At 51.6% G+C, this 141640-nt stretch overlaps 1 protein-coding gene across 1 annotated transcript; it reads left to right on the top strand.

The window, feature by feature from the left end:
• Positions 1-37393: 37393 nt before the first annotated feature.
• Positions 37394-104332, top strand: Rybp (RING1 and YY1 binding protein). Its single transcript, XM_071605981.1, has 5 exons — positions 37394-37454; positions 37939-38064; positions 103133-103309; positions 103383-103481; positions 103779-104332. Exons 1-5 carry the CDS (start codon positions 37423-37425, stop codon positions 104029-104031), a joined length of 687 nt encoding a protein of 228 aa, XP_071462082.1. The 5' UTR covers positions 37394-37422; the 3' UTR covers positions 104032-104332.
• The last annotated feature ends 37308 nt before the right edge of the window (positions 104333-141640 follow it).

Raw genomic sequence — 141640 nt, 5'->3', positions numbered from 1 at the left:
GTTGGGTCATAAAAAGAGTAGGACCCTCACCTGGTCTTCTTTCTCTCCTTCGCCCTCTCTCTCTGAATCTGGCCACCATGTTTTGAGCATGCTCAGGAGGCCTTGGTGGGGGGACGGTGTGGGGAAGAGGCTCATGACCACCAGCGCTAACTTGCCAACCATACAGGCGCCATATTTATTTATATATAATTTTTCTTTCATACCTTTGTTTTATTTATTTGTTGTTTATTCATTCATTCATTCATTCATTCATTCATATTTGGTGCCAAGGATTGAGCCCAGTGCCTCACACATGCTAGGCAAGAGCTGTACTACTGAGCCCCAACCCCAGCTCACGAGCGCCATCTTGGAAGTCCATCTTCTAGCTCCAGTCAAGGCCACAGATAATTGCAGTCCCCAGTGATGTCCTGACCACAACCTGATTTACAGCGTGTGGCCCAGAAATGGCCCTACCAAATTGCTCTCAGATTCCTCACTCACAGAAACTGTGGGACATGATGTACGTTTACTGTTGTTGTTTGAAGCTACTAAGTTTTGTGGGTAATGACGAAGCAGAGATAGATAACTCATACAGGATTAGTTCATACCTGGTAGATAACTAAGACCTGATTTAACCAGGACTCTTTAACTTGGAAGCTATAAAAATTCAGTTCCACTAGTGGTGGACAGCCAATTCAATCTGTTCCTGTATTAGCAGAGATGGAGACGGCTTCGGGAATTCTAGGTGTTGGAGTGATACCCTTCCGGATCCCTCCCTTTTATTTCGTTTTTGTTTATTTTGGAACTGGGGATTGCACCTAGGGATGCTTTACCACTGGGCCCCATCCCCAGCCCTTTTTATATTTTATTTTATTTAGAGACAGGGTCCCGCTGAGTAGTTTCGGGCCTCGCTAAGTTGCTGAGGCTGGCTTTGAACCCATGATCCTCCTGCCTCAGCCTCCAGAGCTGCTGGGATTACAGGCATGAGCCACTGTGCTCTGCTGTGTAGATATTTTTAATAGATCAGATTAGATCATTTGATGATATGGTAGATGTTTTTTGGTCTTAGTTATGTTAGTTTTTGTTTGGCTTCTGTTTTTATTACTTTTGGATATGGTTCTGTGTGGCTTTCCTGTGTTTTTTTTATATGAGCCTATGTTTCTTTGGATAAGTTTTAAGGTCTGTACCTTTCTTGTCCTGGCTTATCATTAGGACACTTTTTCATAATTCCCTTTATCCCTCATTTCTTTTGGCATGGCCTGTTAGTTTTCTACCATGAATCAAAATAAAATGTCCTAAAATTCCTCCTACTTCCCCCTCCTTCCCTCTCTCTGACGACCTAGTTTGATTCATTTCGTTTTTGGAGGAATTGGGGATTGAACCCAGAGTCTTACAGAGGCTACCCAGTTTCAGATGAGCATCTTATTTTTTTATGACTACCTTTATAACAAAAATTAAGCTTCTGCTAGTTGTGGTAGCAAAAGCCTGTAATCCCTGCAGCATGGGAGGCTGAGACCGGAGGATCACAAGTTCAAAGCCAGCCTCAGCAATTTAGCAAGGTGCTAAGCAACTCAGTGAGACCCTGTCTCTAAATAAATACAACATAGGGCTGGGGAGGTGGCTCAGGGGTCAAGTGCCCCTGGGTTCAATCCCCAGTAAACCCCCAACTCCCCAAACCAGTTAAGGTTCCATTTCTTTCCCACGACATGTCAGCTTTAACTGGCTTTCTCTGGTCTCCGTCTAGTCAAAGGAGAGAATCACCCTATTGAAATGTTTCTGTCCTACCTTCTCCAAACCTCCGCTGGTCACATTCTAATTTCCCATGTTTCTCTCGGTAGAGTCCCTTCCGTAACCTGATCGTGTACTTGCTTTAATCTTGCGTAGACTCGAGTTTCACCAATGGTCTTGCCATAATTCACTCCAGTTATTTCCTAAGTGGAGTATGGGTCACTCAGCTTTGGGTTGCTGGGACCCAAATACCTCACGAGAACGACTCGGAGGAAGAAAGGTCTATTTGGGGTACACTGTTTTCAGAGGTCCCAGGCCCAGGCCCAGGGGCTCCACTGCTCTGGGCTGAGGTGAGGCAGAACAACATGGCGGAAGGTGGGCAGAGCAGAGCTGCTCGGCACATGGTCACCAGAAGCTCTGCTACAGCACATGGCACAGGGGCGTCCCTCGGCCTCTCTCTACACAGATGTGAGAGGTCCAAGCTCTGGCTCCTGAAGCCAAGGGTCACACGGTCACAGCCAACTCGCCCAGGCACAGGATGAGAGGCAGAGGCCAGGCTGAGCCTCCTCCCTCCATAGCGTAAGCATGATGATGAAAGGTGGCGACCTTCACCTCCTGAGTACAGAGGGGAGGGCTGGAGGAGCCGGGGAGCACGTGACCCATGGGACAGGTGGAGGGAGGTCCCGTACTCCGGCCCTGTGGCATACAGACCACTCAGGTGGCCCGTGCCTGGCCTCTGTTCCCGTGGAATGGCACAAGCCACGGGGTCTTGAAGAATCTAAATCTGGTCCCTGGGAAGGCGGTCCCCATATCGGATCTGACTTTCCAAATGAAGCCAGAGCTCCAGGCTTGGATGTGAAAGGCTTTGCCTTTTTCATTTTGACAGATCCTTTCTGTATTTTTAAGAAGTGTAGGGGCTGCACCCGTGGATGGGACCTGGGGACAGTGGCCATGTCCCGTATCCCTTCCTAAGCTGTGGAGGGAAGCCTGGAAGGTCCTTTGGTCTTTGCAGGTTGGTTAGCTGGAATAGTCCAAAAATAATTAGGAAGGGAGGGAGGGAGCTGGACCCCTGGACTCCCAGCAGTGACCACGATGGAGACACGGCCTTCGAAGGGGGAGGGGAGGAAGGGGTCCTCCGTGGGTAATTGTCCCAGGGGCCTCAGCCTCCCCTGGGGAGTCCCTTGAGCCTCCCAGTTCCGCCGAGGGCCAATCCTGCTAATCAACTTTTTATTTCATTTTTCCAAATCACCTTGGAGGCCCTCTCGGTCTTTGTGCAGCTGTAATCTTTCTTAATTAGATAATTGAAATAATCATCCAATTAAGCCCTTCCCTGCCCCTTCCCCGAGTGCGGCTGGATGCAGCTGGCCTCTGGTTTCCACTGACTCTGGCCTCGGCCTCCCGCAGGCCCCGGGCAGGTTCCACGCTGCTTTCTTCCCTCTTCCTGAGCTCAGAGCGGCGGGAGGTCCACTTCAGGTCTGCTAACGTCCAGACGGACTCCACAGGCCACGGACAGCCCGAGTCGCAGCCGGTGCCACATCCTGGTGGTGCAGAGTTTGAGATGCCAAGGACCTGAGTCCCAGACCTACCCGTTAGGAACCCCGTGACCTTGGACGTACCACAGTGGCTTGGAACATGGCCCTCGGATGTACCATGACCACCAGGGACGTGGGTCCTTGGCCATGACATGACCACCTTGGACATGGGCCCCTGGGTGTACCATGATCACCTTGAACAGGGGTCCTTGGGTTCCCACTATGACCTTGAACAGGGGTCCTTGGGTTCCCACTATGACCTTGAACAGGGGTCCTTGGGTTCCCACTATGACCTTGAACATAAGGCCTGACTCTTGTTTTTTTTTTTTTTTAATATTTTTTCTTTTCTTTTTACTTGTTGATAGACCTTCATTTTATGTATTTATGTGTGATGCCGAGGATCGAATCCAGGGCCTCACACCTGCCAGGCAAGTGTGCACCTGCTGAGCCCCAGCCCCAGCCCAAGACCTGACTCTTTGGAGCTGCAGTTTCCTCATCTGTTAAGGGTGTCAAAGGAGGAGCTACCTCGAGGAGTTGCCATGAAACTTAACTGAGATAATTAAGTGAGGCTGTTGGCCCGGTGCCAGGCACCGAGGGTGCCCTCCCTGTGCCAGTCTGTGGAACATGGAAACGATGGATCCTCGGGCGGTCACACTTGGCATTATTCACTTGTTACGGCGACAGGAAGACCAAAGAGCTTGCGGAGATGGATGAGTGGCCAATGGCTCTGAGCCCCCATTGGCCGTCGGGTGCCATGACGCGGTGTTTCACCCCACCTGGTGTCTTGACGATCTAGTCCTCCTCCTAGTTCATTCTAAAACTGCGCCCCTCCCTGGTGCTGGGGAGGGAACCCAGGGCGCTCTACCCCTGAGCTGCGGCACTCATCCTTTCTACTTTTTAGTTTGAGACCGGGTCTTGCTAAGTTGTCCAAGTTGGTCTGAAACTTGAGATCCTCCTGCCTCAGCCTCCTGAGTAGATGGGATGACGGCCGTGGGCACTGCACTCCCCTGGCCTAAAACCGCTTCAGAGAAAGAGCCCTCAGGTGCGTTTTCCATAAGTGATATTTCCAGTCAGCTCCGCCTGCACCAGGCATCGAAGAAGAATCTCCGGAGATTTACCAAGAAATAAGCTGTTAAATAAACAAGCATCCCACATGGGGGGAGTATATATATATATTTTTTTTAATTTAATTTTGGTACGAGGGACTGAGCCCAGGAGTGCTCTACCATGGAGTTGCATCCCCAGCCCTTTTTAATTTTTTGTTTTGAGACAGGGTTTCACTAAGTTGCTGGGAGCCTTGCTAAATTGCTGAGGCTATCCTCCAACTGGCGATCCTCCTGCCTCAGCCTCTCAGGTCGCTGGGATGACAGGTTCTAAAAGGAAATCCAAACCAGTTTCAAGTAATGACACACACACCACAGACACACACACACACACACAAGATATTTAAAACAGGAATACAAGGTGTCCTTGATACGCTAACTAAGGATGGACAAGAATCCAGAAAAGGCTACTATTCCCAGGATCACAGAGGAGAACAAAGACCACTCGTGATTCCAGAATCCAAATCCCCAATCCCTACCCTATCTGCTTAAAATTCCGACGGGCTCTGGCCGGGACCCCTCCTGACTCAGCCTCGGCCACCCTCCTTCCTCCACGTTCCCACCCCACCCCCAGAATTTCAGCTCCATCCTCTTATTTCCAGAAGCGTCCAGGATTGAATGTCAACCGTAGCGGACTCTGCGGAGAGGATATTTTCTGTGTGCTTTTTACTCTTTTAAGAATTATGCAAGTCATACATCACTTTTTTTTTTAATGCCTACCAAAAGGAAAGAAAAATGATGCCTAAAAATAATTTTTTAAAAAAATCGTTTCTCAGTGGTGTTTTCCTTTCTGGAATGTGCTTTTGAAAAGCAGGAACCTTCACCCCCTGGGCGGGGAAACAAAGTGCTTCAGACGCAGTGCCTTTCTTAGGGTGGAAAAACAAAGTGTTGTGAGGCGCGGTGGTGGCGCACGCCTGCGATCCTGGTGACTCGGGAGGCTGGGGCAGGAGGATGGCAGCTGAGGTCGGCCTGGACAAGTCGGCAAAACCCTGCCTCAAAATAAAAAGCAAATGGGGCTCAGGGTGCAGGTCAGTGGTAGAGCGCCCCGGGGTTCAATCCCCAGTACAAAAAACAAAAACAAAAAAAAAAAAACTCAAAATATGGAGGCTGGGGATTCGGCTCGGTTGGCAGAGTGCTTGCCTCGCATTCACAAGGCCCTGGGTTCAATCCCCAGCACCACCAAAAAAGAAAAAAACATCAGATGCACAGAGGCTCCCAGCTCCCCAGCCCTGGGGGGTTGGACTTTCCTAGAGAGGCCCATCCTCTGGTGCAGAAGGAAGTCAGTGTTCGGGCTGGTCTCAGGGTCTCAGCCCCGGTTTCCTGCACCTGCTGAGCCATCTGGGCCTCTGTTTTAGTGCACGCTAGTGGCCCCGAGTGTCTAGGGCAGACTTGGGACATCGGTGGGGGAGCTCACAGAGAGGGAGTGGGTGGGGCTTCAAAGCTGTCACTCTGTCCTTGCTGACTCTACCCTGCTGTCCCATGGGCTGGTCTGGGCTCTGGGGAGGCCACAGCCATGCCGAGGTCCACCTGGGAGCAGCTCCTGTCCCCAGCCACGCCAGTGCGCCCTCCTGCACACGGATGGGACCACCGGCTCGGGAAAGTCCCCCTGCCCGTCACCTTCCAATTCCTGACCCACAGAAACCGGGAGGTCGTGTTGACTTTCATTTTAAGCGGCTAAGTTTTGCAGCGGTTTGTTATGCAAAAATAGACCATTCCCAGACCCGCCCTCCCATCCACAAGGCCCCGACTCCTCCTGCTTGGCTTCGATGCCCAGAGGGGTCTCTCCCGCCCTGCCCCGTCCCTCTCGGGCGTCCACTGGAGCTAGAGGGAAGGACAGCTCCCCAGAGCTGGCCTGTGCTGTGACAGTGCCCTTCATCATCCACCCTGATTTCCCCCACCCCCCGAAGAGGGAAGCAGGTGCTGTCCACAGAGATCCTGGGGATGAGTGAATCCAGGTCCAACTGCCACCTCGTCACCCGTCTAGGAGCCGTGCCAACCCTGCCCCAGGACCGCCAGAGGCAGCAGGCTGCCTGGCGCGGCCGCCCGGGGAAGCTGTGGCTTCTTGCTTTTCTTATCATAGATCTCTTTCCAGGCACGTCTGCACCCAGCTGGGGAGGAAAAGGCAGAAAGGATATTTTTGCCAGTCTGGTAATTTCAACAGTCTTCAGTTATGATGTGGCTGAGGAGGGGGAGGGGCTCCCGGCTCTAAGCCCACCTCCCACCCTCCCCCAACCCACCCCCAGCCCCTAGGATGGTCCCTGGGGAGATGGGGACACACTCACACACTCAGTGGGGACACTAGGAAGTGGACTGGGAACCCCTGAGGCACTCCTGGTGCACACAGCTTGGTGCCTCGTGTTCTAGAACTAGGGCCATCTCTCATCACCTGGGGCTTAGGCTCGGGACAGGTGCGGCCACTGAGGGGCTGCAGCGCCAGCCTGGCCGTGAGCCCATGGACTGTGAGCGTGAGTCACCAAGTGATCCTTTCTCTAATTTGTGCCAAGGCGTCCCTGGGCTGGCACGGGCCCTGGTAGCAGCCGGATGCCAGGTTATCTGCCCCTGCGTTGTATCCCTCACCTGCCGCAGCCCGTGGGTCCTGACCAGAGGCCAGAGCTCTTTTGGCCTCTCCCTGGTCCTGTGCCAGGCCCAGGGGCGATTCTGGGTACCTCACGGCTCTGCAGAGGCCATAGAGGGCCGGGCATCCTCCTACCTGCCCGCACCACCACCCGTGAGCCATTGGAACACGACCAGGGAGATGTGGCCAGCCACTAGGTCCCCTCCCGGGGGCTAGAAGACTCCCTCAGATTTCCTGGGGGAGGGATCCTCTTCCCTGGTGGCCTCCCCCCTCCCCACCACTTCCAGCTTGATTCTGAATCCCCTCCCCCCCAGAGAGACCCCCCCCACCTGTGGGTGGGGTGGCCTGGAGGAATTTCAGAATTCCACACCCCTCCCCCAGCTTGCGGCCTTCCTGCAGATGAGGACACTGACCATCGACATGGTCACTTTCCCACCTGTTTCGTGGGGTGGCACCTACAGAAAACGCCACGGGTACGATACCTATCGGTCCTGGAGGGGGTCTGGTACCCCAGAGGCGGCCGAGCTGCTCAGCCCCTGCCGGGCCACTCTGAGAGCAGAGGGGACAAATCTCTTGGTGGCGACCGGGAAGACCTCCCTAGAGTGGACCTGTCGTGGGAATGGGTCACTCGAAACACCTCTCCTCCCTCATGAAGCCTGCTTTCAAAGCCCGTGTCCCTCTGCAGAGGTCAAGAGCGGCCGCTTGGCTGATCAATGGTCCCTTTCTTCTCGGCTATTTCTCCTTCCGGGGACAATAAGCCTCCTGGCTCAGCCCTGGGGCTGGAAGGAGAGCAGGGCAGTTTGAAGTGGGAAGGGGAAGCCCATAGGCGTGACTTGGGTGAAAGGGGACCCTCCTGCAGTTGTAATGATGACACTCCCTCGGGGGAGGGGGGTGGGCTTGCTGGCCAGTCCCCCAAGAAGCCACACACTCTAAGACCGGCGGCGGCGGCGCTTGGTGGCTAAACAGCCCTCCACAAAGGCAGGATCGGGTTACCTCCAGGGCTTTTCTTTTCCTGAGTGGCTTATGCAAATGTGGGGCCAGCCTGGTGACTCTGGGCAGGAAGGGGAGAGGGCACCGCCCGGCTTTCCAGCCACCCCTGAAGGCTCCTCGCTAATCTCTGGGGATTAACTCGGTTTGTTCTTGAACTTGATGTAAATACAATAATGCAGGATGCCCCCCCACCAGCGTCAGGTCCCTGGGGTCACCCGTGGTGTTGCAGACAGCATCCACACACCTGTAATGGATGAAGGCGTTCGTTCTGGGTCCTGGGGGTTGAACCCAAGGCCTTGTGCGTGCAAGGGCCACCGCTCTGAGCCACCGAGCCCCATCCACAGTCTTTTTTGGAGATTGAACCCAGGAGCGCTCTACCACTGTGCTAAACCCTGACCCTTTGTATTTTTTATTTTGGGGCCAGATCTCCCTAACTTGCCCAGGCTGGGTTTAAACCTGTGATGTGGTGAGTGGCGGGGGGGGGGGGGGGGGGGGATGTGGGTGTGCCCCCCACCCCCATCTCCCTCCAGCTTACCTGAAATTTATTTGGCCCTCCCAGGCTCCACCTGGACCATGTCCATTTTGGCTGTTGCCCACGAGGAAGCTGCTAGAACCTTCTATCCAAGCCTTTTCGTGGACATCCTTCCTGTCTCCTGCTACGTGGGGATTTTTTTCTTTTATACTCTCATTAAAGTATTCTTTGCTTCTCGTGAAAATAGCGTAGGTTCGTTTTGGAAATGGAGTGTCTAAAACCCCATCATCCGTGGACACCCCGTTGGCCTCCTTCCTTGTCTGGGCTCACGGTTGGGAGGTTTTACCCAGGACGGACATCGAGGCCACTGGCCCCTGTCCCCTCCTTCAGCCCACACAGATGTAGTCTGATGGAGATGAGGGCAGGTGGTCCCCCCATGGCTGGCCGACTGTCAACCAGCCATAGATTGAGTGTGTGGGGGGGTGGGAAATTGGAAAGCAGATGTGGTCGGGGTAAGGAAGGGGTGGGCGGGAAGCAGCCTCAGGACAGCCTCGGGACGCACAGGCCACGCTGTCCAGGAAGGGAGACAGAGAAAGCCAGTCCCTCCCGCTCCCCATTCTCCCTTCAGTGCAAACATGGGTGTCCTCTCCTCTGTAGCTTGTTCATATACTCGTTTTTGCTGAGCCTGTTTGATCGTGAGCCTAGGTACAGGATCACGTCTCACTCTGAACTTTGGTTTCCTCATCTGTGAAGTGGGGAGGTGGCAACCCCTTTCTCCAAGAGCAGGGTTTCTCAAGCTGAGCACGGGTAACAGAGCTGGATCAACCTCGCCTTGTCCTGAGCCTTGTAGAAGGTTCAGTAGAATCCCGGCCTCTACCCGCTAGAAGCCAGCGCATCCACCAGCCCAGCTGGGACAAAAACATCACCATACACTGTGACCAAATGTCCCTGGGAGGGGGGCAAAATAACCACTACCACCACCCCATTAAAAACCCCTGCTCTAGAGCTCTAGCCTTGCACGGTGGCACACGCCGGTAATTCCACCAGCTTGGGAGGCTGACACAGGAGGATCACAAGTTGAAGGCCAGCCTCAGCAACTAAGCAAGGCCCTAAGCAACTAAGCAAGGCCCTCTCTCTAAGTAAAATATAAAAAGGGCCGAGGATGTGGCTCAGTAGGTGAGCACCCCTGGGTTCAATGGCAGGTACCAAAAAAAAAAAAAAAAAGATCACAGGTGTGGAGGCACCGTGGGTATCACTGAGATGATGCTTGGAAGGAGCTCGATAAACCTCTGCCATCGCTATCTCTGAGGAGGTCCCTGCTGAAGGAAATGGAAACTTACAAAACCCTCAGAGAAAAAGGGAGCTCAGGACTCTGACCTGCTGCAGTCTCCCTCATCTGCCCCAATCCCCCTGCCTGCCCCAAAGTAATGGCCAAATGGTCCCATGACCTGGCCCTGCTAAACCTGTAGAACTCAGACCTGTTGTCACTCACTGCCATTTCCCTCTTGAAAACGTGCCCCTCTCCTGCTTGATAAAGCATCTCTGATCCGATGAGGTCTGTCTGTTTCTTTTTGTTTTCTCCTTCATTGGCTTCTACCTGAACGGCATGGACTTGTGGACAGGGCTCCTTCATACACTCATTTTCTTTCCTTCTTTCTTTCTTTCTTTCTCTCTTTCTCTTTCTTTCTTTCTTAACAAAAAAAGGAGGTGCCCTTCTCTGTAGGTACAAGTATCAGAAATACAGCTCAGAAGTCCTGGCATTCACAAGTGCCTTTTGAAAGTGGAGAATGTCAAAGACACGTAAATCATACTCTCTGGTGGTGACACAAGAGCCAGTCTTTCTGAAAGCTTTTGCAACTGGTAACTCATTGGCTGCGGACCAAGAGTCCCAGCAGTTCCCAAACCCAGTCGTGAGCCCAGTGTTTGCAGAAGGTCTGGATGGTGAGACCACACAGTTGGAATGCACGGGGGTGGTGGTCTGGGAACGTGGTGTTCCCCAAAAGTTCGTGTGTGGGACCACGCAAGGACATTCAGAGGTGAAATGATTGGGCTAGGAGAGTTGACCTAGAGCCAGTGGATTAATCCACTGATGTGGATTAATGGGGTGGTAACTGTAGTCAGGTGGGGTGTGGCTGGAGGAGGTGGGTCACTGGGGTTTCCACCGGTGAGTGGAGCGCTCTCTGCTTCCTGGTGGCCATGTCCTGGGCTACTTTTCTCTGCCACGGCCTTTGCCATGATGGTCTGCCTCACCTTGGGTCCAGACCTACAGAACTGGCTGACCAGGGACCAAACCTCTGAAACCAGGAGCCAAAATAAACCTTTCTTCCTCTTCCTTGTTCTTGTCGCGTCTTTTGATCAGGAGACCATTCTGTGAACAGGAAACCCGCGGAAGGGCCCCTGAGCAGGGGGCGCCTGCTGGGGGAAGGACCTTCCTGTTGCAAGAGGGCCCAGCTGCAGAGCCAGGGGGGCCGAGGGGCGGTCCTCACACCCCTCTCCTGCCCTCTGCTACAGACAGGCAGCTGGCTGCCCGCTACCCAGGTCTCCCCCAGACAGAGGTGGTTCCAGGTCGCCCTCATGCATGGCCACCAGCAGCCACAGAAAACACCACTGTGTGTGACCGGGACCTGTTCCCTGACTTCTTCCCAGGCTGCTCAGGGATCTGGGCCCAGGTAGGTGCTCTCACTTGTCTTTGGCTCAATTTTTGCCCTGAGTCTACCTGAAGTCCTAGCCGTGCTGGGGAACAGGGACTTCAGATCTTTGAATCCTGCTACATGTCACTGCGATGAAACCAGTCAGTAGTTCATCCAGGGGTTAGCACTGCAGAGGTGAGGCTGGCAACCACGCCCACGGGCCACAGCCACGCCCACATGCCTGGCCACAGCCACGCCCACACTCCTGACTACAGCCACGCCCACATGCCTGGCCACAGCCACGCCCATGACCCACAGCCACGCCCACATGCTAAGTGCAGTCTTCCCAAAGTCCAAAGCCACGCCCACAGATCTAGCCGCAGCCACGCCCACACTCCTGACTACAGCCACGCCCACATGCCTGACTAAAGCCACCCTATGGTCCAAAGCCACGCCCACCTCCATGCCCACAGCCACGCCCACATGCCTGACCACAGCCACGCCCATGGCCCACCGCCACGCCCACATGCTAAGTGCAGCCTTCCCCCTGGTCCAAAGCCACGCCCACAGATCTAGCCGCAGCCACGCCCCGCCACCCAGCCAAGGCCACAGTCTCTGGCTGCTCTGAGACCCGCGCGGCCACACCCTCTGCCGCTGCCACCCCGCATGGACATTCCTTCTCACAGCTGCCCTCCGCCGAGTGGCTGCCACCACGTTCCAGAGAAATGACTCACCGAGACTGTAGCTTTTGGGGAAATCTGCTGCTAGTTTGTTTGGATGTCCCAAAGGCCGGTGTGGCCAGAGGCCAACAGATTGGCACCTGGACTCCAGAGCTCTCAAAACTCCACATTCAAGCCGGGCAGGGTGGCCACGCCCTGTACCCCCAGCCACTTGGGGAGCAGGGCTGGGGCAGGAGGATCACAAGTCCCAGAGGCCAGCGTCGGCAACTTAAGACCCTGTCTCAAAATAAAAAAGGGCCCAGTGGTCAAGCACCCCTGGGTTCCATCCCAGGTACAGCCAAAGGGACAAGAAAAGGAAACTCTACATTCAACTCAAAACCGTACTCTCAGGGACTCGGAGCCCCGCTGGGTGACCTCTGGGCCTGGAGCCCTGAGCCAACCCCAGCTGCCAGGCACTGCAGTCGGTCCATCTCAGCAGGACATTGGAATGGCCCTCCACGTTTTCCTGTGCAGCCTAATAAAGCCTCATTTTCTCTCCTGTCCCTCTGCCACTAGGGTTCTTCACTCAGGGAAGCCGCGCGGGGGCCCACAGAGCCCTGAGAGCTGCCCCATGCCCCTCGGACGCTTTCCGTGTCCCTTTGGACTGCCTGTCCGGCTCCTCCCTCTAGAACGTGGGCTCACCAAGGTCACAGCCTGCGTCTGCCCCTTCCTTGTTTACAGGACAAAAAATCATTCGTCTGGCAATGTCCTCATTTCTTCTCTCTCACCCCACCACACTCAGCCTCGTGATTGACAGCCGTCCCCTCCCCCTGGCTGCCGAGGAGGGGTGGATCCGGATCATGAAGGGACGGAGGAGGGGGAGCGAGGGGAGTGAATCAGAGTGAGTCTTCAACTTCAAGTGCACAGAGCCACCTGGGATCCCTTTGAAATGCAGATGGATTGGAGGGTCCGGGCTGTAGCCCCAGGTCCTGCATTTCTAACCAGTTCTTCTGGGAGGCCAGCACCCCTGGTCCCCAGGCCACGCTTGGCTCCGCAGGGCTGTGAAGGACGTGAGCCTGGAGCTGGGTTCTGTGCAGCAGCTTCAGCCCTGAGAGAAACAGAAGAGGAAGAGGGACGTTACTGATGGGTGTTGTCACAGTCTTACGGTTTGGTTGTCCTCCTTCGGGAACTTGAGCCTGTTGGCTGTCTGTCAGCGCCCGGCCCGCCAGCCCGGCTTCTGCTACCCGCTTTCCGCTCCCATTTGGTCGAGTGGCTGAGTCCCCCTCCCCTGCATGTGACATTGCAAGGCCAGAGGGAGCTCCCTTCCTGAAGCTGAATCAGGCACTCCGTCCAAAATGGAGCTGCCGGAGCCGCCGCCGAGGGAGATTGTCCAAGACCCTTCTGGAGCTTCTGGGTGCCCAGGGCTTCCAGCCCGACTCTCCGCCATCCCTTTGCTGGGCTGAGCTCACCCACAGCCTTCCAGGAATCCCGTTCTTGCCTAGATGGGCCCAGAGTCAATTTCTGATGCTTGTAATCAAATCAACCAGCGTAACATCTTGACCTGTTTTGAAACAGTGTTTCATTTCCAGATTCTGTATGTGTGTGTGTGTGTGTGAGAGAGAGAGAGAGAGAGAGAGAGAGAGAGAGAGAGGGAGAGAGAGAGAATTATCAAACTCCTGCACTATTCTGAAGATGGGGCTGGCTTTAGAGAGGTTGCACATGGTATCACTGCCTAGCACTGTGCCTGGGAGACAGACAGTAGGTGCTCAATTAATGGCCACAGAAAGAACGGGCAGTCAGAGCATCCACGTTTGACCTCCAGCATCTGCCAGCTGCCCCTGTGCCTAGGGACACATGAGTTGGCCTATCTGTCCCTAAGCACTAAAATAGCAACAGCTTCTAGGCAAGTGGAGACAGGCTCGAGGAACTGAACCCAGAGACTCTTTGCCACTAAGCTGCATCCCCAGCGCTTTTTGAGACAAGTTCTCACTAAGTTGCTCGGGGCCTCATTCAGTTGCTGAGGCTGGCCTCAAACTTGCAGTCTTCCCCCTCAGGCTCCCGAGTCGCTGGCTTTCCCTGTGTTTCTGAAAACCAAACGCGGCACAAGGGTCAGAATGCAGAAGCGCGAAGTGTGTTCCGTGAGTCTGTCCTGGTGGGATTCCTACTCCCACTCCGCCTAGCGGGTGGCGCGTGCCTGGAGTGCCAGCTATTTGGAAGGCCAAGGCGGGAGAATCACTCGAACCCGCGTGTTCAGGATCAGCCCGGGCAACATAGCAGGACCCTGCTTTAAATCAAATCCCATTGTAACACTGTGGCGTCTGTAGTGGAGACACTGTCCCTAAACCAAATTCTACGTGCACTATGAAGATCAATACCCCAAACTGCGGGGCAAGGACTCTAAGTTCAAATCCATCTTAGCCGCCCGATGAACTCGCTGTCCTCGGCCATGTTCTCATTTCTCTGGGAAATGGGGTTGGTATTAACATCTCCCTCAACGGGCTTCTGTGCAGATTCAATAGGATGCTGCGAATGAAGGGCTCGGGTTCCCGTGCCCTCCCCCGCCCCCCCGCACTTAACAGAGTGCATAGAACTCTCCCAGCAACTGACAAAGTCAGAATATCATTTCTTTTTCCCACTCCCCAATAGAAGATGTTTAGAAAGCTTTGCGCTAATGGGGATGAAAAACAGATACACAAACGGAGAGAAAACATACTATAGTCTTTGACGCTGGCCTCTGTGACGTCATATATATCTTTTAATTTCTACTTGGGGTTCTCTTTGTTTTCCAGATTCTTTTGCAGTGACCTTGTACGTTATTTTTATGACCAGAAGACAGCCCTGACAGGTGCTATCTTTAAAGAGATGGAAAGCTGGATGGGATGGCGCTCCACCGCAATCCCAGCGGATCAGGAGGCTGAGGCAGGAGGATTGCGAGTTGAAAGCCAGCCTCAGCAACCGGAGGCTGAGGCAGGAGGGTCGTGAGTTCAAAACCAGCCTCAGCCACTTAGCGAGGCCCTGAGCAACTTAGCGAGGCCCTGTCTCTAAACAAAATATAAAAAAAAAAAATGGCTGGGGATGTGATTCAATGGTGAAGCACCCTGGGTTCAATCCCTGGTATCAAAAAAAGAATAAAAAAAAAAAAAGAAAGATATTGAAACAAACTGGCAACCCTGCAGCATAATTTTGCAGGAACTGAATTTTTTAAAAAAATCCCAGTTAGATGAAGAAATAGATCTTTTCTGGTCAAGAGCATGTGGGGAGGGAAATGACATCAAAACGTGTTTGTGTCAGCTCGGTGACAAATCATAACGAAAACCGAAAGTCTACTGGGGTGGGGGGGCTGACCCCACGGCGGCAGCATTTGCCTGATGAATCATCACGTTGGAAATGACCCAGGAGGGCATGTCCCCCGCCACCGCAGGGAAGGTGCCCTGTGACAGATGAGCACGGCCCTATTTCTCAGCCCTCTAGGGACTCAGTGCCCACCGTGGCCTTCCTCCTACACTCCTGGGCAGCTGCAGCTGACCTCCACTGGCCTTCTGTCTGGAGGAGCCTGCAGTTATCCCCCGCGGTTCCCACTCCCCGGGGCCTTGGACAAAATCGAAGGTACCTGGAAGACAATGTGGTCAACTGCAAAATCAGGGCAGGACTGGCCGAGCCCCAGGAGGGCTGAGTCTTACAACAGGGGGCCACGTGCCACCTTGCACCTGCCACCCTGGTGTGAAAGGGGGGAACAGGCAGAGGGGCACCGTCTATGTGGAGTTAGAGGCTGTGGCGAAGCAAGGAGTGTAGGTGTGGGAAACAGGGAGGGACTGAGAGGTGGCCTCCGAGCAGCGAGCAGTGGTCAGCCAGGGTGGCCCCGGGCAAGCCAGAAGCCAAGAGCCCGGAGGCCACGTTGAGTTTCGATTCACCTGCTCTGTAGGACGGTGATGGCCCTTGCAGCTGTGCCCAGGGACTCTGGGGAGCAAACCTTGTGCTCGCCATGGTGTGGAATATGGGAGCCAGGGGACGGCTGAGGGCCAGGGGAGAGCCACCGCGGCTGCAGCCCCCACTGACCAGGAGAAGGGACGGCTTTCTGGAAATCAGTGCTGTTTTGAAGCTGATGTGCAGACAGGGCCAGCCCCGCGTTCTTTGTTGATGGAGGGAAAGGCTGCCGCGGGACTCCCCGAGGGGGCGGTGCGTAACTGTCAGTGCAGTGACACCTCTGGATGGCGTTGGGATTTGCCTTTCTGCATTTGTATGGCTGTAACGAAATACCACAGACCCGGTGATTTATAAATAAGAGGACTTTAGTTCTCGCACTTCTCAGTTCTGGGAAGCCCAACGTCAAGGTGCCAGCAGGTGTGCGACCAGGTTTCTGCTTCCAATAGGGCACCTTGAAGGCCCCGGTTCACTGGGCAGAAGTGACGGACCTCCCTCCACCAAGCCCTTCCCGGGACACAGCCTACACACCTTCTAGAAAGCTCCACCTCCCCACACCTGTGCTCCCAGGACTGCTTTTCCAACCCAGGAATGTTGGGGACATGGTCAGATCACTCATTGTCCTCTTCTTCCCCCTCCCTCGAGGCCTGGAAAGCTCCTGCACACCCCTGGGGGCCGGATCAATGAACCACTGCTCAGCGCACCCCCCTCCCCTCGGCCTGGGAGAGAGTGGCATGTGGTATCAAATTAAAAGCCCTCCCGGGGCGTGGAGACTCTTATTGCTTCCTCACCCACAGGCCAGGCCACTTCATCACTGGAGGAAATTAAATCGGCGTAGAGTGAACTGTTCCTTCCCACACCGCGCTGGTCCCTAAGCCTTCCTAGATGGCTACAAAGCCCAGCGGCCGCCCACGGGTGGTGGCATAGCCAGTCAGCCCCACATTGACTGGCAGCACGGTTTCTGCAGGTCCGGGTAGGGGGTGGCTGGCTGGGTGCCTGTGGCCTCGAGTTGCTCCTGAGGTTGAGTCCTGGTGCCACCGGGGCCACCATCTTCTAGAGGTCTGGAGGTGGCCTCCAGGTGGCTCGTTCACGGGGCTGGCCCGCTGGCTCCACAGATCCCTCCGTAAGGTCATTGGAGTGTCCCTGTGACATGTCAACTGGCTTCTCCAGGATGAGGGGTCCGAGAGGCAGAGCCCGGTGCCCCGTGACCCAGCCTCAGGGGACACGCTGTCCCTTCTGTAGTATCCTACTGGTCACCCAGGCCAGCTTCACTCACGGTGGGCAGGGCCACTCAGAAAGGGCTCTGCCGGAGCAAGGGAAATCTCTCTTTTTAAAAAAGTTCTTAGATTTTTTTTTTTTTATTATTCCACAGCTGACGCACACTTATTCAAGAAGAGTCACCAAGACGAAATGATCGAGGAGGAGGGAAATAGAAGGAGGGATGTGGCTTTGAACTCCATTACTCTAACGGCGGCTGCAGGGCAGGCCTCACCCGCAGGGAGGAAGGCTGTGAAGCGCGGTCTCCTGAGTGTGCGCAGGTGTGCGCAGGTGTGCCCGCCGCGGACCTGGACGCTCCTAGAGCTTCCTGGCCCAGATGCAGAGGCCAGCAGGGCAGCAGTCAGCCCCGTTGGCGGGGAAGGTTTTACCACCTTGGTGGGGTGTTTCCTCCCCACTCTGGGAGAGGCCACTCTGGCTCCAGGTGACAGACACGACCGGCCCTCTGGTCTGGCTCCAGTTCCCTGCAGGTGGAGGCTGAGGGAGTTTAATTCACTCCATCTGGCATCCTGAGCTCCTGTGGAGCTTGGGTCCCTGTGTGCTCCCAGGGCACCCCAAAGCCCCCGTTTATCACGTGCAATTCCACATTTGTGACTGTCTCTCCTGCTGCTCGCCCAACCCGAACATCAGCCCCAGAGGTGAGGCTCCTCTGCCTGCTCACCTGTACCTGCCTCTCAGCACCGCCCCCGTGTCTAGAAGGTGGTGTTTGTGAAAAGCTGCTTAAAATAGGAAATCAACTGCTCGGTTTGGGGTGCTCACAGGTGTCTTCATCTAGGAGCCAGACCCCCTCTGAAGCAGGGAAGTCAGAGGCCAAGGCACCTCCTCTGATATCTAAAGGTAACTCGGGACCTTAAAGTCACGTTGCCGCCCCTGGGGACCTAAGGGCCAGTTATACCTTCTTCCAGGAACTGCAAGCAGTCTTCTAAGGTGCTGGGCCCCCCCTTCTGTGCTGATAGAGGGAATGAAGTTCCCTGTTCCATGGAGCTCAGCTTCCGTGTCTAAAGACTGGTTGCAAGCGCAGCGTCTGAGACAAGAGTGTTCCGCGCCTCAGACTTGGAGTTGGAAGAACTGAGAACCGTGTGCCAGGTCATCTGAGGTCCAGTGGTGTGAGCCGGGGGACTTTTGACGCTGCCTCTGAGCCTCCGTTTCCTCATCTGTAACATGGGAATCATGGCATGCCCTTTGCAGAATGGTGGTGTTTAAATGAGATGGGAGGGTCTTCCAGAGCCCCTGCACATCTGTGCCCTTCCCCTTGGAAGAACCTCTCCCTTCCCCTTGGAAATCAGAGAGCAGTGCCGGCGGGCGGCCCCAGGGTCTTTGTCTGGGGAGGACCTTGGTCAGTTGTACCTAGGAACAGCTCTCGTGGACCGGCCTCCCTCTTCAGTGGTGCCCCTGTGAGATCAGGACAGGTGGACGCACCTCCAGGCTCTGAGCCCCGTGGTCCCCCTGGGGAGTTCCCATGGACACGCCCCCTGCTCCACCAGGCTGGAGAGACTCCCGGGGTGCAGGTCACACACTCTGCCCTCTGGGTTTCCTTTCTTCTTCAGCTTGGGCCGGGGCAGGGGGTCTTCCACAGTCGGGGTCCGTGTTCCTGGAGCCAAAGCTGAAGCCGAGGTTTCGGATGGTGATTCTCGAGGACCAGGACGTGAGGAAGAGGGTTGCGCTGTGCCCTGTGGCTGGCTGGGCGCTCCTGCTGCCCTGGGTGGTTTCTTCCCTGTGTGAGAGGCTCCCAGTGCTGGGACTCTCCGCCTGCGGGGACTTCTTCCCCATCAGAACCGCCCGCCCACCGTCTGAATCCTGGAACCCTAATTGCTTTGCCAACCAGCCCCGTGTGAACAGTTACGGGGACACCCCATGCTCTCTGTGACAGCTGACAGCTACTCAGGGTGCTTTCAGAAGGATCCACCTGCATTTTCTGGGCTGAAGGACTAGAAATCATTCCTGTCCCGACTCCGGGGTCTTGTGTCTCCCTGAGGAACATCCACAAGGGTTCAGGTGGTGCCATCTCTGACCCCCGGGGCCCCTTTGATGGATGTGCCATCTAAAGTTCTAAGGGGTGAAGGAACTTTCTCAAAGTCTCAGGGTGACTTGGCGGCAGAACCTGGGGAGGGGGGTCAGATATTCTGTCCTCTGTCCTATGGCCCATCCCTAATTCCAGAACCTCCGGAGGCTGAGGGAGGAGGATGGGGAGTTCAAAGCCAGCCTCAGCAACTTAGCGAGGCCCTGAGCACCTCAGTGAGACCCTGTCTCTAAATAAGATACAGAATAGGGCTGGGGAGGTGGCTCAGTGGTTGAGCGCCCCTGAGTTCAATCCCTGGTACAAAAAAAAAAAAAAACAAAAAACAACCAGGAGAGCGCAGCGGAACTGAAGAGCCCGCTGTTTCTCAGACGCTGACTTTGGCCGTGGTCGGGGCTGCAATAGGAGACTAATCAAGCGTCGGCCTCTGTTGGTTTCCAGAACCCTCCCCCCACGGCCACGGCTGTGCAGATGTTGCTCAGAGCCGTTGGTCACCGTCACTCGCCCTGCAGGAGCCGTCGATCGGGATCTGGGAGCCTCTGTGTGCGGCCGCGGGCTGAGGGCTCGCTGCTCGGCCTCCCGGGCTCTCTGGGACAGGCAGTCCTGCCCTGGGAGCCTGGCCTCGGGCTGAGGAGGCCCCAGGGTCCGCTGCCTGCTTCTGCCGGCTGTTGGGACGCATCACTGAGCCCCACGCACGGCTGCACTCCGACCCCTGTGCCCTGCAGCAGTCCCGGATGCCAGCTGAAGCCAGGCAGAGCGCGTCCCCCAGAACCAGCCCTCTCCTCGGGCTTCCCCCCGTGGCTGGGCAGGGGCCTTGGCGATGGCCACACAGTGCTGCCGACGACCCACCTGCAGCCCACAGGCCTGCAGGGCCCCTGCGTCAGACGCGTCTGGGCTTCACAGAGGTGGCTGGGCGAGGCTGGCCTTGCCAGGGTGAGCAGATGTCCAGGTCATCTTCAGCACCGACATAAAGTGTCCCTTAAGCCGCCGTGAAAGTGTGCACCTGGCTGTAGGTCCAAGACCCAGGAGCAAGCAGGTGTCCCCAGCAAGCACAAAGCAGGCCTCCAACACAGTCGGCCTCCACCTGGGACGGCCGGGACTCCACTCCCACAAGCAGGTGTCTGTCAGGGGGCGCTGTTCTCAGGGTCCAGCTTCACATGACCTCCTGGCCTTTCCATGACAAAGTCATGACTCTCCAGTTCTCCTCGGTAGGGTCACATGGGACCAAAGGACCAAAGGACCTTTGAAACCAAATGGGTAGTTCATTCAGGCGTTCGAGAGGCACTTATTTGATTAAAGGGACCGTGTCTAAATGACCTTTGGTGGTTTCCTATGTCCAATCAGGGCAGACCGTACGCTCGGCCTTGGTGGCATCAGGGGCCATGGCTGGTCCAGGGAAGAAGGGGGTTAGCAGAGGAGAAGACCCATGAAACCCACTGAAGAAAGAGTGACCAGGACTCAGAACTAAACAGCCACTGGGAAGGCGGGCACCGTGGGGCACACCTGTGCTTGGGAGGCCGAGGCAGGAGGACGACAGGTTTGAGGCCATCCTCAGCAAATTAATGAAGCCCAATCTCAAAAGAAGCAATTAAAAGGTCCGAGGACGTAGCTCAGTGGTAACGGGGAAGCACCCTGGGTTCTATCCCAGCACCCAAAAGGAAAGGAAATCTGAGCCTGGGAAATGAGAAGCCTCTCGTCTGGAGCTGACCACTTCCTAACGTCCACTTCCTAATAACTGGCATGTCTACACTTGCAGACTCCACCCCTGGAGGCTCCGTCACTCCCGCCCCGTGGAACGGACTCCTCGGACTTCATCAGTTTGATAGGAGAGACTTTGAGTGGCCTGGTGCTGGGTGCTGAGGGCTGGGGTGGCCTTTCGGGCTGACCCCGCCTTCCGTGTTGAGGACGGCTCCTGGTCATCCCCTTCTGGCGGATCATGGCTGCAAATTCTGTAAGTCGCTTCCATGGGACATTCATCCCAGAACAGGGTTTCCATGTGCTGGGGGGACGGTGTTCTCCCTGTGGCCTCCCCTCCCCGGTCATAGGCCCCCTGTCCCACCTGCAGGGCCCATCTTGGAAATGACAGGGGAAGAAGTGGGAGCTGGTGGTAAAACGCACTGGGAAGACCGCAGTAGCCGGGGAGCCCTGGCTGGTCTCTGGGCCTCCTCCGTCAGGAGGCAGGGCCTCCACCCAGCCCAGAGCCCTGTGGCCGGCCGAGGAGCAGGACTGTTTGTGGCCTCTTTACTACGACTGCCCAACACGCTACTGTGGTTTCAATGGTGCACGTGTGAAATGCATCCGAGGTATATTTGGAATCCATGCTTTGGACTATATTTGGAACAGAATCAGGATTTGAAAGACAGAGAGAGATTGTGAGTTTCCGAATCTCCTTCTTCCTGCTTCTCCAAGGATAGACTGAACATCCGGGTGCTCACGCGGTCCCTGGAGAGGTTTGTGGATGACGGCACCTGGGGACACCTGGGTGATACAGGGCACTGTTTAGAAATGACCCATCTGGAGGGACTGGTCTGGGTGGGTTCAAGTCTCATCTCTGCCACTCACTGACCAAGTGACCTTAAACAAATTGCTTAAATAGTCTGAAGTCTCAGTTTTTTCTTATTTTTTCCCCTGGTACTGGGAATTGAACCCAGGGGCACTTAACCACTGAGCCACATCTTCGGTCCTTTTTATTTTTATTTTTTTTATTTTGAGACAGGGTCTTGCTCCGTTGCTGAGTCTGGCCTCCAATTTGCAATCCTCCCACCTCAGCCGCCCGAGTCTCTGTGATGACAGGTGTGTACCACTGTGCCCTGCTCAAAGCCTCCCGGGAGGGCTGGTGACCTTGGCGATTGGACACCTGTGAGCACACTTAGCAGTCTCATTCTCCGCGTCCCAGGGACACCGGGTCGGAGAGGCCAGCTTGTTAACAAAGGTGCAGAGCTGGAGCTGGTTTGTCCGCAAATTTGTGTGGGGAAATGAGATATCGAAAGGCAGGACAGAGGGCCCCCAGCAGCCGGACCTGCGTGGCCCCAGCGAGGAGGTGGAACGTGGCCCGTGGGTGGGTTTGCAGACGCGGGGTTTGGTGCTGCCCAAGAGACGCTGGGCAACTTATGGAACCTCCGTGTGCCTTGGCTTTCTTCTACATCAAATGGGGACATCAGGGGCACCTCCCTGCGTTCTGAGGATTGAGCCGACGAGACTCAAGTGCCCGGCAACGGTAAGCCTGTGTCCCGGGCGCCTTATCACCAGCGCCATCGTCATGGTCATGAGCAGCCTGTTGGTGCTGCTGAGCGAGAGACGGGAGATCTGTGGCCAGCCAGCGCGGGAGTGTGTGCCAGACGAGGCTGGGGGGTACAGGGTTTCTATTTGGGGGGGTGGGGATGGTAGTGAGATACCCGGGATTGAACCCAGGGGCACCTGGCCACTGGGCCCCATCCCCAGGCCTGGTTTGTATTTTAATTAGAGACAGAGTCTCACTGAGTCGCTTAGGGCCTCGTCATTACTAGCTCTGAACCTGTGATCCTCCTGCCTCAGCCTCCCGAGCCGCTGAGATCACAGGTGTGTGCCACTGCGCCCGACTGGCACAAGGGTTCTGTCCTGCATGTCGACTCCGGAAGCCGACTCTTCTCTTCAGAGCCCTCTCTGGTTCTGGGAGGCCTCTGCTTTCCCCCGTGGCCGCTACCACCCCGTGAACGGCTGGATTCTCCACGCAGACGCTGGTGGTGCCCTAGCACTGCCACTCCTCTTCTTCCTTGTGAGCAGAGCGTGGGTTTGGTTCTGACAGCCCTGTGCCTAGCCCCAGGGCAGGAGTCATGATCAGTGCCAGCCACTTGTGACAGACTCACTTTCCCGTTCTTTAAGTTCCTTAATTGGTCTCCGGGAAGGCAAGTGGATTAGTCATGTCCCGTGAGACTAGAGAGAATGTGCCATGATAAAAGGAGCAGGAGCCTGAGATGAGCCTCCTTTTGGTAGTTACCCTCTTCCTTCCTGCTTTAGGTACTGTCCTGTGAGGATGTGATGCGTGGATCTGCAGCTGCTATTTTGTGGCCATGAGGATATGTGTGTTTGAGGACGAAACCCAAAGATGGCAGAACAGAAAAATAAGAACGAATCCCGGTTCTTAAAGATATGGCTAAGCTGCCAAGTCAGCTCTGAGGCTGCTTGTCTCCAGACTTTTCTCTTTAGTACACCACGACTCTTCTCAGGCTTTGAACTATTGTTAATCGGCTTTTCCGCTACTTAATTGACCTTCTCTTTTCTTTTTTGCCGATCCTGGAAAATGACTGCTATGCGAATTCTGCCTAGTTATGAAGACATCCCATTCCCATTTTCTTCCTCCACACTGGGGTAGTCAAGAGGCTTTAAGTAAATTCCTCCCTCACCCTTATAGTGAAACTGGTCTTGAAAAGGTCACCAACCAGCTCTTGATTGACACATGCAGCCGCTTCCTGTTCTCGTCCATCCTGCTTAGCCTCTGCTCCACTGGATGGCTCCTCGGCCATCTTCTCGGGCTCCCCCCGGCAAGAATTCCTGCTGCTTTTGTCCCTCGCTGGTCCCTGCCCAGGGTCCCTTCTCTTTCTGCTCCCTAAGTAGCTACAAGCCCCGACCCCCTGCCCTGTGCCTTCCTGTCTCTCGCCTGACACTTCCTGTGACTGCTGCCTGCATGTCCAAGACTGGTTACCCTCCGGGGCCCCCCGGGGCCTCCCAAGCTCACCCCCAAGGCCGACCTTCAGTGTGGATGCAGGTTGTGGGGGGCAGGACTCGCTCCCGACGCCGCCCCCACCCGGCCACACCTGCGGGTCCTACAAGTGCTTTCTCTGCCGGCCCTTTCCCTCCGCCAGAAACCTCAGCGTGGTGCCACGGAGTCCCTTGTCCCCGGCGTGCCATTAATCACCCCGCGCAAAACTTTATTCTCAGGACGCGGCTGCTGCTTCCTGTGTCCCTGCGGCAGCCCCCATTTGTCACTTCTAGACTGTGAACGGGAACCTGGCCCAGCCTCGCTGCGCTATGCTGCTGTCGGGTGGATTTGCTAAATGCTAATGGCACCGTCCCCCAGGGCGGACACGTGCACGAAGTAGAAGGCCACCAGGGGACAGGTGCCCTCCAGCCCGCCACGCAGAGCCCCCACGTCATGGCACAACATCCGAGACCCTCTGCTGCACCTCCTCCCGGTCACCCTCCGTCCCTGTGCTCTGGGGACAGGGGCTGCCAACGCCTCTGTCCTCCCGAGATTTCCTCTGAGATGGTGCTGGATGCCAGTTCCCGGCACGGCCACCACCCGATCTCCCATCCAGAGCACTGTGGACCCTCTGACTAGGCCAAATTCTGACCTTGACACTGGAGGCCTCCAGGACCAGGGGATGGCACCCGTGCAGCTGATCTGCGCCTGGCAGGCAGCAGTGTCCCTGGCCTCTTCCCACCGGAGGCCAGCAGCACCTGCCTTGCCCAGTGGGACAGACGCAATGTCTCCATTGCCGAGTGTCCCTGGGGAGCAGAGCTGCTCCAGTCGAGAGCCACTGAACTAGACCGCGTCCTCCTCTTAGCGTCCCACAACTTCCCGGTGTTTCTTGATCCACGCACGCGTCGCGCTTTGGACGTGAGGTGTCCCCCAAATCTCCTGCGAGACCACACAAGAGAGTTTAGAGGTGGAACAGCTGGGTTGACCGGGCCTTCGGCTCACGGGCCACTGATGCCCTTGCAGGATTTCCTGGGTGGCCCTGGGGACAGGGAGGGGTGGCACCTGGGCAGTGCCTTGGGGTTTCTATTTTGTCCCTGGTGAGCAGAGCTCTCTGCTTCCTGGTGCCATGTCCCCCCTCCACACCCTCCGGCCATGATGTCCTGCCTCTCCTGGGCCCAGAGCCATGCCGTCGGCCCTCTCTGCACTGAGACCTCTGAAACCAGGAGCCAAAATACACTTCCTTCTTCTAATGGTTTCTGTCAGGTCTTTTGGTCACAGCAACGAAAAAACTGACCAAACCAAGAAGTGACCCGTGGGAGGGTCTCCTCCACCATGACCGCCTCTAAGAGGCCTCCCCTGGCTCCGTGGGAGGGGCTCCTGGTGGTGGCCACCTGGTCTGCCGTCTCCGATGTCTTCCCGGTCTCCGATGTCTTCCCGCGACGCGGCTCGGTGCTGGGGTAGGACTGGGAGCACTAAGCAGCGGTCGGGGAAGGAGTGACAGAAGGTCCCACCTGACACTTTCATGCAGTGTTGACTCTAGGTCTTGGGCCTTGTGTCCTCTTAGCCCTCATGCTGTGCACACGACCCTGTCCCCCAGCACTCGGAGCATCGTCTGTCGACGCCCATCAAGGTGACATGTGCGCTGCCATCTGTGCCATCAAATCAGGCTCCACCTTGAGGCCTTTTTCCAGAAGCAGAAAGTCAAGGTCAGGCGCAGGGATCTGGGGTCCTGACCTGTCCCTGTGCTGCCACACCTGCTAGGTCCTGGCCGCTCTGAGCCACGCCCACTGTACCCCCTGGCCCAAGAGAAGGGGTCACCAGACCTGCCAAGCTGAGGGACCATGGCCTCCGCTCCAATCTCCTATTCCCTGCTCTCCCCTGACTCTGCCCCAGCCCAGCATGGACTCCTGAGAGGTGCCGGTGACAAGGCACTTTGTCACCAGCCTGTTCTGGTGATGGATACGCCACCTCTGCAGCATGCCACCAGCAGATGACCAAAGGTGCAAGAGGCGGCTTCGGAGCCGAGATGTCATTCAAGTCAACAGCCACTCAGCCTGGTGGGTGGACAGGAGAGCCGCCTGCCTGGGGGACGAAGTCAGCGGGGGCTGAGAGTGACCTGCAGCTCTCTCTGCCCAGCAGGTGGTTAATGTGCACCTTTAGTCACGGGGGTTGGGGGGGGGGTCGGGGAGGTGCTGCTGTCTGTCAGGGGACCCTGTGCAGAAATAAAAGCAGAGCCACCGTGTGTTTGGTGTGAGGTCAGCTCCGTGTAAATAGCTGGGCCAGGTGCAGACACACGCTGGGGACCTTTGAACTCTCTGTGTCGAAATCCAGATGTTGGGCAAAGGGGCCGCACTCTGGGTCCTGGCCGGTGAGAGGGTGTGTGCTACTGCCTTCTAGCATCTTCCACGGGGACTCTGGACGGTGGGGCTGGCCCCAGGCCCACTTTCCTTGCCAGAGTCAAGAAACGGTAGCAGCTGGTTGTTGCCCGGGGGGAGGGACAATCCCCTGGGGGTTGGGAGAGTCGGAGGTCACGGAATTGACCGCGCTGAGCCGCTGCCCATGCTGGGCTCACCGGGGACCTTCTGCCGTGGAAAGACATCAGGCTTTTGATGACAGTCCTGGCCGATCCGATCCGTAGGACCAGATCGATCTCAAAATCAACCGCTCTCATTGGCTAAGGGAGGACGTGCCAAATCGCACTGTTCTTCTAGAACTTTCCTAGCCGCACTCTTTGCCTCTACCATGCACGTAGGGTGTGGGGTTCGAATTTCTTTTTTTTTTTCCCCCTTTGCATTGAATGCCAAACGCATATGTTGTTTGGGTTTTGTTTGTTTGGATTTTTTTTTTTTTATTTCTGCAAAATATGTTATAGGAGAAAGAACCACACAGCAACGAAATGACAACGTCAACAGAAAGCCCACGAAAAGATGCCACCTATTTCTAACACGGGGACAGCCACCTTTGCTTAACGAGGACTGAAGAACGGGGGGCTTCGGCCGAGCATGGAGGGGTCCCCCTGTGACCGTCCCCGGATGAGTGTCTCGCAGGCACGTCTGACCCGGCCACTCTCAGAACCAGCAGCTCCTGGAGTAGAGAGGGCACGTCTGGTGCTGGCAGCCGGGCCACTCGGCCCCGGGCCTGAGTGCCGGCCCTGCTCTCTGACTCCCGCTGCCGCAGTGTGTCACTCAGAGAGCCCTGACAAGGGTCCCAGTGACCTTCTAATTGCTAAATGCAAAGGGGCCTTCTGCAGCCGTCTGCCCTGACCTCCTTCACTAGAGGACATGATTGTCCACTCTTCCTCCTGGAGACTGTCTCCCCGCGGCTTTGATGACCCCACCCACCCCGCCACCTCTGGGGCTGTCCTTTTTACCTCGCAGGGTCACAGCCACCGAGAGGCCATGGGCCGGTCAGTGTGCGTCTTCACGGCAACCCAGGCACCAAGACCCTGAGTGACGGACAGATGCTCCCGCGAGGTCCTACAGCTAGTGAGCGGCAGACTCAGGATCCCGACCGAGGCCTCCACTCCTCAGCTCTGATTTCCCTTTCTCGGTGGCCCTTCCTCGAGCAGAGGCGTTCTCCAGAGTCCCCTGTGTGGTTCCTCTTCCTTCCCCGTGTGGTCCCTGTAGGAGCGTAACCGCGTCGATCATCCTCAGGTAGCTGTGTGCTTCCCCAGCCCCAACCTGCCCTCGGGTCCTTCTTTCCAGATGTTCTCAGCATCTTTCCACTGGCCAGGGGAAGTGGACACGCCTGCAATCCCAGCCGCTCGGGAGGCTGAGGCGGGAGGATTGCAAGTTTGAGGCCAGCATCAGCGATTTAGCGAGGCCCTAAGCAACTGTCTCAAAAGAGAAAAAGTGGCTGGGGATACGACTCAGACTCAGTCCTCCATATCAAATAAATAAATGAACAGAGAAGTTCTCCGCGTTGCGTGGGTCACAGAGGTCTCTTAGGGGTGGGGTGGGGTGTCCCCACTGTCCTTCCTGTTCCTGGTGATTGGCCAATCCAGTCATTATCTGAGGAGTGGACCCAGTTCCTCCAGGAACACTGAAGGGGGAGATTTCTGCAGGGAGGGGATGTTGTAGTGTTCTTCCTCCCGAAAAGATGGGGGCGGGAAATAGTCTTTTCCTGTTAGCCTCGCGCCTGGGAACACAGGAGCTATGACAAGGACCTTAGGCCGATGCCCGTCGGGGAAGGAGGGGGCATGGGAGGTGCTGAGGCCTGGGCACTGCAGAGACAGGGAGGGCTGGGGGACGGAGCCGGTTCCCGACACTGGCTGATGGCCCTCACGGGGACCGCGATCCTCAACCCCGTTGGACAGCGCCTCCCCCACGGCTTGTGCAGGGCTCTGGCTGACTTGTTAGGTGGCCCTGTCTCCTGCAGCCAAACGCAGCCTGAGTGACCCGTCCAGGTTGGGCACCTGCGCTTGCTCCCGGGCCCTCCCTCTGCCTCACCCCTGAGTGCCGTCCTGGTTCCGTCTGTTTGGGGTTTTCTTTTTAGTTGGTCTCCTGTCCCCTTTCCTACCCAGACCCCAAGTCACTGCCATCGACACTAGTCCCAGAGGTTTTTAAATTCATTACAAGTCCTTCCCCTCCCCCGACACCCGGTGACCCGCCTGCCACTGTCCTGCAGGTGAGCCCTGACCACTGCTCACCTTGGGAGGGCCACGGCTCCCGTGTCCCTGGACGCTGTCCCCTGCCTGGGCTGCCCTCTGGCAGGCCCGCCTGGCGCACCTTGGTCCCTCTTTGCAGGCGGAATCCCAGGTGCTCCAGATTCCGCCCCCCCCAGGTCCCTTTCCTGATTTCCCTGATCCGACTCCCTCTGAGAGCAGGCGGCGTCCACCTGGGGCCAGGGCATCTGTCTCCCACCAGTTGCCATAGAGACGTGCCTGGCATTCTTCTTGGCCCCCTGAGCCCCAGAGCCATCTTGGCAGTGCCCGCACCCGGTGGAGCCCCTGGGGGGGGCCGTGGGCTTTGTGGGCACAGGAGCCAGGCTGCTGCGCCCGCCCCAGGGCCTGGTGGCCGGGTGGGCTCCCTGCTGCCCGGCCGAGGCCCTCCGTCCCCCCTGCTCCGGGCGTCTTCTCTGTGCCTGCAGAAGCCCGGCCTCCCCTTCCTCTGCCTGGCCTTTGGCTGTGCCCCTCCTGGTAGTGTCCCTCTGGGAACGTGGAGTCCAGCTCCAGCCCCGGAGAGAGCCGGGGCCTTCTCTCCTCCACACAGCTGCCCGAGGGGAGGGGACACCCGAGATAAAACATGCCAGGGCAGATAAGCCCTCACCCAGCGTCCCTGCCTGTCTGCTGCTCACATGCTGCTTCTCCCAGTTGCAGAGGCCCCCAGCGTCCTGTACCCAGCGCCGTCCGCTCCTGGCCTCTGGTACACAGTAGGGGCCTCATACGTGCCTGTCGAAACTAAAAACAGAAGTAAGAAGGGAATGCACTCTGGAGTCGGGACACGGATCCTGAGACTGCCCTGGAGCTGTGTGACCCTGGGTGAGAGTCTTGCCCTCTCTGTGTACTGGTGCAGCAGCGGGGTGCAGAGGGCCCTGAAGAGGAGGCACGTGCCAGGATGGTCTTCAACACTGTCTCCTCTTTGCCCTCCCAGGTCCCGGCCCCTTCTCACCAGGTCCTCCCACCCTTCAGGTGGCCCTGTCGTCCCAGTCAGGGACGTCGGTCTCCGGAAAACCACGGGGGTTTTGCTCTAGTTTCTCCAGGTGGGTCCCCTCCCTTCCTCCAGTGCATGCGGGGTTCTCGGGTTCCGGGGATTTGGTTTGTCGTGAAGCCCAGAGAACCTGAAATTCTGGTTCTGCTACACCTGGCTGCGGGAAGTGGAGCGCGCTGTGGGTCCGACTTGCCTCCTCTGGTGGTGGGCACGGTGCTAGGTACTGAGCTCACTCCTACCCCCAGGCCAGGGCTCCAGAGCCCAGGGTGCCAGGTTCAAGTTTTACATTAATCACCTCCTTTTTTTTTGTAGCAGGGATTGAACCAGGGGCACTTAACCACTGAGCCACATCCCCACCCCTTTTTATATTTTATTTAGGGACAGGGTCTTGCCAAGTTGCTTAGGGCCTTACTAAGTTGCTGAGGCTGCCTTTGAACTCGTGATCCTCTTGCCTCAGCCTCCCAAGCCTCTGGGGCATGAATGACCTCTTTAAAGATCTCCATCTCCAAATACAATCACCTTTTGAAGTAGCAGGGACTCTGTCTTCAACATAGGGATTTACAGGGGACACAGTTGAGTCCATAACATGTTAAACAGATCCCAACCCTAGGTGTTCCCAAGGGGGAGTCTCAACACATAGGCAGGCCTGGGGGTGGGGGTCGGACTTGGCAGGAAACAGCAAGTGCCCATGTGCCGAGAGCTGAGTTGGAGGCCAAGAAGCTGTAAGTGGTGAAATTAGTGGCCCCTGAGTGCCCAGGTCAAGATTTCAGATGGTCATCTAAGTATCCAGAGAAGTACTTGGAGAATTTTGAGCCGGGAAGTGACCTGGTCATAGACATTGTTGTTGTTATTATTATTTTTGGTGCTGGGGATTGAACCTAGGGGCACTTGACCACTGAGCCCCCATCCCAGCCCTGTTTTGTATTTTATTTAGAGACAGGGTCTCACTGAGTTGCTTAGTGCCTCACCTTTGCTGAGGCTGCCTTTGAACCCACGAACCTCCTGTCTCAGCCTCCGGAGCTGCTGGGATGACAGGCGTGGGCCACCGGGCGCCTTCTGGTCATAGACGTTTTTAAAGGATCCCTCTGGCCATTGTTTGCAAAAGAGACTTTGAAGCATCGTGGTCATCACAAGCAAATGGCCGAATATTTCTGGCTCCGCACCTTGGAGGCACAAGTGGACAAGTGGATTGAACTTGCCATTGACTGTGACCTTGAGGCCGAGATCCCTGTGCTCACCAAGTCATTCCAGGCCCAGCTGCTCACTGCCCTCGGGAGGCCCTCCAGAGCCCCTTCTCAGTGACCCCCTGGGTTCCAGGTGGACGTGGCTCCGCTGGCTTCCGTCTTGGTCGGTCTGTCTGCGAGCCGCTGTAAAACACCTCTCCGAGAACAGGACGTTGTTTCTCGCGGTTCTGGAGGCTGGGACTCCGGGGTCAAGGTGCTGGCCTCCGGGGAGGGCTGCTCTCTGCTCTGGAGGCCGAGCCTTGAATTCTGCATCCTCAGGGGGTGGAAGGTGGAAGGCGAGAGGGACCAACACCCCCTGGGCAACCCTTCCCCGGGGGGTTAGTCCACTTGTGAGGGTGGAGCCCTCCTGACCTCAACAGCCCCTCTGGGTCCCACCTCCGAGCACAGCCAAGACGCGGAGACAGCAGGGGACACCTTCAGACCACAGCGCTCTGGGGCCCAGGGTGAGGAGATTCGGGGTAGAGCTGCAGCGACCTGCAGCGTGTCTTTTCCGACAGAAATCAATCAGAAAGTTCTGGAAGCTGTCACCATGGCATATCTAACAGGTGCAGGGAGCAGGAGGGGACCTGGGAAGGCCACTGAGGGGGCTGCTAGGTGAGCCTCGCTCGGAATGGAGTGGCCGCAGCGGAGGTCAGGGGAAGGGACCAGGTTCAGGACGTACCCTGAAGGTCAAGTGCAGATGGACTTAGCAGGGGGGAGGGAGGGAGGAGTCCAGGGCACCTCCCAGGGCCATGGCCTGGATGGCCCTTGGGACAGCACAGGTCGCCCAGGGCCAGGCCCACAGCAAGACCACGGAGAGCTAGTTCTCAGGGCGACCACTTTAAGAGGGAAAGTGAGACGGAATGTACGGGTTTGGAGAACTTCTCGACCCAGATTGACTGGAAGTTAGATTTACTGAGGTCTAACTTACGTTCACTAAAACTTAGCCTTTTTGGCGCACGGGGTTCAGTTTTGACTGATACATTTCCTTTCGTAAGGAATTCCACAATCAAGTCTGCTGCACGCGCCTGTTATCCCAGCGGCTCGGGAGGCTGAGGCAGGAGGATCTTGAATTCAAAGCCAGCCTCAGCAACAGCGAGGCCCTAAGCAACTCAGTGAGACCCTGTCTCTAAATAAAATACAGAATAGGGCTGGGGAGGTGGTTCAGTGGTCCAGAGCCCCTGAGTTCAAACCCCGGTACCCCCGACCCCAAAAAAGATCGTGAGTTCAGAGCTAGCCTCAGTAACTCAGTGAGACCTTTTCTCTAAATAAAATATTGAAAAAAAGCTGGGGATGTGGTTCAGTGGTTAACTGCGCCTGGGTTCAATCCCTGGTACCACACACACACAAAAGTTTCAAATTGAGATGTATTCCATTTCTGTCTCCTCCCCAAATCCTCCTCCCACACCAAGCCCTGCACCCCCCGACCTCTTCTCCATCTCCATCGCTTCTCCTGTACCGGAAATCTACATCGGTGCCATCAGTCCCACGGGTCGCTGTATTCTGAGCCTGGCTTCCTTCATTTCAGAGAGTGCATTTGGGATCTGTGCATGTCGCCTGGGGCCAGGCCAGCAGTTGGTTCCTTTTAATCGCTCAGTAGTACTCCATGGCGTGGATGTACCACGATGTGCTGTTGTTCGCCAGCCGGAGGGCATCTGGGTTGTTTCCAAGTTTGGGCGCCCACGAGGAAAGCCACGGCAAGTGTCTGCCGCGGGGTTCTGCGTGAACATATGCCTCCGCTTCTCTTGGTAGATCCCTAGGAGTGGGATTGCTGGCTCATATGGTAAGTGTATGTTTAACTTGATAAGAAACTGCCAAAGTGCTTTTCCAGAGGAAATGTACCATATTGCACTCCCCCTGGCAATGTGGGAGGGTTGCCCCAGTGCCTCCCCAGCCTTGGCATGGACAGTTTTTTTTTGATTTCAGCCATTCCGACACGCAGAGACACCACCTCGCTGTGGTTGTACGCGTGTGTGCTCCCTACCGAACAGGGCTGCCGGGCCTGGTTTCATGTGGTCACACGTCTATCTTTGGGGGAAATGTCCGTTCACAACCTTGGCCTGCGTTTCCTGAGGCTGCTGGCCTTCTTCCTGTCCAGTTCAAGTTCTTCTGACGTTTTGGACATGAGTGCTTCACCAGGTACGTGTTCTGTGAATATTCTGACTCCCCCCTGCCCCCCGAGTCTTTGACTTGGCTCTTCATTTTCTTAACACTGTCTTTCAAAGAGAAGTTTTCAGTTCTGATGAAGCCTAAACTTTTTTTTTTTTCATGTATCAGTTTTTTTGGTGTCATTCTTAAGTAAATCTTTTTTTTGGGGGGGGAGGGTTAGGGTTAGGGTTAGAACCCAGGGGTGCTTAACCACTGAGCCACATCCCCAGCCCTTTTTTATTATTATTATTATTTTTTATTTTAACACAGGGTCTTGCTAAGTTGCTTAGGTCCTTGCTAAATTCCTGAGGCTGGCTTTGAACTTGCGATCCTCCTGCCTCAGCTTCCTGAGCTGCTGGGATCACAGGTGTGTGCCCCTGTGCCTGGCACCTATGAAATCTTTGCCTACACAAGCCCATGAAGGTTTTCTCTCAATATTTTCTTCTGGAAGTTTTAAGGGTGTACACTTAGGTCTATGATGTCGTTTAAGTTTTGCAAATGGTGGGCAACGGGGACCCAGGACAATTGGAATTGATATTTCCTGCTGCGGAAGAGGCAGGTCCATAAAACTCCACGTTCCGGATGAGCACGTGCACAGGTGACACTGCAACTGGTTCCCTGACATGCTGGTCCGGGAAGCTGGCCTCTCTGCTTCCTTAGGAATCCCTCCTGTCTGCAGCATCCCTCTCCAGAGTCCACCCACGGCAGCCCGTGTGTGTCCTTAGGGAAACCAAGTGGTTAGATGCTCCAAGAAGCAATTTTCTCTCTTAAACCACCGAAGCAGCGTTCACGCAAAGCAGCGCGTTAATTCTCACCAATTAGGGTGCAAAGCCTGACTTCCCCAGCTCCTGCCCTCCGTGGGTGACCTCTCTGGTCATCCTGAGATCCGGTTTTCTACTCAGTCACACCAGCTCTGAAAGTTCCCTCAAAGTCATTGACATCTTGGTCCCCTGGAAACATCAAGGATGACGTCGGTGAGGGGAGAGGACCAAGGCACAGCTGTCAACTGTCGATTTGGCTGATTGAGGACATATTAAGAGAGGCACATGGGTTGTGGGGGACACATTCAGACCACCGCGGTGATTAATGCCACCTCTCCATTAAAGACAGGATGTTGTGAATTGGAAGGAGATAACCTCAGAGTGAAAAATACTGTTTCCCAAGAATCAGTTGTTGGTAATTTACTGGGTCAAAGCATTCCTTTATTCACTCCTGATTTTCCTCCTTTCGCTGCAAATTAGTGAGAGCCTAGCGCATGGTGCAGGACTCAGACCCTCTGGAGAAGCAGGGGTGCGGCTTGTTTCTCTGTCCTAAGGACAGAGTCTCAGGCGTGGTGGGTGAGCAGGGCTCCTGCCTGGGGGTGGCAATGTTCATTTGAAGGCAGGAGGCCGCTGAGCTGGACACTCTGCAAACCCTCCCTCTGGCATGCACAGGGCTCCTGAGCCAAAGGAAGGAAGGAGGCCCACCCACACTGACCCTCCTGGCCCTGCTCCCCAGCCATTTCAAAGGACCCTCCCCTACCTCCCATTCCCCGGGGTCTGCCTCTCCCAGCTCTGCAGGCAGCCCCAGGTGGAGGTGCCTCTTGGTGAGCCCTGAGTGGTTCCCAGGCACTCGGGGGACAGCTCTCTCCCCTAACTCAGGCTCGTTCTCTTGCCACAGGGCCTAGCCAGGGCTGCCCCTCCAGCCTCGCCCCTCCTCCCGAGCCTTAGCCACAGCCGGGAGCCTTAGCTGCCCAGAGCTCTGGCCTGGTCTTCTCCTGGGCAGCCTTCACTTTTCCAGGGAACGAACATAGCCCTACCCTCCCTCTCTTTGCATCCCCTCACCTGGCATCTGGTTGGCCTCTGTAGCAACTTGGGAGGCTGAGGCAGGAGGGCCGCAGGTTTGAGGCCAGCCTAAAATGAGCGAGGCCCTGAGCAACTTAGGGAGACTCTGTCCAAAATAAAATAAATAAATAAATAAAAAAGGGCCAGGATGTGGCTCAGTGTGGTTAAGTGCACCTGGGCTCGATCCCCAGAATGCCCCCTCTACCAAACAGCCCACCAAAAGCAAATGAATGGTGACAGGGAGAGGCAAGATTGGAGCCCACAGGAGCTGTCACCTCTTACTTGTCCCCCCCTCCTAACTGGTTCATGGCAACACCTTGGGACAACCTGGGGAATCTGGTTGGTCTCTGAACTTGCCACCAGGTTCATCTTGACATTCCCGTCTGTGCAGCCGTAGGTGTCCTCTGCTATCCCCGGTGGCACACACACTCTTTCAGAAGAGTCCCATCGGCCGGCCCGGCCCCTAAGTAGGTAAACTAGGAGGAGACCATCGACATTCACCTCCAACCTCTGAACCCAATCAGGGCTTCTACAGTTCCGGCCGCAGGGTGATCTGTGGACCTGATCAAGTTCCTGGTGACTAGCTCTGTATTCTGGAACCTCTCTTTCCCTTAGTATCTGTATTTTAAAAGATGATTTATTTTCTGGAAAGTTAACAGAGACAAAGGAGGGAGACTGAAAAGTCAACGTCCTATGGACAGATAAATCGTGGTGTAACTGAAACGGGACTCCACACATTTAATTAAGCAAACAAAGAAGAATGAATGGCGGATATAGGCGACAGCCTGGATGGATATCACGTTGAGGTGCCTGGCCGTGGGTAAGGCACTCTGGAGCCGAGGCTGGAACAGTGGGCAGCTCAGGGGGAGGATGAAAACGGCTTCTACTTTCACCTGGATGGTGGATTCACGGGTGTCACAATACGCACCAAGCCACAGGATGATTTGTGTATTTTACTTTTTCTTTTGGTACTACACTCCACCCCAGTCCTTCTTATTTTTGAGACAGGGTCTTGCTAAGTTGCTGAGTCTCCTGGATCCTGCCATCTTCCAGGCTCAGCCTCCCAACTTGCTGGGGTCCCGGGCCTGCCCTGCCGCATCCGGCTTGTGTATTTTACTTTACAAATAACAATAACAAAGTCATTCTCCTTTCCACGAAGGATTGACTACCAGCTACCGGGTTTTCTCCCCGAGACCACTCCTCCAGTGGTTTCTTTCTTTTTATTTTGAGGCTCAGGGGATCGAACCCAGGCCCTCATGCCTCCTAGGCAGCCTCTACCACTGAAGTGCCTCCTCGTCCTCCAGGGGCATTTCCTCATGCCCAGTACCTTCCCACCCCAGGGGCAGAGTCCTGGGAGCATGCCAGGCAGACGCCAGAGGCCAGGGCGGCAGGCACTGGGCCATGGCTCTGTTCCTTGGCTTCTATGGCCCCTCTGCCCCAAGGGATCCAGCCTCCCTCTTCCTCCTCTCCTCCTGAGGAGGCAGCTGAGCAGGCGGCCAGGAGGTTGCTGACCCTTGTTAAACAGGCTGCTCCTCCTGGCCCTCCTGGGTGTGCCTGCCTGGAGAGGACATCGCGTGCTGATCAAGCTTATCGTGGTCACACTGCCTCCCTCTTTTATTCTCTCCCTTCTGATCCCTGGACTGATCCTAGGACTTCCTGCTCCCTGGGTTCTCGGCCTCTCGCGGCGTACCCTCCGCGGGCCAGTCTTGATAACGACCCACTGTGTGTGTCCACGGGGCCTAGGCCCGTCTTATCTGCCCCCCGCACCGCACCCAGCCACCACCTCCTGCACATCCTGTGGTCCCGTGCCTCCCCCACCTGGGGCTTGGGCCCGGCCTCCGCGACCTCTGCCTCTGGGGTCTGGCCCCTAGCCTCTCCCCGGTGCCCCTGGGCAGACGTCCCTTCCCGAGTCACGTCGGCCAGGCTGGCGCGATCCGGAGCGGGGCAAAGTGAGGGGCTCGCCCATTCCCACCCCCCGAGGTGCACGGACAGGGCCCAGGTGCGGATCTGCGCGCTTCCCACCCATTGTGTCTCTGAATTTTCGAAACCTCCGTAGGAGGAGGGTTACGAGCCTCATTTTGGAGGCGAGGAGCTGCGGCACAAGGTTGGAAGGCAGGCATGCGGTCGCCAGGATCTGAACGGCAACTTCTCGGGGGAAACGCCCTATTTAGGCTCGGGGGAGTCGGAGGGGGAGCCGACGGCCCGCAGCCCGGGGTCTGGCCTGGGGCATTAGTTGCACCACACCCTCTCTGCAGAGTTCCCTCCCGCGACCCGGCCGCCGTCTCCACCCGAGGCCGGGACTTTGGAGGCGGCGGCTCCGGAGCTCCGCGTGGCAGAGGAGCACAAGTGCGTCCGGGCACGCGGGCCAGAGGAGGCCCTGCCGGCCGCCGGGGAGCTGCAAGCCTCGAGGCGCGGCGAGCGGCGCGGCTGTTGCCAGCCCCCGCGGCGCGCGCAAACTGCGCACAACTACTTCTCGGGCGCCGCTCGGGGGGTCGGGGGCTGGGCGGCTGCCCCGCGGGGCGGCCGTGCCAGAGCCCCGCCGCCGGTTGCCCGCCCCCGGGCGCGGCCACGTGCGCCCCGCCGGGCTCGCACGCTCCGCCGCGCCGGGCCGCTAAGGCCCCCGGCAGGCACGCGCGCCCCCCGCGCGCACACGCTCCCGGGCACGCACGCCGCCGGCCGGCCCACGTCCGCCACGCCCCGCCTCCCCCGCGCCCCGCCCCCGCCCCCGCGGCGCCGGCCGCCGCGCTCCCATTGGCCACCCGGCGCGTGACGCGCGGCGCCGGCCCCGCCCCTCGTCAGTCACTCGGCGGAGGCGGCGCTGGCGGGGACTAGTCTCGTCCGGAGACTGGCGGCGGCGGCGGCGGCGGCGGCGGCCGAGCTCGAGCCCCGGCGGCTGAGGGCGGGCGGGCGGGCGGGCGCGGGGGAGGGAGGGGGGCCGGTCCGCGACGACTCCCGGGCGGCGTTTCTCCTGCGGGCGGCGGCGGCGGCGGCGGCGGCGGGGGGGCTGGGCGCAGCCCGTCCATGACCATGGGCGACAAGAAGAGCCCGACCAGGTACCTGCTCGGCGCCGCGGGCGGAAGGGAGGCCGGGGCGGCGGGGGCCGGCGGCGACTAGGCCCGAGCGGCGCGCGCGGGGAGGCGCGGCTAAGATGGAGACCGGCGGGCGGCGGCGGGCGGCGGCGGCGCTCCGCGCGGGCCGGGGCCGTGCGCGCCGCAGCCATGGCGGCTCCTCCTCAGCCGCCCTCCGCCGCCGCCGCTCCTCCCAGACAAAGGAGATTTGCCCAGGTGGGGAGGAGGCGGCGCGGGCGGGCGGGCGGCGGCGGCGGCCCGCGCCCCGCCGCGCCGCCCCGCGCCCCCCGGACGCGCCGCCCGCCCGCCGCGGCCTCCGGTCGGCCGCGGGTGCGCGAGGCCCCCGGCCGGGCCGGCGGCCGCGCGGGGTGGGCGGGGGGCGCCGCGAAGTTTGCCGCGCCGGATTCCTGCGGCACCGCGCCGCTCACGCGCGCCTGTGTTTTGCTGTGCCCTGTCCCCGCTCGCGCAGGCCGAAGAGGCAAGCCAAGCCCGCCGCGGACGAGGGCTTCTGGGACTGCAGCGTGTGCACCTTCAGGAACAGCGCCGAAGCCTTCAAATGCAGCATCTGCGACGTGCGGAAAGGCACCTCCACCAGGTACGCGGCGCCCGGCCCCCTTTGTCGGGCACTGGGCTTTAAAAAAATTTTTTTGGGGGGGTGGGGGGGGAGGGCGGCGAGCTGTACTTTTCTGCCCCGGCTCCAACTTGTTGATCGCGGCTTTTCCTGCGCCCTGGGGGTGGGCGACGGGTTTGGGGTCGTGTGTCTTCGGCGTTGGGTGCAGTGCCTCGTGTTCCCGGGATGATTTATGGGAAGGAATTTTCCCAGGTTTTCGTCTTATTTCATACAGACGCCGGGGTTGACACTTGTATCCTTTTGGCTTATTGGTGTTGGCTCGGAAAGAGAGGAAGCAGTGCTCTTGCTATGGATTGTAGGACATGAGACCTTTTTTTTTAAAAAATTTTTATTTTTTTTAAATTTCTGCCATGTGCAGAATGGTTTTAATTTGCCTGTCCTGAGTTATTTTCCTCTTCTTTGGGAAATTTAATGGTGGTAGTACAGAAAGGCTGGTTGTGCTTTTCTTGTTGGAGCTGCAAATGTCTGTTATTTTCTTGCACTTGAAAATAGACGTTGGGGGTATGATAAAGAAAGTGCATGTTTTGGAAGGCTGAGTTGTCAGGTTTTTTTTTTTTTTTTTCTCTTTCACCTGCATGATTAGCTTATGCAGAGTGGTGATGGGGTTTTGCAAAATGTGAAGTGAATGGAATGACTATTTTGAAGTTTGTGTTTTAAGCTTCATTGTGATGAAAATAATGTTGGTTGAAAGAATTCCTTTTCATGTAAATGAAGGTGGTAGACTGTATGGTACCAACGGAGTAGAACTACTCTGGATCCCCTGGGAGGAAATGTCAAGACTGATTTTGTGGTCTTCCGGTCATCCTTAAACTTTTATCTGGAATTTCAGTCGTGTTTGAAGTGAAACTGTTCTTGGTATCATTTAATGGGCAGGCGTTGGGGTGTGTGTCAAAGGAAGACATTCAGTTCTTGGTGTATGCTTTAGAACTTAAAGTCGGTGGCCAGGAGTCTCATTGCACTAGCTACCTGTTTTTGATTGGTGGTGTTCCAATGTGTCTGTGTAGTAGTGCTCCAACTGGATGTAGTTATTTGAATGTGTCGTGTTGAGGGTTCCTTGCTGTGTTTATACCTGGGATTAAATAGGATACTGGACAATCTAAAAGCATGTAAGTGGGGTTATTTTGTCCAGTTACCGGTAGAACTATTCTGTGATTTCCACTAACTCTTAAGTAATGAAACCACTCAATAAAAATAGTATAGAACTTGAGGAAGATATTTCCCCATAAGTAGTTTTCCTAAAAGTAAATTCATGTCAACTTTTTGTATCATCATAGATTTACTTAAAATTCATCATAGGTTTACTTAAAATTAAAAAACAAAACCTTTATTCATGGTTTCATGGATTTTGTTTTGCTATCTAAAATAGGGGATTCCATCAGATGGCATGAAACTTTAGAAACATATTTGTTACTTAAAGCAATAGTGATTGTGTATTATTTATGAGTAATGTTTTTTACATGTAGAATCCCTCAGAGGCCAAACCTCTTTATTGTGGTTTTGCTTTGAGTGTTACTGTAGATGGTGTTCAAGTAAATGATAGGAAACTCCTAAGAACTTGAGAATCTCACTGGTGAATAGAAACTTAAGCCAAACTCAAAAGTTTACATCTGATTTATTGCTGGGAATAATTATCTCATAATGAAATGCATTTCAGTTTCTACAGAAAAGTTTTTAAAAAACCTGACTCATCAGGTTTTTGGAAGCACGTGGAAGGTTTTGACTTTAAAGAATAAAGTTTTTTTAGGGCCACAGATGATGACAGTGAAATTCAGTTTCTAACAAATACTATGAAATATTTCAGAGTAAGTTCAGGCAAAGTTGCTTGTAGTACCTTTATGGATCCTCAGGCAGTTTTTTTGATGTCTGTCATTGAGTAGTATTTGAACATAACATTTCACATGTCTGAGAACTTGAACTCTCACCAAGTTGTGATACTCTTATTTGACTGAGATTTCTTTGACTTTGGTTATTATCACTATTTTAGTGTTTTAGATCTTTGCAGAAGGCATTAATCAGAATTCAGTTAACACCTTGGCTTTCCTCAATTACGGATGGGCGTCGTGTGGGGACAGTGAGTTTTTGACGGGTTTCGTCTTGTCCTTCTGTGCATTAGCTTGGTTAATTTCTCTGTGATACTTGCCACTGCGCTGTTTTTTCTTGTCTTTTTTTTGGTACCTCACAGGTTTGATATGAACCTGACGTTTTCTGTCTTGTCTGGTATTAATCAGACTTGGTATTGACGGCAGTACAAAACTTTTTTTTTTTTTCCTTTTTCTTTCTTTTCCAGTCTGGGGGGGATTGAAGCCAGGACCTTGCACATACTAGACAAATGCCCTACCCCTGAGCTACAACCCAGCCCTGTTGTTGGGTTTTGGAACTGGGTAATAGGCAAAAATCAGGGATTTTAGAACAATTTGTTGACTGACATAGAAATTGTTTTAGCTGTATTTTAACAGCCTAGTTATCTAGCCCATGGTTATTTTGAAGTTTTTGGTCATTCTTTTCTTTATTGTCACTGTCATCTACCAGTCAGTCTGGGAGAACAGCTTTGAATTAGTGGCAGCCCAGCAGTGAACAGAACTCTATTTGCCCTATGAAGACAGAGTTGATGTTCCTAAATATGATTAGGAAAATACTGCCACTCTTCCTAGGCTGTGGAAGATACTGTTGAAGGCATTGGGTAGGAGAGGGACATGTGTAAAGGATGGCAAGACATGTATCCAGATGACTGTAATTCAAGTTGTAAAGACTCTGAGAGGCAATAAAAAATGGGATTGAAGCAGTCTGGCTTGGGGAATCAATCACATGGTTCCCTTCCCTCCCTTCTTTTGGACAACTAGAATTGATTTCTCTAGAATCACCTGCCAGCTTTACACTGTTATTGCCATGTGCATCAGTTGTTTTTAATTCTGCAGGTATAATCATGAAGGTGATTCAGAGTGAGGACTTCTTTTCTTTTTTGGGGGGAGCAGAATGAAAGGGAGATAAAAAGGTCGTAAGGAATATGCTAAGGTCCTAAGGAATTTGTAATAGTCCCCTTGGAAGGCTCAGGGGCAATGGAGATACATGTTTTAGATGTATTATTAATTACGTGTTGGGTCTCTGGTTCTTTTATGCAATTTTTTCCCAAGCACACTATCCCACTCTCTAGCCCTTGGTCATTATTTGTTTTAAAATCTTTTTTGAGGTCCTGCTTGGTGATGCACACCCGTCATCAGAAGGGACCAAGTTGGAGGCTAACCTCAGCAACTTTGCTGGATGCTGCCTCATGATAAAAGGACTGCGAATGTGGTTCAGTGGTAAAGCACCCTTGAGTTCAATCCCCAATATAAAACAACAACAGTGAACCCATAAACTTTTGTTAAGGTGTAATTTACATATAGCATTCGTCCATTGCTAATGCTGCAATTAATTTTTTTTTTTTTTGTCATTTTAAAGAGTTGTGATGTCATCACCACAGTGTAGTTTAGAACCTTTCATCACCTAAGCTGGTTACCTTATGCCTGTTCTCTGATAGAAAGTCTCTGATCCTGGAGCATGGAGGAGTCAGGGGCCGCCAGAGAGTTGCTTTGCGGTGCTGCTGGATGGAAAATAAAGAGGGGGGTTCAGTGTTAAGAGAGGTGGCAGGTGGGTAGGAAGAGAATCCTATCCCTTCCTATGTGATCGCTGTAGTAGTGCTTCTCTTCCTGCTTTGACAGACACACAAAAAGAAGATGCTGCCTTAAGAGAGGAAGGGAAGCAAAGCTGGATGTTGGGAACTGCCTAACTGTTCTCTTAAGCTGCACTTGCAGGTGTCTGGTAGTCACTTCCTAGACTGGTGAAGAAGCATTTTGATTTTGTGGTCTTATGACTGTGAGTGCAGTGTTGTCTTTAAAATAAAAATTAACCAAAACATTGCTCCATGTTCTTATTAATGAATGTTTCTTTGCTAATAGGGCTGTAATTTTTGTTTTCAACTGCTGTTTATGTTGCATTCACTTGAAAAATTAGAAAAGTTTTGTTTTGGCTAATTGCCACAGATTTAGAACTTTGCTCTTATGATGTTGAATTGAAATCATGCTTTATTTAATTCCTGATCATTTGACAACTGCACCTCTGAAAAGTTCACTGTTTTGGGAGCCTTTATAGACAAGTAGAAGCGAGGATTCCTGACTTTGGCTAGTGCTGTGGTGTGGGAATAAATAACTTGCTTTAAAAAAAGCTGGTACTGGGCTGGGGATGTGGCTCAAGTGGTATCGCGCTCGCCTAGGATGCGTGCGGCCCGGGTTTGATCCTCAGCACCACATACAAACATGTTATGTCCGCCAAGAATAACTAAGAAATAAATATTAAGAAATTATCTCTTAAAAAAAAAAAAAAGCTGGTACTCAGGATATTGGAGTGCAGGGAGAGGCAGCAGCAGTGTTGTGTGTGGTTTTTCTTGTTCTAGACTCCCTGATTCTTTGCATTTGTACTTTTGGAATCTTCCCCCCTTAAATGCAGGTACCTTGCCAACTCAAAACAGGTAATTATGAACTGTTGCAGACTTTTTGTGGGAAAACACAACTTAGTTATGACTTTTGCTGGAAGCTTTGTAAGGGTGTCACCTGGTGATGCTTTTTAGGAAGGAAACCCCCGAAAGAGGAGGAGGTACCTGCACTGGGACAGAGGAAGGCCAGGCTAACAGTGCTTCCTGAGGATCCAAACCGTGGCTTTACACCTTAGGTACTTGGTTTTGTTATGTTTGTCTTTTACAGGAATACTCCATAAAATACATGGAAAAATTGCCTCTGTCTTCCAAATCATCAAACCTTATCAAACCTTTCAACCTCAGAGCTGGTACAAAAGCTGGTACGGTTTCAAAGATTACTCTTACCCAGGAATGGAGTGATAATTTATTTTGTGTTTGCTGTTGCATTGGACTTAACTGATTTATTGGTACTGACTTGATCCTGTGTGTACTTGATGACCTTAAAGTAAATTACCTGGGTAGTTGTGGTCATTTGACATGTTTTTATTGAGCATACCGCCATCTGGGCTCTGGGTATGCAGTGGTGTAAAGACAGAGAAGGTCTCTATCGTCATGGGATTTGAAATACTGTGGAGAGGAAGAGAAGAAAAGCAAGTGGACAGAAAAATGAGATAACTTCAGTTGGCCACAAGTGCCGTGAAGCAATTGGTAGGATTAGGAACTGTGGAGTGAGGAAGACCAGGCAGAGGCCTCCTTTGGACCAGTGTTGAGGTATGCATTTTCACTGTTAGGAAATGGGCTACTTTTATTTGATGCTTGAGGATAATTAAGGTGTAGTTTTACCTGTGCAGGTTAGCTCATTTCGTAGAGCTGCAGTATTGGTGCAGAACCTACTAAAGTGAGTTGCATGTTGTAGACTAAGCTCAGACTAACCAGTTTCTGTTAGTCATTGAGTTGGGAGGGTGTGAACAGATTCATTTATGTATTATTTACATGGCATACATTGGTTGTGTACTTCAGTAGGTGTGAAGAAACTTGTTAAGATTTAGAAAATTGTCAAGCAACCGTAGTTATTTATTTTTTTTTAAGTTGTAGATGGACACAATATCTTTGTTTTTATTTGTTTATTTTTATGTGGTGCCGAGATCGAATCCAGGGCCTCACATGTGTGAGGCAAGTGCTCTACCATAGAGCTACAACCCCGGCCCCGTAGTTTATTTTTCATTTTTTTAGAGAGTTTTTTGAATTGAAGGTGCATGTATTGTGAGTTTAAAGATTTGCTGCTCTTTCACAAGGTGATTGTGTGTTTGTAACTGGGACCAGATTCTGCATCAGATTCTTAAAGAGAACATTCCCAGAAGCCCTTGTACTCTGCCACCTGCCCCTGCTCTCCTGACTTGTAGCACAGGAGATAAGGCTTTGCTTGTTTTTGAATTCTCTTTGAATGGAATCTTAAGAGTATAAACAGTGTGGTTCTGGCTTCTTTCAGTCATAGTGGTGTTTGCAAGACTCCTATCTGTTGTGTGCAGTTCTGATTTTCCCAGTTTTATCCCTAAGAATCTCTTAACGCTCAGCTCTTGGTATGCAGACCCTTGTTTACACATTGTAGAGGGAGGACCCCTCCCGCCCTCTTCACTTACCTACCTCAGCAGTTGCCGCCTCCTGGCAGCACAGCACCCAGTGTGAGAGGAGTGGGGCCTGGTGTGTAAGACTTTCCAGTGGTCATAAAGGGAGTCAGTCATGGCCTTTCGTCAGTAGTATGTTCATCAGTCACTTCAGTTTTAAGGCATTGGTTAAATAAGTGGGAAACTCCTGCTTTCAGGGAACTTAACAAACTTGTTGGAAAGTTAGTGCATAAGAAGATGGCCAGTGGTGGATAGCACCCTGGATGTGAGTGGTGCAGTGAGAGTGGAGCGAGTTGAATCCAAGGTAGAGACAGACAGTGCTTTTTTTTTTTTTAAAGTAAGTGCTTTTTGAAAGAGGGCAGAGAGAAACTTTGGGCCTCCCTGATTCTTGCATGTCAGATTTGTTCTGTAGGCAGATATAAGTTACTTAGTTCTTTGCCCCCTCCTCTCCTGTACCTTCATCACTCTATTCAGATGACATCATCCACACTTTTTTACTTCTCCCGTGTCTGCCCAGGTACTACTTACCATCCACCCATCACTGCCTCTGCCTGTGTACATAGGGTTAGGAAAGCCACTGCGTCCTGGGTTTCTTACTTGGGCTACTTAAAGACAGTTCTTACCCCACAGGTTGAAAAGCTGAGTTAATGTAAAAGTGTTTTCTCAAATGCCAACCAGAACATTCCAGTTCCTGGTTAAAATTATCACCTGGTTCTCATTGTCTTTAGGATAGAATTCAAATCCTGAGTATCACGAAGAGCTTTGGGATTGGGTTCCTTTCCTCTGTCTTTGTTTAGAATATCTGGGAGCAGCCCACCACTACCTCATTTGCCCTCCACACACCTAGTATGGTGTGTTCTGAGTGTGGACTGTGGGGTCTCACTTGCATGCCTTCATGCTCTTCTGTGGTTTCTTTTGAAATGCCCGCCCTCCCTCCCTTCCTTCCTAGATTGAACTCAGGGGCACTGGACCACTGAGCCACATCCCCAGCCCTATTCTGTATTTTATTTAGAGACAGGGTCTCACTGAGTTGCTTAGGGCCTCGCCTTTGTTGAGGCTGGCTTTGAACTTGAGATCCTCCTGCTTCAGCCTCCCTAGCTCCTGGGATTTCAGGCATGTGCCTCCATGCCTGGCTTTTTCCTTTCTTCTTGTGTCCTGACTAGATGTCTCTCTGTCCTCTCTCAGGCCTCAGGAAGCCTTTCTTTCCCCTGCAGTCATGCATATCTCTGTCATAACACTTGGAACTATATTTATGGGATCTTCAGTGTGCTTCTGTTGTGTTGTCTCATCTTGAGGGCAGGACTTTTCTTTTGTATCTTTATTTTCCTATGTTTATTACAATGCCTGGCACTTGGTAGGGGTTCAGTAAATACGTACTGTACAGAATAAATGAAGACTGTAAGAAAGAGTTCCAGAAAGAATTCTAATACTGTGGGGGGGATGTACCGCCGATCCCAACTTTTGGGGAGGCTGGGGTGGGAGCACACATTGAGCTCACAAATTGGAGCCCTGCTTGGGCAATATAGTGAGACCCTGTCTCTCTCACCCCCCATCCCCCCAAAAGTTCTATTAAACGTTCTTATATATTAGGGCTGTCATCTTGTGTGTTTGTTTAATGTGACTGGGTTAGGCACAGGTGGTCTTTATGAAGTCTGGGTAGTATTCCTGTTTTTCTGGTTTTGTTTTCTAAACAAGTACTTGAAATTAAAACAGGATTACAGATGCGGGGGCTGTAGACTGTGCATTTAACTCACTTCCTGGAGTGGGGTTTTTGAACTTCAGATCATTGGTGTGTTTACCTAAGTAACATTAATTGTGAAAAGCCTTATTTCTGGTTGTCCAGTTCATGGTGTCAGTAGCCAGAAATCACGTTGGAAAGTCTGGTTGGTAATAATGAAGCAAGGGATTGATCGTGTGGTACAAAACCTATTTTGGCGGGTACTGAGGAACTAAAGTTGTATGTTTGTAAACTGTCACCTTAAGGGGACTTAAAAATGTTTACAAAACATACTAAGTAGTGTTGGAAATGTTGTGCTCTTGTTCTGCCCTAATAACTTCACTTGATAGCTGGACCCTTTGTGCATGATAGTTGGACCTTGGACACTGTGGATGCTACCATCTGTCAAGTAATTTGGATTATTTCTGTTAAGTTGAAGTCTTGACTCATGCAATTCATTCATTTTTTTTAGCTGTATTTTCATTTCCGTATAGTTAATTGACAAAAACAGTTAAATGTTGCCAAAATGAATTCTGAGTAAAGGTAATGCAGATGTACCACTGTACTACTCAGAAATCATGAGAGTTTGATGCTACTATCTCCTCTGCTTTCCTTCCTCTGTTTAAATTATCCTGTGGTTGTGAAGAGAAACTAGCAGAAGGGATATGTTTAAAAAAAAGTGTCTTAAAACTTTCCAAAATATTTCTCTCTACAATTTAAGAGCACTAGCAATACAGACGAAGAGAAACTTTGGCAGATTTTAGAGGGGGCAAGAAATGAAGAGTGGCATCCGCCAGTTTCAGCAGCATATTGGGTCTTCCACAGGGCATGGTGGTTAGTCATGGCTACAGTGAACCTGGTGACTGCTTTCTTCTAAGAACAGATGAGATGTCACACGAGGGTTTATAGCTACCCTCTTCATGCTTTTATAAAACTAAAGCTGATTTAATATCATAAATGCTGCAAGAGTGGTCAAAGTCATAAGAAGTAGGAATTCAACTTCTTTCAGCCAAAGACAAGACAGTTTACTGGTGCACATGGCCAGTAACGAGGAGGTCCATATCCATTTGGACTCAGGGAATCAAAGGAAGAACTACAAGAATCAGGTCTGCTGTCACTCGCCCAGTCCCTGGGTCACTCTTTGTTGCCTAGAGGTGGGGATTCTGTGACCAAGCCACCTTACTTGTCTTCAGGGTGCGGGAGCTGGGACACTTGCTAGGTGGATGGACATTCCCACCCCAGCTGAGCGCAGGTCCTCCAGGGTGGGAGCTGGGTTCCATTTATCTTGTATCAGCCCGGCATCTTTGTGAACTATTTGTGTATTTTTATTGTATGGGTAAAGGAATTAGGAATATCAGTGAAGGCTGGTTAGAACCTAAAGAAGGTAATGTTCCATAGGTTATTTTATTTTGTAGTTACATTTGGTAAATGATTCCTTGTCCTTTGTTTTGGTTATGAAGGTAACGCATTTATTTTAGGAAGTATGGGGACAAAACAAAACAAAAATAAACATCACTCATAATCCTGCCATTGATAAATATTTTTGTTTATTGAGTAATTTATTTATTCAGGCGACTACAAATATCTGAGTGATGGCAGTTGAGTTTCTAAAGCAGTAGGTATTCCATGTGGGATATTTCACATCAGGCTATGTGTGATGTGAAACAAATTAAGTCTGATTTGAAGACTTCTGATCTGGTTCAGTCTGGATTCTTTAAGGGAGAAGAAGTTCGTGAACATTTTACAATTTTAGGATTTCTTATTTGTAGAGAGCAAAGCAGGAATTAATTTTTTTTCTAGATCGTTTCATTTTGGGGGGAAAACTGAATAGTAAATTCTTAATTCAAAGGCATACTAATTTTGTCCAAACCCTTCATTAAAGAACCATTTTGGGTATGCGGATTTAATGTTTTCATTCTAAATGTGTTTAGAGTGCTAGTTCTGGGACCTTCATGTGCACCACAATCACCTGAAAGCTTTGGGCTTCGTTGTCATGTGTCTGTACATGTGCAGTTGGGCAGTTTCCTTCTCTACACCTCTCTGTTCCCCTTCCTCCTCCTTCCCCGCTCCTTTCTTCTATTGGTCCTCCTTCTGTTTTCAGGAGGACACCCCCCCCCCCTTTTTCTCGCTCTCTTCCACATTGGAGAGAAAACATCCACAGCTTGACCTTCTGAGTTTGGCTTATCTCTCATAACATAATGCTTTTAGTTTTCCATCCATTTCCTCATGAATGACATAATTTCATTCTGTATGGCTAAATAAAACTCCATTCTGTATACTGCATTTTCTTTACCCATTCCTCCATTGACAGACACCTAGACTGGTTCTGTATTCGGTTGTTGTAAATCATGCTGCTATAAACATGGATATTCGTGTATTGCTATAATAGTATGATGGCTTTAATTCTTTAGGATTAAATATGGAGGAGTGGTGTAGCTGGGTCATATGGTGGTTCTATTCATAGTCGTTTGAGGAACCTCTATACTGATTTTCATAGTGGTTGTACTAATTTATGGTCCCGCCAACAGTTGAGTATTCTTTTTGCCCACATCCTCTCCAGTATTATTCTCTGTGTTCTCTATTCTAACTAGACTGAGATGAAATCTCCGTGTTTTGATTTGCATTTCTCTGATTGCTTTGAACATTTTTTCATATTTTTGTTGGCAATTTGTATTTTCTTTTTGTGAGAGGTCTGTTTAATTCATTTGCCCATTTATTGATTGGGGTTTTCTTCCCTTGGAATGGTAAGTTTTAGAATTCTTTATGTATTCTGAGTATTCTCTGTTGGAAGAAGAGCTTCCAACAAATATTTTCTCCCTTGTTTCACTCATTTTCTTTGCTGTGCAGAAGCTTTTTAATTTGATGCCATCCCATTTATCAATTATTGTATTAATTCCTGAATTTTAGGAGTTCTGTTGAGGAAGTTGATACCTGTGCCTATGTCGGAGTTGACCCTCTGGTTTCTTCTAGCAGTTGCAAAGTTGCAAGGTTTCTAGTCTAATTCTTAGGTCTTTGACCATTTTGAGTTGACTTTTGTGCAGAATGAGAGGGATCTAGTTCATTCTTCTGCATATGAACAACCAGTTTTGCCAGTATCATTTGCTGTCAAAAGAGTCTGTTGAACAGACATTGCTGAATCTCAACCTTGGAATTTACTGGTGTAGGGTCTGAGAATTTGCATTTCTAGTAAGTTTGCAGGTAGTGTTGACTCTGCACTTTGGGAAACTACTGGTTTACATGACCTTAGGCTCTCCTAAAGAGCAGCTGGTTTTTTCAGGGAAGTTTGTTTATTTACTTATTTATTTTTTTGGTACTGGGGATTGAACCCAGGGGAACTTAACCACTGAGCCACATCCCCAGCCCTTTTTATATTTTATTTAGAGAGAGAAGGTCTCACTGAATTGCTTAGGGCCTTGCTAAGTTTCTGGGGCTGGTTTTGTACTTGTGATCCTCCTGCCTCAGCCTCCCTAGCCGCTGGGATTGCAGGTGTGTGCCACCATTCCCAGCAAAGGTTTTGATTGTATGGAAACATGATGTGTTGGTATTGCAGAGTGAACTTATCTAAGTGGTCAACATTTTAGGACCATATTATTGACCTAGGTTGGCATTGGAGGTGATACCTTAATGAATGAATATTCTGTGCAAAGTATAGGAATATAAATTGGGGGGCCATATCAGTTCTACCCTGGTGTCTTTTCTGCATTGTAGAGACAACTGTTACCTTACTTTACTAACACTTTGATTTCAGATAAAATATATTTTTTTTAACAAATCCTGTTTCTAGATGGAACCAGGTTTTATAATCAGTAAACCAACATTCTAGTAAAAATCTGGCAAATAATCTGAACAAGTAATTAATTCATTAGGAAAAAAAATACAAACTCGAGAAAAATATAACTTCCTCCATTATTCAGAGAGATACAAAATAAGATTAATATATTTTGGCCAATCAGATTGTAAAGACTGAAAAATAATTTTAGTGAGGTTTGGAAATGGGCATTCTCATCTTCAATGGATACATAAATTGATTAAGTTTTTGGAGGCCACTATGGCAGTTGGTATCAAATGCTTGTAAATTATTTGTACCCTGTGACCCAACAAAAAATGATTCCTAGGAATTTGTGTGACCACATAAATTCCTCAGTATAAAACAACAAATTGAAAATTACCTAAATAAGGATCAGCACAGAATTGTTAAAAATATGGAATATTCATGATAGAATATTTTGCAGCTGTTAAAAAATGTTTCGAGATTTGTCATACATGGCTGATGAGAATGTAGAACAGTATGCTTTACATTCTGGAAAATAGTCTGGCAGTGTCTTAGAACTAAACAGTACTTACCACGTGACCCAAGTGGTCACACCCCTGGATGTTTATCCCAGAGCAGTGAAAGCCTGGGTTCACACAAAACCTGGTCAATTTTTTCTTTTTTTTTTTTTTTGTCATAGCCCCAAACTAGAAGTGACCTAGGTGTTCTTCAGTAGGTGACTAGAACATCTGTGCTGTGGAATGCTATTGAGCAATACCGAGGGACATTTACTGATTATTAGTATAACTTGGATGGACCTCAGGGGTCTTTTGCAGAGTGAAAAGAGCCAGTCGCAAAGATTTTGTAGGGTGCCATTGCCATTCTTGAAATGACAGAATTCCCAATGCTCCGGGCTGGTGGAGGGACTGGGAGAGGTGGGCGTGAGTTAAAAATGCCGGCGTTCACATGATGTGTGTCTTGGTTGTGGTTGTAGTTTTGTGAATATACAGGTGTGAAGAAATGGCTTGAGTTGGTGAGGAGGATTGAGAGGTTGGATGCAGGTAGCTGAGTAAAGTCGGGAGGCGTGAGCTCTGGTGGTCCACCACTGTAGGGGACTGGTGTTCACCACTGTTGTTATTTCCAGAGAAGTGTTAAGAGAGGAGTTCAGAGGTTCTTAGTAAATAAATGACATAATTTGAGGCGATGGAAATAGTGTAACCACACTGACTTGCTCATTGTACATTGCACACAGGTGTCAAATTATCCTCATATCCTATAAGTCTGTAAAGTTATTGGGTCTAAAATTATTCTTGAGATGGTAGAGCACACATAAAATGGCAGAGAATTATTTACACACATACCATAGTCAGTTTCCTGGTTTTGATATTTTACTATAATCCAGAAGGTGCACATTGTGAGGAAACTGGGTGGAGGTTACATGAGACTTTTCTGTATTATTTTTGTGACTTACTGTGAGTCTGTGATTATTTCAAAGTAAGTTAAACTGTTTAGAAAGAATATGTAATGATGGAGGCAAGTATTTATAGTATAATAATTAGAAAAGGCAAGTTTCAGAATGATAAAAGTATGGTTCCACTTTAATCTCAATATTTCGTACCATTCAACCTAATATGCATACCTAGAAATAAACCATTAACATTGGAAAGTATCTGAATGAATCGAATATGTTGTATTTGAGTTTGAAATTGCATTACAAGATATGTAGATGATGTTCTGAATCAGTGCTGTCCAAGTAGACATATTGCAGACCATGCATGATTTTGAACTTTCTAGTAGCCACATGCAGGAAGTACAAAGCAGGTGAAATTTATATATTTTGTTTAGTCAGTTATTTCCAGAATGTTATCGTTTCAACCTGTAACCAATAAAAAATATCATATTTTATAGTTTCATAAAAGTCTTCATAATCTGGTGTATGTTTTGTAATTACAGCTCTTAATTCAGACAGGCTGCATCTCAAGTGTTCAATGGGAATGTTTGACTAGTGGCTGCCATATTGGAGAGGAAGAGTAATAGTCGAGAAAAAGTGTTTTGGTGTCAACCTCAGTTTGAGCAACAGTAGCTCTGCTGTTGGCCTAGTGGCCTTGGTCAGGTTACTTGAGCCTTTTCTTTCATTTTTCATTTATAAAATATGGGCATTAACTTCTCTGTAGGGATTATGTAAAGATAAATAAGGCTGGGCATAGTGGTGCATGCCTGTAATCCCAGACTTGTTGGGAGGCTGAGGCAGGAGGGTCACAAGTATGAGGCCTGAAACAGCTTAGTGAGACCTTGTCTCAAAATAAAAAAGAAAGGGGCTGAGGATGTGGCTCAAGCGGTAGTGCGCTCGCCTGGCATGCGCACAGCCCTGGGTTCGATCCTCAGCACCACATACAAACAAATAAAGATATTATGTTCGCCGAAAACTAAAAAATAAATATTAAAAAAATTCTCTCTCTCTATATCTATCTATCTATCTATCTATCTATCTATCTATCTCTATCTTAATAAATAAATAAAAAAGAGAAAAGAGCCAAGGATATGGCTCAGTGATTAAGCACCCCTGGACTCTCTTTTCTGTAACTCCCCCCCCCAAAAAAAAAAAAGATTGAATGATTGTAGTGTACTTAGCATATGACCTGGCACAGAATACATACTGTAAACAATATGAAGCGCGATTGACGTATTTATTTACATATTTATTTATTTTTGCTGTTTTTGTGAGTGATCTGAGGGCCTCCTTCATGATGCTAGACAAGTGCTCCACTGTTAAGTTACACTTCCTGTCTTTTAAAAATTTATTTTGAGACACTATCTTGTTAAGTTACTGAGGCTGGCCTGGAATTAGGATCTTCCTGCTTCAGCCTCCTGAGTAGCTGGGATCATGGGTGTGTACCACAAATGTGTGGTGCATGACCTAATTCTCATTTTCCAGATGTAAAGCTTGCGGCCTTAACTTGTAGAGTATGACTTGACTGAATGGTTCTTCAGCATTTAGATGATTAGGCCATCCCGAGATGCTTTGTTTGCATAGTGCTTTACATTTTGCATGCCAGCTGTGTGTATTCTCCCAGTATAATATTCAGAGCCACCTGAGAGGTAGTTGTTATTAATTTTAAATGGAAGAAGCGGAGGGTCAGAAGTGTCAACTTTGATTTCTTACTAGGTAAAGTAGAAAAAACTGACTGAATTAAATGGACAAGGGAGCTTGATTACCAGTGTTCTCATCTCCTTCTTTTCCTTCCATCTTTGTCGTTTCAAGGGAAAATGGATCGCCCTCTTTCAGGCCCATTTGAATTGGAGGAGGACAATAATATAATGCCAGTAGAGTGGTTACTTGCTCAGATTTTTAGCCTAATTGCATCACTTGTAATTAACAAAGTGAGTGGAGGCTGTCTAGATTGACTTATTTTGCTTTTTGCTGTGTTTCTCTTTATAAAGTTCAGGGTTTCTCATCCTGTCTCTTAGATTTACCCGTAAAAACAGACTGAGAATATGGAATATATACTCACTGTCTTAAATCAGGTTCTTTGAAGTGTTGTTCGACACTTGACTACTTTTAAAATTATACAACTTTTTGAAAGAACATTACATGTCACCATGAAATTCCTGGGCAAGTAGTGATTTTGAATGATTGACTTTCCCCAGGCTGGAGTGCCTGTGCCAGAGTCAGATGGAGCAGATATCACTGACTTTCAGACTCTGTATTCCAGGAGGAAGGCTCTGCACTCTTTTGTATGCAGGACTTAGCTTTATTTCCAAGCCCTTCAGTTAAAATATTGAGCAAGCCATAGCATGTCTACTTTGTTCTTGGGTACCATGGGACATTGCGTGACATTGAACAGCTTGATGTTGGCAAGTCTTGGTGTGCACCCTAGAAGCATATTTGTAAGAAGGGGAATCATACTTTGATGCTCAGGATGAGAGTGATAATAGGGAAGGTAGGTAGGTAGAGTGTTATTTGAGGCTTGGTATTCAGATTTACCCCCTTTTGGATCTGTATGATTGGCCTGGCAACACCTCCCTTTCTGCCTGTTCATGGAGCATCCATAAGATCCTCTACAAAGAATTCATAATTTCTCATCTTTTTGAATCTTAAATTCTGAGTTTTTTTTTTTTTTTTAAACTAAAGGTTATAAGAACTGTGAAACATGACTATCAATGGGCTTTTGGGGAGAAATTTTATATAATGGAATCATGTTTCAAAGATTTTTGTTTTAGAAGGGGAATCTCCGTTTTCAAGATTTCTTGTAAGTTTCACTATGTACAGTTTCTGTTACTGCAGTCAAGTTGTGAATAAAAGCTTTAAAATACCACTATTATAAGACGAAACTTTTTATATGTACAGAGGTATATGCTAGGTTGGGATTTAAATTTGAAATGAATAGAACTGGTTGATTTCTGTCTTTCCCAGATTTGAAATACTGAGATTTGTCAATTTTGGTAATTTATAGTAAAATGAATCTTAAATACCATGGTGCTAAATTACTTGTGTGAAAATAATTTATTTGTAGCCTGGTATGGTGGCGCGTGTCTGTCCCAGTGGCTCAGGAGGCTGATGCAGGAGGATCACAAGTTCAAAGCCTGCCTCAGCCAAAGTGAGGCCCTAAGTATCTCAGTGAGATCCTGTCTCTAAATAAAATACAGAATAGGGCTGGGGCTATGGCTCAGTGGTTGAATGCCCCTGAGTTCAATTCCTGATACCCCCCAAATATATTTGTAATGTAGTCCACCCAGCGATGTATAAATGGATATTTATTTGTGCATTTTGGGATCACTGAAAATTTTTGGTAGTGTTGAGTTTATATGTAGCTGAATATATAGTTGTAGGTAATATTTTGTTTTTGGAATTCTTGTCTTTGATTTTTCCATTCTAAGAAATTTAACTGATTGTGGTCTGACTCTAAGCTAAATTCAGTCTTTTAGGATCTCTGAGTTGGGGGAGTCACGGCAGAGCAAAAACCTGGTGTGGAAGGCAAGTGTTTTTAAGTATTAACTGGTGGATTGCAGCCCTCAGGCAATGCATATATAGAACTTTGTTACATTATTTACTTAAAAGAATGACACTGATAAATTTTTCTTTGAAAAGAATTTTTATTATTGAAATAGTTAATACTGAATTATGCCCCACAGCAAAGCTTGGTTCTAATCGAACAGGTGTACATTACATGTTTTTCTTGCTTAGCATTTATTGAACCTGTTTATTGGGTGTCCGAGGTGCTGTGAGTGTAGCCGACTAGGAAGGGGCTCTGCTCATTAAGAACAGTGGGGCACAGTTCATGGAGACCTCAGCAGTGATCTTGCAGCCTGGCTAGTGCTAATAAGGGCCACCATTTAAGGGCATTTAACAGAATAGACACTGTTTCATGCATTTCTCATTTAATCATTAGAAGAATGAGGTATGCATGGCTTTGTCCCCATTTTACAGATGAGAAAATGACATTTGGAGCTCACATTCCTAACCCCCCAGATCAGTAGAGTTGCACTTGACTTGGTCTTTTCCAGCTTCATAGGATCACATGTGTCATTTAGTCTTTTTATCTGATAATGGCATTATCATCCACACAGTGGAACAATTTGTAGACACCTATAGCAGATACCAAATGTCACTGGTTTTTATTCCTCTGATACTATGGCTGCTACTACCTTATTTTAGGTCCTCATTATTTCACTTTTAATTTCAGTACAGTTCAATTAATTTTAAGCCTCTCTTGCGCAGATCTGGACCTGTCCTGTTGCAGTAACCTTGAGCCTGGTCTGCCACGTCCAGTCTTTTGTGTTGCCCAGAGATAACTCTAAAGAACATGTAAATCATGTCACCTGTCTGTGCAACTGCTGTGGGTGCTACCTCACTGCTCAGCGAGGTCTTGCTCTTCTTTGCATGCACTTTTTGGTCAAGCTGATGATGTTCTTGGGAACATGTGCTTTTCTGCCACCATGCTGCTTGCCACCTAGGTGTCTAACTGTGTGAAAACTGCAGGTAAACTCCAGCATCTGCTTCAAGACCCAGCTCTTATTACACTGTCTTTGGATTCTTCTTTCATCATTAACACTTTTTTTGGGGGGGCGGGGGGAGGGGTACACTGTCTCCAGCATGGCCTGAAAATCATTTCTTCCTGGAATTTCTTGTTTATATTTGCTGCCCCAGGAAACCCTCAGGAACAGAGACAGTGACCTATTTTTGTTAAATCTCCAGTGCTTACTGAAGTGCTGTGTTTTGTATTCTTCAGTATAATGGACAATCTATTTCTCTGATCTCTTCTTTAAGTACTCTTTTTAAGAAAATAAAATTAAGGCAGATGTTGATTAGCCTTCTCTGCAGATGGGTTGTGGTCATGTAGAAAACCTGAATGCCTTGGAAATACTGCCACGAGTTCCTTCCTCACTCGAGGTTCTAATTTTACTCTTTGCTTTGACTCTAAAGATGGTTCCCATGATCAGTTTCCCTTCCACCTTCATTCCTGCTTTTCTGCTTTCAGCTGAGACACCTGTTGGCTGTACAGAGCACTCTGTGAAGCAGTCAGTGAAGGTGATCTCTCAGGAGGACTTTGAGAGAGAGAGTGCTCTCCTGAAGTTCTCTTCTCTCTGCTTTTTGGCTGAAGGTTTTAGAAACACAGAAAGTGGCTTAAGAAGGCAAAGGTAGACTAAAACCAACCAGATCAAGCAATCTGTGTTTTTTTCCTTAGAGGTTTTGCAGCTGAATAGGACTCAGAATAGTTGTAATTCTCTTAGGAAGAGATTTTCAAGAGATGGACTATAGAATTTTTTGAACTGTGCACACCTGTGTGCACCTGCAATCCCAGGGATGGGAGAGGCCAAGGCAAGAGGAATGCAAGTTCCTGGCTAGCCTCAGCTGCTTAGCAAGACCCTGTTACCCCCCATCCCCCCAAAAAAACCTTCGCAATGAAAGAAGCCACACTCCCTGTGTACTGGCCGCAAGAGGTCAGAGAATGTGAAGCAAGACATAACGTCGTAGATAGAAAACGTTTGAACCAGATATTGGGGTGAAGATAAGAAATAATATGGTAGGATTACTCCTATCAATAGAAACAAGACAAATAGCATGGGAACCCCAAAATACATGAAACTGCTCCAGTGTGAACAGCCAGATTGAGGATCACTTCCCTCTGTCACTAAACCACTTCATTCCTTGGTGAAGTCCTCGCAGCATGGGTTGTTTCTGAGAAGATGGACTTCAGAATGTATGTGGTGTGTTTCCTGTGTGCATAGGATGGTAATGAGGGTACTGATAACTAAGGACTAAAACATTAGAATACATTGCTGTGGCATTTTGAAGATACAAGGTAGTGGGGTTTGTCATACAAAAATAGTTTGTAATGTTTTTAGAATACATTCTCAAATAGCACTAAACGACTAAATTTTACTCTTTTAAAGGTGACAAATAATAAAACGACTAAGGTAAATTTTGTAGATTGATGTACGATTTCAGTATTGCTGAGTCTCTAACTGAAATCAAGAAGTATTTTACTGCAGTCAGTAAAAGTGCCGCATTTACCTTGCTTGTTTAATTGTTTTCAGCCTCATTAAAGTATAATTAGCATATTAAGAAACTTCACATATAAATATACTCTGGAAAACCACCACAGTGAATGCAATGACCACAACTATTACCCCTGACATTTTCTTTCCTGCTCCTCTCTGTCCCCAAGTAACTGCTTTCTCTCACTGTAGATTAGTTGGCACTTTCTTGGTATGGAACTCACATGCCTGGCAAGAGTTCCATGCTGAGCCACACCCAGCCTTGTTTCAGTTCTGTGTGAATGCATGTGTTCTTTGGGGGGTGGGTGCCTGACTTCCCTCAGCATGCTGGTCTTTAGGTCATCATTGTTTATTCCTCTTACTGTTGAATAGTATTCCACTGGGTAACCTGCAGGGTTGTCTGACCAATCATCAGATGGTGGACATTTGAATTGTTTGCATTTTCTGGCTCTTAGAAATAAAGCTGCAATGTATTCCCAAACAAGTCTTTGTGTAGAAACATATGTGTTTCTTTCTCTTTTGAGTAAATACCTAAGATAGGTTTTGCTTTTTTTATTTTTATTATTTGAGGTACTGGGGATTAAACCCAGGGCCTTGTGCATACAAGGCAAGCACTCTACCAATGGAGCTATATTCCCAGCCCTAGGTTTTGCTATTTAGGAAATTGACAAACTATTTCTTAAAGTGGTTGTATCATTTTAAATTCCTGCTAGCACTGTAGGAGAGTAGTTGTTTTTCCGTACCCTAAGTTCCTATAGTCAGTCCATGGTTTTGATTTTAGGCTTCTACTGATCCCTTATTGTGGTTCTCACTTGTATACATCCCTGATAACTAAGAGTGTCGAACATGTATCACATGCTTACTTCCCTTCTGTGCATTTTCTTTTAAGTATCTGTTCATATTACTCATTTTTTAATTGGATTTTAGTAAATTGTGAGATTGTGGGTTTTTTTGTTTTTGTTTTTTGGCAGGTGGGGTGGGACTGGGGATTTGACCTAGGGGCTTGTACATGTGCTCTGTCTACCACTGAGTGACATCCCCAGCATTTTTATTTTTTATTTTGAGATAGTATCTTACTAAGTTTCAGTTGCTCAGGCTGTCTTCAGACTTGGAATCCTACCTCACCTTCAAGAGTAGCTGAGATTAAAGATTAAGATTGCCTCCCTGCTTGGCAAGAAGATTATTCTTTCTTTAATTGGTTGGCATCTTTGATGGAAATTAGTGAACTATATATGTGTGAGTCTGTTTCCAGACTCCACTGTGTTTCATTGTTCTAATTTTTTTTTTTTTTTAAACATCTGTTCTGTGGTCTTAAGTAGCTTTATAGTGAATCTTGCAATAAGGAAATGTAAGACCTCCAACTTTTTTGTTATTATTTAGCTATCCTAGATCCTTTGCCTTTTGGAAAGTCTGTCAGTATCTACATAAAAGGCATGCTAGTGTTTGTATTAGTATGTGCTGACTTTAGATAAGATGGAGGGAAACTGATGAGCCAAAACATTAGATTGAGTATTGCAGTCCATGAACATGGTATATCTGTTTATTTAGGTCTTGTCTTAGCAGTGTTCATGGTTTCATTCTTCCACAAGTTTTACTTCTCTTCCATCAGATTTGTCACCAGGTATTTCATAATTTTAAAATTTGTTGCTAGTTGTTGAAAATACAAGTCATTTTCGTTAATTGTGTACCCTGTAACATTATTGAACTTGCCTATTAATTTCAGTAGCTTTTTGGGTAGATCCCATAGAGTTTGCCCCATTGGCAATCATGTTTGAATTAACACACTGCTGCTTCTTCCTTTCCATTTTGGATGCCCTGTATTTCTTTTAACTGCTTGTCATACTAGAAAGACTCCAACACAGTGTCAAAACTGTTGGGTAGTAGTGTTTTTAAACCATTAATTATGCTGTTTGCTGTAGGCCCCTGCCTCCTGGTTTAGGAAGCTCCTTTCTATAGTAGTTTGCTGAGAGTTTTTATTAAAGAGTAGAAATTGGATTTAGTACTAAATTGGTTGGTTTTGAAATTTTAAACCCAATTTGACATTCCAGTGGTAAAGCCCACGTTGTCAGTGTATTCTCATTTGTGTTCATGGAGAACATTGGCCTGCCATTTTTTTCTCCCTCCTAAAATATTTGTCAGGTTTTATATTTAAGGTAATACAACTTTCATAGAATGAGTTGGGAAATGTTCCCTCCTTCTCCTTTTTCTAGAAGAGGTTGTATAGAATTGGTAATTGTTTCTACTTTAAAACTTTTAATGAATGTACTGGTAAAGGCATTTGGGTCTAGAATGTTCATATATATATATATATATATATATATTCATATATATATATATATATATATATATATATATAAACTACAATTTGAGTTACTTTGTAAATATATTTTTTAAAATTTAGATTTTTCTCGGGTGAACTTGGCAGTTCATATTTTACAAGAAATTTAGGAACTTGTCTGTTTTATTGAAATAAAGTTTAAAATATTCATCTATCTTTCTATTATTTGTAGAGTCTGCAGCTGTTACCTCATTCTTTACTGATAATTTGTGTTCTCTTTGAGTCTCGCTCATCAGGATTTCATTGATCTAAACAATCTTTAGCTTTCACTTGTCTTTCTATGTATTTTCTGAAGGTGTCAGCTGAGGTTCTTGATTTGGAGACCTTTCTTTTCCAAGTGCAGATGTTTGCTGCTGTTAATTATTTAGTTGTTACCCTATACTATATTGTTTTCATTTTTATTCAGCACAAAATACTTTTTTATTTTCCATTAAAGAAATTTTTTTTGGTCAGGTAGGTTGTTGAAGAACTTTAAAAATTTCTACCGATGTGAGGATTTTCCAGATATACCCTTCTGGTTTTTAAATTTAATTATGCTTAGTTTTGCGATTAGGCTCCTAAATAGTTAGAACGTTAGGTTCTTCTTGATGAATTGAAACAACCCTCTTTATCCCTAGTAATATTATTATTTGCTCTGAAATTCATTGTGTCCTCTGTTTACCTAGCCATTCCAGCATTCTTCTCAGTGCTGTTAGCATGGCATACTTTTTCCTGTAGTTTTGTCTTACATTTGAATTTTTTTTTTTTTTTTTTTTGGTAGACAGCATATGGTTGGGTTTTGCTTTTCTAATCAGATACCACAATCTCTGCCTTTTAATTGCAGTGTTTAGCCAATTTACACTTAATGTGTATATGTGAATGGTTTTAAATCTACTATTTTGCTGGTTTTCCCACATATTTTTCTACATTTCACTTTGCTTTCTTTTGGTTTAACTGGGGGTTTGTTTCCTTTAATAATTCTCCTTAATTTATTGGCTATACTTATTTGATTTGTTGCTTCCCCATTTTGCTCACGGCAGTCCATCTTCAAGTAGTAACTGTATTTCACACACAGTGTAAAGGTGTAGTAGTGGAATAACCATTTTTCCTCCTGGCCTCCGTTCTGTTATTGTCATACGTTTACGACTTCTGTTGTGATCCCCACCATATGTTGTTATAAATTTTAAGTAGTCAGTCTTTTTTAAAGGTTTAAAAATATAACACAGTAGGTTTTTTATGTTTTCCCACATTTCACCATTTCCTGGGTTCTTCATTTCTTTTACATAGATTCCCGTTTCTACCTGGTAGTACTTGACTTCTGCTTGAGGAACCTCCCCATAGTTCTTAGAGTACAAATCTGCTGGTCATTCTTCAGTGTGTGTGTGTGTGTGTGTTTAATGTATCAGGATCAAACTTTGCTTCTTTCTGCTAACAGCTTTATTAAGATATGATTCACATAATCATATAGTTCATCTATTTAAGTTTGTAATTCAGTGGGGGTTAATATATTCAGAGTTATAAACCATGGCCACATTTTACACCCCCCTCCCACAGCACACGCACTCAGGAAATCAGCTGCCTGCCAGCCTACCCTGCCTCAAGACTTCAGGGAGTCTCTGATACACTTTCCACCTCTAAAGATTGGCCTAATTGGGGTATTTCATATAAATGGAATCCTGCAGTAGGTATTTAACCTTTTGAGGAACTACCTTCCAGTTCTAGTTTTGTAAAAAATAACTGCACCATTTTATTTCCCCAACAGTGTATGAGGCCTCCAGTTTCTTGTCCTTGTTAAAAAGATTTTTCTAATGGGTGAAAAACTCTAGCTTTAGGTTTTCACATTATATCACAGATATTGACTCCATTGTCTTCTGGCCCCCCTCCCCCCTTCCCCTCCCCTCCCCCTCCCCTCCCCTCCCCTCCCCCCCCTTCCCCTCCCCCTGAAACCCAGGGCCTTGCCCATGCTAGGCCAGCACCCTATGACTGAACTACATCCCCTGTCCTTTCTGTTCTATTTTGAGGCAAGGTCTTTCTGACTTGCCCAGGTTATCTTTGAACTTGGAATCCTCCTGCCTCACCCTTCCTACTAAGGAGCTAGGATTGGAGATGTGTGCCACAGTACCTGACAGGGTCACATCATTTCAGCACTGTGTTACATCATTTCAGCACTGTGTTATTCTTTATTCCTCTACAAAATGTTTTGTTTTCTCTGCTTTAAAAAGATTTTTCCTTATCACTGGTTTTTAGCAGTTTGGTTATAATGAGGCTTAGTAAAGTTTTTTTTTTTAAGTGTTTCTTGTGCTTGGGGTTTGTTGAGCAGCATTTTACCTTTTTATTAAAGCTCGTTTGCATCCTATTGCAAAATAACTATGAGTTTTATAATATGCTTTAAATCCTTACTTAACGCTATAGCATATTTCTTACTGTATCTAGCCAAGAAGAGATAGAATCCTTTAAATTGCCCTTGATTACACACTACTATTTCTTCCCTTCTTGGGAAAAAAAAATCTCCTTATACACAGGCCTTGGAGACGATTGCATCCAACCATTGTAGGACAGAAGGAAACAGTAGGCTTCCCTCCCCCAGTGACAGCCTTTCCCTGTCTGTCAGATCTGTGGTGGACCACGAGGTTCCATAATACAACAGGGACATGTCTTCTCAGTTCCCAGCTCTCCCATTTCTCCAGCCGGGTGCTGCTGTGAGGCACTTCTGGTTAGCACACAGTGCCTGAACTGTGGGACCCATCTCACACTTGAGTTCTTCTGTGCTATTTTAGGAAGTCCATGATTTGGCTGGGCTGGATAGGTAAAGCTTTGTGTTAGATATGAGTGATGGCTCATTTTCTCTTGACATATGTTTCTCTTTTTCTGCCCACCTCATTTCCCACAGTGGGAAGTATGTATGGATGTAGGATGGTCACCATCTGTAGCATATCCATAGTGGTTCTTTGCCTTGGTGAAGTTTGCTTTGTGTTTAGAAGCCCTTCATATTGATGATTCTTTTCGGGATCTTTCTGTGTAGGTGATTGTGGAACATCTGGAGCATTTTGGCAGCAGTGGAGGACTCACATGTCCTCATCCTTCTTGGAGTTTCATTGGTTGCCTGTACATTCCCATGCATTAGATGCAGGTTGCCTGATTTGGAACACCCTGCCTTCTTACCTTGCAGGGTACAGGGTTAATGCAGGTATGTGAGGTTCTTGGAAGACCATTTGGAATTACAGGATGAGTTTTTAAATGGAAAACTGAAAAATTTTTGCCCTTTAATTTCCCCCAATCCATTCTTCTCTTTTATTTTCTTTTAACGGAATTTATTATTATTATTTGAATTAGGTTTATTGAGCTATTTCTATCTAGTAAGATAAGCTCTTTCAGGTTCACAGGTCTGTACATTTTGATGAGCTTATCCTGAAAACACTAATAAAGAAATAGTTGTTTCTGTTCTCCTGGAAAGCCCCATTTTATATTATCAACAGTAATGTATGAATTTCCATCTCTTTGCATCTTCCTTAGTATTTGATATTTCCAGATCGTTGTTTTTTTCTTTTTTAGACTTTAATAGCCATCATAGTGCCTGTGCAGTGGTAACTGTAGTTTTTCCATTTCCCTTATAACCAACAATGGGCGTCTTCCCATGTGCATGTGTAAGTCATTGTATATTTGGTGAGGTGACGTCAGATTGTTTTACCTGTTCTTAAATTGTGTTCATTCATTGTTGTTGAGGTTTTAGAGATTTTCAGATACTCTGGATAACAGTTCTTATTTTGGTATGTGTTTTGTAAATATTTTCTGGTCCGTGGCTTTTCATTTTCTTAATATAGTCTGTTTGAAAGGCAGAAGTGTTAGATATAAATTTATGAGATCCAGTAATAAAGTTTTATCCAAGAAAGCTTTCCTTAAACTAGGGACATAAAGATTTCCCTTGAGTTGTCTTTCAAGTTTTATAAGTTGAAGGTTTTATATTTATTCTGTGGTCATTTGGGTTAATGGAGAAAAGGTATGGATAGAAGTTCTTAATTGGACATTCTAAGTTTTCTGCTCCATTTGTTGAAAAGACTTTCCTCCATCAAATTACATTGACATGTCAAAAATCAGATGGGTGACTATATTTCTGGACCTTGTTTTGTTCATTTATTCTTTGTTCCTGAGTTTTTCTCAGTATCACACTGTCTTGAATATTGTAAATAATCAAGGTAAGTCATGAAATTAAATATCTTTAGCACTTTACCTTGGTTCATTTTCTTCGAAATTATTTTGACTATCATAAGTCCTCTTCTTTTCATGTAAATTTTCATTAGCTTGTCAGTTTCTGTGACACTTCCTGGGATTTTGACAGGATTGTACTGAGCCTGTAATGTCCAAAAGAACTTTCTGTTTTGTTTTGGTGGTTCTGGGGGTTGAACCCAGGGCCTTAGGCATGCTGGGTAAGCACTGTACCACTAAGCCACACCCCTGGTAATGAGCGAAGTGTTCTCTGTATTTACACTGTCCACTGTATCCTAGTCACTTGCTGTACATGACTGTTAACTACTTAAAATGTGGCTAATGAGATTAAAGAAATGAATTTTAAAGTTTCTTTGATTTTAATTAAGTTCAGGTACAATGATATCACTTGTGGTTACTATATTGGATAGAACAGCAAAAGATGGCAGACTGACTTCTTCATAGTGAGTCTCTCCCTACTCACAGGGGTGGTATGTGGTATCAAATATAAGTTGAGTATCCCTTATCTAAAGTATCTGGGACAAGAAGCATTTCAGAGTTCAGATTATGGAGTGTTTGCATACTCATAATGAGATGACTGGGGGATGGTCCCCCAAGCATGAGAACAAAGTTTGGATGTCTCATAAACACCTGAAGTTATTTTATACAATATTTTAAACAGGTCTCCCTTTTGATGGGTGGCTTGTTACATGAGGGTAGGCGAGGAATTGTTCACTTGTGACATTATGTTGGTGCATTTTGGAGCTTTTCAGATTAGGGGTTCTCAGTCTAAAATTTGGATCCATCTCACTGAGATAGATTGCTTTGTAGTTATCATTCTCCTTTTGGAAGCCCAGTTCCTTCCTCTACCCTTCCTTTCTCTTGAAGATCCTGTAGAATTCTTTTTTTCTTAAAAGCAGGTCACTTGGCCTTGGGGGGAGGAGTCACACGTTTTTCTTATGTTTTAAGTGCTGAGGATTTGGGGGAGTGCTAATTGGTTTGTTGGGGAGGCTTCTTGATCTGCTGTTAAGTGAGCTGTGGTCTTCTGGAAGAACTTGAGAGGTGACTGCTTGCTTTTGAAGCGCTTGAGGCTTGAACTGGGGTAACCCTGCAAGTGCTTTACCTCTGAGCTGCATCCCATCGAATCCAGCCTGTTAGCCTTAGTAAATATGGAATTGTTCATAATCTCTTCCTTACCATTTTCAAATGTCTGTAAGAATTAGTATCGTTTTTCTTGATTTTTAATATGCTACTCTTTCTAGAAATGTGAGAAAAAGCAGAATGCTTCAAAGTACTAGAAAAGCCTAGAGAAGCAACCTAAGAGCATTTGTTCACCACCTAATATTAATAAATGTTAACATTTTTCACATTTACTTTTTGATAATTTAATTAAAATTTCTTAAACAGAGCACATCATCTGCTGATTTCAACAACCACCTCTTTCTGACTCTTTCCTCCCCAGGATCTTGAGGAGGCCCGTCCCTGCAGTAGGTACACTGTACTCCTGTTACCCATAGCTTCCTATCTTTCACACCCGTGTTTCTGAACCTACTCTCAGCATATCCCTGTTGTGTGTGTGTTGAAAGTCTGCTAAATGGTGTGCTGTACACAGTCCTGGGCATCTTGGTTTTTTACTGTGCACTTTTGAGGCGTAATCATATTGACAGTAGGTCTAGTTTGCACATTTTAATTGTTGTGTAGTGTTTCATTGGGTAAAACACAGCTTGTCCATTGTTTCAGCTAGATAATAGTTGTCTTTTCCCGTAACACGTAGTGCTGTTACGTATGCCTTTGTAAATATGTCCTCTGACAGTTGGCAGATTTTTTTTCAGCTAAGATACTTACAAGTGGTGGTGCTGGTTGCAGGCTGTAGGCTTCTTCCATTTGTCAAATGGCGCAGTGTCTGTTCCGCAGTGGGATTCCCATTTTCCTACATGATACCAACATTGAAGCTGTCAGATTTCACGGGGGTAGGTCTAAAGGGCGGGGAATAGTATTTCATTGTGCTAATGTATCTTCCCTCACCAAGAAGGCTAAACAGTTTTTATGCTCTTTGGAATGCTCCTGAGTTGAGCTGCAGGATTAGGACATGGTGGGGTGCACTTGTCTAGAGCATCCTTCCTGAGATCTAATGTGAACTTCAGCAGCCCCTCCTTCCTCATTTCATAGTGTCTCCTCTTATGTCCTTCATCCTTTGTTTTTAGTTACCTCTTAGTTTAGGGGACAAAAGAACAGAAGTGTGAGTTCCTCTTGTTTTTCTCTCTGTTGTAGTTGTCAAGTGAGGTTGCAGTTTCTCCAGTGGCTCCTTTCTCTGAATAGAAGGAGTGCTTCCCCACTCTGTTCCCTGTTCTGGTGGCTGTCCTTTGCAGTCTAAGATTTACAGGCTTCCAACAGTCTGAATTATAAGCAGAATGCTCAAGTGCTCAAGGTATCCTATCAGATCTCCTTTGTTAGATGTGTCTTTAGAAGCCTGTTGGATAGTGAGCTTGGTAAGTCTGGCATTCAGAAGGACAGGTGTGTTTGTTTGTGTATGGACTTGAAGGCATGCCTCTTTTTACCACACTAGAAAGAGAATGAATACCTTTCGGATCAATGTCCTCTGTGTCCATTTTACAAGTACAGTATGCTAACCAGTTGTACCACTGGAGCTCCCCCGTGAACATCGTAAATCCACTTCCAGAGATCGTTAATGCACCTTGGTGTGAAAGTTTTAAGGGTTAAATTTTTTCCCCAGACTTTCCCCCTGGTTTTTAGGAATCAATAATGTTTGATTTTTGTCACAGCATTTCTTAGATCCGTTTCAATTCAAGAAACATTTCTGGTCATTAAAAGAAAAAAAAAAAGGTATTGCAGATCTTAAACATAATTCAACCTTAGGATGTCTTGGTCTTCCATAGAACTGCAAATACATTGCATTGATCTGTTCCTGTCCTCCCTCCCTCCCTTCCTTCCCATTTCTTTTCTTTTGGGAACAGTGGTGCACACCTGTAATCACAGTAGCTTGGGAGGCTGAGGCAGGAGAATCACAAGTTCAAAGCCAGCCTGAACAATTTATTGAGGCCCTGTATCAGAAATGAAGGGCTGGTAATGCGGCTCAGTTGTTAAGCACCAATCCCCGTGTTCAATCCCTGGTACCTAAATAAATAAATAAAACAAATCTTGAAATAATTGTAGATCCACATGTGGTTGTAAGAAATACTACAGCAAATTCTCATGTACTGTTGACTGTTTTTCTCAGTGATGCTGTCTTACACAGCAGTAGTACAGCATGCCATCCAGGAAGTGGACATTATGCAATTCATATACTTTTTCAGCTTCCCTGGTTCTACCTGTACTCTTAGTATGTGCCCTTGTTTCTGTGGGTACTGTCTTGTATAGTTTGTCAATATACAGGATAGTCTTTTCATAAGAGTCGTTTATACTGCTCTTATTGTATAGTCACTGGGTTCTCCACCTGCTTAGACCTTAGTGATAAGAATGAATTGTGTCAGAAATTTCTGAACATTATATTCTAAAAGAGAAACTTACTCTCTCGATTTTCATTAATCTGACCTACAGTGCGTGCTTAAAAATGAAACTTGTACAGAACAAAATGGGTGAATATTTTGAGAATTAAAGTAGCTTATGTATTAATTGAAGATTGAATTTAAAATTTTTATTTAACAGCTTCATTCTGGTATAATTTATATTCCATAAAAATCGCTTCCTACACAATTTAATGGTTTTTAGTGATTTTATGTAGCTGTGCAGCCACCACCACAATCCCTTCCAGCTCCCCAGAAGGTTTCCTGGTGTCCGTCTGCAGCCAGTCCTTTTCTCTCTGTGCAGCCAGGGCCTGGCTTGTAGTCTCTGTAGGAACCACAAAGCATACAGTCTTTTTCTGGTCTGGCTTCTTTAACTTAGCATGGTTTTGATATTTGCCTGTATTACTACTGATACTTCCTTCCCTTTTATTGCTGTATAGCATGTTTTTGTATGATGACCACCGCATTTTCTTTGTCTTCTAGTTGTTAGATATTACCGTTCTTTCCCATCTATTGCTGTTGTGAATCATGTTGCTGTAAACGTTTGTGTAGCAGTCTTTGTGTGGATATATGTCTTTGTTTCTCTTAAGTAGATACCTAGGAGTAGATAGCTGAGTTTAATAATTGTAGGTTTAACTTTTTAGGAAACTTTCTAACCTTTAAGGAAGAAAAGTTTTCCAAAATAGTTGTTCCATTTTATATGACCACCAGCAATACCTGAGGGTTCCAGTTTCCATTTCCTCACCAATACCTAGTGTTGTTTTTTATTATAATCTTTTGAGTGGGTGTATTGTGAAACTTCCTTGTGGTTTTAATATACATATTTCAAATGACTAGGATATTTAGCATCTTTTCTCTTGCTTAGTAGACACTTGTAGATCATTTTTGGTCAAATTTGTATTCAGGTCTATTGCTCACTTAAGGATTTGGCTTGTTTTTTTTTTTTTTTTTTTAATTTGTCTATTTTCTGGTATGTACATCCTTTAAAGACAGATGGGTCTTTTCATTCCCTGTTTGTCTTCTGAAGAGCAAAAGGTATTAATTTTGGTAGAGTCTGTTGTGATTTGAGCATGTGTGTCCCTCCAGAGTTCCATGTGTTGAAATCTTTAGTGTGTGGAAATGGGGCCCTTTAGAGGAGTTAGGTGAGGTGGTGAGGGCCCACTCTCATGAGTGGCACGTGCACTCCCTTACCAAGTGCCCGTGCCGGTTATTGCTTCTTTCCTCTGTGAGAACGCCAAGCACAGAAGGCCCCACCCTCACCAGAACCAGCCCGCTGGAGCCTGGCTGGATCTTGGATTTCTAGCCTCTGGAACTGAGAGCTATCCATTTTTATTGTTAATGACCCAATCTAAGGTATTATTCTAGTAGCCTGAAGGGTCTAAGACAGAGTCCAGTTTATAATCTCTCCCCCTTATATAGAACTACACACACACACACACACACACACACACGCACGTACATATATATGAAGTTGTAGGTGGACACAATATCCTTATTTATTTTTATGTAGTGCTGAGTTCCGAACCCAGTGCCTCACTTGTGCTAGGCAAGTGCTCTGCCACTGAGCCCCAGCCCTAGAACTACATTTTTTAAAGGAAGAAATTTAGGTGGGAAAGAATGATATATACCTAAATTGCCTTCTAAAAGTCTATTTCTAAACCGTGTTGGAATATCACCTTTACTCTTCTTGGTGTTTAGTTTTCTTACCCACACAATGAAGAAAGAATCTGCACGTCTCTACTTTTTGCTCCAAGACCTTTTTAGTTATATTATAAACCTTATGTGGAAAGTTTGATTTTTTTTTTTTTTTCATCATCTTATAGTGAAAAAGTGATATTCTTAGCCTAGGACTGCTCTGGACATTTTTATGAAGAGTAAGCAAGTAATTAAGCTTGATTGAGATACACTAAGTATATTTATTATTATACAATATTTAATATGTTTGTAATACATATTTATTCTAATGCAAATACAATCCGGTTATTAGAAATATAGACTTACCAGTGTCTTGTTGAGGTCAGTTTTCTATCTTTACTCTGTTCAGACACTGATAGCAAAGGAAATTTTTTAAAGTTTATAATTTCTCCATTTAAGACTTCCAAGACGATATTGTTGCTATTTGAGTTTCTTTTTTGAAATTGCTGTCTGAAGATCAAGTACAGCAATGTAAATCTGACATAAGATTTGCCAGATTTTTGTCATCTTTTTTCTCCCTTCATGCTGAATATCTCAGTGATGTCCCACTTTGCTTTTAGCTCACTAGTACTAATTATCAAAGTGGGAAATAGATCTTGAGTACAAACTATTTAAAACAAGGAGAAAGTCTGTTGAAGGAAGGAATACAAAATCTGCACTTATTATGGCGTGGGGACTGACTGGATTTCTTTCCCCTCTCAGCATCTGCACTTGCCTGGGCAACGCGGAGAACACTGGGTTTAAAGTGAGCCTCTGGTGGGTTTCAGAACAAGGAACAAGCTAAAGAGAGCATTTGATTATTTTTCCTGACTCCTTGGCATTTCTGTGCATCAGTTGTCTTCTCATCTTCCAGTCTGCTCTTTGCAAAAGTGTCCTGGTCTTTTGAGCATTGTGTAAACATATGTGGACCACCTGCCATATTGGCAAATCTGACTGTAGAGGTGAGAATCTGTAGGGGTCTGAAATCATCTTCCAGATGGGACAGGGTAGTATGAACTCTGGTGTATCTTAGTTTGTGCTGCTATAACAATTTCTGAAGCTGGGTAATTTTATAAAGAGTAGAAGTTTACCTTGGGATGTGGTGCACACCAATAATCACAGCTATTTGGGAGGCTGAGGCAGGAGGATAGCTAGTTCAAGACCAGCCTCAACAATTTAGCAAGACCCTGTCTCCCAAATAAAGAAAAAGGGTCAGGGATGTAGTTCAGTTTTTGAACCCAGACTGTCTCTGGATTTGATCCCAAGCCCAAAGTAGGGAAAACTGCAGGGTTTTTTTTTTTTTGTTTTTTTTTTTAAACCTAGCTAAAAGGTATAAATCATCTAAACTTTGGTGATATGGGGAAAAATAATATGAATTTCATTGACACATCACTGAGAAACTACTTCAATGAGCTAATTCTGTGAGGGAGTGGACCGCAGACCTGGGAGAGGAGGTGGAGGAGTGTGCTGAGCTCCTGTGCGAGGCCAACCCTCAGGACGAGCTGGCCTTGTTGTATTATAGATGGAGCACCTGATTTTTGCCGTCATCTCACTTTTTCCCCAGTCCAGATTTGTTAATGGGAGTATTTTCATACGCATGTTGTAATTTTTAAACACCCATTATCTTGGACTTGCTTGAAACACATTTGAATTTGGTGTTTTCAGGTCTCATGGTGGAGGGCAGCGTGTGGCTCATGATGTGGTAGTGGATCCTGCCCTCTTATCACCTGGACTCTTACAAAGGGAAGGGATTCGCCTCTTAACCCTAGAACAAGTTGGTTGCTGTCCTTCAGTTACATATGTGCAAGCCTGTGTTACAGACTTGTGCATGGCAGGTGGCTGTACTTTTGAGTCTTTGCCCCAAGTGTGAAAGTTTGACTCCCATTGGTTACTTTTCACCATACCGGTTAACTGCCTTCTTCCCACAGTGCTAGTGTTGTACTTTGTTTTTCTGTTATTGAACATGTTCTCTGGAACACCTGTTTGTCAGTGTCTGGGAGTTGAATGGGGGAGCATTTTTGAAAAGGATGCTGATTGATCGGGGGACTTGTGCTGCCTCTTTATCTCTAGTCTTTTCTGCTTATAAGCATTTGTTCAGAAAAATGTGCTAAGAAATAATAGAATCCCATTTGGTGCAAGATGGAAACAAATTTGGATTATTTATTGTCTCTTATTTGCACTATTAGTGCAGCTTTCAAGGATTGGTTGGCTCCCTTTGTAATCTGTGCAGAGTGAAGAGCAGCCAGCCTTGCCGTGGCCTCTGCAGACATATGACTTCTCAGGTGCTTTTATGGTCCTCGTCATCTGGGAGATGGTTTTAGTGGAATATTGGAGATACTATTTTTTTTGTTACTTTCCATCGATTAACATTGGGATGGCTTCTTGCCATGGATTTAAAAATTGGCAAATCAATAATCTTTGCTATTTTTGACTTAAAATTTGTCATCCTTGCTAAGGGTGAGCACTCACTCTCCATGTGTATAATGTGCTTAGATTCGTGTTCTGAGATGTCTGTATTGCTTATGATAGACTAAAATTCCTAAGTAGCTCACAGCAAAAGAGAAGAAAGAAACCCTGGTGAAAATCTGTAGAATAGTGAAAATATACTACTACTTTTTTTTTTGCTTGAGCCATGTGAATTCAAACTTTGCTTTATCCCTTTTGGTAAAGCAAAGGTATAATGGATATGAGATGCTATTAAGAAGTCAGCGAAAAAAAGTGGGAGAGAATTTCATTAAAATAGAGGAAAGATTAGTAGAGTAGAAGAAGGGAGTTAAGGAGGAGGAAGAGGGGACAGGAAAAGGGAAAGACAGTGGAATGAACTCAGTCAAACTTCTGTGTGTGCGCGTGTGCCGGGGTGTAGGGCACTGTGGGTCTGGCATCTGGTGTATCCGCAGTGTCCTAATTAAAACACAAAACAAGCAAGCAAAACTGAACTAAATGGATTGAAGGAGAATCTGTGGAGTAGGAGGAGGGTAGTGGGGAGTGCTGGGGGTAGAATTGCAGCTAGCTGTGTTCCATGGTTTTGTGATTATGCCAGGGAGTATCCTGATGTTGTGTATAACCAAAAAACATTTTTAAGATGCTATTGGCGTTGAATTTATAAAGGTTGGGATTGTGGCTCAGCAGTAGCACGTATGAGGCACTAGGTTCGATCCTCAGCATCACGTAACAATAAATAAATAAAAGATATTGTGTCCATCTACAACTAAAAAAAAGTTGAATTTATAAAATATGTTCTTATAAGGCTTAAAGATTGAAGTCATTTTTCATTTAACTTCAGTTTTTTGAAGAAATTACTACATGCACACTAGGGTGCATCTGCATTAGGTGTCCTTTGCACCATAGAGTATTTCTCCTGACAGTAACGGGGTCTCCCACTGACCAAGGCAGGGCCAGTGACACAGTAAACAAATTTGAATGTAGTTTCAGACTTGAAGAAGTTGAGTCTGCAGTGCACCCAGAGGAGGTAAGTTGTGCTGAGCTGGGGAAGGGTTGTAAAGCAATGCCCCTGCACACCCATCGTGCTCCTTAATCAGCTGTTGCTGATCATCCTTGGAGACCTCCACTTCCTCCGGCTTTTTTCCTGAAGGTAGTGTAGTGAATTGAGGGTACAGATAGTACCTGGCAAGGGAGTGTGGGGATCCTTGGGCTCTCTGTGGGCTCTGCCCCAAGCACCCTGTGTCCACCAGCAAGTTGCCTGAGCTTCTCTGGCTTTTTTCTAATCTGTAAAACAAAAGGGTCAGCTCCTGCCCTTTGGTATTGTGTGGTTGAGGCTGAGAAAGGCTGTGACACTCCATAAATAGGCACTGACCCCGTCAGTCCTCATGTGAGTTTACAAGCGCTGAGCTTGCAACATTACCTGCCACACGCTTTTCGTTTTTTAGTGACCCACACAGTTAGTAAACACCACCGTTCTTTCTTTCACTGATGGTAATGTGCTTTGCCTACCCAAATTATTTGGAGTTTTCACGTTTCTTTTTGGTCCCTCACTTTATACAAACATATAATACATATTATTTACATGTTAGATTTGGTATATAATTTTGAAAGAAAAAAAGCCTACATGTTTTGTACAGATGTGATTTTTTTAAAAAAAATTGTTGATCTGCAGTTATCTGAATTCATGAATATAGAACCTATGAACAGGAAGGGCCAACTGGATGTATTTATAACAAAGCCTTTTTTTTTGTACTGGGATTCAAACTCAGGGGCACTGGACCACTGAGCCACATCCCCAGCCCTATTTTGTATTTTATTTAGAGACAGGGTCTCACTTTGTTGCTTAGGGCCTCACTAAGTTGCTGAAGCTGACTTTGAACTTGCGGTCCTCCTGTCTCAGCCTCCTGAGCTACTGGGATTACAAGCTTGGCTATACCAAAGCTTTTCTTTTTTATGTCATGTGGGAAAAAAAAGAGGCTTTAGAGCTGAAGTATGTGTGAAATGGTGTTAGTGCAAGTGCCACTGAGCTTGACTTCCTGGTCAGGTCCTTTGTGAAGTCCTGTCCTATTTGCCAGTACAAAGTTGGGAGTCCCTCTTGTGACACCCTGTGTAGGCTCCTGACGTAACTGTTGTCGCCCATACATGTCTTACAGAAGTGCCTCACATTCCTGCCCTCCATCCCTGGAGAGCAGGGCTTGTTAGATGGTCAGTACCTAACGCACATGGGTGAGTAGAGTGGTTCCTGTGCGCTCTTGCCGCCTGAGGACAGGCATTTACAGTGAGGTTGTGCTGTTGGATCGGCAGCTTGGTATTGGGCCCCAGAACCCAGACCTTCACGGGGAGAGGAATGTAGTTGTGTCCTCACTAACTCCAAGCCCAAACCAGCTGAACCCGCGAGCACAACCTGATGGAGAACAGAGACGCCAGAGCATGTTCTGAGTGGTGGAAGACCTAGGTGTATATAACTGCAGAGAATGAGCCAGCGCAGTATTTAAAAACCAGATGGAAGAGCTTTGAAGGAGGGATGAAGCTCTCAGCAGACCTGATTGGGAGTGCTTGCATCTTCACTAACTGATGTCTTAAAAGGTCACCATCATCTCTGAGTCTCTCATGCCATTTTCTCTTTTGTGACATTGTCCTTTTGAAAGGATTTCTTCAAAATAAATGGGGGAGTGAGGAAAATGAGAAAACAAAATAGATGTGTGAAGTGTAGAGAGAAACCTCACAGATCCTAGGTTTGAATTATTGAGAGGTATTTAGGGGCTAATAAAGCTTGGCACAGAGTGGTGTTGGGGTAAATCTCTGTGAGTCAGTAAAAGAGGCTTCAGGATGTAATTAAGATTGACAGAAGGAGTGGTCTAGGCAAAAGGTGCCCTTAAAGGAGGGCTGTAGCACCAATGGTACTCGGCGACACTGCACACTGTGAAGGTCCGAGACCTGAGGTCTGGCTGGAAGTGCTTGTGGGGTCCTTCCTTTTGAAGGCGGTTAGAGTCTGATCAGTGACCATGGAAGAATGAACTTTGCCCCTCTTTCTGATAAGTAAGCACAAGTGAGGTGTACTTTGATCTATCCCAGGAGGTGTGATAATAATCATTTATTGACGTTTTTAAAAGCCAGGCCCAATGCAAAGCATTTGAGGGGTGGTTTTTTTTTTTTTTTTAAACTTTACAGTAGCCACTGTAACCCTAAAGATGAGAACGGAAGCAGCCCATCCAGAAACACAGATAATAGCCCCACGCTGTGACCCAGGAGGCAGTTCCAGGAAGCAGAGCAGGGTGGGCATCTAGTAGCTATTGATAGAGATTTGCTCCTTGCAACAGAGACAGAGCTGGTCTTGCTTACTTTAGCAATGAGTACCTTGTTTTTGTTCTCATTATTTTACTGAAGAAGTTAGACCTTTAAGTTTGTTCTGTTGTGTGGAATAAGTGGTCTTACTGTTAGGAAGGATCACACTTTACTAACACAAATCACCTGTTTAAAAAAAGAGCACTTGGATGGGGTGGTGGTGGTATTGTATTGAGAAAGCTGTACTTTTTGAGTAAAATAGCAGTTATATACTTTTTTGAAGGTAAAGTAAGTACTGTATCCAGTAATTTGACTTCCCACTTGATACTAAACACCCAAACAAAAAATGAAAATAAAATTTTTACCACGTATTTGTACCCAGTGCATCTGTTTTTTGTTGTTGTTTGTTTCTTTGTTTTGCGTAGATAAATGGTTTGGTCTAGTGTCCTCAAGTCTCTACTTACATTCTGGCAGTTTTAATAGTTGGTTGACCTGTATTTGACTTGCTTTTTGGATTCTTGTAACTGTGACATGGTTGCAGCTTGAGAGATTTTGAATGCACTCCCCATCCTGATGCCTGGGACCCTATGCCTGTCAAATCCTCAAGAGCTTTCTGCCTGGGGCACAACAAGCACGTGTGAATCCAAGTACTTTCCTTTCTCTTGTTCTTTTTTTTGGGGGGGGGGATGGGGATGAAAAGATGTGTCTCTTGGACAGATGTCACTCATTTTGTTTGATGCCAGTTTGAGGGATTTTACCCAAAAGCCGGGGTTCAGCTGGAAGTATGCAGGGCCAAACTGCTTGCTTTCAGGGTAGTTTTATTATCTGTCCCAGCACGCAGACCCGCTCGTGTTTTGACACCAACGTCCTTGTCTGGAAGGGTATGACTACAGTGAGGGTGGCTCCTCACCTGTGTGGGGCTCCAGCAGCTGGGCAAAGTCCAGGAAGAAGAGGAGGGAAACACACCTGGTGTGTGAGGAGTGTTGCAAAAAGCAAAAGGCAGTTTCTGAGCTGCTGCTGCTTAGGAGGCTGTGCGGAGCAGAGATCCATCTTCCCCAGGATAGTGTGTGTGAGAGTCCCCTGGGAGCTGTTTAAATACCCTTTTCTAGGTGTGCCCTCTCTCACAGCCCATTAAGTCAGAATTTCTGTGGGTGGGCCAGAGCATCCTTGCTCTTCTAAAGCTTCTCCGGCTGATCCCTGCTGATGTGTGCTGTTGAATTTGCAAGCCATTGCTCTCTTAAGGGTGAGTGTGGGATCCTGTTGGATTTCCCACCAGTCTCCTTATTTCTTAAGTAACTTCAGATTTTGTTCAATAACAGGTGGTGATTTTCCTTCCTACCAGGACCCTATTTCCATATTTCCTTTGCCCGAGATCTCCCATCCTTGACACTCCCCCCCCCCTCCCCGCCGCCACCTTAAACCTGGTTTATTCCCTGGACTTAAACAGGGGAGGGGAACACTTTCTTTGAATTTTGTCTTGTGTTTCTCTCTTCCCTTCAGAACACTCCTCAGGTGCAGTCTTCTATGAACTTGCAATTACTGGCTTGCTTGGCTCCATTATTAGACCAACTCTACTGAGAGCAGGGTTCTGCCAGTTCTTACCTCTGTCTGTGTTTCTGGCAGCTCCACAGTGCTTGAGTCAGAGCATATGCTGATTGATGAGAAGTACAAGGTTACTGGACCCAACTCCATGTGTGTGTAGAACAAAACTAGCAGGCTGCTGATATATATACAGCCATAGTGCAGAGGCCTGGGGCAGGAGCAGGGTGGGAGTGATGGCTAGCAGGTTGGTGAGCAGGAGCTCCTCGGAAAAGGGTCAGGCAGCCCCATCTGTTTGTTCTGGGTAAAGGGACCTTGCCAGAAAGGCAGGTGTTGGATGGGCAGGTGTCAGGTTAGGCATGAGTTAAAAGATGCAACTGTGGGATGAAAACTGGAGGCGGAGTAAATTAAGCAGTGTTGACGTAGAGTTATTTTTCAGAGGAATTGTTATCAAATGAGTGCCAATGCTTGCTGTTACAGATTTTACCTGACTTACATAAGCTAGTTAGGGTTGGGTTTCTCCCTCTGTTTTTCCAGAAGGAAGGGCTAAGCCAAGTTCTAAATGCCAGGCAAGCCACTTGTTCATTAATATGATGCTTGCTAATTAATAGCAGATCAGTCGTAGGACAAATTTTTCATACTTTAGCACTTACCTATGACCTTAATGTCAGGATATTTATATGAATGTTATAAGAAAAGTGGCATTATGGAATTTAAAAGCCAAACCAGGGTTTTAATACACAATAAATATCAGCTAACCCTTTGACAAATCACTGAGCATCTGGATTTCCTTTCCTTATAGAAGTGCACTGAATATATTTCAGCAGAAAGAGGCAACTGAACATGGTCACTTGTTGTCTTGTTATTTATTGTCTAGACTGACCTCACAGCTTCAAGAGAAAGATCATTGTGGCTGGCAGTTTTAATTGTGGATGGCCCCGGGCTCAGAATGCCTGGGATTGGCCAGTGTTCATCTCTGATGACTACCTTTGCAAGAAGCCTAAGCCTATTTAGCGGGCTGTCCTCCACTACCAGGTTTGGAAGGCTTTTCTGTGATCCTGGTGGGCACCTGCTCTGAAAATTTGCCATACAGAATTTTAAGTGGCCAGGTTGTGGTTTTTATACATACAGCAAGGTGGGCATTCCAAATAAAATTAAAAAAATAAATAAATAAAAGGGAAGTTCCACCTGCAGTCTGCCCCGTGATGAGCAGGTGAGTGGCCTGGTTGGAGTGCCTTCATGCACCTGCCTCTGTATCTGGTTTCCCATCTCTAGGACCTCAAATTCCTTCTTTCACCTGATTGTTCTATTCAGCTTTTTCAAAATTGTCAAAAAATGATAAGAAAGATTAGAGGCTATGTAGCACATTTGCCCCAAGGATCTCTTTCCTTGGGGATTAAGTGACTCTGCAGAAGCTGTGTGAGCCTTGTGGGTCTTAGAAGAGTCTGCAGGGACCAGTTTTTTCTTGGGTTAAGGAATGCCCGCCCCCACCCCTTCCCTCTCTCCCCTCTTTGTCTCTGTTTTCATCAGCTACCTGCAGCCAACCTTGAAGTTCAACTACATTTAGCAGAAATGTTGACTCCAGCCCTAGTTTCTTGGTTTTAGGCTTTCTTTGGTTGGTCGGTTTGGGTAAACCACTTCATCCTTTGTAAAACAATGGATAGGAATATTGGTTGGATTACATTTTAAGTTCCAAATAAGCTCATTTAAATATTAGTTTCATTTCCACTCTTTGATACATTTAGAATCTTTTTGATCTCCTGCTAGTTATCAGATGCTACACCAGAGGGAAGTGCGGTCTTCCCCAAGTGCTCGCCGCCACCATTCAGGAGACTGCAGCCAAATGAGTGTGAGACTGTTTGGGATTTCACAACCAGCACCTGGTTCTCCATTTGTGCTAGCTGTAGCTGTTCTGTTACTTGTCCTGTGGGTGTCTTCATGGTCATTGGTTGGCCCATCAGACTGATTTCAAGGGCCTTCAGTGATATTTTCACCTGAAAAGGGACATCTAATGGGAAGCTTTTATTGAGGGGAAAGAGAGTTCTGTTAAGAAGATTAATGGGTGTCTGATTTTAGAGACAAAGACAAAATTCTAAGGCAAATTAAACAAGGAGCCTGGTATTCTCTTTGTAAATACCTCACTGGTTTCTTAGACTTGTCCTAATGTGAGAAGCAAAGCACAATGATATTTCCTAGGCCTTAATTCTTTTCATTTTCTTGCCCCTTTTTAGTATAAGAATACCTGCTCACCACCCAGTATCGGTTAAGGAGACAAAATTAAGTTATTTTAGGGCCACAGATTTGTGGCATTCAAAGGAGTCAGATGTAGTAAACTAGAGCTCCATCATGAAGCCTCTGGATCCCAGAGAAACCAGATGAGTGGGCAGAAGGTCACCCACTAGTCACGGAGTGAGGGCTGGCTGTTGGCTGTCCATTTCCCGACTTTACTGCTGTAAGAACTCATGTAATCTGATTAACCTCATTCTAGACATCCATTGATTCAGATGCAGTGAGTTTACAGAGCTCGCTGCTCTTTGAAGCAAACAAAAAGCAAAACAGATGAACAGAAAGTTAACTCCAGAGGATGTGGCAGTGTAGGTTGGCCTTGCTCCTCTTGCTTGGTGCTAGGTCCATGGCTGCAAACAGGGCCACCTCCACCCCTGTCTCAGTCTATTTGTGCTGCTCTTACAGAATGCCATTGGCTTGGTGGTTTGCAAACAAAAAATGATTCCTGAGTTCTGGAGGTGGAAGTCCAAGATCAAGGTGCCAGCAGATTGATTCATTGCCCGGTGAGGGCCCATTCCCCCACTAGTGTGGTACCCTCTCTTTCCTTCCGTGCTGGAAGGGGAGAGCACTAACCTCATTCCCGAGGGCTCTGCCTTCGTGACCCAGGCACTTCCCAAAGGTGACGCCTCCTGTTTGACTGCTTGGGGATAGGGTTTCACCCTAGGACCAGGGAGGGAGGAAACCTTAGACTGCAGCAGTCCCCTGACCCCAGCTTCCTGGCAGAAGGAAGCGCGCATTTAAGGACTGCCGTCTAAGAGAACACATTCTTGTTGTAGTCTGGACTCTAGTGGACAAACTATGGTCCACAGCCTAAGAACGTATTTTAATTTTTTTTCTTTTACATAACAAGCACTTAAAATGTAAATTGTATACGTACTATTCTGGTTTTTGCCCCTTGTCCTTTAGAGTTTAAAGGAGTTACCTCTAGTTGTTGCAGAGAAACCTTTTGATCCCTGATCTAAAGGAATACAGAAAATTTTGATGACAAAGCGATTGATTTTCTGAAGTTCCACTGTGAACTCCGAGCTGGGTTACTCACACGGTCATGTGCTGCCTAGTGTCATTGTGGTCAGCGAAGGGCCCAAATCCACAGTGAGAGCCTCATAATATTGTAAGGCAGCTGAAAAACTGCTGTTGCCTGGTGATAGCCTAGGTGTCAACTGTGGAAGCACAGTGTGCTGCGTTTGTAGGGATATTGGTGTAAGCAAACCCAGGGCACAGCCACCATGGGTAGTACACAGCACAGTTATGTTCAGGTCAGAACACTTGGCAGCTTGATACGGACAGCACATGAGTGTTACTGCCTTATGTGCGTAAGTGTACTCCTTTTTATTAAAAATAGTCTTCTGTAAAAGAATATGTTGTGTTATTTATGCCAGCAGTAGTCGTGTGTCTCATGCCTAGTTGTGTTTTAGTTAATTAATTTGTATACATGATAGCAGAATGCATCTTGATTCATAGTACCCAAATGGAGCACAGGTTTTCATTTCTTTGGTTGTACACAAAGTAGAGTCACACCATTTGTGTCTTCGTATATGTACCTAGGGTAATGATGTCCATCTCATTCCACCATCTTTCCCACCCCCTTGTCCCCTCCCTCCCGTTTTCCCAGTCCAAAGTTTCTCCATTCCTCCCATGCCCCCCACCACATTATGGATCAGCATCCACTGAACTTTCGGCCTTTGGGTTTTTGGGGGGGGATTAGCTAACTTCGCTTAGCATGATATTCTCCAACTCCATCCATTTACCTGCAAATGCCATGATTTTATCCTCTTTTATTGCTGAGTAATATTCCATTGTGTATATATACCACAGTTTCTTTATCCGTTCATCTATTGAAGGGCATCTAGGTTGGCTCCACCGTTTAGCTATTGTGAATTGTGTTGCTATAAACATTGATATGGCTGTGTCCCTGTAGTATGCTGTTTTTAAATCCTCTGGGTATAGACCGAGGAGTGGGATAGCTGGGTCAAAAGGTGGTTCCATTCCAAGTTTTCCAAGGAATCTCCATACTGCTTTCCATGTTGGCTGCACCAATTTGCAGTCCCACCAGCAATGTGTAAGTGTGCCTTTTCCCCCCACATTCTCACCAACACTTATTATTACTTGTATTCTTGATAATTGCCATTCCAACTGGAGTGAGATGTAACCTTAGAAAGTAGTTTTGATTTGCGTTTCTCTAATTGCTAGAGATTTTGAACTGTTTTTTCATATATTTGTTGATCAATTGTGTATCTTCTTCTGAGAAGTGTCTGTCCAGTTCCTAGGTTCTTTATTGATTGGGTTATTTGTTTTTTTGGTGGTAAGTTTTTTTTGAGTTCTTTATCCTGGAGATTTGTGTTGTATCTGATGTGCGTGTGGTAAAAATTTGCTCCCATTCTGTAGGCTCTCTATTCACCTCACTGATTGTTTCTTGCCGAGAAACAATCCATCCCATTTATTATTTCTCGATGTTTATTTCTTGTGACTTTGGAGTCTTGTTAAGGAAGTAGGCCTAATGTGACATGATGAAGATTTGGGCCTATTTTTTAGGTACAGGGTCTTTGGACTCATTCCTAGGTCTTTGATCCACTTTGAGTTGAGTTTTGTGCATGGTGAGAGATAGGGGCTTAATTTCATTTTGCTGCATATGGATTTCCAGTTTTCCCAGCACCATCTGTTGAAGAGGCTGTCTTTTCTCCAGTGATTGTTCACCAGTTGTGGCCCTAGGAGTATAGACTGTACGCAACACACCCAACCTGTGCAGCATTGAGGCTGGCAGTGTCACTGTACGTTCATGTTCACACAACGATGAAATGGCCTAGTGGTGTGTTTCTCAGGATGTAGTGATGCAGAAATATTAAGATTCACTTGTAGCTTCTCAAATTAAACATTGTTCCCTCTAGAATAGATCTGCTCAGTGCATAGAACTTTAAAGAAAGGTTTGGGGAAAATAGCTGGGTCATGATCTGGACCCTGTACCCTCTTTTCTGGCATTCTTCTTAATAAAAAGGAGTTGCATATTTGAGGATATGTGGGTGTTTTTCTGTATGTTAGTTGCCTGTGGCTGTATAATAAATTATGTCCAAATTAGCGATGGAAAAAAGTATTACTTGACACTTTTGGAGAGTTGGTGATCTGGAAGTGTCTTAGCTGGGTGGTTTTGGCTCAGGCTAGTGACATTGTAGCAGTCTCTGAAGGCTTGACCGTGGCTTCTACGGGGAGCTTTCAGGGGGACTGATTTATGTGTAAGGCTTTGCTGAAGTCCTCAGAGCTGCACTAGCCCTTGGAGGGTCTTGTTGCTCACTGGGTGGCCTCTCCATAGGTGTTGTGAGTGTTCTCCTTTTGATGAGACTCTGGCCCCCAGTGATCAGGAGAGAGCAGGGGGAGAGCCAGCGTTCCTTTTAAAGTGTAGTCACTGGGCGAGCTCCTGTTCTGTTAGGTGAGAGTCACTGAGTGTGGCCCACAGCAGAGGAGGAGAGACTTTGGCTCCTTAACTTTTCTTTTCCCAGAGGGAGGAGTACCAAAGACTCTATGGACAAACTTAAAGGCTGTGGCAGTCTGCTTCCCTGGGGTGGCAGTGTAGCATAGTTGGAGCACCAGCTGGAAGGTGTGTGGATTAAAGGCGGGTTGTGTTGCATGTTGTATGGTCAGTAGCTGAAGGGGGGGGGGGGGCGCTGCTGGAGTTTTTGTGTTTTAGGTGACATTAGGGACACTGGTTTATGCAGTGGTGGATTGTGTGTATTTTGTTGGTCTTGGGAGTATGCCTGAAGGGTAGGCATATTTGAGGGGCACACTTGTGTGGAGTGTGTTTGGGGTTGCTCACAGTCGTGGGCAGGGGTGTGTGTATGAAGGAGTGTGTACTAGTGTCTCTGAGGTTGGTGCAGAGTCACACTGGGTGCCCTGTCCTGTGGGAGGAAGGCTGGTTGGTGGGAAAGGGGTAGGCTCCTCACTATCACCAGGCAGGTCGACATTTCATTTGGAGACCCTCTTGGGAGGCCACACCTGCTTTTGGAAACTTCCTTTACTTTTACTTTTGCTATAACTGGAATTAATTTATTACCCACATGTATTTGTACCAACACACATCTATGAATTCCCTACACGACACAGATCTGTGGACTGTGCTATACAGACCTGTGGAATTAATGTTACCCAAGTCACCATTGTAGTCGACTTCCATCAACTCAAGGATATGCGTGAGATATCTCCAGACTGTCTTAAGCTTCACATTCTCAAGGTGGGCCCAATAAATTCAGTTAGGAAGGAGACTAGTGATATACCAAGAGTTATTTTTCCTGTTGGAGCACATTCCAAAGCATCTGTGTCCTGGGAACACTTTATAGTATGGGCTTTCCATTTATCAGTGTTGTTCAAGGTCCTCGAGGAGGAAAGAAAGACATCTCTTGATTCTTTAATAGTGGGCGTTGATATCTTCTTGTCTTCAAGGTCTTTGTTACAGAGGTGCAGGTCTTAATGGTAAAAAGGGAAAACTACAGTCCTTGCTTGTGGGGTATGCAAAATTGAGAGAAATTTAATGGCCAAGTGCAAACTCAGTTTAGGAGTTAGAAAACCTCCCTCCCTCTGTTAATCCTTCTGTAATCAAAAGCAGTGATGCGCCAGAGGTTGAGTGGGAGGGTGGGCATGATTCTTGGATGTACATATTAAGTTGTTCCTCAATTGTTGGGCACATAACAGATATGAAGGTCTCTAGGAAAGAGGTGGGATGACGTTTGTGTGTGGCCATTTTCAGTCATTTTAATTTACCATGTTTTGTAGTTCTCAGAGTTGAAAAACTGAGAAAAATCAGACATCTTGAATGTGACATAGTGAGATTCCGCAGATCCCACGTGGAGTCTTAACCTGTTTTCTGCTTGTTTTTTATGTAAACTTGTGTCCACTGGACCTTAGATTCACGACCTGGAACCCACAGATCCTGAGAATCTTTTCAGGCGCCAACTTGTGGTGCACTCTTTTCATCTTATGCACAAAGGCTTTTAGAAGAGACCTCACCCAGCCCCCAAATCAAGACCAGTGAAGATTTTATTTGTGATACAGATTGTGTTCATCTATATTCTCGGCACTTAGCACAGCGAATACATGTTTCCCAGGGACACAAGCCTGATACTTTTCTGGAAAGATAACTGTAGATGCCCCATATTTTCCTCCAGAAACTTGTATTTTTGCTTCTTGTTTCTACTTATGTAAGCCTGGAACATCAGAATTAAATGCAGCACATATTAAGGGAGTTGTTTATTTCTATAAAATATTTCACTCTTTTTTTTAAAAATATAGTGCTGAGGATTGAACCCAGTGCCTCATACATGGTAGGCAAGCGCTCTACTGCTGAGCCTCAGCCCCTGCCCAGGAGTTATTTTTCTAGGATAATTTAAGAAGTTCTTTGTTTTGTGATAGACATGGTGACTTCCTGAAGGGTTGGATTAAATAGTAAGAAAAGTGAACTATTTTAAGCAAATCCATCTGACTCAATATGTTGGTCCCCCATATTTTAAAGAGTTCCACAACTGTCCAATTGTTGCCTGAAAGCATGGATAATACAATTTTAGAAAAATTGTAACAGTCTGATGGAATAAAAAGAATTTAAAGCTTAGGAATTATTTATTCCTGGAACTTTCTATAAAATATTTTCAGGTCATGACCGGTTAACTAATCCTTGGGAAGCAAAACTGGGTAAGGGGAGATGACTGTACTGGTCTTTTAAAATTAATTTGGCATATTTTGCAGTGGTGACTAAGTGCAGAGTGATCCACACAAGTAAAGCATCCCCCCATTTGAAATGTCATTTCCACATTCCACCTTTCTGAAATTGTGACATGTTAAAATGGTTGGCACCAGAGTCAGAATTTAGAAAGTAGGAGTGTGAAGTAATTGTGTAAAAACTTCCCTTTGACATTTGGGAAGTTTAAGAAGATGGGACATCAGATGCAGCTTAGATAGAGGAACCAAGGATTCCATTTAGGCTTTGGCCCTTCTGTTCTAAACTGGCAAAAATGTGGGGAGTCCTGATCAGGTACTTCGCCTGTTTGTTGGTTAATAGTGTGTAGCAGGTTAAAGCTGAGGCTCTTGTGAAAATCACTGGCTCTCTCTCAGCCTGTCCACTCCTCTGTAGATGGGCGAGTTCTTCAGAATTAGGAAGTGACAGCAGAGGAGGGAACACCTCCAGTGTCCTGGAGGCAGTGCTGCAGGTGCCGTCCCTCCTGAGTGGCACTTAGCAATTTTGTCCTGGGAGTGGGGTGCTGTAAACTCCTCACCCTGCTGGGCACCTTTGATGAACTTTGATTCCTGGAAAAGGGGAAAACAAAGAACCCCAAGTCTTCAGGGTAGTAGGGAATACCACCACCGTCCCACAGAAAGCCAGCAGAGCATCAGCCTGCACAACAGGGGAACAAGAGGGAGGAAGGCCCCGAGCACATGGGTGCAGGCTCATTGGGTGAGGACAGTCTTGCAGGTGTCGTGGAGTAGCGCTTTGCAGCCTTCAGTGCTTACTGGACACTGTGAACCTTACAGAGGGCTCTGTGACAGACGACCCTCAGATTTCTTTCTTGAAGACACATCACCTTTCCACACCTCACCAAGCACTACTGGAGATGGCTGGTTTTCTGTGAGTCACGTTATGGCCACAAGGCTAAGCTCGTCTTCGGAGGTTTGCAGATTGTGCAGCTCCTTACAGTCCACTCGAAACTCCTTCTTAAGGCTGGCTTTCATTGTCCCAACGGGATGTGTTTTACACTTTGCTTGAGATTTTGGTCCAGTTTGTGTTCTTTTGATGTTCACCACTGCACATTGCACTAGTGCCCATCTTGTGTTTCCTTGCAGTGTCAGTGTCAGGCCGCCTCTATATTTAGGAGATCCTTAAGTAAGCCTGAACGTGAAGCCCCCACCCCTGGCAAGGAGCTCAAGTGAGGGTGCTTCCATTTGTACTTCCCCTCGGTGCTTTACTTTGCTCAGGCAGAACTGAGGTTTCAGACAGGGTCTGACTGCCCAAGAGTTAACTTTTTGGTCACTGTGACTAAGATACCTGACAAGTACAACTTAGAGGAAGGAAAGGTTATTTGGCGCTCAGTTTTCAAAGTTCTCAGTCCATAGAGAGCCTACTCCATAGCTCTGGGCCTAAGGTGAGGCAGCACAGGGAAGGGCACAGAGGAAGAAAGCAGCTGAGGACACGGCAGCCAGAAACAGAGAGCTCTGCTCATCAGGGACAACATGTATACCCCAGATGCAGCCCCCACACCCCAAGACGCATGCCATCCATCCACTCCCTGCCTGCCTGTAGCTATCACCCAGTTAACCCATACCACTGGATCAACCCACTGATTAGGCTCCGTCTCCTGTCTCCTGATCTAATCATTTCACCTGCACATTCTTGCAATGTCTCACATGTGAGCTTTTTGGGAACACCTCATATCTAAACTGCAACATCCAGAGATGGGCTTTTTAGGAGTTGTGCATATTGGAGAGTTTGGTTGTCAGCTCTTATCTGGACTTATTGCAGCTTGTGGATCGCAACTCAAAATTAGGGTGCCAGGGGGCTTTTGTTTGCTGACCTTTCCCCCCACAACTAAACTAAACTGCTTGTCTCCTTATCACTATGTGTGTTTTAAACATGACCATATTTTTCCCCTTGAGTCTGGAGGGGTCTGTCATCTTCTCCAAGAGTTGAGAAAAATTAGTTCTGTTGTTAATGCAAATAAAAAAGTTTAAATTGGTCATTAATGTGCATTTTTTTGTGTTTTTAATGGGAATTTGAATTTTGTGCTTTTGTAGGATTTAGGAATGTGAATTTTCTAGTTCTTTGGATAGACACCACCTCTTCTATGGTAATGAATTTTTGTTGATGGTTTCTGGTGAGGCTGGCTTCAAGCACCCGGCCCCCAGCAGTAGCTGGAATCGCAGGCACACACGACTGCGCCCTGCTTATGGTTGAGATTTAGTAGTCATGAGAGGTCCTGGCTTGCCACCCCTGTGACCCAGGAACTTGTTTCCTCAATGCTGTTTGAAGGAAGGAAAGGGTTTGTGCCTGTTGGCTGTGACCCGTGGGTTTCATGAGATAACACTTCACATTTGCAGATGAATAGGACTTAGATGTGTGCGCCTCTTCTTGAGTTTCTTAACAGATTCAGTTTGGGATGTGGATGCATGCTCAGATAACATGGCCGTGGCTAGTTTATTAAAGACACTTGAGAAAATGCTGAGTTAGTGGTCAAAAATGGAACAAAACTGTGGTCTGCTTCTGAAGGAGCAGCATGTTGTTTTAAATGCATTCCAGTCTCCCAGAATGACGGCTGGGTGCCAGTGTGGAAGACTTTTAAAATAGCAGCAGGGACCATGGACAGCTGCTGGTGTAACAGAGGTGGCACAGCTGTGCCGTGCACTCTGCTGGACCCCGTGAAAGCAGTGGCACGACTGTGCTGGCCGGATAGCAGCCTAGGCCGTCAGGAAGGGGCCGGTGGCGCTCCCTGTGGTACTGGAGTAGCAGTGGATTAACTGCGGTGGCCGATGGTGCTTAGTAAGTGTAAGGCTTGTCTCCCAACCTCCCTTTCCTGCTACAGAATTGGTTATGCAATACCAACCCTTTAAGCTATTTGTCTGAGTGTGGCAGAAAATGTTCATTTGGTTTCACTGAAACCAAGAAGGGGACATGGGGTGTGTGGGTGTTGGGGGTAGTTAGGTGGTACTGTGGGCAGAACCCAGGGGTACTCTGTCACTGAGTTCCACCACCAGCAACCCCCCACCCCCAAGAGGTTCTGGCCTGGAACTTGAAATCCTCTTGTCTCAGCCTCCCTAGTTGCTGGGATAACTGGTATGTGCCATGAGGACCAGCAAAAGCAAAGATTTTTTCAACTTGAATTTGTTTTATGACTATATATCCAAAAATGGGGGAAACAAAATTGTCCTTCTGTATTCCCTCAAGGATTTATTTCATGAGTTCCAACATTTCATCCTCAACCCTGTGTGAGAGTAATGTGGGACTGCTGTTTTCTTCTTTTTTACAGCTAGGAAAACCAAGTCTGAATCTGTGGTTCCTGTTGTAATTCATGTGCACATTGCTGAAAGGCCAGGGCTGAACCTCCATTTTCTTAACATCCTATTACTCTTTCCAGTAGACCATTTACATTCAGAATGGGAATTACAGCAAGCAGATTATCTCCATAAATGTTGCTGTCCTGTGAAATCTTATTGTCTGATCGCAAATCCATTATTCCAGCTCACCGAGCCCTTCAGGTTTGATTCTGTTATCTAAGTGTCCCTCCAGCCATCCTTTTGCAGCCTTGTCACTTGTCCACTGAGTCTACATCTAACTCACTGATTTTGCAAACCTTCGTATAAGTACATGTTCTTACTCAGTGGGGTGGCGGTGCTGGTACTGGGGTTGGAACCCAGAAATACTCCACTCTGAGCTACACCCAGTCCCGTCCCCGTCGTCCCCCACCCCCTTCCCCTGCCTTGTTTTTTTTTTTAAATTCTGAGGCAGGGCCTTGCTAAATTGCTATGGTTGGCCTTGAGCTTATGATTTACCCTGCTCTGTGGGTTAATTTTGAAGACATTGTTGATTGTAGGGTGGTGGTGGTGGTGGTTTTTGTGGTGTTAAAGATCGAACCCAGGGCCTCCTTACGTAGGCCAAGCAAGCGCTCTGTAACCGAGCCACACCCCAGCCCGATCTTAGATTCTCGTAAAGCTGTTCATCCCAAGTCAAGAAATGCTAGATTCTTTTACTCTTTCCCTCCCTTGGACAGGTGTCATTTTAACTGTTTAGAGCTCTGGAGTAAGACATTAATTTCTCTAGGCCTGTAGTCCAGCAGGCTTCTAGTGGCCTGTTTATTTTTGACTTTTAAGAATGGATCTAATTGAACTTGGACAGTATCAGCCTCCTGTTCATGGCTGGCCTGACCGTTGTCCGGGTGGTCTTGTTGGTGTTCAGGAATGGCGTACAGGCCCGGTGCTCTGGAGGCCAGGCTTGTGCTGTTTGCATGCAGGCAAGAGGTGGCACCTCATCTCCAGTCACCAGAGTCGCAATTTAGAGCACACTGAGACGCTGCTGCACGCCCACTCACAGGGCTCCGATTGAAAAGACTGACAGTACCCAGTGCTGTTGAGGAAGCGCAGCCTTCAGAATGCTCAGGCTTTGCTGGAGGGACGTGAATGGCATAATCACTCTGAAAGAGCTTGGCAGTTTCTTAGAAGTTGAATATAGACTTGCCGTAGATCTTTTAGCCAAGAGAAATGAAAACATATGTCCACACAAAGATTTATACTTGAATGTTCATCTCAGCTTTATGCATGATTGCTTAAAATTGGAAAAAGCCTAACCGTCTATCAGTAGGAGACTGGATAAACAACACACGCAACATGAATGAATCTCAGGAACATAGTGCTCTGAGAAAATAGCCATCACAAGGAGCGTGTATAGTGTACGATTCACATGTGAAGTTGGAGGAAACAAATCTAATTCATAGTGACAGAAAGTGGATCACTGTCCTCCTGGAGCTGGAGTGGGATAGTCTGGGATCGGGCACAAAGGAGGACTGGGGTGGCGATTTAACTGCTGTATACATTTGTTGTAACAACAACTTCTTTTTTTTTTTTTTAAAAGTTTTTTTTAATATCTATTTTTTAGTTTTCGGCGGACACAACATCTTTGTATGCGGTGCTGAGGGTCGAACCCGGGCCGCACGCATGCCAGGCGAGCGCACCACCGCTTGAGCCGCAACCCCAGCCCGTAACAACTTCTTAAAGTGTATACATACAGTGTATATGCATGGTCCATAGTTTGAGCTGCTCAGAAGTCAGTCGGGAGGATTGCTTGAGCCTAGGAGTTCAAGGGCAACATGGCAAGTCCCTGTATCTTTTCTGCCACAAACAAAACAACACACCCAAAATCCCCTGCACATATAAATTGGACCCTGTTATAATTTATCCTAGGCACAAGTGGTGCGTCTCTACGCCATGTACAACTAGAGAATTGAAATCTTGCACTCCGTTTGTATATGAAGAATTGAAATGCATTCTGCTGTCTTGTACGGCTAAGTAAAACACATAAAAAATAAAATAAAAATTATCCATTTTATTAAGATAAAAATGGGCCAAGTCAAGCAGGTTAGTAAACTGCAGCACCTGCTGGTCTTGCCCTCGGCTTCTGTTTGGCCATGTTTGGAGGCACCTCTGAGGGGGGAGAGAAGGGTATTTGGAGCCCCCTTGACCCTCAGTTCTGTTAGTGATGCCTAGGGGCTGCGCATGAATGAAGAGCACGCCCTCTCTCTCTCCACTGCTTCCCGCACAGCAGGCTGCTGGCTCTCTCCAGACCGCGTTCCTGGACAGACGAGCTGCAGTTTCTTGAAGTTTGAGATCTTCTCTTTTTCCTCCCGAGTGTCTCAACTGTATTTTACGTCTTAGAGAACACTTCATCTAACTGGAATCTGTCCAAGTTATTGTGTCCAATTACAACTACAAAAAATAAATATTAACAACAAAAAAATCTCAGAAGATGTGGCCGTGATATCCCAGGACTGGGTGAGGTATGTAGACACCTGCCTGCTTTTGATAACAGTGCTGTTGTCAGGACTGGCTGCATGGAGTATGATGGTTCACCACCGTGCCAAATTGACGAGCTTAAAAAATGTCTTATCTTTCTCTGTATGGTCTGCATCCGTTTTCAACTACACTGCTTATGAATGGATCACAGCGCAAGGATCATTTGATCCAAAAAATCTTAATGGCCTTCTAAGCCCTCAAACAATGATGGGGGTTTTCTCTAAAGGAAGACCACAGGGGTCAGCCTGAGAAAGGAGAGCCAAAGCCTCGGAGCCAAAGTCAGAACAGTTTGAGGGGGAAAACACATAATGATAGTTTTGGGTTTTGACCCATAGAGTGAAATTAAGTACATGGGAAAGAAGAAATGGATCTTAAGAAAAATTGCAGTCAATGACTGTGAAAGGAAAGAGGGAACTGGAAGATCACTAGTAAACCACGGAAGGAAATAAGGAAGGAAACCCACTGACTTAAAAATAGTAGTCACTGTGTGGAGCCCACATTTGGATGCTAGAATTAGTGGCTGAGAGTTTAAGGAGAAAGTGCTTTGTGTAGTTAAACGCATCTCCACCAAGATGTTTATTTGAAAGAAACTTCAAGGTGGAGAAGTAAGACTTAGCAGCACCAGGAATCCTAGAAATGTGGCCCCATCCCATCCCATCCCAAGAGAACACCAGGCCCCAGGGGGAGGGGCTTTTACACAGACAGACTGAACAGCAGGCTTCAGAGGCACCAGCCCAGGGAGGACTGAGAGGCTGTCAGATAGGAGGACACTGAAAGAATGAAAGCAGTAGCCTGTGGTGTGACAGCGTAGGCCAGACCCTGCAAAAGACAGGACTTCAGAGAGAAAACTGGGGACATCCTAAAAGGGCCTGCAGTTTAGGTGACAGTATGGGACAGGTATTCTGGTGTGGGTTGTTGTGCTGTGTTTCTGTAAGCCCCTAACACTACGGGAATTGGGGTGAGATTGTGGGAACTCTGCTGTTTATGAAACATTTAAAATTTCTACTCCCGGGGCTGGGGCTCAGTGGTGGAGCGACTGCCGGGCACATGTGAGGCACTGGGTTCGCTCCTCAGCACTGCATATAAATAAACATTTTAAAGGTCCATTGACAACTAAAAAATAATAACGATAATTCTTTAAAAAATGCATTTGGAAAAGATCTATTTTGTCCTCAAATTTGTAAATTAAAATTTTGGCAAATCTTTGCAGAAAGTGTACTTGTAGAAATTTAAGAAGGGGAAGAGTCCTTCTCAGGCCTTGAGTCATTAAGGAATACAGACTCCTGGAATTGCCAGGAGCTTCGCAAGGAATGGAAGTGGAATTGCTCTGATGCCAAAGGCAGATGCTTAATTTGAAGTGGATGCCAGGTTGACAAGGTCTTGTTTGTCTGTCTGTTCTTGGGGTACTGGGGATAGAACGCAGGTGTGCTCTACAGCAGAGCTACACCCCAGCTCTTCTTAGTTTTCATTTTGAGACAGGGTATTACCCAGGCTGGCCTTGAACTTGCAATCATCCTCCCTCACCTCCCAAGTTTCCAAATTACAGGGAGTGCCACCACCCTGCCTGGCTGGAAGGTCTCTCGTGTCGGGGTGAGTCTGCCCATCAGGTGCTGTGGTGAACGCAGTCTGGGATCAGCCCAGTTGATCCCTACGTGGCTTTTTATAAGCCAGGGATTTGGAGAAGTCTATAATGGGGACCCCAGCTGATGCCAGAGTTGTTGCACTGGTGACAGTGTGAGCAGGTTTATTCATGTGCTAGGCTCTGTGTTTACTATCCCCATAGATCTTTCTTACTTGCATGAGAAATAGAAAGGAGTGAAGAGCAGCATTCCCAGAAGATCACATTCCAAGAGTCTTCTCCTGGCTCCTTGGCCCTAGGTGTTCACAGTTGCAGACATACAAAACAGATTAGGGACGTCACTTTCTTCACATTTAACTGTGGTATAAGTGGAGGACATTTGGTTGGGGTGTGGAGATAGGACTAAAGGGGCATGTTCCTCGTCTAGTGCAGGGGTCAGGAAAGCCAGGGTTTAGAAGTCCCGGCCTTGAGGTCAGACCCGAGGCCTGCTGTCCTCCGTGCTGCACTCTGAGCACTCCCATTCTTCCCTCCTTTCTGAAGTGGTGCTGCATTCTCCTTCGCTTCCTTTCATGGGCTTCTGTTTATTTCCCTTCTCAAGGTGCAGTTTTCTGAGTGGGCAGAGTGGTTTTGTGGAAGGAGCAGAAACTTGGGTTCAACTCAAGGTAACTTTGACCAGTCTGGTGCTGTATTTCCTATTGGAACTCCAGCCTTTGTTTCCTCTAATAACTCCAGGAAGAGGCTGTGTGTAGACACTCGGCATGATGCCTCCTCTCTTGACCTTTCTCATCTGTGGAGTTGAGAACCTACTGTGTCCCAGGCTTTTTGCTAGGGAATGGCAGTATAGAAGATGAAGCAGCTGTATAAAATCCCTGAAGGGCTCTGTTCTGAGGCTCAGCCAAACAGTTAAGTACAGCATTATATTGCAATGTTATGCCACATGCCGACACGGCATCTGCTAGACAGCAGCCACATTATACAGAGGATATACATACTTGCAGCCAGCATTGACTGAGCTACTATTGTCAGGAAACCATCATTTTGAAGCAGGTTTATGGAATATAGCATAACATTGGAAGGGTCAGTTCCGCCTTGGAGATGTTCAGAGTCTAGAGGGGAGACATAGACACATAAGTGGTGAATGATAATGAGAAGTGTTAAATGATAGACAGATGTCAGGATGTTTGGAAACTCTGAAAATCTGGCCATAGTCTGCTCCTTGCCCAGGAGAGTTTGGGAAGGAAGTGGCATTCAAGCGTGGTCTTTGGGAGGTGAAGGCTTTGCCGGTGAAGTATGGAGAAGGGTGTTTAAGAAGCTAAGGGTAGCAGTGCCTTGGGAGGCAGGGGCAGGAGGTCCGTAGTGTGAGGCCAGCCTGGGCAATGCAGGGAGACAATTAACAACAAAAAACAAAAAAGAAGGAGTAGCAGACAAGCAACACCATGAGTGGCGAGAAGTGTTTTGTGAGAGAGGTATGGAGAAGTCCAGTGTGACTTTTAGCCAGTGTAGACTGGTGGTGGAGCAAAATCCAGGAGCCCAAGCATGTCACGCTGGGGATGGAGATGGCCTTCTGTATGCAGCCTCAGTGTCCACAGAGGTGTTGCTCAGTGGTCTCGGCAATCAGATCACCTTTTCTTTTTAGGATCCGTGATCTGGTAGCATGAAAGACAGATGGAAGATCAAAAGGGACCTTGTGGAAGAAGCCACTAGGTCCTTTCTAGGATGGAGGAGAACCACGAGGGTGGGGTGCATTGGAAAGAGTCCTTTTTTTTTTTTTAAGGTAATTATTTTTTATATATATATTTATTTTTTAGTTATAGGTGGACACAGTATCTTTATTTTCATGTGGTGCTGAGGATCGAACCCAGTGCCTCACACATGCTAGGCAAGCGATCTACCACGGAATTACAGCCTCAGCCCTTGGAGAGCCTTTTCTGTGGTCCCCTTTGTGTGCTCAAAATGAGGAGGAGGGCAAGAGTTGGTGCGCCAGAATAGGCGCACAGGAGCGCAGGTACCCGGTGTGAAAACTCAGGCCGACACCCTAGAAAGGGGCATTTGGCATCAGCTTGCTACACTTACTGCAGGCAAGTTGCTTTGAGAACTTTGCTTAGGCAAGAAAAGTACTTGGAGGCAGGGGGTACAGAGAATTCACTTTTCGTATAGATTTTTTATTATTATTATTATTTTTTTAAACCACTGGGAATTGAACTCAGGGCCTGACATATGCCAGGCAAGTGCTCTACCATGGAGTTACATCCTAGCCCTTTTATTTTGAGAGAGAGTCCCATGCAGTTGCCCAGACTGGCCTTGCTGGGCATCTTCCTGCCCTGGCCCCCTATAGAAATACTTAATGTTAAATGCTGCTTCCTGTCATCCCTCAGGGTCAGTACAGCCTAGAAGGAACTGGTTACAAGATTCTCTGAAATGCCTTCTTTAGCTGCAGCGGACTTCATACTTGTGGCTTTCTTAAGGCGCTGAGGCCTAGTGTGTGCTTGGGCGTGTTGGAATATGTGCATGGTGAGCGTATTGATGTTTCCATCTTGACTTGGGTTTCTGTACTTTAGGCAAGTAATTATTTTCATCATTTTGAGAAGTAACTCGCCCATGTGTAATAAATGTGATTGACCTTGTTTGAATTGAAGTGTGAGTTCCCGTTGTCTACCTGGCCACATGCCCCCCCCCCCCAAAAAAAAAAAAAAAAACAGAACAGGTGCTAGTGTCTGTCTGAAGGGTTTTGCAGTGTTGGCCTCCATTCACCTCTGATTCTTGAACCATTTGAAGTAAAGATGCCCTCAGAGTCTCCTCCTTCACTAGAAGTGAAGATTGTGGCTGACCAGGAGTGTCTGAAGTGCAGCTGGTGGTGATTGGGGAGACGTGGCGTAGCCTGCCCTCGAGGGCCTGGGCTGAGCAGAGTGTGGCCCAGCTTGATCCGCGTCAGCCCCTGTGGTGTCTTCCTGTGAAACCCAGGGAGTCTGGTTGGGGGACAGAGTCCTGTCCCTTATGCCACTTCTGTGGTAGGGGTAGATTCTCACCTGGGTAAGATGAGAAAGGTGATTCTCACCTGGGTGTGGTTTTGTGTCTGCAATTACCACCCCCCTCCATTTGTCTCTAACCTGGGGTGGTGGTGCTGCTGGCATCTGCAGGGCTGCTGAACATGTGATAAGGCCACAGAGCACACAGGCCCCGGGGTGTCACCTGCTGTCATTGAGTCGCTGTGCAGGTGAGCTGCTGGTCCTTCCTGGGTGGCAGTGGGAAAACCATCCCAACCTGAGCATTTGGTCAGGAATTAACTTGTTTCTTACAACTGTTATTTTCTAGTACCGAAGCTTTTGTTTTCTTTTAAAGTTTAGATTTGAAGGAGACCTTATGTTACCTTAGGCATACAACCCTTGACTTAATAGGTGGGTGGGGAAACATACTTGAGGAGGTCAGCTAATTAAGTATTTGTTAGAGCTTGAATTTCTTTATCGTAGTTTTTTTTTTTTTTTAAAGAATTACTGATTGATTCTTCTGTGGTTTACAAATGCATTTGTTGCATGAGCTGTACTTTGAAAAAATGGTTGCATACATTTTACATGGGAACACTGACAACTGTGAGGTAATTTGCAGACCATATTGAATTGCTTTGAATGGAGTATTTCATGGAGAAAGAATTGATTTTACTCTCCTACATCTGAAAATATAGTTAGCTTAGAGATTTGTAGTTTCTAGGATTCATTTTGGTTACTGACCTGGTTCATAAGGTGATTTTGTGTATCATTTGGAGGAAGGAGGAGAGGTCATGTCCAAATAATTGTAACAGCACATAGTTTGAAGCATGTTTGTAACATCTGATATTTTTGTTTGACTTGAAAATAGGCAAACCAAGTTACTAGCTTGAACAGCAAACTCTCAAGAATAAATACTTCATAGCTGGGTATAGTGGCCAAGCCTGTAATCCTAGAAGCTTGGGAGGTTGAGGCAGAGGGACCTCAGGTTCAAAGGCAGTCTCAGCAACTAGCAAGTCCCCAAGCAACTTCAGGAGACACTATCTCAAAAAGTACAGCTGGGGGCATGCCTGTAATTCTCCATCTTTGAAGAGGCGTGGGGGGCCGAGACAGGAGGATCTCAAGTTCAAAGCCAGCCTCTTCATAAGCAAGGCACTAAGCAACTCAGTGAGGCCCTGTCTCTAATAATAGTTTAATAGGGCTGGGGTTGTGACTCAGTGGCCAAGTTCAATCCCTGGTACCCTCCACCCCGCCAAAGATACAAAGGTCTGGGAATGTGGCTCAGTGTAAGAGTGCCCCTGGGTTCAATTTCAAGTACAAAAACAAAAATAAACATAACTTTATTAATATAAGTTGTCTTTCTTAAATATTGAATGCAAGTGTCTGACTTAAAAGAATCCTAGAGCTCACTTCCATTGGTCAATCAGGAGTCAGGTTTGAAGACTCTGTGTGAGTTATTCAAAGTCAGAGTGAGGGCATCCCGCTGAGCTCTGTCTGTCCAGGATGTTGTCCCATGTCGCAGAGTCTTTGGGAAGCTTCTTGTAAACTTGTGAGATAATGAAAGGGAGAAGACATGATTTTAGAATTACTGCAAAAGTAGTTGTACCTTGTAGATCCTTCTGAAAAGTCTTGGGGACCTCAGGAGATACCAGGCTGATTTTTTTTTTTCTTCTTTTTTTTTTTTTCCCCTTTTTGGAGAGCCACCACACTTAAGATATCTGTGAGTGGCTACCAGACTGCTTTATGAACTAGGTGTTTTGTTTCCAATAATCCAATCCACTCGTCATGCTTGCTGTGTGACTGTGTGTTTCTGAGTTGCAGGAAAGTTACAGCGCCTTCCCTTCCTGGCACTCAAATAGTGAGTGTGTTCTCAGGGCACAGGAGAGGTGTCAGTATTCACAGGGACAGTTTTGAATCCAGAGTTGAACACTGATCTGCTGCTAGGATGCTTGCTAGTTCTGTTGCAGCCTCTGGTTCTGACCAGCTGCCTCCAATGAGGCTGTAATAGACGTGTGTTGTTGAGGTGGCCTCCCCCGAAGGCACTCTCGTTTAAGGGAGAACCACAAACCAGGACTCTCTGCAAGGAGATTGGCAGCTGGGCTGAGGCGGCTTCCTCAGCGCTGCCCTTGCAGTGGCATAATTAATCAACTTCAGGACACTGCCATGTGCAAAGGATCTGTGTCTCCATTTGCCTCCCAGGATCTGAGCAAGGGCTGTAGACATCTACAGCTGGAAATGTAGCGCTTTGAAGCGTGTGTGCTAGTCTCCCCAGGAGTCCTCTTGTACATGTCTCCATGTGCTCTGACAGGAGTGCCGTGCAGTGTGGTGTGCAGTGTGGTGTGGGGCGGTGTGGTGTGGGGCGGGTTGGGTCACCTCTTTCATCTCAACTCCAGCCCTGGGAGATGAGGTGCAGCCCCATTCCCATGCCAGGGGACCTGTGTGCACTCAGTCCAGGGCCTGGTGGTCCAGAGGGCAGTCTCCTCCAGTCTCCACTCTCCCTTTCTGCTGCCTTCTCCCTGCAACAGAAGGAAAGATATGGGATAAAAAAGGGTGTGGCCTGGGCTTTTAAATTTGATAAGCAGGAGTCGGGTTTGTGGGAGACATTTGGTCGATCCCCCCATTCCCTCCCCTCTCCTCTCCCTCCTCTCCCCCCTCCTCCTCCCCTTTCCATTCCCCCTCCCCTCCCCACATCTTCCCCTTCTCTCCCTCCCTCCCTCCTTTCCTCCTTCCTTCTTTTGGTGCTGGGGGTTGAACCCAGGGCCTTGTGCATTTTGCACTCTACCAAGTGAGCAGTACCCCGGTCCACGTTTAGTTTCTAATACAGAGCACACTCAGAGATGTGTACTTGTGGGAAAGAGTAGGCTAAAGTGGACTGAGTTCTCTCAGGGTCACCCAGTGGAGGCTTCTTAAAGATGAGCCCAGGGAGTAGAGGCATGGAGACAGTATTTCCTTGCAAGAGGAAAGGCGTAGGAAAGAAAGAGCCCTGTAAAAGAGGCACCGTTTGGGAGCCCAAGACATTAATGCTATCCCACCGAGTGTGGTCTTAGTCAAGTTCAGTGGCCGTTGAGGTTTCAGATTGTCCATGTGGTAATGATGGCTGGGCTGACATGAAATCACCAGGCCACAGAGCCTCCTTGATACTTAAAAGTGCAGTGGCGCAGGAGCCTAGCGGGCTCAACTGACAGGACGAGTTGTGGTCACGGGAGCTGGGGGCCATTGGTGTTTAGTAGATGCTGCCGTTGTGAACGGGCACATTTAGGTTAACACCTGATTGCCTTAGAGGTCCATGTAAGAATTGCCCAGTTTAAAGAATGGTTTGTAGTCCAGAATGTATTTGTAATTTGGTCACTTAGAACTTGGGAAACATTATATAGGCCAGTCCAACAATGATTGGATTTATTTAGCTCCAGAGTGGCTTTAACAAGACACTTTTGCAGTTTATAATAGCATGTTCTCCTGCTTGGCCTACCAGTTCCCTGAAGTCACGATTTACTGTCCCCCCACCCAAGATACTTTCATTAGCAGGTGCCACCAAATAATAGCTGTACACAGAATGCTTTGGGATGTTTCTTGCTGGGACATAACAGATTTGGGGGTGTCAGTAATACAAAGACCCAGTTAGTGTTGATGGTCAAATGAATCCTAGTCAAACACTGTGCGTGGGTGTGACCTGAGCACTTGAATGCAGGGAAGAGAGTCCCCAGAGGAGGCTCCTTTGCAGTGCAGTGCCCCCCCCCCCGGGGGGGGGGGAATGCCACCTACTCTTGCTAAGAGAGTGCTTGTTCTGGAAGGGCCCTCTCCTAGCTGACCATTCTTCACTACAAATGTCCAGTGCCACGGAGGACACAGAACTCAAGGTTGGTGGTGAAGATGTGAGTTTTCAGGATGGTAAAGCACCCCCTGCACACACACACCCCCGCCCGCCCCGCAGTTGAGCTGATGGTATGGGTCCAGAGCCTTTGAGGTAGTTTCATTGAAAGGTGGCATTCATTCATTGAAAGGTGCATTCGAAGACAGTTCATTGAAAAAATTCTGGCTTTGTGTTGCTGACACCAGAAGGTGGCCTTGTGCTTGTCACTTCCTGTGGCTGAACTGTGAGAGGCACTTGAGTGCACCCAGGAGTAAACACAGACCCAGGCCGTCCAGAAGGGCTTCCTGTGCCCACGGGCACTCTCTGGGATGCTGCTGCTTCAGAGATCATGGGTGTCCCCAAGTAAAGATTCGCTTTAGTTTTTATGGAATGGACTCTTGTGAAATAAAATTTGTTGTTTAAATGCAAACAGATAGATGTGTTTTCCTCAGGATGCCTGTTATTGAAATTTCATAGCACATTTTAATTTCAAGAAGGTGGTATTTTTTCATAAGAAGTTGTCATCTTGAAGAAGATTCCGGAAACTTGCCTGTGCCACACTTAATGCGGGAAACGCGTGGTTTTGGTTTTGGCCGGTGGTGGTTGTGGTTGCCGTGTTTGGTTTCAGTTTGAGGCAGAGATGCTGGGAGCTGCAGCCATGCCGACGGCTGGCTTGGCTGTGCGCTGGGAGCCCTGGGCTCTGAAGCAGTCGGCTGCAGATGTGAGGAAGCTCCGCCTGTCAACACAGCAGCTTAGCTTGTCGCTTGTGGGGACTCCATGAAGCAACCTGGGTTGGTGGGAAGTTATTTCTCACTGATCAGCAGGGTTCACTGTCGGGATGGGATTCATTTCTTAAGGGAATGTTCCAGGTGCAGTAGGAAGCAAGGAACGCATCCTAGCCAGCTCACCACGCCCTTTTCTCTTCTTCAGGGACAACCCAGCAGCCCCCTCTTGCCCGAGTGTGGTGAGGAGAAACTAATGAGGGCCCGGGGTTTCAGGGAGGTGTCCGCCTAAATTGTGCCTTCACCAGAGCCTTTCATCCCTAGTACCTTGTGCCCAAGTCACCCCCTCACCCAAGACACACACAAACACACACACACAGTCTGCTGGGATGTCTCAGATGCCACGCCAGTTTGTGGACACCTTTTTGAGAGCAGTTGCTAGAGAGTCCGGGCAGAACTGGGTTTGAACGCCTCATTACTGAACCATGGCCAAGTGTAACATTGTCCTCCTGCATTCTGAATTCATAAAAGGGAGTGGACAGTCCTTCTCTGGAGCATGCTGTGCTCAGTCTTGTTCATTGTGTGCCTGCCCTGTGATGGCCTCTCCTGCTCGGGCACAGTTGGCATGCCTTGTCTGGAGGATGGCCCCCAGGACTGAAGGGCGGGGTAAGGACTGAGGCTCCCTCCGTCAGGGCTGCTCATCCTGCTCTCCTGGCAGCCGGGAGAGTCTTGGCCTGGAAAGAAGGAAGGGGCAGGTGGAAGTGCTCCCAGACCGTGTGCTCGCAGGAGCACCTTTCCTTGGGAGAGTGCGTACCCACTGGTGGCTTTCCTCCCTCTTCCCAAAGGTGGGTTCCCTACTTAGGAAAGTGCCCCTGACCCTAGAAGTACTGTCATTCTTGCTGAGACACCTGGATTGAAGACATTTAATTGGTCAGAAGTAATGAGTGCCTATGTGCTTTGCTGTCAGAGGGCATCGGAGGGCCCACAGGATGCCACGTTTATACAACATCCGAGCAAGAGAGTCTCCAGACAACACGAGGGCCCGCAGACGTCCCATTCTTGGTTATGGTCAGATCCCACACAGCCTTGGGTCCTTTTCTTTCTGGGAAACTTTGATGTGTGCAGAGGAAGGAACACGCACTTTGTCACTGCTCTGGTCGGAAGTCTCAGGGGCGGGCAGGGCGAGGCTGGCAGCCCTGTGCTCCTCCCGACCAGGGCTGTGGCCACTGTTTACCTGGGCGGGGCTGGAGCTGACTCTGGGAGCCTCCTGGCTGCAGTGCCAGCACCTCCAGAGGCAGAGCGCTCACCATCGCTGCTGCTGCTGCTGGGCGAGCCCTGAGCCCTGGGGAGCTGAGAGCGCCCTGTGGCCTTGTGGGCTAGGTAGCCGCCTCCTGCTGCTCCATGTCCAGCTCCTCCCACGTACAACGCGGCAAGCCTGGTGCCGCTTCCCGTCTCCATGGTTTCCAGGTCTCTTTTCCAACTTTCCCAAATGCTGCCCGCCACCCCACCCAGCCCCTCCTGTCACCACTTCATGGTGGGAACAGCTAGCCGAGAGGCTCTTCGGACCATCCTCTTCGTGGCATAAGTGTCCACTGGCTTTCCCTCAGAGCCCTCTTGACTCTTTGGAAGGGACCAAGCCTTTCCCCAAGATGGACTGTCCTTTGCCCTACACACCCCTCTCACCTGGCCTGTCCCTCTCTGGAACTCATGACCCAGGAGCTGGCCTGCGCAGTGCCTGCCGCTCAGCAGCAGACCACCTCAGCCCCGGCCCCACTCTTCTCAGGAAGAGCTCAGTGACAGCTCTGTGCTCTTTCTGGCTGTCCTGTCCCTGGCTTCTGGTGACCCCACGTGCCTGGGTCTCCTCCCAGTCCAGAGCTGCACCCTTGCGCCAGCCTGCACCCCACATTGCCTTTCTGTTCCGTGTTCACTTACCTCCTAAGTTGGCCTAGCACTGTGCTGAACACGTGTAGTCCTTGCCATCAGGGTGCATGGTGGCTTGGCAGTTAAGGCGTAGCTTGTGAGTGGCATCATGAAACTGCCTAGTGGCCCGATGTCCCGACTCAAGCAGCCTCTCAGACTCGGGCTGGGGAGGCTGGTGACTGCTGGGGGACTCTCTGTGGCCAGGCCCTTGGCCTCTGATTCTCTTTTGGGGGAGCCCAATACGTCAGGGTCGGCCACCCTCTTATCTTTGAGTGGCCTTTCTCTGGAGGAAACTATCCATGGTGGCTTTAATTGAAAATCTCCCTGGAGGTGTTCTTTGGCATAAAGTTCAAGCCGCTTTTTCACTGAACTGGCTGAGGCACTTTGTTTGAGCACCTGAGGGTTGGTTTACGCATGGCGGTTTGTTGTGAGCTCCCTGAGGCTTGTGATGTATTTCCGTGAAGGCTGTGAAGTGTCATACAGTGTCACTGTCATCTGTGAGCCTTAACAGGCCATCCTCCTCTAAAGATGGTGGCATGGGTCAGAGTAGCTGCCACTTCAGTTGTTAGACTGTATGAGGAGACGGAGAGGCTTAGAGGACGTGCTAGTGTCTGCAGGGCCTTGGCTCCCCTCCTCTGGGGGCCTCTAGGTCCATGAGTGCATGCGTCTGGCCGTGGCCCATGGCCTGGGTGCCCCGTGGCCTGCTCTCCAGCCAGCACACCTAGAGGCTGGGTGCAGCCAGCGGAGAGATTGCAGCTGTGTGCTCACCACTGAGCCCCGTCACAAGCAGCACCCAGGCTCCTCTGCTGCTGTCTGAGGTGGCTGTCCTCCCCTGCTGCACCCCAGGAAGAACAGCAGAATCGCCTGGGTTTTCCCAGCCTCTTATTTTCCTCGCAGACCAACTCTGATGCTGGTCCGGGTGCCCCCTTTCTTGGGCCAGCCATGCTTGTCTGTGCTGGGGAATGGAGGGGAGCTCGAGATTGAGGGTGGTCCTTGCTCTGAGGCCCCCAGTCCCTCAGCTTGTGGACGGCCCAGTTGGCTCGTACCTGGGGAGTGTGTTCTCCGCAGGGCATGTCTGTGTCGATGAGGGTGTCTTTGGAAATTAGCCTTACAATAGTCCTCGTATCCCAGGTTTCACTTTTCAGTTTCAGTTACCCGTGGTCAACCACAGTTTTTTTAAAAAAATTCAAGTGGAAAATTCCAGAAATAAACATTTCATGGATTTTTAGTTGCACACTTTCCCAAGTCTTGCAAAGAACTTGCAGCATAGCATGTTGTCCTGACCTGCACACGAGTTGTCCCTTTGTCCAGCATCCCCACACTATGTGAGCTGTTTGGCCTGAGATCAGTTGGTAGTTGTGGGGGTATCAGGTCTGTCTCCACCCAGCGAGTGGCTCTGGCACCCGTGGGGAGCCTTGGGATGTCTCGTAGCAGGTGAGGAGGGCCGCCCAGGGAGGAACTGCACAGGTGTCCGCTCCTCTCTCCCTCGGGTCCCAGTGGTCACGTGTTGGAAAGCGCTCCGCACCACGCGGATTCTGTGAGCATAGTGCTGCGCGCCAGTGTCAGCTGGAGATTGGCACAGACGTAACGGCTGATGGCGCGATGAATATGCCACTGTCTGACTTTCCCATAGCGACTTCCAGTCTGCACCCCTGGGAGCTGGTGTGAGTGCAGTTGCGGCGTCCTCTCGCTCCTGTGGGTCGTCCCTGCCACTCATAGCTGCAGGGAGCGCCGGAGCAGTTAGACGGAGGAGTGGATGTCACACTTCTAATTTCATTCTTTTCAAGGGATTACTGATGTCCATTTAATAAAACGAGATTAAGCTTGTGCTGCAGGAGTGTTTGAAAGATGTCAGTCAGTATAATCTTGACAGCTCAAAAGAAGTAGTGTTCTCGGCACTCTGAGAATACTGTCCTCTTTTATAGGCCACACAGCAGTGTGAGTGTGTCACCTCCTTTGAACAAGGAGAAATTCTGTGCCTCGTCTATCTGTATGGAAATGAACGTTCAAGCAGCACCACAGAATCTGGCTTTGAGTCGCCAGATGTCTGAAATGAAATACCTAACAAGGCAGCAAAGCAAAAGTGAGGTTTAAAATACTTAAAACCACTGAACGCCACCTTTCCTTGAATGTTTCAGAAAACCTCGGATCAACTCTCAGCTGGTGGCACAACAGGTGGCTCAGCAGTATGCCACTCCACCACCCCCGAAGAAGGAGAAGAAGGAGAAAGTGGAGAAGCAGGACAAGGAGAAGCCAGAGAAGGAGAAGGAGATCAGTCCTAGTGTCACCAAGAAGAACACCAACAAGAAAACCAAGTGAGTCGGGGGGCGGCTCCGCTGTGGGGGGCTCCCTGGGGTGCACGCAGCTAACGCCCTGCCTCTTCCCCAGACCAAAGTCGGACATCCTGAAAGACCCTCCTAGCGAAGCCAACAGCATACAGTCTGCCAACGCCACGGCAAAGACCAGCGAAGCGAATCACACCTCGAGGTACGCGGGGCCAGGACCAGGTGCTGACCGGTAGTCACAGTGCAGAGCCCAGGGCGGCCCCTGGGGGTGGGCTGAGGAGCTGGGTGGGGACGGTGAGTAACAGGATTGTGATGGGCGGAGCTCAGCCGGCTGACAGCACCCGCGGTGGGTGGGTGGGTGGCTGGCAGCGGCAGTGGCCATTTTGGCATCCGTGACAGGCCCCTTGGATTTGGAGCCCGGTGCCAGCAGGTCCTGGTGGGGTGACTCTCTGCTGTTAAACCACACCTTTCTTAACCGCCCTTCCCCCTGGCATTTCAGGCCCCGGCTGAAAAACGTGGACAGGAGCACCGCACAGCAGTTGGCAGTAACTGTGGGCAACGTCACCGTCATTATCACAGACTTTAAAGAAAAGACTCGCTCCTCTTCCACGTCCTCGTCCACAGTGACCTCCAGTGCAGGGTCAGAACAGCAGAACCAGAGCAGCTCGGGGTCAGAGAGCACAGACAAGGGCTCCTCCCGCTCCTCCACGCCAAAGGGCGACATGTCGGCAGTGCAGGACGAGTCCTTCTGAGGCCGCACGTGGGGCAGTGAGGACCTCGCATCAGGGTATAGGATGCAGCCCGCCACCTGCCCGTGCGCCTGCGCCTGGAGTCTCTGTGGACGGCCACCGCCTCTCTGCAGGATGCTTCCTGCTCGCCACGGGCATCTGGCCACCCAGGAATTTCGCACCCTGACGGTTACTCGTGACACTTTTATGTATTCCATTGTTTTATATGATTTTCCTAACAATCATTTATAATTGGATGTGCTCCTGAATCTACTTTTTATATAAAAAAAAATCTGCTGTGCACAATTTTCCATGTACATGACAACTGGTTTTTTGTTTTTGTTTTGTTGAGGGGGCGTTGGGAGGGGGGGCGGGAACTTTTATTTATTGTGTTCACAACTCCATCCTTTCAGCATATCCTTTAAGTTTAGTTCTTTCTTCCAGTTATACTATGTACTATCAGTTTTGATATAACTATATATATATAAATATAAAATTATATATAAAGGGTTATTTGAAACCAATCCACGGCAGCGCTGGTGCTTGATACACTGTGAAGACAACATGGAACAGTGCAGATCTGGGACAGTCCCTTCCAGAAAGTGCTGAGACTGAGTCACAGTCGGTCTCGCGTGGAGTGTGTCCCACCCACGTGGGAACCTGACTCTCATCTAATGAGTCCTGACGATAGAAAGATTCTCTATTTTTTAAACAATGTGATCTCAGAGGTAAAGACTGCTCCAGATGGCCTGCATTGCCAGGGGGTAATGACAAATCACAGGTGGTGCAGTGGGGGGCTCTGTCACCCAGGAGTACCTGAAGGAGCTCCAGAATGCCACGTGTTGGTGTAAGTCACGGTCACACGCTGACATTGCTGTTCTGCACAAGCACCCGGCCTCACGGGCTCTCCCTGGGTCCACCCATCTTCCAGGCCTCCCCTCAGGTCTGGGCCCCCCAGGGCCACCCTGGCCTCCACCTCCAGGGGCCTGGCAGTGGGGGCTTTACAGTTGGACTTGGTTGCCTCACGTCCCCGTCACTCAGACCCTCGCCCTGCCGGTGCAGACGTGAGACTCCCTCCTTGTTCGTTCTTAAAACCTACTGTGGTTCATTCTCCTCCGCAAAGGTCACGGCCACACGAGAGGCCCCCAGTGGAGCCTGTGCTGGAGACCCGGCTCGATCCCCCAGGGTGGGGACTCTGGCACTGAGTGGCCGAGGCGCAGGGTAAGGCCATGCTGCCTGCCCTCCGAGGGCCTCCCCTGGCAGAGACCCCTGGCCAGAGCGCGTGCTCCAGAGTTCCTTGTCCTCTCTTGACTCTCCTGGGGGGAGGAACAGCCACTCATCTGATCTAGTGACACCATCCTCCTTGATTCACGGCCTTTGCTTGCTTTGCTTTGCTTTTGTTTGGATTTGGGGGTCTCTCTTCTCCCCGACTTTCCCATTCACATCCACTGAGTTGGTAGTACACCAGAGTCATTTCGGGCGTGGGAACTTGATGTTAACCTTCCTTTATTTGATCTTGCTTTAAGGACTCACGGGAGGGTGTGTGATGTAATGAAGCACCACATTTTGGTGTTAAGAACCTGGTTTCCTTAATAGTAGAACTAATTTCTATCTGGAGGCAACAAGTAAAAGGAAAAAAAAATTAACAGCTTGAATTGAGTAGCCAGCAGGAAAGGTTCCTCTCACATTTACATTAAAACGATGCTGTAGTCACCAATGTACCATAATTTAAATTTGTCCTCGAAGGTATAGATTATAAAGCAGTGCCATTCGTTGCTGTGGTCCTATTCTCAAATGCATGGACAATGTTCCCTTCTTTTTAAAATAATGCTTGTATCTGGGATGCAAGCTGTGCTTATCTTTTTAAATACCTTTTTAAAGTATTTATTAATGAACCAAAGGAAATCAGGTGCTTTCTATAAGCATCAGAATATATAATACATAGTGATTTGACTATGAATTTTAAATCCACGTTTTAATATTAGTGGGATATTGCAAAGACATTCCTTCTAAAAAGTTTTAATATTCCTTTTATTACGGGTCTCAGGGAGGGTAAATTAGTCAGCCATATTTATTTTCCAGAGGTGTAAGGAATTGCTAAGTTTTTTAATTAACTTTTTTAAAAAAAATTAAATGCCACCAAACTCGTGGGTTGCACTGCTTTTGGAACCAGTCAGTGTTGGCATGCACTTTGTTCACGAACACTGTGTGCTTTCGCAAATCAGTTTCATGTAAAGTGATTGGACCCCTAATGAGTGGAAAAGCTGACGATCCAGCTACTCAGAGGCTGCTCAGTGATCCATCGCCAGTGTCTTGGTTTTTTGGTTTTGCCTCCGTGATCAATTAAAGAATGGGGAGAGGTGAAGGAAGGGGGGGGGGGGGTTGGCTTTAGGACGAGTGGGCCCAGCTTGCTGTTGGGGCAAGACGGAGGGCGGGTTGTCCAAGCACCAGACGTCACAGGGCCAGCCCGCAGCTGCCGCGTGTCTGGGGCAGCGAGGTGGTGGGTACCCGAGACCTTGAATTTCCAAAATTGGTGACATCCCTCAGGCACGATCTCTGGAAACGGGATCCCACTTCCCGCTGTTGCGTCCTGCCCTGCGGTTCCTAGGCAGTGCGTCTGAACACTAGCTAGCGTAGGTGATGAGGATGTACCTTGAAAGGACCAGAAACACTCAGTGTTCAGTGGCACAGAAAGCAGGTGAAAAATCAAAACAAAAAGCACAGTGTTAACGCAAGTTTCCCTTTGTTTCGACACCACACGATTTCACTCGCGTGCGGCAGCTGACCTGTCCGCTCTGCTTGCGTCGCGCAGTTAAGACAGAGGTCAAGACATCCGACTCCCACTATTTGAACCCAAACCTTTCCGTTCCAATCTGGATATTCAAACACAACGTCGGCAGGAGCTTCTGTGAGTCCTTCCATACGATGTTCCACCTGCCTTACCGAGACCATTCTCAGTCTACTTTTTTAAGCTACCGTATCTTAAATTATTGAAAGTTTATTAATTGCTGAATATATAATAACCTTTGCTTGTATGTAACCGAAAATGGTGTAAGAGCCGACATTTAGAGTTGGACGATGGAGCCGGACAGTTTCTAATGCGCAAGCAGTTCTGTTCTTGTGTATGACTCGTAACCTTAATTTACTGTGTAAAGATGGTTACATTATTTCCTTAGCTTTGTTTGTTGGAGACAAATAGAGAATGCTTGTTAAGTATGTCAAAACATAATCTTACCTTGTGAATTTTTGTTCATGTATTATACGAGCTCTATTTTCCATTTGCCCAGAAAGACAGCTTGTATAACGCTTTTGGAAGTTTCTGCTCTGTAAGGTCTCTAGAGCTGACGGTCTGTTAGGTTTGTTTTCTCTTCATGCTAAAGTGTCAGTTGGTGGTTTTGTGAACTGGTCAGAAATTCACAGGTCTTAAATGTTTTGGGGAAATTTATATTGGACACTGCTCTTTGTCTAGCAAATAAAAGATGTTAATATATTCCTGTTACTGGCATGTGCACGACTATGTTATTAGAAGCCACTTTATCATTTTCCTGCTTTAAATAGAAATGTCTATTTATGAATTCTGCTTGTAGTTTTTTCACAAATAAAATAGTAAAATTTACATTGGAAAATCTTTATTTTTGTCTCGCGCAGAGCACCTGCCCTGAGGAGAGTGGCTCCCCTCTGCCCCTGTGGGGTGAGCCCGGGCAGGATCACCAGGGCCAGGGCCACTCCTTCGGCTCCTCTGTCCTTCAGAGCTAAAGTCTTTGGGGGCCAGTGCCTCTGAGACGCAGTTGAAAATGCAGCTGAGCTGGGAAATGTGGAAGAAAGGGTGTCCATGCACCTGGGAGACGTTGCAGGGGTGGAGGGACAGGGGATGGGGCTGGACGGGGTCACCGGCTGCTAGATAGCCTCCAGATGGCCTGTTGGTCCCATTTCAATACTGGGGATCAAACTCAGGGTCGCTTAACCACTCACTGACCCATGTCCCCAGCCCTTTATTTTTTTGAGACGGCGTGAGTTACCCAGGTCCCCGCTAAGTCTCTGAGGTGGCTTTGAACTTGCAGTCCCCCTTCCTCAGCCTCTTGAGCTGGGATTATAGATGTGTGCCACCACTGTGCCCACCTGGGGACCCTGATGGGGGTCGTGAGTGGCAGAGGTTCTGTTGGAAGGAAACCTTACAAGCACTCTCCTGCCAATTTTAGATGAGAGGTCATCTGCAAGCCCTGCCCCCCCGCCTTCCTGGGGGCCCCACTGCCAGAGGCTGGCCTGCACCCAGTGCTGGACCCTCATGGTGCAGGTGTGCCTCTTAGGAGAGGGCCGGCTCCTTGCAGCCCTGGGATGGGAAAGGAGGCCTGGGCTTCTTGTCTAGTGCTCCAGCATTGAGGGCAAGCGTCCAGGCCCCTGCTGAGGTGTGGGGCCAGGTGACATGGTCAGGAAGACCTGGCTGAAGCCACCCTGACTAAAGGTAGACCCCTCTCCAGCTGCGGTGTGCATGGGCCTGTGCCAACCATCTGCTGCCACGGTCCTGTGAGTTGGCCACCTCTGCTGGGGGCAGGAGGCAGGGTCAGCGTCAGGCCCTGGGCATCTCGCCCTGACCTCTCGGCAGTAGTGCAGAGAGAGCCGCTCAGAACCTTGAGGTGGTGTGCAGGTGGAGTTGGAGCCGCCCTGTGGGATTGGAGGTGGAGCAAGGTCCCGTCCAGTGGTCGTTGGAGGGAGATGCGTTGCCCAGCTGGGCACTGCAGGGAAGGCCCCGACTTCCCTAGAAAGGACACAGGATGGTCAGAAACAGGAGGGGGCTGGGGCTGGGCAGACCTGGGTCCGGGGGGCACAGGAAAGCAGCCAGCCCCTGAGCGTGTCCCTGGTCCCAGCCATTCTCCAGGGCTGCCCAGTACAGCGCACAGGGTGACTGTGGTGTGTGCAGGTGGGAGGGGGACAAACGGCCCTCCCTGCAGGCACTGGTGAGCTGGACCTGCAAGGCCAGTAAGTGGCATAAAACGTCCACCCGTGGGCCCTGTCCACCCTCGGGCTTGTGCCCAGCATCACGGAGCAGAGTGCTCCCTTCCAGCCGAGTCCAGACTTGACCCCCACACCCCGGCCACACGTTAGCCATTCCTGCCCTGGAAGAACCCACCCGAACAGCTGGGGACCCACGAGGAATCTGGGAATGCGGTCTTCCGTCATGGACACTAGAATCCAGGGGCCCCTGGAGACCTCAGGGGAGTCGAAAGTCACTCTCAAGAGCTCAGCTTCCTGTCCAGATCAAGGCCAGGGTGGAGGGGCCTCCGTCCAGTACTGGCTGGAAGGGCAGTCCCCAGCCCCAGACCCCAAGGCCCTGTGGACAAGGTCCTGCCAGGCTGTCCCCCACTCTGTCGGCCCCAGAAGTCACCGCAGGACACAGAGGGATGTTGTTCACGTGGTCGGAGCCCTAGGCCCACCTCAGGCCCCCAGGAGTGTGCCCCTGGCCTCTGCTCAGGACCCCGCCGCGGGTGGTGGCGCCCATTCTTCCCATTTTCCCCCCTGCACTTTGATTCTGGGATGAAAAGCATTTTGGGATTGTCTTAGGCTTCGTAATTTCACTGTTTTGTGTGGCCCAGAGAAAGAAAGGAGCAAATCTGTTCAGGGCCACATGCAAAACGAAATCCCGTGGGGTTTTTTTTTTTTTTTTTTTTTAATGTTTTTTACTTGTTGATGGACCTTTATTTCATTTATCTATAAGCAGTGCTGCGAGTCGAACTCAGTGCCTCACACAGGCCAGGTAAGCGCTCTGCCACTGAGCCCCAGCCCCAGCCCAATCCTGTGATATTTTTGACAGATACTTGAGGTTTCTGCGTTTACAAGCAACATTGGGACGAATGTGGCTTCTCTTCTCGTCATTGAAAGTTCATTTTTTTTTCAGTGATGTTTACTGCCTCTTTTATTTTTTTTACAGTTTATGGAGTCGGTGGGAGAACTCAGGACCCCTGGTCGCCCGCCACTGTCTCAGTGTTAGCAAGCCTTAGTTCATGCTTAGTCCCTGTTGTTAATTGAGAATAGGATTTTCTCATGCCCACACAAATCCACAAGCCCCCAGGAAAGAGACGGTGGAGCTACCGCCTCTGGATGAGCCACCAACAGTCTGCAGAGTGGACGCTGGACAAGGGGCACCTGTGCAGCCTATATCCTGCCATTACGGTGGCCCAGGCGCGGAGCGAGACAGTTATAAAGGGACGCCCTCCTGACCTGTGCACAGAGGGATGTGCCCACTTAGAGGGGTCGGCAGGAGGTCCTCTCACTGGCTGCAGGGGAGACAGTCTGAAAAACGTGCGAGTCTGAGACGTCCCAGCAGGGCGAAACCAGCTGTTACAGGATGCAGTGAAGTTCCAGGGGACGCCTGCTGAGGGGATCTCGGTGGCAGCACCCACAGAGCCTGGGAACAGATCAGGTAATGGGAGGGAGAGGAGCCGGGCGGCCCCCACTCACCCTGGAGCAGGTGGCCCATCGCCAGGCCACCAGTCGGAAGAGACAGGGGCCACTTCAGGGGGCTGCTGAGAGGGGACAGCCGGGCACATCGCTCCTCCTAGAGGCAGAAATGTCCCCATGGGAAGAGATGCCACACAGAGAGGTTGTGTTGGGGCTGGGTGGTGCAGGGCCTCCTCCCTGTGACCGCTATACCTTCCCAGCCCTCTGACAGTTCTGCGGAACGCGGAGGGGCGTCCCCAGAGCCCGACTTATGTTAGCAATAAGGGAGGCAGCTTTTATGGGTTCCGTCTTGGTCTTGCAGGCCTCCCGCGGCACGCACGGGACTTTCACGGTTTCAAGTGGTTGAAAATTTTTATTTATTTAAATTTTTTTTTTTTTTTTGGTGCTGGGGATTGAACCCTGAGGCACTTTACCACTGAGCGACATCCCCACCCCTTTTTATTTTGAAACAGGTTCTTGCTAGCAGTTGCTTACAGCCTTGCGGAGTCGCTGAGGCTGGCCTCGAAGTTGCAATCCTCCCGCCTCAGCCTGCCAAATTGTTGGGATGACAGGCGTGCGCACTGTGCCCGGCATGAGTGGCTGAAAATATTTTTAAAGAATAATAGGTATGATTTGTGAAAATCATATGACATTCAGATTTTAATGCCTGCAAATTGTTTTATTGGAACAGCAATTGAAAAGTCTATGAAAGAGACTCACTTGACTCTCTTTGCTACGGTGGTGACACGTGAGAACCTTCTACCAACAGATACGACTTGGAGCAAGGCTTTAGTGAGCAGAGCGAGGGGCTTGTAGTTGAAGCCTACTAGGTACGAATGACGCTTCTGATTTTCAGCTAACCATCAAGCCTCTCTGAACCGCCGTCTCTTTCTCCGTAGAATGGTATTTTTGTAAGGCTCATTTGTAATTATTTGTAAGGCTTTGAGCTGATAAATTCCTGCTTCCTGGTCGGTGCTCAGAACCTTAGTTCCTGCCTTGCCCTGGGGAACTCTGGTATCCTGCAATCTGCATTTCCCACTAGAGGGGCCCCTTGGGAACCACGGGAGCTTCCAAAGTGATAGCTCATTTTGTATCCTGGGGCCTCACGGGGACTGATGGGGGCCAATCTCAGGCACCAAACACCACCTGGCTGCAGAACGGAAGGTTGGGCATCCTGACCACAGACCCAAACACAGCGTGGCTTTGGTTTTGGCGTCCCTGGGAAGCCAGAGCGTCACCAGGTCAGGGGCCCTGGCACTGGTACTTCATAGCTATGCCTTGGACTCCGGGCAGCTGCTGGGGCTGGCTCAGGGCTGGCCGCCTGCCCTGGGTTATCTCAGCTCCGTTATTCAGATGTTGCATCTCCTCTCATTTTCCTATGGCTGCTCTTTGGTGCTCTATCTCTTGGGGGTTTTGTTCTTCTTGGAAAGAGAGTTCCTCGTGATTCGGCTTGAGTTGTGCCCCCAGAAGATGTTGGCATCCGCACCCCAGGGCCTGTGAACATGCCCTTCTCAGAAATAGGCTCTTCAGGATGACCAGGTTAAGATGAGGTTATTAGGGTGGCTCCTGATCGGGTATGACTGTGTCCTCGTAATAGGGGACACTGGATACAGGGACACGCACAGGGAGACTGCTGTGTGAAGGTGAAGGCAGAGGTCTGGGCAGCCACCCCAAACCCCAGGAGGGCCGCATGGCATGGACTCCCCGTCAGATTCTGCAGGAGGGACTCTGTGGCGTGGACCTGGAGTGTCCCACAAAGGCCCCTGTGCCCAGGGCTGCAGCCTGTCGGGAGGTAGGGCTTTGGGAGGTGAGTGGGTTACAGGGTTTCAGCCTCCTTGGTGGATTAATTAATTCACTGGTGCTGGAGGTGGGTGGAGCCTGGGAGGTGGGCGGAGCCTGGGAGGTGGGCGTGGCCTAGGAGGCGGGCGTGGGTGAGGAAGTGGGCGTGATTGAGGGTGGGTGTGGCCTTGGAGGTGGCTGAGTAAGTGGGCGTGGCCGAGGAGGTGGGCGTGGCCGAGGAGGTGGGCGTGGCCGAGGAGGTGGGTCACTGGGCTGTACACTCACCTGGCCTCCCCTCTCTGCTTCCTGGCTGCCGAGGACTGAGTGGGCCTCCCTCCCCACGCCTCCGCCATGATGCTCGGCCTCGCTGACCCCAGACAGGGGGACCGGCCAACCGTGGACTCGGAAACCGTGATCCAAAGGAAGCCTTTCTTCCTCCACGTTGTTGTCTCAGGTATTTCCCCAGCGATGAAACGCTCTCTCCCAGGAGAAGGACCCTGCACCCGCGGAGCTGGATGTCCCTTGTTGAGCCACCCCGTGGTGGCAGCTCTGGGGATCGTCACCTCTGCCTTTCACGGCTGAGTGGCCCATGTCTGCTGTCATGTTCCGGTTTTCCCACGCTATTTTCTGTTGGGCTCCTTTCCTCTGCGTTACACCCTCTGCTTTCGTTCATGCCTGCAATACGTTCTCTCGTGGCTCTGAGAGGATGGAGGCTGTATCTGTGTGGAGCGGTCTTTGCCCGGCCTGGCCCCTGGGACGGTTGAGGTTCTGGTTAGTCTCTGCCCCGGGCTTTGCTCAGGTCTCTGGAAACCTCCTGTTGAAGGATGGAGGAAGAGAAGCCCCAACACCAAGCCCCAAGTGGGCAGCTCTGGAGGATTTGCTGCGCTGAGCTGGGAACCCAAATGCAAATGTCTGTGGGTGTCTGGCCTCCATTGTGCGGAGCCTCAAGGCCTCCCAAGGCTGCTTCTTCAGGCATGAAGCTGCCCAGCAGTGGGCGGGGAGGACGGGCAGGAGCACAGAGCCGCCTCCTTCTTGGACAGCTTCCAGCCAGTCCTGGCTTTCTCCTGGCCACCCTTTACCTCCCTTTTGGAATCACAAGAGCCGCCCTCAGTTCCTGGCCTCTTGGAAGATTTGGTTTCTTCTTGGTTTTCACAGGTTGGCTCAGGACCGGGCTCTCTCTGGTCAGGGCCATCTGTTCTCCATCTTGTTCTTTTTATCTCCTTCCATTTTTCACAAAGCTGTGGTTATTTTGCGGTAGGGGAGGTTCACCTTTATCTCAGGTCTGTTTATAAGACTGCGGTTCACCCAGCAGAACAGCTGGATGGGATGCGCCTGCAGGGTATGGCAGACCCAGGGCGGAAGGGCAAGTGTGACCTCCCGGTCAGGAGCAGGGCCGGGGAGTCCACCTCGCTGTTCCTCCTCACCTCGGTCCTGGGCCTCCAGCCAGGGCTTAGTTCAGAAAATGAGATAAGAGGTGTGTGGCCTGGAAGGCAAGGAGTGTCATTTACTGATGATGTAATCTCGTCTATAGCAAATCCAAAACAATGCTGCTCCCCAAACCAGGTCTCGATGACCAGGTTCCGGAAGTTTGCATGCGAAAAGATCAATGTACAAAATCAATCGCCTTTCTATACACTTGCAATGAGCCATCGGAAAATGAAACTTAGAAAACAATTCCATCCCGTAATAGCATCCTAAAGAACAAAACAGGAACAATTTTAAGAAAAAGAATTGCCCTACAGTGGTCAGAAGAAATAAGGCAGAGACACCCCGTGTCCGCGGGCCAGAGACTTCCTGAGGGCCCATGTTCCTCAGCGGACCCGCAGGCTCAGTGTAACCCCTGTCAGGATCCCAGGTGGCCTCTGTGCAGAAACTGACAGGCAATCCTAATATTCACATGGAAACGCAAGGGACCCGGCGTAGCCAAAATCATCTTGAAAAAAAAAGAACGCAGTTAAAGGTCCACGTTTCCCGGTTTGAAAACTTCATGCAGAACAGCAGTAATCAGGGTGCCTACGGTGGTGCCATCGGGGTCGACACGTGGGTCGGTGGGACAGAATCCAAAGTCCAGAAATAAAGCCTCACGTTCACGGTGCGTTGATTTTCGACAGGGAGGCCAAAGCCATTAAACAGGGAAAAGAAGTCTTTTTTTGACAAATTTTGCTGGGACCACAGTAGAGCCACCTGCAAAATAATGGAAATAGACTCCTACTTCATACTAAGTGCAAAATAAGTCAAAGGACCTCACTGCAAGAGCTACAAACATAGAACGCTTAGAAGAAAACATGCAGCCGTGTCTTCGTCCCTTTGAGTTGGCATGCTTTCTTACGTGAGGCCAAAGGCAACCAAGGAACTGGGAATGCATCCGACGCCATAAGATGGAAAGCTTTTGCACCTGAACAACAGAGCGAGGAGACTTGTCTTGCTGAGGATGGTTGCTGTGGTCTGGACAGAGCGGTCCCAGACTCCTGTGAGTGCAGCAATGTGCAGAGGGGAGAAGAATGGACTGTGAGGGCTGAAACCCAGTCCATCCACCCCAGGTGACTGGAAGGACCCGTGGTGCTGTGGGCAGGTGGGCCTGGCTGGAGGAGGTGGCCACTGGGGGCTGCCCTGGAGGGTGCATCTTCCTGCGGCCCCTTCCCCTCTCTCTCTGCTTCCTGGCTGCCATGAGCTGAGCAGCTGTCCTCAGCTGGGTCCTCCCGCCACGATGTCCTGCCTCACTCAGGCCCAGAGCCGTGGAGTCGGCCGTCTATGGACTGAGACCTCCGAAACCTACCGCGAGCCAAAATACACCTTCCCTCCTCTAAATTGCTCTTGTTGGGTATTTTGATGAAAAAGCTGATTAAAACTATCATGCAAAATGGCCCGGCCACTCCGGGATTCGCAACCCAGAGACGAAAACCTAAAAACTTGATTCACGAGGGTCCCAAAGTGAAAACTCCGATCTCCCTCAGCCGATGAGCGAGTCAATAAAAATGAAACCTTTGCCCGATTTCCAGTGTGGACCATAACAGAGAAGGAAGCCCCAAGACAGTGCCGTGTGTCTACACTTGCAGGAATCCAGGTGCAGAGTTCACACAGCGGGGGTTTATTTTATGGGATGTCTACAATGGCAGAGTCAATGGTAGTCTGCTGGTAGTAGCTTGGGGCCGGGGAGGAGGTCAAAGAGAAATGGAGAGAACTGCCCAGGGCTGCTCAGGGGCAGCGTGTTCGGGGTGAGTTGATTGGGTGACGGCGGTTCTGCCCTGGGGTGTCCTAAAAGCCACCAAGTTGACTTTCATGTATGAATTGCAGGATCTGTGAATCACCTACTGGTTAGGTCTGTTATTATTATCTTTTTTTTGCAGGGGGTAAACAGGATTGAACCCTGGGGCACTCGACTGCTAAGCCACATCCCAGCCCGATTTTGTGTTTTATTTAGAGACAGGGTCTCTCACTGAGTTGCTTAGGGCCTCACTGAGTTGCTGAGGCTGGCTTTGAACTTGTGAGCCTCCTGCCTCAGCCTCCCAAGCTGCTGGGATGACAGGCTCATGCCACCACACCCGGCTGTTATTATTATCTCTTGAAAGCCCCATTTTATCTGCCCTGGCTTCTGAGCCTCTATGGGAATCCTTGATGCCAATTTTTGGGGAGGTTGGGCTGTGCCTTACAAATCGACATAAGGACGCTCTGGATTCTAAAGGGGGAGGTCAAGATCCGGGACATTTGGTCAGGCAGATTCGAGTGGACTCCAGCCCACCTGTCACTGATTGGCTGCATAGTCTTGGATGAGGAGCTTAATCTCTTTAGCCTCAGTTTCCTAGGGCAGGATTAGCAGAAGGACCACAGGAAGAGATGTGTTCATGGGCAGAGCCCTGTTACGTGGACTCCAGCAAACACCAACATCCTGTTCTCCCATCCTCTGCCCAAGCAGAATGTGGAAATCAAGCAGCTTGAGCCAATGGGAGGCATGGACTGGCTTGTATTTACTGTGAAATCTGGGGATAGCTTCAGGCATGGCTGGATTCAGGGGCTCAACTGATGTCATCCCCTCCCGTTTCCTTTGCTTGCTCTGTGTTCCTGGTCAGAAGACCCTGAACCAGACTGCCTGGATTGGAGTCTTACCCGTCACGTGATGTTGGGCGAGTTCCTTAATCTTTCCAACGCTTCGCTTTCTTCATCTTTCCGGAGTGCTGGTGGTTTCCAGAGTGCTGATCTCAGCTCAGAGGAGTGTCTTGGGAATCCAGCAAGATGATGTGCTTTGAGTGTCGGCACGGTCCGTGCTGGGTACATTTTGTCGTGATCATTATGAGTATTGACTTTATGATCGGCCTGCTGTCTGGACCATCCATCAGGGAAAAACTTGATTCTTGGTATCCCTAGTGCACAGAGATTAAAAAAACAAAAAGCAGAAAGCATGGTCGTGACCCACCAAGGGGCCATGTGCCTGTCCTCTGAACACAGATCTAGGATGGTCTCCTCCTGCATCAAGGACCTGCGTCACCAGGAACTGGGGACCGTAGTGACAGCCTGGTGAGATGCCAGCAGGCGGGGGAGGGGCCAGGCAGACAGATCCAGGGTCCTCTGCACCCACGGTGAGGCTTGGGGGTCAGAGAAGCAGCTGCTGGGAGGGGCGTGGCCGCCGCTGGAGGCCAGCAGGACCAGGCCAGGCCTGTCCAGCTCCTGAGGCTGAGGGGTACCCGCGGCCCCACCGTCCCTGGAGCTGGAGCAAGCGGCTGGGCCTGGTTGGAGCAGCCACTGCGGCTGTGACTCCCGCTGCGGGGCCAGAACTTGAGACCCTTTTACATTCACAATCAGGACCACATGTGGGAAAGATGGGGGTCTTTGGTCTGGAAGGAAAAACAAAGACAGCAGCCCCCCATTCGGGATGGTGGGAGGGTCTGAGGTGGTTTCCGGGCAGCCTGCGCCCTCCACCTGTCGGGGAGGTGCGCTCCGTCTGGGGCCCGGGTCTGCGACCCCAAATAGGGGGCTCAAGGAGTCGTCCTGAGAAGATGGGAAACAGCGCTCGGGGACCCGTGGTCAGCCTGTGCGGGTGACCTGGGATTGCTCCACCAAACAGATAGAACAGACTCTGATTTAGCCATCAGCCGAGCCTCGTGATGGCAGTCCCCGTGTCCTCACGGTGTCTATGGGGGACCGGTGGACAGCAGGTAGAGGCTGATCCATCCACCCTTTCTTTCTTTGAAATGTCATCTTCTCGGCACCAGCCGGGTCCTGCAGCCTCGCGGGGCCCCAGCGGGGTCCTGTCTCCAGGCCCTGTCCTCCTTTAGTCTGGGACCTCACAGACCCGTCTCCGAGCCATCGTTGAACCCCCAATTTGGTTGTCTGACCTCAGCTGCCCCCGGAACGACTCCCTGGTGGACTCCACGTGCCCGGGCCTCGCGCGGTTGCAGGGCATGTGCCTGCGCCCCTGGGGCAGGAGGCGAGGCTCCAGTGGGCCATCGGGTGGGAAAGGCTAGCGAAAACAGGTGCCTCCTGTGGCCGTCCTTGTCACCAGGCTGCCCATCGCTGGACGGCTGGATGGCCGGAGCTCCTGGCCTGGGGTCCGGAGGCTGGAGGTGTGCGGAGGGGCTCAGGCAAGAGGCTTCCTACTGGGGCTGTACGGGGAGGACCTGCTTCAGGCGGCTGGCCATGGCTGTGGCTGCCCTCTGCCCTGAGTCCCCACATCCTCTTGCCCTTTCAGGTGTCCCCTTGGCGTAAGGACCTCAGTCCTGTGGACTTGGAGGTCAGCTAATGACCTGCTGTGAACTGCCTCTGTAAAGAGCCCTTCTCCAAACAAGGCCACCTTGGGGGCCTGGGCCAGCGCTCCACCTGAGTGCGGCCACCGTCCCTCCCGCGTCCCCACCCATGGCCCTTCCCATGGCCCCACCCACCGTCCCTCCCGCGGCCCCACCCATGGCCCTTCCCATGGCCCCACCCATGGCCCTTCCCATGGCCCCACCCACCGTCCCTCCCGTGTCCCCACCCATGGCCCTTCCCATGGCCCCACCCACCGTTCCTCCTGCGGCCCCTCCCACGGCCCCACCCACGGCCCCTCCCACGGCCCCTCCCACAGCCCCTCCCCTGAGCAGAGCCGCTCAGCTCTCGGGGCCTCCTTCCTGTGCCGGGCTTGGAAGGTCACTGGTTCCCTCTGGCCCTCCATGAGGAGGCTAAGGAAGAGGAGACGGCGTGGCCAGGTCCAGCCCGCGTTTGGCAGCTGAGTGTTCAAATGGTTTGAACGGGAAACCACTGAGCCAAGTGGTGGCCAGTCTTGTAGCCAGGGGAGCCTAGGACCTGGGCAGAGGCCACACAGCGGGGTCCGGTGGCGCTGGCCGTGGGCCGTGGCTCTGCAGCTCCTTGCTCAGTGCCTGGTGTGTGGAGGGATGGACACCTGCTTCTAAAGCCCTGGCCGAGGAGCTGGCTAGGAGGGCAGAAGGTCTGTGCTCTCCCGGATGTGGCCAGGGGGGTCTCTGAAGGGGCAGCAGCCTCATGGTCATCCCCACCCCTGGAGAAGGTGCAGAGAGGCGAGTCAGGCCCTCAGGAGGCCGAGCTGCTCTCTGGGGAGGAGATTGTTACCACTGTTTACCGAGACCAGTCCTTGCTTCCCCAATGCTGAAGTAGAACACCAGAGACGCAGGCCGAGCGAGTGGACAGTGGAACGTAGGAGCTTTATTAAGGACAGCAGAAAAGACTTCTCCCGGAGGAAGAAGGGGACCCAAAAGGCGGACTCCGTAGAAGGGGGAGGTCTTCCCTCTTTTACAGCTGAGGTCTTCTTTCAGCTTTCCCACACTCCTGTCCTCTGTTTCCCTTCAGTGATGGAATGCAGGTGGGAAGGCCCAACAGGTGGGGGACAGGTGGGCTGGAAGAGTCATCTGGGCAGGAAGGGCCTGGGGCGGCTTTTGGATTAGCCCTTCCCTGTTTGCTGGGGGCTGCTTCATTAACAGTTCCTTAGGATGGGCTCTGGGCCTTGGGGACATTAACACTTCAGTGTCCCCAAGTGCCGCTCTGGTTTCCTGGACTCCACTCTCCATAATGGCCCCCATTCTGTTTATCTTACCACACTAATGACCTACAAGATGACCTGGCGTCCACTGGGATGGACAGACCCAGGGCTATGCTGTGTGGCCTCAGCAGGCTTCGAATCAGAGCCAAGTTCAGGTCCCGGGTTCACCCCAGCCGAGATGGCCCGCAGCAGCCACCTCCCAGGGCAGGAAGGGCAGGGCCTGAGCAAGCCTCGACTGGGCGGGTCTGTCCATTGGCTTGAGTTCCAGCCTCACATGGAGGCGTGGGAGCTCCGTGTGCCCCACCTGCTGGACTGGGTTCTGTTCCAGCCCTGGCCCTTCCCAGGAGCTGAGGGTGATGGAGGCTGTTAATCTTCACACTTCTATTTTTTTTTTCTTTTTTGTTACCAGAGATTGGACTTAGGGACACTTGACCACTGAGCCCCATCCCCAGCCCTGTTTTGTATTTTATTTAGAGACAGGGTCTCACTGAGTTGCTTAGGGCCTTGCTGTTACTGAGGCAGGCTTTGAACACATGATCCTCCTATCTCGGCCTCCCGAGCTGCTGGGATGACAGGCGTGCACCTCTGTGTCCGGCCTCTTTGCACTCCTTGTATGACCAGTCATCAAAGGGATCAACTCCCTGAGTTTACCTGAAACAAAACCCAGCAACTAACAGAAAAAAAAAATCCAAACCCCCCAAAACCAGATCACCATTGCCTCTGGAAGGACCCGATTCCTCGGCTCCCAGGTGCAGGGCACAATCCTGGGCCTTCCCTGGCCTCTCTCCAGTCCTGGCAGAAGGCACAGGCCTGGCCTCAGGTCGCTCAGCGTCCAGATCCTACAAGACGGCGGGGGGCACAAATCCCAGGGTTTCAGAAAAGTCCCGGAAGCCCCTCTGGGGACGTCCTCTGTCGGGACTGGAAATGTGGCTGCTGTGTTTAAACACTGTGCCTGTGCGGGTCCCCAGGGGTACCCAGGAGGCCCAAATGGCTGCAGCTCAGAGATGACCGGCTGCCAAGGGCAGAGTCCCTCGGGCAGAGCTCCAGGGTCCAAGGGTCGCCTGGCATGGCCCTGGGAGGAGGCCCCAGCAGTGCCCCACAGGCTCTCAGAGCTGTGGCCAGCACCCTGCCCGTGGTCTGGGGCACCCAGGGCAGCTGGGCTCCAGGCCCTGGGGGTGAAGGGTGCTTCTTCCTCCTGGAATCCAAGGCTGTGCAGAGAGCGCCTCCTGTGGACCAAGGTCCACGTCCAGCCCCAGGGGCACAGGCGAAGCCCGTGCTGCCCACACACCTTCACTCTGGGCTGCAGGAGCCCAATGGCCACGCTCTCACCAGGGACAGGGACGCGCAGGGCACTTACCGCCATGTATAGGCCATCTGGTCCTGCCATGGTGGGCAAGGGCCTTGCTGCCTCTGTCCATGATGGGGGGCTGGACATTTCTCAGGGACCCTTACTGGAGAGTAGTGGGAGAAGCAGAGAGGCTCAGAGTGTCCAGGGTCCGCTCACTGGGACCCTCCTCTGCTGGTGGGCTGGCCAGCTCCCCTCTGGTGACCCTCCTCCTCTTCCTCCTCCTCAGTCCTGTGATCTGGAGGTGGGAGCTTGAGGTGACCCCACTGTCATCAGGGCTGGACACCTGATCCATTCCTGGACAGTGCGAACACTGACCATTGATCCTCTGGCTGCCTGCTTTTTTTGCCACTGTGGTCGAAAAGGACCGAGAGGGACATTCAAAGAGGAACCGTTTGCTGTGGGGCTCACGGTGCCAGGGGTCGCCGTCCTGGTCCGCTCTGGGCCCAGGTGAGGCTGGGCATCCTGGTGGGAGGGGCCAGGAGGGAAGGACGTGGCACCAGGAGGCAGAGAGAGACGAAGCTCAGCTGACGGAACATCAGCCCCAGGGCTCTCCCCAGGGACCTGCCCTCGTCACCGCCCGGCCGATCCCACCGGGAGACTGACCGCTGACCGGGCTGGGGCTCACGTAGCCCAGCCACTTCCCCTCTGAGGTTTCTTACCATCTCACACGCTGGCTTTTGGGGACACCTCACATCTAAACCATGACACCATCTCTGGACCCAGAAGGATTAGCACCTGGGAGTGCCATCGCCATCCTGGCCCCACGGCGAGGCCAGCCCTGCTCTCCATCCACTGAGCCCATCTCCTGGACACAGGAGGCTCCTGGGCAGTGGTCAAGGGAAGGCAGGTCCCCGTGGCACCTGGGAATGCAAACCGCGGTCTCGACGTCCACCATGCTCCCACCCCAGCCCCCTCCTGGGGGCACCGCCCTGTCTGGGCATCACAGATGTAGGCCAGGTCAGGGGACTCGGCTGCTGTCCCGTCCAGAAGAGAAGTTGTGACTTTTGGAAGCAGCTTCCTCATGGGGTTGAAGAAAAAGGTGAACTCCCTCTTCCCCCGCAGGTGAGTTCCCTGGCTGCCCACAGTGGACAGTTGACCACCAGGGAGATGGCCTCTCCACAGTCCTGGGGACACTGCAGGGTCAGCTGGCTTCAGGGGCAGGGTCAAGGGCAGTGAAGCTGCCTTTTAAGATCCTTAATTTAATGACATCTTGTAAAGACCTTTTCCAGCTAAAGCCACACACATAGGTCCCAGAGGTCAGGGACTTGAATGTGCCGCTCAGGTGGCCTCCGGTCAATGCACCGGGCCTGGGATCTGAGTCCCTGCTCAACACTTGACCCACAGTGTCGCCCTGCCCAGGGAAGCCCAGCCGTAGCCCACAGCCTCTCGAGGACGCATCCTGGGGACACTGAGTGGGCCCTCGGGTCAGCTTGCTCCCAAGCAGCCGTCACCAGTCCCTTTCTCTGGGTGGCCATTTCTGAGGAGGGAGGAAGGGGCTGGGTTTGGTCCCTGCAGATCTGCCCGGCTGCCGCGTGCCAGTGGGCACCAGGCAGAGACTCAATGATCAAGCAAGCTGTCTGTCCAGGGGTTGATGTCCTGTCCATGGAGATCAGGTATCTCAGTGCCAGGGGCAGGCTGTGAGCAGCGCCCGGTGCCTGAGACATTTCATAAAAACAGGCGGGGGCTGGAGCCGCTGCGCGGTGGCCTGCAGAGCCCTGTTGGGACAGAGTGGACAGAGGCGTCCTGTGGCCCTGAGGTTAGCAGGAGCCACCTGCTCCTGCTCCTGCCACTTTCCCTGCACAGCGAGCAGCTGGCCCCACGGAAGGGCCATGTCCAGGTGCAGAGCACGGGGCCTGGCCTCGTGGGCCCCCGACCCCTTGGCCGCGACCGCAAGGGCCACTCTGATGACTCCGTGCCCGGCCAGGACCATCTCGCCTGGAGCGGAGCCTGGCAGCGTGGCCCCAGGGCCGGCGGCTCCTCTGGTGCGGAGGGCCACCAGCCGCCCTCTGCCACGGCCAGCCTGGGACCCTGGCGCCTCTCCCCCGGCCCCGTCTTTGCAGGGGTGGCCACAGAGGCCGGGGATCCCTGCCTTCCTGTGGCCTTTTTCTTCCCAAGGAGGGACAGCGAGTCCACCCTGCAGTGTGGAGGGAGGAGGCCGGGAGACGTGCCAAGTGTCTGCTTTGGGTTTTCTAAATTCCGGGGGAGGGAGGACGCGTTGGGGAGGACACGTCTGGCCAGAGTCTAACAGCACGTCTGTCCCGCCGCCTGGCCGCCCAGCCCAGTGCAGCGGGGAGGGCTGCGGTGGCTGTCACCGGCCCCAGGCTTGGACAAGGGTGCCTCAGGAGGGGGGGGTCCCTCTCAGGATTGCTGGGTGGACCCCATCGCTAAAGCCAGGGGCACTGGGAGCTATGGACAGGGGGGCTGGGGCTGGGGCTGGGGATGGGGCTGGGACCCGAGTCTGCTCACCCAGACCCCAGGGCCAGCTGGCAGGAGAGGGACCCGCCACACCCCCCAACCCCCGAATTCCCAGGACTGTGCTGACAGATGGACAGCTAGAGAGATGGACGGGTGGACGGGTGGTGAATAGATGATGTGTGGAGACGGCCCCGAGCGTGATGGCCCGTCCCCATGCATGGCGGAGGGCCACCGGCACCCACCCTCGGATCTCGTGAGCGTGGTGCCAGCAGCGTCTGGCCCTGGCCATCCCGTGGCTGGCTCTCAGGGTGAGCATCGGCTGCCGTCCTGCTCCAGGAGGCAGGGTAGACCCCGAGCTGCTCCCTCAGCCGGACGGGCACCCCCAGCCCCGTCACCGGGCAGCCGAGGGCAGGTCCCCGGTTTCCGCTGCTTGCCTGGGCAGCTCGCCCCACTTCTGCAACCCTGTCTATCTTGAGTTCCTGCTGTGAGCTGGGTGCTGTGCCGGGCGCTGGGATCCGCAGGACAAGACCCACCTAGGGCCACCCACACTCTAGAGGACACCCACAACCAAGATGCGAGTCTCTAAGATGCCAGTTGGTGACCAGAGGAGCACAGAAAAATGTGAAGCCCTGTCAGAGGCAGGAGGAGAACTGGGATGGGGCTCGATCCTGAGGAGGTGAAGGGAGGAGCCGCGTGGGCCTCAGGGAGAAAGGCCCTGCGGGCAGAGAGTTCAGCTGGTGCAAAGTCCCTGGGGCTGGAGGGACTTGCAGAGGTGTTAAGGATCTTGAGATGAGCAGATTATCTCCAGGGACGAGGCCATCAGAGGGCCCTCGAGAGAGGTGGCAAAGGTCAGAGGACCAGCTGGCACGGGCCATGCAAGAGGTTAAAGCCACCTGGGAAGAGGCCCCGCTTGGGAGCAGAGGCAGGGAAACCCTTCCTCCTGGGCCTTCAGAGCTGAGGCTGCAGAGCTGGCTGAGCAGCTGCACCCCCCCTCCCCCCGCAAGGCTGAGAGGAGCAGCCCGGGTGCCTGGGAGCCCAGAGCGCCTGCTCAGCTGGCCCCGCCCCAGGCCAGAGCAGGGCCCCTCTTCCGGCCTCATCCTCCTGGGCCCAAGGTGTCCCTAGATGCTCCCCCTCTCTGGCCCCAGGCCCGAGCAAGGCTCCCTACCCACGAGCTCCCGCGGGCTCAGACCCGCCCGGGACCCTCTCCCCTTCTGCACCTCCCCCCATTCCTGTGCCCCCGGGTTCCTGTGCCCCCCGATTCCTGTGCCCCCCATTCCTGTGCCTCCGGGTTCCCGTGCCCCCCCATTCCTGTGCCCCTGGATTCCTGTGCCCCCCCATTCCTGTGCCCCCGGGTTCCTGTGCCCCCCCATTCCTGTGCCCCCGGATTCCTGTGCCTCCGGGTTCCCGTGCCCCCCCATTCCTGTGCCACTGGATTCCTGTGCCCCCGGATTCCTGTGCCCCCGGGTTCCTGTGCCCCCTGATTCCTGTGCCCCCCCCATTCCTGTGCCCCCGGATTCCTGTGCCCCCGGGTTCCTGTGCCCGCTGCTCAGCTGTGTCCATCCGCATTTCAGTGTTTCTTGCCCTCTCTGCTTCCCCTCCTGCAGGGGAGAGGCCAGGAGCCCCTCTCTGTGCCCCCCAGGGCCACCGTGGACCTCCCAGGGGTCGGGTCTACCTGACCTGCACAGCGCCTGGGGAGCTGGTCGAGGAGGCCCCCGGCTACTCATGACCCCGGCCGGCCCTGCCCGCTCTGGAGGCAGCAGGAGTGGAGGGGCACCGGCCTCCCCTGCATCCTAAGCACTTCTAGGCCTCGGCCCTGGGAGGGGGGCCACATCCCCGCTGAAGAGGGGAAGGAGCTGGGCAGGTCTGGTCTGTGGCTGAGCCGGCTCGGACGCTGGGGTCAGGTTGGGTGCCCTGTGGGGTGGGCTGGGGCCTCTGCCCTGTAACCGGAGCAGCCCTGAGCGCTCAGCAGTCTCCCTGCAGGAAGGACGGCGAGGGAGGGTTGGGTGGCCATGGCCTGCAGCGGTCCTTGGCCCTGACCTTGAGGAGGCTCATCGCCCAGCTGGCTGCCTTCCCACCTGTGGTAGGTGCCGTGAAGGGCATCCTGAGCCCCCTCCTCGGCAGCCCTTGGACGTGCAGGGATCCTGCATCCGGGTTCCCAGCCTCCCATAGGAAGTGTTCCTCCTGGGCCTCCCTGCCTCCCCTCAGCTCCAGAGAAGCGCCGGGCCTTTCCCCTGCCCTGCAGAGACAGGGACCCTGGGCCTTCCCTTCCCCATAGGGCCTTTGGTCCTTCCCAGGGGACCCTGGGGAATGACCTTCTGGCTTCCTGCTCTGTCCCAAGGACAGGCTCCGGTGGCTGAGTGGCAGGAGCAGCAGGGGTCCTTTGGGGGAGCAGGGCATTTTGGGGTGCTCTGCTGGCCCTCTGATCAGCTTCTACCAGCTGCCTGGCCGCTCCCAGGGGCTGAGGTCATGGGTCCCCAGGACGCTCGCCTGGGAGAGCTCCCGAGAGGCCAGTCCCAGTGGTCACTGGTTGTCTGTGGCGTCTGGGGCTGAAGCCTTCCCCTGGGGGGTGTCTTCTTGCCTCCCAACGAGCTTACGCAAGAGGCGCTGTCCCCGACCCCTCCCTCTGGGGGACGAGGAAACTGGGCACCAGGGTCAAGCCTCCCTGCTGGAGTCCACCCGTTCAGCGCGTGCCCTCAAGGGCTGCGTGCCCGTCCCATTAGCAGTGTCCCTTCAACAGGTGGGGAAACTGGGCTCAGAGGGACAGAGGGCTGGCCGAGGCCGTCCCCTCGATCCCAAGGCCTGGAGCCGGAGAGGTGGGGCCCACCACCTGTGGGGCTCTGCGGCCACCCCGGGGGCCAGGTCTGGGGGTCCTGCGGGCCCTTGAGGGCTGCGGGCCTCTGCTCCCTGGGCTACAGTGTGGCGGTGGCCACGGAGTGTCCGCTCCCCCCATTCCCTCTGCTCTGCCAGGGCTCTGCAGGACAGCGCTGGCCCCCGTCCAAGCCCATAAACTCAGTCCCACCCACACGGTTCCGGCTCCTGGCGGCCCTCTCCCACGCCGCAGGCGGGTCCTGCCCCGTGGCTTCATGGGTCCCCGCCCCCTCCCCACCTTCCCCCTACAAAGGCCCAGTGAGGTGGCCAGGAGCCGCCGAGAAGGCCTGCCAGGGCCCGGCCGTGGACCAGGCGGACAGCTTTCCATCTGGGCCCAGCCCGGGGCAGGGCCTATTCCTGTTCCCCTCGGCTCCGGCCTCCCCCTTCCTGCCCTGCCACTCCACAGAGGCCACTCTGTCCCCTCGGGCTGGGCCAGCTCCCACTCGGGCCCTGTAATGGTTCTGGGAAGGAGACCGGGAGGCGGTCAGCCAGGGAAAGCCAGTCCGTCTGCCATTGTCCCCGTCAGACTCCCAGACACAGCCAGGGCCACCCAGCATGGTGTGGCCACATGTATGTGAGTCACAGCCACGGTCAGCCGGTCAGCACGCTCGGCCAGTCAGTTAAGTGGCCGCTCTTACGGCCACACGTGTCAGGGTCACAGAGGCTCAGGGGAAGTCACAGTTGTGGTGGGTCACCTGGAAGCCCAGCTGATCTTGGCTGATGGGTTGTTGTGGAGCCACCGTCTATGGTCAGCCTCCTGGCACTCTGCTTTAGTGACCAAATGACCCAACGAACCCAATTTTAGAGGAAAGAGAGTTAGTTTGGTGCTCCTGGTTTCAGAGGTTTTGTCCATTGATGGCCGACTCCGTGGTTCTCTGCCCGAGGTGGCCCCTGTTGGTCTCATCATGGCGGAGGGCGTGCAGGAGGAAGGCAGCTCAAAGGGTCACCCAGGTGGCCATCAGCCATCAGGGAGCAGAGGGAGCTCCGCTCACCGGGGACAAAGTACGAACCCCAGCGGCAGCCCCAGGGGCCACCTCCTGCACCCGCCCACTGCCCACAGCCACCGCCCAGCCAATCCCCAGGTGGACTAACCCACGGACCAGGCTGGGCCCCCACAGCCGGCCATCTCCTCTGACCTCCTTGCACTGCCCCCCACGGAACTGCTGGGGGACACCTCATACCTAAGGTCACGTACGTCCTCCCCCACTGGAGTCACGGCCATGCCTAGCAGGTCTGGGGCCACCTGGTCACCTCAGACCGCCCACCATCGGTCCATCAGCCAAGGCAGGGCCAGGTGGTCATGGCCAACAGCCAGTCGTGGCCACCAGTCCGCCACAGCCAATTGGATCAGTCTGCACGCTCCACCCGCCGTCCAGGGGAGGCGTCACAGCTGTCCTGTCAGAAACCACCGCTCACACCACGGGACGCTAGCCCTCTCCCAGCAGCTGGTCCACCTGGGCAGTGGACAGCCAGGTTTCAATAACCAAGGCAGAGGCCAGGCCTTCTGTAGGCCTGTAGTGGACAGGACATTAGTCCCAGGCAGCCACTGTCCACAGCCCTGCCTGGCACGGCCATGAAGAAGCCCCAGGCAGCCAGACGCCCCTCCTCGGGAGCAGAAATGCTGTCCAAGGGTCACGAAGCCACCCAGGCACCCATCGGTCTCCTCAACAAGCGCCTGGGGACACTGTCACTCAGCACTGGCAGAGCTCAGAGGGTCACCCAGGCGGTCATCAGCCTGTGTCCGCCGGCCGGGCACACCGACTCAGCCACAGTGACAGTAGGACAGTCCTCCCCAGGGAGCTCCCTGGCCGGTCGGTCTGGAGGAGGTGGGCAGCCAGCCGGCCTCGTGTGGCAGGGAGCCGGTCACAGGTCACCTGGCCAGTTAGGTGCCATCCCTCGTGCAGCCGCGGGCACCCCAGGGGACAGGTTCCAGTGCCTGGCCGGCTCCTCGGTACCAGTCACTGGAAGGGAAAGTCCCTGATCGCTGGCTGAGCCTGTGGGGATGGGAGGGCCGTCGGGCTTGGGAGTGTGAAGCCAGCGAGGCAGAGCGTGGGGTGCTGACCTGGACACCTGTGCCCACACTCCATGCTCCTCCTGGACATGGGCGCAGAAGGTGGTGGGGGTGGAGTGCTCCAAAGTCACAGTGTCACCCAGGGCACTGTGCAGGCAGGAGGGGCGGGTGGCGTGCAGCAGTGTGACTACCTCACTGTCCTGGAAAACGGCTCCTGTGGCCACCGCGCCCCAGGTCAGAGGTGCCGTCTCGGCAAGGCCAGTGGAGCCGCCGGCTCAGCTGCGAGGCCTCTGGCTGCTGGGAGAGCAAGTCACCGAAGCAGAGAGCTGGCCGGGTTGACCCAGTGCCCTCCCTCGCTGACCTGGTCAGTCCCACCCCCAGCCGTCTGCCCTGGAAAGCCCGTCTGTGACAACCAGCCCGTCACCCCACCCCGTCAGCAGCACCAGGCACCCACAGGCTCCCACAGGAACCCCAAGTCTCGCCCTGCCTGCCTTGCGGCCTTCAGGGTGCTGCCCTGCTCCTGATTCATCAGGCAGGATGGGGCGGGGACAGGTGGGTGACCTGCTGGGGAGTTCAGGGGACTCCACGCGTCAGCTGGGTCAGAAGGCAGGAAACAAGGGGCAGGCTGCCCACCCACCTGGGTGTCCCCTGCCAGGAGACATAGGGTCCTGCTGCCCACCCACCTCGGTGCCCCCAGCAAGGAGATACAGGGCACATTGCCCACCCACCTGGGTGCCCCCAGCCAGGAGACACAGGGCAGGCTGCCCACCCACCTGGGTGTCCCCTGCCAGGAGACATAGGGTCCTGCTGCCCACCCACCTGGGTGCCTCCAGCCAGGAGATGCAGGGCCCAGCTGCCCACCCACCTCTGTGCCCTCAGCCAGGAGATGCAGGGCCCAGCTGCCCACCCACCTGGGTGCCCCCAGCCAGGAGACACAGGGCAGGCTGCCCACCCACCTGGGTGTCCCCTGCCAGGAGACATAGGGTCCTGCTGCCCACCCACCTCGGTGCCCCCAGCAAGGAGACACAGGGCACGCTGCCCACCCACCTGGGTGCCCCCAGCCAGGAGACACTGGGCAGGCTGCCCACCCACCTGGGTGCCCCCAGCCAGGAGATATGGGGCCCAGCTGCCACCCACTGGGTTCTCCCAGCCAGGGGACATAGGGCCCTGCTGCCCACCCACCTCGGTGCCCCCAGCCAGGAGACACAGGGCAGGCTGCCACCCAACTGGGTGCCCCCTGCCAGTAGAGAGGGGCAGGGGGACTGGGGAGATTGTCCTCGCTTCCTCCTCCTTCCTCCTCCTCCTCCTCCCCGTCCTCCCCTCCCCTCCCTCCTCCTCCCCCTCTCCCTCCCCCTCCTCCCCCTCCCCTCCCTCCTCCTCCCCCTCCCCCTCCCCTCCCTCCTCCCCTCCCTCTGCCTGGAGCAAGGCCCAGGCTGCCTCCTCCTCCTGGCCCTGCCCTGGCGCCCCCCCACCACCACCACACACACTCACAGTCACACCCTGTACACACACACACACACACACACACACACACACACACACCCCCGCACACCCCACGGCCACACCCCACGGCCACACCGCGCCCTCTCCTTGGCTGCCTGCCCACTTCAGGACGTCCTGTCCCCACCTCCCCCAGCCCTGCTCTGGGGCTTCCGCCTGCCCAGCAGCCCTCTGGGGCTCCTTCCCCAGGGCCTGGTGTCCTGGACCCGCCTGCTGGGCCTCTGCTCCTTCCGCCTCCTCTGGGGCAGGGTTGGCGGGAAGGCTGGGCCGGGAGGTGTCTCTCTCCAAGTTCCCTGGGCCGAGGCCCTCCCTGGGGCAGGGGCTCCCAGGGGCTCTGGGTACCAGCGGGGAGAGACCCGGATCCCTGAGGCTGGGGAGCACTGTCCACTTCAGAGGGACGGGGCTGCCTTCCACTGGAGGGGCCGTGTTCCTGGCAGAGGGGGCCCTGGACCCCTTCCGACGTGGGCCCGGTGAGGCTTGGGTCCTCCCGCCCTCCTCTTTAAGGTGGCCCTGATCGCAGACCCACCCGCAAAGCAGGCCACGTCGGGGGCCCTCCATTGAGGCCGGTGGCTCCTGTCGGGTGACCCTGCCTGTCCATGACAGCCTCCTCTTGCAGCCTGGGTTTACACCTCACTTAACCTCTCCGGAGAGCCTGGGGCTTGGGCGCGGCCTCATCACGGCCCCCCTGGGGTGGTGGTCACCTAAAGCTGGTGGAGGACGGTGTGGGAGCGCGGGGGGAGGGGGATGCCGAGGAGCTGGGGTGGGGAGTCCAGCCGGGGTTTCGGCCCTCTGGGGACTGGCCTGGCCAGGAATGCAGAGAGACGGGAGGCAGGAGTCCACTTCTTGCAGAGGAAGGGGTGGCAGAGGGCATCCTGATCTGGGGGCAGGACTCCTGGTGACAATCGCTCTAGGGAGGAGGGGAGAGCGTGTCACCTGTGAATCCTCCTGGGAGCGGCAGGGGGGGCTCTGGCCAGTGCACCTGATCGGGCCCGAGTGCCCAGGGGCTGCCCCCGCCCGCAGGGCAGCCCCGCGAAGCCCCTGTGTTTTTGGAAACATGCCGGGCAGTGGTGACACCCTCCGAGGGCTGAGGGCTGGTGGGGGGGTGGTGTGGCTGTGGCAGCAGCAGCTCTTAATTTTCAGGCCCGAGGGCCCCGGAAGCCTGTTCCTCTCCTGCTGACCACAGACCGGCCATTTCCTGCTTCCGAGGAAGAGGGCCAGCTCTCAGGGCCACCCTGCTGGGTGATAAGCCTAGGAAGAAAAAGGCTCCCCACGGCCAGCATGGTGTCCAGAGGCCTGCCCATCCCCTGCCAAAGGCCACTGCCCAGCCCTGCCCCCAGCCACCCCTTCATGGACAGCACCCCGGGACCCCTGGCAGGCCACAGAGCACAGCTGCCTGCCTGGTGGGGCCCGAGGTGGACCTCTGGGCACTGGAGGGGGAGGGCTCTGGTTGGTGGACCAGGAAAAACACCCAGGGCCCATCTGTCTGTTTCTCAGATGTTTCTGGAAACTTCTGGAAACAGTTGGAAGCTGCCTCTACCATCAACTTCTCCGGCATGGATACGTAGCCAATGTGTGCGGGGTACGCAGTCGCGGTATCTTTAGCTGCAGGGTTTGGAGTCTGAGTCCCGATTCTGACGGTCACGGCGTCGATTCATAATCAGAGTACAGAGAGCCAACTATCACCCCAACCCTCTCCTTTAGATGAAGAAGAGTCTGAGGTTCCAAGAGGTGAGCTGCCTTACCCAAGGTCACAGAACAAATGAGGGAAAGGGCCGGCTCCTGTCTGCTGAGAAGGAGCCCTCTTCATCTAAGCTGCCCCAGGGTCAGCCGAGGCTGTGCGTGGCTGACCATGGATCATGACAGTGGACACTTGATGGTGAGAGGTGCCCGTCCCCTCCCAGCTCTGGCTCAGGGAACGTGAGCAGACACACAGCTCGAGGTTCAGGTCCAGGGTCAGTCCTCCCTGCACCCCCATGTTGACCCTGAGTCTTGGGAGGAAGGGGCCACAGGCAGAAGCCAAAGCTACCCTTTTCTATGGGACGAAGGGACAAGCGGCGGGCCTAGCCCAGGTGGGATCTGACATCTGTACCCGACCCGCGGTCGGGCTTGGAGTCGAACCGTGGCTGTGCCGCGTTCTGGCCATGACCCTGGCTGAATGTCCACGTCCATTCTTCCTCATCTGCAAATGGAGACGCTTCTCATGGCCGACCTCCCGGGGCCGTGGGAGGGCAGGAGACGCTGGGTATGGGTGTGTTTAATGACGCGGTGGAGTGGACGCCCAGGTCTCCCAGAGCAGCCTGGGACGCGGGGCTTCGCTACACCCCGGGCCAGCCCCCGTGCACAGCCACAGTGCAGGTCCCAGACGGAAAGGTTGAGCCAGGCAGGCTGGAGCCCACGTGAGCCCAGGGACTCGGGAGGCTGAGGCAGGAGGATGGCCGGTTCGAGGCCCTCGGCAAGATGGTGAGACCTGGGGTGTAGCTCAGTGGCCCACTGCCCCGGGTTCAATCCTCAGTGAGATGGCGGTTTGAAGACACAGAGCAGTTACCAGGCTAGGTGCCTTCCACCTGTACAATTGCTCGGGCCCTGCTCTCCGATTTTGAACAGCCCTGGGGACAGATGGGGTTCCCAGCAGGGGGATGGGGAGGAGCAAGCTCCTGGGTCAGCCGGCCTGGGTCAGAGCCCCCGATTCCCAGTTTTCCTGCCAATGACCTTGAGCCACTTCCTTAGCCCTTGGGACCCTCAGTCTCTTCATCTGCAAGATGGAGGGGTGTTGGTGTCACGTTCTAGGACTGCCATGGGTGGGTACAAGTGGCGTGGAGCGCAGCTGTGGCTCTGGGACCCACAGTGATAGTCGGGTGCTAGAGTCGGTCCCACTGGGAGCCTCTGTGGGACTCAGAGCCCAGGTGGCCTGTTGTGGCCTCCGTGCCTCTGCACAGCCAGAATCCGAGGCTGCAGCCTCCCTGCTCCGGCTCCCCGCAGCGGCTGCCCTCCCCTCCCCCAGGCTTTAATGAGTTTAGTATTTTCATCAAATCATTCCTCCTACAACACAGGGCCAGGGAGGCTAAAAATAGCTCCCGAGTCACGTGACCGCCCCAAATGCGGAGGCTCCCAGGGAAGGTGCAAGCCCGCTCCGTTTCCTAGGAAATGCGAGTCATTGTGAGCTGACGCCCGCCGCCAGCCGCCAACGCAGGGCTCTGGGAGGCCCATTGTGTGACAGGCGGAGGTGGGGAGGGCTGCTTGTTCCCAGAACGGGCGGAACCTCCTCCCGGGACCCTAGCCTCCCAGCCAGAGGCCGCCCCTCTCCTTGGGGATGTAGGGTCCCCAGGTGAGGGGGTCCCAGACTCTCTCTCCTTGGGAGTAAGGGGTCCCCAGGCGAGGCGGTCCCCAGGTAGGAGGTCCCCAGGGGAGGCTGTCCCCAGGTGAGACGGTCCCCAGGTAGGAGGTCCCCAGGGGAGGCGGTCTCCAGGTGAGGCTGTCCCCAGGTAGGAGGTCCCCAGGTGAGGAGGTCCCCAGGTAGGAGGTCCCCAGGTGGGGAGGTCCCTAGTTGAGGAAGTCCCCAGGTAGGAGGTCCCCAGGTAGGAGGTCCCCAGGGGAAGCTATCCCCAGGGGAGGCGGTCCCCAAGTGAGGCTATCCCCAGGTGAGGAGGTCCCCAGGTGAGGCTACCCCCAGGTAGGAGGTCCCCAAGTGAGGCTACCCCCAGGTGAGGAGGTCCCCAGGTGAGGCTACCCCCAGGTGAGGCTACCCCCAGGTAGGAAGTCCCCAGGTGAGGAGGTCCCCAGGTAGGAGGTCCCCAGGTGAGGCGGTGCCCAGGTGAGGCGGTGCCCAGGTGAGGCGGTGCCCAGGTGAGGCCGTGCCCAGGTGAGGCGGTGCCCAGGTGAGGCGGTGCCCACCGTCTCTCCCAGGTGCAGCACCCCCTGCCCACTGGACTCCGGGCCACCGGGTCTCGTGCTCTGGGCCTGGAGGAGCGTCTCTGATGGCAGACCCACCTGGTGCGCCTGCAGCCCCGCGTCCACTGCATCCAGCCCCGTGGCCAGCTCAGGGTGTCCAGACTCGGGCCACAAGCCCAGCAGGGCAGGTGGGCGCCGTGGACGTGCCCGGCCTGCTTCTCGTCTAGGAGGCCGGGGCCTTTCTCTCCCGACCCCACAGTGCCACCAGGCGAAGTACTGACATGGTCCCCGTATCACAGGTGACAGGCCCGATATCTACTGGAAAGGCACAGCCTCAAGGCACAGGGAGGGGGACAGCTGGGGGTCAGTGACTTGAACTTCAAGCCCAAGTGCAGTCCTGCTCGCCTGTCCACATCGGGAGTCCCTGTCTAGTGCGTCCAGATTGGAGTCCACACACCCTGGGGCTGCCCTGCGCTCCGAGAGGGTCCCTGTCCAGCTGCCGAAGTGTGCAGAGCTGGGGTCTTGGACTCTCGCTTGAAGGCGGGGACTTTGTCCTAACCACCCCAGGTCCCTCGGTCTGCACCAGGGTCCAGCAGCAGTCAGTGCCCACGGCCCCCCAGCGCCCCGGAGGACACACTGAGACAATGGCCGGTCAGTGTATATAGGATGAATGTGTAATGGCCAACGGCTTCACCATCACCAAGTGAGTCCGTAGCGGTTAGTAGGTGCTGGTGGCTGGAAGGACAGACCAGACCCCACGGTGTAGACACGCTGGCTTGTGCAGTGAGTGGACGGGATCCATAGTGAGGTTTTCTGTGTGGACTGGTGAGTACGTGAGTGGCTAGTAGGTGCTCACTGCGCGTCACTGGGTGACCCTCTGGGTCGGCTGGGGAGGGCGGTGGGTGGGGTGGTGTGCACAGGGGGAATGGAGGGTGGGTTCTGGGAGGGTGGGTTGGGGTGCGATGGACCCTGGCTATAGAGGGGTGGACAGGTGGGTGGACAGGTGGAGTCCATGGGTGTGGGGAGGACGACAGAGGAGTGGGTTGGTTGGCTCTGGGGCACACCCGTGACACGTAAGCCTGCGGGCACTCTCTCCGTGTGGTCACTGATTCTGGAAAGATGCCAGTGTGAAGAGTCCACCACACCCCATGGCCCATGGGGTCTGCAGCCAGCAGGGAGGCCTGAGGATCCCCTGGGCCACCAGCTCTGACTTGGGAAACCAGACGGTGACGTCCCTGGGCAGCAGGCCTGGGTGAGAACCCTGTGAAATGTCGGGGCGTCCCCCGGCTGTGCCGCGGGGCCTGATGTTCGTCACGTTGCTGAAGCACTCATGACTAATTATTGTCCTCTTGTGGCTGGGCTCCTCGGGAGGGGACAGGGCCTAGGCAGCGAGCCGCGGCCCTGGCTCAGGGACCCAGCTCACTAACAAGCCCAAGTGAGCTCACCGGCTGCCGGAGCCACACCTGGAGGCCACCTCGGGCCTGGCCAGGGGCTGCCGAGGGGAAGTGTCTTCCCTGCACCCACTGGGCGCCCAGCGCCCTGAAGCCAAGCCCAGGAGGAGGTGTGACCATCTGGGGAAGGCAGGGTGGCTGTGGCTTTAGGGCGCTTGATTTTGATCTCCCTGAAGTGACTCATAGCTTCTAAAACCGCTGAGGTGCCGGGACCTTTCGTAAATGCTGCCCCTGCAGGCCGTCACCCCGGGAGTGGCCCTTGAGGTCACAGGTGCTATCACATTGCCGCTCTGCAGTTCACAGGTGAGGACCCTGAAGGGCGGACGTCCTGGCTCCTCCCACGAGCCGAGCCCAGTGTCCTCTCCCAAGGACACGAGCCCGGACCCCAGCACCTGGACCTCAGAGCCCAGGTCAAATGGTGATCCTGCTCGCTTCCCCCGCTCTGCCTCCCCTGACCCTTGAGGCCCTCCGGAGCCTCCGCGGTAGAGGCTGCTTGTGGCAGCCCCACGGGGACACCACCCGGGGACAGTGAGAGCCCCCTGGGGACCCAGTGGTTCTGGGCTGGGGAGGGTGAGTCTGTCCAGCCCCTGCCTCTGTCCCCCACCGTCCCTGAGCAGAACTGCTTGGAGGACCAGAGGGAGGACGCTTCCCCGGAATCCATGACGGGACAATGGGGGAGTCCGGGCACCTGCTGGAAGCCCATGGGGGAGCCGGGCCCCGGGCTGGGTGGGGACGTGGGGGGACTTCATGGGAAATGCGAGTGAAGGGTCTGTGCTCAGCGCTGGGGACCCAGGGAGATCACTGGCTACGGCTGGCACGGTGCCCACGTACTGGGAGCTCAGGCTACAAAGCCACTGTGTTGGGAGGGGTGACCTTTTAGGAGGGGACGGGGCTTGAGGGCTCTGTCCCCAGGAACAGACGGAGGTCATCACTGCAGAGCGGGTTCTTTATGGGGTGCCCCGAGCCTGGACACAGAGGCACCTGCTGTCCCCGAATGACCTCTGCCATTCCCTCGGCCTGAGCTGCTTCCCGCCGCCGTCTGAAGCGTCACTTCTTCCCCTGTCCCAGGCCGTGGCTCAAATGTCACCTGGTCATTGAGGCCTGTCCTCACTACCTAGTTAAAATGATCCCCGTCCCCCATTCTCTGTCCTCTTTCCCAGTCACGCTCCTGCCCAGTCCCCCCGTTTCTGCCACGTGACCCCTGGCTCCTCGGGGCTCTGCCTCTCGTCACCAGGACGCCAGCCCCAGAGGACAGGGACTTTCCTGTTTCATGTGCTGTCCCAGGACAGTGTCTGGTACGTAGAATGTGCTCAATAAACACTTGCAGTGGGTGTTGGTGGCTCTGGTGAGGGGGACCGTGAGGGAGAGGGACAGGGCAGTGCACGGTGCAGCCCGGGGAGGGCATCGGGGCGTGGGGTCCGTGGTGCCAGGGCACGGTGGGCCTCCCACCCACCCCCGGCCAGGTGGCACACATCAGGGAGCGGCAGGGCCGGCGGGGGAGAAAGCGCCGTGTCACTGCCAAAGGAGGAAGTGGGCTCCTGGCTCTGAGGAGGGACAGGCCCCGGCCTGCCAGGCGGCGGGTTGGTGCAGGGAGGCCAGAAGCCGGTTCCTTGGCTCCTGGGGACGTTCATTCCAACTGCAAAGGCCTGTGCCGGCCCTGTCCTCTCCGTGGGCAGCCCCGGGCAAGCGGGTGGGAGACCAGCCCCAGGACGGTGGCCTGGCCACCAACGTGTGCACAAGGCCCGGGCTTCTGAGACGAGATGGACTTGAGTGAGCAGAGGGGCCCCGGGCCCAGGTCCCCTGCCCAGGTCCAGGGATGGAACTGAAGTGTGGGTGGGGACTTGGGAGGTGGCTGCCCTGCAGGGTGGGGCCACCCAGCGCCTTTCCCCCAGGGCCCCCAGGGCTCCTGTGTCTCCCACCCAAGAGGACAGCCACAGAGGCCACCAGGGCCAGGGCGGGGCTGCCAGGCCAGGATCTGTCCTTACGCTGGGCCTGGACGGTTCTGTGCCCAGAGCTGAGGGACATCACCTTCTGTCGAAGGCGTCCGATGCTGCCCCCAAGGGGACGTGACTTAGAGCAAAGGGGGCCAACGTGGGGCGTCTCTGGCCCAGACAGAGCAGGGCACGGGTGGCCCACCGCCTGGGAGCTACGGTGACTCCAGGAGGAGTGGCACTGCCCAGCGGGACGTCCCCTGGGTGGCCATGTCCCCAGCAGTAACCCCCATGTGGCTGTCCAGGTGAAATCCCCAGCGTGTCCAGGAATGGCGGCCATCATTCCGTTTGTCCTAAGCAGCCCTGGTTGGCAGCTCCGCCCCCGTGCTGGGCTCTGAGCCAGGAAGAAGCTGCCCGGGGACGCTGGACACTGTGACGGGGACCAGGCTGCCGTCCGGCCCCTGCTCCCCAGCAGCTCACTGAGATCAGGGGGGTGAGATGTTCTCTGCCATCAGGGTCCATCGGATGTCCTTGGCCGGGGCCCAGATCAGCCCTCCTGGTGGGGTAGGGTCCACGCCCTGCCAAGAGCAAGTCCCCCGGCTGCAGCCTGCAGGGCCCGCGGGGTGGTCCCTCCGCCTGGCCGCTGCTGGCCGGCGGTGCTCCGGGCTGCAGTTGCTGGCCTCCTGTAGCCAGGGCGCCCGGCCGGCCGGGCCAACACTAATATTTACATTCAAAGGCAGGGCTGTGGCTGGGCCGCTGCCCGTCCCCTGGCGCTCTCCCGGGTGGCTTTCAGAGGTGGGGTTGGTGGGCAGCTTGTGTGGGCTGAGCCGGAGCCCAGCGCATGGCGGGAGGGAGCCAGTCCTCCACAGCAAGCGGCTCTCGTGATCGGGATCGCCCTTATCCCGAGCTCCCTGCGACCCGCCAGAGCTTGGGGCCGCAGGCATCTCCACTGGCCCCCCACCCAGGGCTCCAAGGCAGGGCTATCTCAGCTGAACAGAGAGGCAGAGGAGAGCTCAAGGCCACACAGCGGCTGGGCAGCGGCCGCGGAGCCCACGCACCTTGGAGACCCTACAGCCGCAAGCTGGGCAGCCTCCTGCGGTGAGCGGGGCCTGGCGCGTGGGGCAGGAGGGACGGTCAGGGCCTGGGCCCACTGGCCAGGGAGCACCACACCAGTGTCCGGCTCTGGCCAGCTGTTGCCACGAGAAACCGCCACCCCAGCGGGGCCGCTCCTCTGATTTTGGAGGAAACCTGGGCGTTTGACCTGGAATTGGTGGGGGGCAGGCGTCTGCAGATGTCCAAGTTCTGAGTGTCACCGCCGCAGCCCTCTTCTGCAAACAGTAGGCACCACGCCAAACTGCTCCGGTGACGTCCTGTCCCCAGTGCCGGCCCCATGGGTCCCAAAGGCCACCTGGGGGTCTGCAGTCTGGACCCTTGCTGACCCGTATTCAGGTGGCACCAGGGTGCTGTGTCCCCTTAGATCAGGCCGTCTGGGCCCTGTGGCCTTCCTTGGGCCTCCTACTGGGTGGGCCCATGGAGGGGAACCATCTGCGGGGCCTAGGGACCCCACGATTCTGGGTGTGTCCAGTGGTCAGTCGTCCTGCTGTGGACAGGCTTTTGGTGTCACGGTCCCCCCCACCACTGGGGCCTGCTGCATGGTGGCTCCTTGGGTGTCTCCTGAGTCTGGGCGGATGTGGCCCCGAGTCGTCCCTTGGACTCGTCTGTCCCTTGGACTCATCTGTCCCTTGGACTCATCTGTCTGTGGCTGGGGCCTGGTTGGGGTGGGGACCCAAGCTCCTGAGCCCAGGGCCGCAGCCCGAGACGGGGAGCAGGGGAAGGGACCCCTCAGGCCCCAGTCCAGAAGCCGCCTGGCCACACTCGGCCATCCGCGTGGGCCCAGGCGGTCCCGGGGCTGTGCCCAGCTGGGGGCCTCCACGGCGCCTTTGGGAAGTGTCAGCCGGCCCCTCTCTGTGGGGAGCCCGCGGAGCTTCGCGTGGACCTCTGACCCTGCCTGGGCTGCTCTGGGGAGCCCCCGCCGAGAGCCTGTCTCAGCCTCCGTGGGCCGGTCCTCGCCTGGGCCTCGACGGCGTCCTGGGAGATGTGCTGGGACGTGACCCCTCGAGTGGGCGCGGATGTGGCTTCTGTCCCTGGAACCCTGCTTCCCGGCCCTCCTCCCGCAGCCAGCTGTGGTGTGTCACGGCCTCTGGGGACACTCAGCAGAGCCCAGGGCCCAGCGCCCTGAGGATCAGGCCTGGCCTGGGGGGGACTGACCCTGAGTGTGGGCCAGGGCAGGAGCTGGGGACGGGGACACTCTGGGCCTGGGTGGGGAGGGGAACCAGTGTGACAGGGGACCCAGGGCCCAGTGGTCAGAGTGGACGTAGCACCAGGAGCACGCCATGGTCACCAGCCCGGGATGCCCCAGGGGCCCGTCAGTGCCAGCCTTGGGTCACTCTCTGGGCCACCTCGCTGTTGGTGGCCAGGAGCTGTGTGGCCTGTCCTTCCTGAGGACGCTGGGGGCTGCCTTTGAGGTGGGCAGGACGGGTCAGGGCAGCCCCCAGCGGTGAGCTCTGGACCTGCACCTTCTCCTCGTCCCTCGGGGACACCTGTTCCAGTGTCTGAGGACACGTGGGGATGGGCAGGGCCTGGCCCCAGTCCGTGGTGGCAGTGACGGGGAGGATAGGCCCTGGGTGTCCCTGCCTGGCCCTGGTGGCCCGCACACAGCCTGTCCCAAGTGTCTAGTGGAAACTGAGGCCCCGCAGGGTGGACGGCTGACCCCAAGAGCCTGCTCCATGCCTTCAGCCGTCCGCCTCCTTGGAGGCTGCAGAGTCGGCCCGGCCTCCCTCCCCTCGAGGCGCCGGGTGGACCTGGAGCTGCTGGCCTCTCCCAGGGGACTCTCTTCCCGGCCTGCTGCCCCGCCTCGTCCTGCCTGTCCCCTTCCAGGTCCCCCACAGGCCTTTCCATGTGAGCAGTCATGGCCACAGGAAACAGATGGTGCCGCGAGGGTGACAAACACCAGCCTCTCCAAGTCCCGGAAGCCACAGTCCCGGCCCTGGTTGGGGACTTCTTCTGAGGTGGCCCTGGCACGCCTGCAGCCTGGTGGCCTGAGTTCCTGGGGTGGCCCGGGACAGGGCCCAGCAGCCCATGGCTGGTCGTGTGTGACCCTCTCTGTGGAGTTGCAGTAGGCGGTGTCACTGCCCTGGTGACAGGGACGTGTGACGTATGGGGCCAGGTGTAAATGGGGGCCCTGAGTTCAGAAAGTGGCCACTCCAGGCAGAAGCAGGACTGAGCCAGGGCACCTCTGAGCACCGGGCCTGACTGCCTGGGCCACACAGCCGCAAAGCCACCGTCACGGGGCGAGACGGTCACCCAGGCCAGCGAGGGGAGGCCAGGCCGCCTGAGGAAAGCGAGGTCCCCGGAGGAGTCCACCTGCAGGTGCCCCTGTCCCCAGCTGGCTGGCACCCTCCAGGTCAAGGCCACCTCACACCCCACGTGGCTGCGGATGCTTCGGGCCCTTAGGAGCGTGGACATGAGAACCCCCTGGGCCTGCCCTGCCCCTGCGTCCAGCGAGCCCCAGCAGGAAGTGCCCATTTTGAGAGGGACATTCTCTCTTCCGAGCAGCTGGGCCCCCCCGGGTCAGGAAGACCGTGGCGCTGCTGAGTGTGGGAGGTGGTGTCTCCACTCGGGCTCTTGGGGACTTGGGGGGCACCATGGAGGCCGCTTCCCCGGGGACGGCGGCGGAGGTCCCTGCGTGTGCTGGACGCGGTCTGACTCTCGGTCATGGGAACATAGGTTTGCATTTTACTCTAGGATCACAGTGGCTCTCAAGGGACTGAGAGACCCCCCCTCCCCGGGGACACTTGGCAGTGTCTCAGAGACATCCGTGATGTCACAGCTGGGACCGGCTGCTACTGGCTTCCAGAGGCCGAGGTCCGGGGACCTCTAAACGTCCGCAGGGCCCAGGCAGCCACCAGCGCTGCGGAGGCCGAGAAGCCCCAGGAGCCTGTCAACCTTGATGACACAGAGGACAGGCTGGGACCTGTGTGTGGAGGCCCTGTCCCCAGGACGCTCACTGTGAGATGCCTTCTGAGCCTGCGACCACGGCTGGGTCCCCGTCTGCAGTCCACGCACCTCCGATAGCCCCACAGCCGCGCCGAGAAATGCCAATCATCACCCCCATTTTGCAGGCGAGGAAACTGAGGCAGGGAGAAGAGACCTTGGGGGAGGCGGGTCCCCAGGTGTGACAGACAGCACAAGGGAACTTCTTTTCCCCTAAGAGATCCACCTGGCGAGGAGCTGGGGACCTTCCCAGAGCCTGGGGCGCAAGAGCTGTGGTGGGGAAAGTCTTCCTGGCCTGCTCCGGCCATCGGGGCGCCCGGTGGGCGGGGGACAGGCTGCCCGGGGCTCGCATATGATGGCCTCTGCCTTGGGAGGCCCTGCTGTGTCACCACGTTGGAGCTTTGACTTCAATTCCTCCCCGCCCTCCGAGTACCTTCGGGATGGGCGGCACCGCACCCGTTTCTCAGGTGAGGACACTGAGGTTCGCGCGGGTGGCCCGTCCTTCCCCGCGGGGCCCAGGCTGAGGAGGGAGGAGCAGAGAGGCCTCCCCAAGCCCTTAGCCTCCTGCCCCTGCACAGCAGGCCACCTCTCTGCCGGCCTGGCCCCTTGGAAGGAGCAACGTCGTCCAGGACCCTGGCTGGCCTCCCCCAGACCCCCATCCCCCCTCCGCTGCCCACCTCTGTCTTGAAACAGGCCGCCACACATCTGGCAGCCCCGGAGGCCGGTCCTCTGACAGCCTTTGATTTAAAGGCTCCTGGAAATTGTTGGGCCAACTGCTGTGACGGAGCAGCCAGGTACACAGGCCCCAGGGGACCCCTCAGGCAGCAACATCTGCTTCCGATTACCCGGGGGAGGGCCCTGGCTGCCAGCCGCGGGCCGCGGGAGCCCCTGGCTCTGATTGATGGCCCATTTGGAACGAGGCCTTGGGAGCAGTTGCTTGCTGGAGCCGCGGAGCGAGCTGGCTGTGTGCAG

The sequence above is a fragment of the Marmota flaviventris genome, chromosome 20, assembly GCF_047511675.1.
Source record: "Marmota flaviventris isolate mMarFla1 chromosome 20, mMarFla1.hap1, whole genome shotgun sequence".
Classification (NCBI taxonomy): domain Eukaryota; kingdom Metazoa; phylum Chordata; class Mammalia; order Rodentia; family Sciuridae; genus Marmota; species Marmota flaviventris.
The sequence above is the reverse complement of the archived record's forward strand: the minus strand, read 5'-3'. Positions and strand labels throughout refer to the sequence as shown.

Coding starts and splice junctions, on each gene's coding strand:
- Rybp (XM_071605981.1), top strand. CDS start 37,423: ATGACCATGGGCGACAAGAAGAGCCCGACCAG. Junction 37,455..37,938: donor GACAAGAAGAGCCCGACCAG/GTACCTGCTCGG, acceptor CCGCTCGCGCAG/GCCGAAGAGGCAAGCCAAGC. Junction 103,482..103,778: donor GAAGCGAATCACACCTCGAG/GTACGCGGGGCC, acceptor CTGGCATTTCAG/GCCCCGGCTGAAAAACGTGG.